This window comes from Rattus rattus, chromosome 6, assembly GCF_011064425.1.
Source record: "Rattus rattus isolate New Zealand chromosome 6, Rrattus_CSIRO_v1, whole genome shotgun sequence".
NCBI classification, from domain to species: domain Eukaryota; kingdom Metazoa; phylum Chordata; class Mammalia; order Rodentia; family Muridae; genus Rattus; species Rattus rattus.
Genome location: NC_046159.1, coordinates 109397833 through 109542011, shown reverse-complemented (window position 1 = coordinate 109542011; position 144179 = coordinate 109397833). Strand labels below are relative to the sequence as shown.

The window sequence follows — 144179 nt, the reverse complement described above, 5'->3', positions numbered from 1 at the left end:
TCTCCGAGAAGCCCAAACGCTAGTGATGCTTCTTGAAGCGACTGCTGGTCCACCTCAAAGACTGTGGATGTAATTGGACCTGCCCCCTACCGAGTTACATCCTGTTTTGTTTTTGAGATGGGATTTCACTATGTAGCCCTGACTGACCTGGACCTCTCTGCGTACCACGGCTTGAACTCACAGAGGTCTGCCTACTCCTGCTTCCCAAGTACACAAACGCAAACTCTGTACCACATAAAGCTTTACTGAGATACTACTCACCCGCCATAAAAACCACCAATTTAAGATGTACAGTTGTGGCTTTGAGTGTATTCACCAAGCTGTCCAGGGACTTCGGTTCCCTGTTTGTCACGTGGAGAAAATGGCATCCAACTGCATGTAATTGTTGTAAGAGAGAAACGAGATAATAATGTGCTTGGCACATTTCCCAGCGCACGGCAATCTCTCAATAAATTGCCACCGTTATTCCGATAATGAGATTGACGAGGATGGGAGATGGAGAGGAACGGTCAGATTGTCTTGTTTTCAGGGACACAGAGCGGGGCGCCTGCCTGGGACTCTGCTGCAAGATTTATGGAATTGGGGTGATCAGCTGCGTGCTTCTCCCACCACGGGCAAGCTCTGGTGCCCATCAGGTGTTACGGGCGGGAGCACAGGAAACCGACAGCTGCTCAACGGCCTTAGGACAGCCGGCCACATAGAAATGCTATTTCTTTTTTGTTTGTTTGTTTGGGGGTTTTATTTGTTTGTTTTTTATTGATTTTTTTAATTCACATTTTAAATGTTACAAATGCTATTTCTTACTGAAAATTAGTGGGAAGAGAAATTCAAGTCAGAAGCAAGATAAGTCACTTCTTTCACTGAAGTTTGATCAACTGCTCCCTGGCCTCAAAAGATTTACTCTCAAGATTTTAAAAACAAAAATAAGTAGTATTTGTTGTTCATGATTCCCAAAAGTAGTGAGTATTAAAACTTTATATATAAGAGAAAAACAAGGGTTTGGTTTTTTTGTTTTGGGTTTTTTTGTTTGTTTGTTTTTTGGGGGTTTTTTGTTTGTTTGATTTTTGGTTTGGTTTGGTTTTTGTTGTTGTTTTTTGTTGTTTTGAAACAGGGTTTCTCTGTGTAACCCTGGCTCTCCTAGAACTCAAAGATCTACCTGCTTCTACCTCCTGAGTCCTGGGATTAAAGGTGTGTGCTACCACTGCCCTGTTTAGATAGAAAAAAATTTTGAATGCTTTTTTTTTTTTTTTTTTTTTTTTTTTTGAGAAGGTCTCACTCTGGCTCTGGCTGGTCTAGAACTCTCTTTGTAGATAAAACTGGCCTCAAATTTACAGGGAGCTGTGTGCTGCATATTTCTCTCTCCCGAGTACTGGGATTAAAGGCTTGTGTTACCATGCCTGGCTAGGAATTTAAATGTTCTTTCCACAGATATCCTGACCGTCTGAGGGGATGGAGATGAGCTGACCATTCCACAGTATTTATGTCCACTGGACTAAGATCGTTCAGAATGACAAGATGGCTCCTCAGGTGGAAGCATTTGCTATGATAATCTGATACCAAATTCAATCCCCAGCACCCACAATGGAAGGAGAAAACTAACACCCAAAAGTTGTTCTCTGATATCCACACATGCACACAATGGAGAGCAAAGACAAGAGCCTGTGTATGCACACACTTACACACACATGCACACGTGCACACACGCATGTGCGCATATACACTTGTGTGCACACACACAAATAATAAGTAAACATTTTAAAATAGGGGCTGGAGAGATGGCCCAACAGTTATGAATATGCACTGTTCTTACAGGGGATTCAAGTCCAGTTCCAGCAGTCACACTGATGGCTCACAATCCTCTGTAACTCCAGCTTTCAGGGATCTGACACCCTCTTCTGGCCCCACAGGGACCTGGCCCCACAGGCGCCTGTGCTCATGTGCACAAACCCACGCATATACAAATAATTTAAAATGACAATGAAAAGAAAAGCCAGTGTGGTGGCCCACACCTCTAGTTCCGGCTCTTGCGAGGCTGATGCAGAGATCGCTCAGAGACTGCAGCCAGCTTGGTCTACCTACTGAGTTCCAGGCCGATCTGATGAAACCCTGTTTATAAATAAATAAATATGAAAGCCAGACAAACCCTTAAACGCTGCTGATGTGCATTCTGGTGACCCCGTCATTCAGGCAGACAGAGGGCAAAATCAGATTTTTGGCTTTTGTGTTTCTTCTTTGCTTTGTTTGTTGCTGTTGGTTTTGAGGCGGTGTTTCAGAGAGGCTAGGCGTCCAAATTGCTGTATAACCAAAGCTGACTGGAGCCTCCTGCGTCCCCTTCCAAGGTGCTTAGATTACAGCTGGACTGTGTCACCACACCCACCACTTAATATGATGCCGGGGATGTAGGACGGAGCCTCACGGCTGGTCCTCTGTTTTGTGTTGCAAGATAGGGTCTCACTATCACATCCAAGTTGACCTCAAACTCATGGGCTCAAACAGTCTTCCTACCTCAGCTTCAGGGCCTCCTGCCTTAGACTCCTCAAGGCCTAAGATTACAAACTTGCACTAACAGGCATGGTTTATATATATTTGAGACCTGTTTCAAAAAATATATATGTATATAAAATGTACTCACATATGTGTATAAACATATGTGTATGTCTGTATATATACATATATGTGTGTGCATCTATATATGTGTATATATTTTTAAATAGATACTTTTATTTATCTACTTGTTTATTTTGTGACACTTTGACTGGTCTGTAACTCACAGAGATCCACCTGTCTCTTTTCTTGTTGGCAATTGTCACGCCAGGTCTCTTGGAAATGGAGGAGCAAAGCGAGAAGTTACTTCATTTCCCAGTAAACAAGAAAGAAGGGGATTCTGGGGTTGACGTTTAGTAGCAGAGCATCCCAATGAGGAGGGCGGTGAGTGGCGGAAGACCACACAGAGAGGGAGCTGGCCTGGTGAGGAAGGCAACCCCATCACGGTTAGTAACAGGCACTGAGCAGCCAGTGGAATTCGGTGCCCTGTCTCTCTCTACACCTGCCTGTGTCTGGTTTGATCTCTCACTCCATCTTCCCTCTCCCTCTTTCTCCTTCTGCCCTGTATCAGGTACTTTGGTCATTGGGACAGAGTATTTAACATAAAAACTTGGAAGACTTTGTTTTGGTTCGTGGCCTCTGAGGGCTCAGTCCTTTATGGCCAGGAGGTGCAGCAGAGAACTGCTCATTGTGGAGGACCCAGAGGTAGAGGAAAGTCCTCTCTAGCTTTCTCCTTTTCTCTAGCCCAAGCACCCAGCTGATACCTAGCCCACATTCGGGTGGGTCACCCACCTTGATTAATCTCTGTGAACATCCTCAGGATTGTACCCCATAATCCACTGAAGTTGACAGTGAGGATGGACCATCACATTCCTGTGGTCTCTCCTGAAGTCACTATTTTATTTTATTTTATGTTGTTTTGAAACAGTTTTGCTATATAACCCTGGCTGGCCTGGAACTTCCTATATGGACCAGGATTCCTTGTGGGAATCCTTTTGTCTCTGCCTTCTCAATTCCGAAGTCACAGGTGTGCATCACGAGACCTGGCTCTTCTCCTTCTGGGTCACATTATTTTGTTTGTTTCCTCACATGTTGGAAAGCACAGAGAACGTGTCATTCTGTGTATAGTTTATTTTACTTTGCATGATATCCTCCATCTTCATTCACCTACTGAAAATAAAACCATTTCATCCTTCTTCGTGGCTGAGTAGTACTCCATTGTGATATTGTCTCAGGCAGCATTCTATAGATGTGAAGAGACACTCTGATCATGGCAACTGTTAAAGGAAAGTATTTAAATGGTGCTGGCCTACAGTTTCAAAGGCTTAGTCCATTATCATCATGGTGGGAAGGAAGCATGGCAGCATGCAAGCAGACATGGTGCTGAAAAAGTTCTACATCTGATTCCACAGGCTATAGGAAGAGAGAGACAGAGACAGAGAGATACACAGAGACAGAGACAGAAACAGGAAGGGAGGGTGAGCAGTCCTCTGAGCCTGGCTTGGGCTTCTGAAACTCCAAAGCCCACCCCCAGTGACACACTTCCTCCAACAAGGCCACACCTCCTCATCCTTCTCAAGTAGCACTGCTCTCTAATAACCAAACATATGCATCTACGAGAGCCATCCCCCTATTCAAACCACCACAGATATATAGTGTGTCTTCTTTACCATTCATCGGCTGGTGTAGACTGATTCCACGGCTTGTCTACTGTTTATAGTGCTGCGCCGAACAAACGTAAGTGGGCGGGCACTTTTGCATGCTCACCTCATTTCAAATAAATGCCCAAAGTGTTGCAGCAGGATCATGGGATAGATCTGTAGGTCGTTGTTGTGAGAAGAAGGCTTTCTCTTTCAAAGTTTTCGTGTCACTGTGTGGCTCTGTGTGACGAGCATGTCACATGCGTATGGGTACCTACAGAGGCCAAAAAGAGGACAGAAGGTTCCCTAGAGATAGAATTACAGGCAGTTAATGAGCTGCCCAGTATGGCTACAGGGAACTGAACTGAACTGGTCCACAGCAACAGTCCATGCTCTTAACTGCTGAGTCCTCTCTCTCTAGACCCTACTTGTAGCTTTTGAAAAGTCTCCACATTGTTTCCAACAGTAGCTGGATTAACTTGTGTTCCTGCCAACACTGTAAGAGGACTTCTCAGGTTGACACTTCATGCCCTTACTGAAGCTCTCTCTCTCTTTCCTCCCCTCTACAATTTCCAGTAGAGCTCAAGCTGTGACAACAGCTCTGGGTCAGAAGTCACCTTAGAGCCACCTTGTGCAGCTAGGAGTTTAGATAAGGCCCAAAAGCCAGAGGTAGAAACCTGCTACTGAGAACTAAATGGCCTTGAGGCGTGTGAGTGGGTCATAAAAGGCTGGGGACAAGTTGATCGGGAGGGAGACACCACCTGGCCTCTGTCTCCTTTCAGCAGGTGTGGCTTCAGGGAACCAATTCAGTACCTGTCAGCAGGTTCAGTTGTGGCCAGCAAAAGTACTGCTTCCAGCGATCAATCAATTCATTCTCTCTCTCCTCCCTCCCTCCTCCCTCCCCTCTCCCTCCCTCCTCCCTCCCTCCCCTCCCTCTCTCCTGCATTCCAGAACATAGAGACTAAAATGCTTAAAGGGGCACAGAGTATGGGGACAGCTGAAGAGGGACTAGAACCACAAACCTGAGGGGAAGAGAGCTTTGTCCTGGGTCTCTTAAACTTCATGTTTAGAGAGAACTTACACTCAGTTGCCTCTGATGATGCCCTGGCCTGGCTCACGCTGTTGTAGTCACGCTCTCACATCCGTGGACCTTAGAGTTGCTTTGCCTAGTGATGCCTTGTCACATGGACCCTCCAGTGGGGCCTTCCCAGGCAAACCTGGGCCTTCCCCGGCAAATCTGGCCCAGATAACTTGCAAACGAGCTGAACTGTTTGGGCAAGTTATTTAACTTCTATGTCTTTATTTCTCTTTATGTCAAATGAAAACAGTCCCCCTAAAGTGTTTTGGCATTTGCTATGTAGTAAGGTATAACTATAAAATATACCATATTAGGCTGGTATGGCTCAGCTGATTCAGTGCTCCCTTAACATGATTATGCCATGGGTTCGATACCCAGCACTTCATCAACTAGGTATAATAGCACATGCTTCTAACCCCAGTACTACAGATATAGAAGAAGAGAGGTCAGAAGTTCAAGGTCTGGGGCTACAAACTGCCTACCATTTAAGAGTGTGTACTTCTCATAAAACAAAATCAGAAACCATAATATATAAACAAAAGAAAAGGGGAAAACAAAACAAACAAACAAACAGAAAGTCAGACCAGGCAAAGCACTGTGAGCCAAAAAAAAAAAAAAAACAAAAACAAAACAAACCCAAAAAAAACAAAAACCTCCCAAACTATCAGTGAGGTCATTTTGTGTTGACATCTACTGCTGGGCGTGGGGCTTGCCCTTAACTTTGTATACCCAGTGATAGTCTGATGGAGAAAGCTGATTTTGCCTTTATGAGTGGTTATCAGATAGAGATAGCTTCTGGATTAGGGATGGGGACTGTGTCCTCTTCCTGTCCCAATGCTGGGACCCCATCTGGCTTAGTCCTATGCAGTGCTCTCCCAGGAAGTAAACACCTGTGCCAGGAAGCCCAAACCACCTAGAACTGCAGTTCCACGGGAGTTTAACTCTTTTCTGACCTCCAAGGGCAGCAGGCAAGAATGTAGAGACTAGACACACGACATAAAAACACCCATACACGTTATCTTAGGGTTTCCATTGCTGTGAAGAGAGCGTGACCAAGGCAGCATTTCATTGGGGCTGGCTTACAGGTACAGAGGTTCAGTCCATTATCATCATGGAAGCATGGCAGCATCTAGGCAGGCATGGTGCTGGTGAAGGAGCCAAGAATTCTACATCTGGATCCAACTGCAGCCAGGAGAGGACCGGCATCCTCAGGCAGTTCAGAGGAGCGTCTCAAAGCCCACTTGCACAGTGACACACTTCCTCCAACAAAGCCACACCTCCTAATAATGTCATTTCCCATGCGCCAAGCATATTCAAACCACCACATACATAAAGGAAAAAGAAAAAGAAAAAGATAGGATCTCACTATGGAACCCTAGCTAGCCTTGAACTCACTATGTAGACCAGACTGGTCTTGAACTCATAGAGATCCACCTGCATCTGCCTCCTGAGTGCTGGGATTAAAGGCATCACACGAACATAGTGAATACTCATAGTTATAGACTCACCATTCCTGATGGTGCCCACTAGTGTGCAACAGAATGAGAACAACAATGTTTAGTCCCTTGTAGTATAAGTTCAGACTCTCGCTCAGCTCTTACCATAGCTCCAGGCCGCCCCATCCGTGGCTGCTGCTTCTCCCTCAGTTGGCTCTGTGTAGAAACCTTGTCTTGAGAGGAGCTGCAAGCTTAAGAGACTTGATTCCTCAGAGGTCTGATTTCAAATGTCCAGTGTCCTCACTGGGAGGAAGGAATCTGCCACACTCAGGACTTTTTAGCCAACTCAGCCAGGAGGTGAAAACTGCATAGGGTCAGATTTCAAATGATCAGAGGGAAGTCATTCCTGTCATTTCCTGTGAGTCAGAATGTGCAAGGTCATCGGCTGGCTTTTGTTCGGTTTGTTTTCTGTTTTAATCTTGGTTTAATTAAAGCTGTAGGATCTATAATAAAATGAACACCAAAGTATCCTAAAAAGTTATGGCCAGTTGCTTTCTTCATCCTCTCCCCTCCCAACAGGTTCTTTTGTGATGACACAGGAAAGGCTGTCAATAAGCAGTGAGCACAAGCTTGATGCATGGATTTACTGTGTTTTAACCTTTCTTTGTTTGTTTATTGCTATGGATGAAAACCTGGATCCTCATGAGCTGGGCAAATCTCCTATCACTGAGATTCCCTCTGCCTTGGTTACTTTTTTGTTGCAGTGAATAGACATGACCAAGACAACTTAGAGGGAGATTTTATTAGGGCTTGCATTTCCAGAGGGTGAGTGAATTCTTGACCATCATTGGTAGGGAGCATGGCAGTCAGCAGGCAGGCAGAACACTGCAGCAGTAGCTGAGAGCTTACATCTGACCTACAAGGATGAGGCAGAGAGAGGATAAGTTCACTGTAAATGGTGTGAGCTTTGAAACCTCAAAGCCCACCCCCAGTGACAAGCCTCCTTCAACAAGGCCACACCTCCTAATCCTTCCCAAACAGTTCCACCAGCTGGGACCCAAGCATTCAAATGTATGAGCCAAGGAGGGCTGTTCTCATTAAGACCACCACACTCATGGGGTTGGGGATTTGGCTCAGTGGTAGAGCGCTTGCCTAGGAAGCGCAAGGCCCTGGGTTCAATCCCCAGCTCCGGAAAAAAAAGAACAAAAAAAAAGACCACCACACTCTCCTAGCACTCGTTCTTTAGTTTTATTGTTGACACAATTCCTTACCTGCCCAAGTTAACATTTATTTAGGTTTTCCATTTACTCTCATGCGCATCTATGCAGTACATCCCACAGCCTTACAATCTAATATTCTCACACAAGCGAATCAGAAAAGCTGCCATGTTTAGGGTTCCCCTCTGAGCGCAAAAGCAATAATGTTAAGGATAGCAATAAAGTGACTATCAGTTATGAGAGACAAGATCCCTGCAGATACAGCAGATACTCAAAATATTACGAACCATTTCATATTTACTTGTCTCACGATATAGATGAAATGGACAGTTTCTGAGAAGATAAAACTTAAGAGATGGAGAAATAGAAAGCCCATATAATCTATTAAAGAAATTGAAATCTTAGTCACAATTCTCTGCTTAAAGAAAATTTCCAGATTTAAAAAATAAATCCTGGGAGACTGGGGAGATGTATCAACCTGAAACCTGAGATCAAATCACAAAACCCACATAGCATGCATCCTAGTACCCCTGTGGCAAGATGGGGGACAGACATACGAGAGTCTCTTAGCTTGTGGGGCAACTAGCCTGGTGTGTACAACCAAACAACAAAGAGACTCCATGTAGGTATAAATTTTTGCAACCCACTTTTTTTTTTTTTTTTTGGAGCTGGGGACCCAACCCAGGGCCTTGCGCTTCCCTAGGCAAGCGCTCTACCACTGAGCTAAACCCCAACCGTAAACCCACTCTTAATAAGGGTTCAACCTCTCCTTAGCCCACCACCCAGCAGAGGTAGTGGAAGAGAAAAGTTATTAGGACGTGGGGGAAGGGGACTTGTTCAGAAATAGTTCAGAAGCTCAGGGGCAAGCTCAGTCGGCTTTCTCAGCAGCTCAGTCCTGTAGCAAACACCAAATACAGCTCAGCAGCTACAGACCAGTCCCTAGGCAGGCAGACACCAGGCAGCTGTAGTTCAATCCTGAAGGAACTGTAAGGCTAGCCAACCAGCCTGAGGAGAGACTGCAGACATGGTAAGCTGCTGCAGGAAACTCTTGAGCAGTTCTTGGGCGAGTGTCTCTATGGTGTAACCACTAGTAGAGCTCAACAACGCTATGTAAGGTGAACCAATACAGGTGTGTCTTCAGCAGAAGAATAGCGAGGCAGAGCAAACCAATGCTCAGTGCTCGTCTCCTACTATTTGTGGGGTCATATTTATACTCCTTCATTTCGGGTCCTTTCACATGTTTGCTATATCAAAACATACTCTGACCTGTGTCTCCTTCAGGAAAACATTCTTATGTGGTGTACATAAATACAGATAGGCATACACACACACACACTTAAAAATAAAATCTTTTTTTTTTTCGGAGCTGGGGACCGAACCCAGGGCCTTGTGCTTTCTAGGCAAGCGCTCTACCACTGAGCTAAATCCCCAACCCCTAAAATCATTTTTAATTAATGATAAATATTCCTAATTCTCATACACACAAAAATTTTGCTTGTGTTGTTTTTCAAGACAGAGTTCCTCTGTTGTCCTTGACAGAACTCACTCTGTACACCCGGCTGGCCTCGCTTGAATCCACAGTGATCCCCCTGCCTCTGCCTCCCAAGTGCTGGAACTAAAGGCGTGCACCGCTGTGCCTGGCAAGAGCTTTATTTTTACTTTATTATTTTTTCATGTGTCTGTTTCCCGTGTGTGTGTGTGTGTGTGTGTGTGTGTGTGTGTGTGTGTGTGTGTGTGTGTGAATGTTTGCTGTGGATGTGCTGGTGACCTCGGAAGCCAGAAGGTGTTGGAATCCTTTGGAGCTGGCATTAAGGGCAGTTTAGAGCCGCCAAATATAGGCGTTAGGAACTGACCTCAGTTCTCCACAAGAGTACCAAGTACTCTTAACTGCTGAACCATCTCTCCAGATCCTTTTATTTTTTATTTGTATGCCTGTCTGTCTATTTATCTGTATTTATGTGGACCACATACATATCTGCTACCCTCAGAGGCCAGTGGAGGGAGTCAGTTCCCCCTAGAACTAGAATTACAGATGGTAGTGAGCCACCATGTATGTGTTAGGAATTGAGGCTTTTTGGTGTGTGTGTGTGTGTGTGTGTGTGTGTGTGTGTGTGTGTGTGTTATTTTGTTTTGTTTTTTAAGACAGGGTGTCCCTACAAAGCTCTGGCTGTCCTAGAGCTTCTACATAGACCAGGCTGGCCTTGAACTCACAGAGATCTGAGTACTGGGTTTAAATCTGTGCATCACCACACCCAACCTCAACCCCAGATTTTTTATTATAGCAGGAACACTAACAGCTTGAACTGAGAGGCTGGGTTAACAGAAAGAAGCCTAATGGGCCCCCCAAATTTTACTGGCAAGAAACAGATGAAACTGCACTGTTGTAAATATCAGATGCACTGTTAGAAAGGGGAAAAAACTAAAACTAAAACCAGAGGATGCATGACTAAGAGCCCGAGGCCAGAAGGTGGGGCCTTGAGCCAGAGAGGAAGTATTCCAGTCTAGAAACACAGTTGTCTAAGCAGAGCTTCAAGCTGTGAGTGGAGTAGACGACTCCTTTCTTCTTGCTCCTCTAAGCCCCTCATCCCTTTCTCTGAAGATTTCCATAGCCCAGGCTGGCCTCCCACTCAGTATTTACTTGACTGACAATGACTTGGATCTTCTGATTCCTTTGCCTCCACCTCTGGAATGCCGGGATTTCAAGCATTACCACCATGCCTGCTTAATGTAGTTATAGGAAGAGGACAGGGCTGTGTGTTGGAGCCCGGGCTGACCTTGACCACAAAACAATCATTTTGTTTCAGTTTCCCAAGGGCTGAAATTACAGGCATGTGCCACTACACGTGGGTTATGACTGTATTTTTTTTTTTAATTTTTAAAAAAGATTTATTTGTTTTATATATAAGTACACTGTTGCTGTCTTCAGACACACCAGAAGAGGGCATCAGATCCCATTACAGATGATTGTGAACCACCAAGTGGTTGGTGGGATTTGAACTCAGGACCTCTGGAAGAGCAGCCAGTGCTCTTAACCGCTGAGTCATCTCTCCAGCCCATGACTGTATTTTTTAAAGTGAAAATTCAAGAACGTGGTGATGTCGCACCCCTGTATTCCCGTCACTTACGAGACAGAGGCCGAGGGCCACGTCAGCCTTACCTGATCCTGAGTTTATAGTCTAGAATACATGGGACTCTCTGTCAAGAAAGATACTAAAGATGGGATGTGGCGAGGAAAGGGAGAGACCAAGGTGAACAGAACTGTGCGGAATCTGGCCTTGGAGCCATCCGAGGAAAGTCCAGGGCTGGGAATGTCCAGTAGAACTGTCACTGCTCTGCCCCCGGTCCCCTTGATCCTCTGATGAAAACTGCATCCTATGTTTTGCTTGGTGAAAACAGATGTGAGTTGACATCAAGACCTGAGCAATTCTAAGACATCATGTCGTTGCCAATAGTGGTGTACACAGGGGGTTTATGTTGTTGGTCTGTTTTGGTTTTTGTGATTTTTTTTTTTTTGGTTTGGTTGGTTTGGCTTGGTTTCATGGGGGGGGTGTTGTTTGTTTTGTTTTGTTTTATTTTTTTTGCAGCTTTATCATCATCAGGGGTGGACTTCCTCTGGCAGTGGACTCAGTGGGTGATGGATGGAAAAGATGCTATCTAGCAGAATGAATGTCAGTGAAGGAGAACTGATTTCAGATCCAGGGTCGCATACTTGTGAACTTCACAGGCTGCTTTACTCTCTCACAGCAGAGGCCTTTGTGAACTGACAGGGCGTTCTCTGGTTACTGTGGAGCCTACACAAACAAGCTGTTGCCTCCTCCGGCTTTGTACATTTTCACGGTCTGTTGCTGAGCTGTGGTTTCCTCTGAAGTGAAACATTCCTTCCTGCAGTGGGGAGGAAGACAATTTATAAGACCCAGGAAGTAAACGCAATTTACAAGTCTTAGAAAGCTCCTGAAACATCCACCCCCAGCATACCCACCCACCCACAGTTGTACAAGCAGTAACAATTGCTGAGGAGAAGAGCCTACTGTGGAACTGCCTACAAGTTGTGAGTCATCATGGTGGTGTGGGGGGGATTTGGAGGTACAGCTGCCTTGGAGTCATCCATCCTGCTCTAAGTAAACTGCCATCCACACCACTGTGATTCCATAATCTCACTGCTTCACTCAGCCAGACTCTGGCAGAATCATTTCTTTGCTCTGTCCTTGGCGACCTATCTGGAACAAACAGACAATTGTTCTAGTCTCCCCAGAAAGTCGCATAACAGGTCTACAGTTTATCCTCAAAAGAACTTGGTAAGATTTAGTACCTTCCTTGTGGGACCTTTACTTTCTTGGGTATACTTGAATGATGATAGCTGTAGGTAAAAGCCAGAGTCTGAGCTGGGAGTTCTTTCACAGTAGCTAGGCTCACAGCAGGTGCCTACTGACTGGTTCCCAGATATCAATAACACGAAAACATGAGTCCAACTACCCCTCAATCTGCACAGGGGTCTTGTTCCAGGACCCTCATGAGCCCCAAACTCCACAAACGCTCTCAAATACCTTTTAGAAAATGCTTTGAATTAGGTATAAGACCTCCCATACCTTCCCATACACTTTGTTTTTTTTTTTTTTTTTTTTGGTTCTTTTTTTTTTTTTTTTTGGAGCTGGGGATCGAACCAGGGCCTTGCGCTCCTAGGCAGCGCTCTACCACTGAGCTAAATCCCAACCCCCTTCCCATACACTTTGAATCATCTCTAGATTACTGCGGTGGTTTGAATGAGATGTTCCTATAACCCCTTCATTGAGTACTTGGGTCCTGATTAAGTGACTGTTTGGGAAGGATTAGGGGGCGTGGCCTTGCTGGAGGAAGTTCGTCACCAGAGGTGGGCTCTAAGCCATCAAAGCCTCTGACTATTCCCACTTTGCTTTCTCTGCCTCCAGTTTGTGGCTTCAGGTGTGAACTCTCAGGTCTCAGCTCTCAGATCCGGTCACCATGGCTGCCCGCTTCCATGCTTCCCCACTGTGGTATTGATGGAGTCTCTTCTTTTTTTTTTTTTTTTTAAAGATTTATTTATTTATTGTATGTGAGTACACTGTAGCTGTCTTCAGACACACCAGAAGAGGGGCATCAGATCTCATTACAGATGGTTGTGAGCCACCATGTGGTTGCTGGGAATTGAACTCAGGACCTTAGGAAGAGCAGTCGGTGCTCTTAACCACTGAGCCATCTCTCCAGCCCCGAGTCTCTTCTTTTAAAAGGATCTATTAATTTTATTCTATGTTTTGCTTGCACGTATCATATGTAACTGTACCCTACGCATGCAATGTCTGAGGAGGCAAGAATAGGGCCTCAGATTACCTGAAACTGGAGTACAGAGGGTCAAGAGTCAACATGTAGTTGTTGGGAGCTAAATTCCGGTCCTCTGTGTGCTCTGAACTGAGCCATCTCTTTAGCTCTAGTGATGGGTTCTTGGCCCTCTGGAACCTTTCCTTCCTTCTGTAAGTTGCCTTGGTTATGATATTTTATTACAACAACAGAAAAGTTAACATGTACGAATAATTCTTTTTTTTTTTTTTTTTGGTTCTTTTTTTCGGAGCTGGGGACCGAACCCAGGGCCTTGCGCTTCCTAGGCAAGCGCTCTACCACTGAGCTAAATCCCCAACCCCACGAATAATTCTTAATACAGAACAAATGCTGTATAGAGTAGTTAGACTGTATATTTTGGACAATAATGAGCCAAAAAATAAGTAAGTTTAATACAGATGCAATTTTGTTTTTCGAGTATTTTGATCCACAGTTGATCAGATCAAAAGAGGAAGACGCCAGAGATGTAGAGGTGGATGGGAGTCCTTTCTGCTCTCTAGGAAAAGCCTGTGCATGCCGTCCATTGATGAAACTCATCTGTACAGTGAGTTCATTCATGAGGTGAGGGGAGGAAGGACTCTGGCCAGGATTTTTGGTTAGGCCCCAGCCTCGAAACTATAAAACTACTAGTTATGGGTGAGGTCTATCCTACCTGAACCAGGAGGCCGAGAACTGAGATCACTGTACCTTCCAAGGAAAGGAAAGGCTATGTGTCCCTTTATTCTTGTTTTGATTTGTGTTTTTGCTTGCTTTTTTGTTTGATTGAGTTTTGTTGTTGTTGGGTTTGGGGTTTGTTTTGTTTGTTTGTTTGTTTTTTTAAAGATTTATTCATTTATTATATATAAGTACACTGTAGCTATCTTCAGACACACCAGAAGAGGGCAGCAGATCTCTCTACAGATGGTTGTGAGCCACCATGTGGTTGCTGGGAATTGAACTCAGGACCTCTGGAAGAGCAGTCGGAGCTCTTAACCGCTGAGCCATCTCTCCAGCCCTTGTTTTTTGTTTTTTTGAGGCAAGGTTTCTCTGTGTAACAAACAGTCCTGGCTATCCTAGAACTAGCTCTGTAGACCAGGCTGGCCTTGAACTCACAGAGATACTGCCAGTGCTGGGATGAAAGTTTGCAACAACAGGCCCACCCTTGTTTGTCTTTTTATATACTTCCTGGGTACCCGTGGTCGTGCCACAGTGCTTGTGTAGAGAGTCAGAGGAAAGCCTGCAGGAATGCAGATCCCGTTCTTCTAGCTTGTGGGTTCTGAGGAACTTGTCCTCAGGCTTGGTGGCAAATGCCTTTACCTGCCGAGCCATCTCACAAGCCCTCTATGAGGTGTCGATGAAGCTATCATCAGAGAGAGACAGCTCGATGTTATATTCCTACAGACGAAGGCGCACAGCGCCAAGGGAGTAACCTTGCTCCACCCGGATCATTGAACAAAAATCAATCTGGTACCTAAAGGAGATCCAATCAGCAAAATCCTAATTAGTTGAAGCTCACCAACGCCATTTGTCAGTTTCTCCAGTGACAAAAAGAATCGTACGGAAATACAAGATGGAGGGAACTGTACATGAAAAGAGATGAGAGATCTGAAAGGAAGCCCAGCCCATCAAAATACACAGACCTAGCCTGCATCAGGGACTGATCAATGAGGAAAAAAGTAAATGATAATAAGGAGGAAACGGATGCTTGGTATTTGTTCTTTATTAAATGTATTTTATTTATGTGTGTCTTAGGGTTTTACTGCTGTGAACAGACACCGTGACCAAGGCAACTCTCATAAGGACAACATTTAATTGGGGCTGGCTTACAGGTTCAGAGGCTCAGTCCATGATCATCAAGGTGGGAGCATGGCAGAGTCCAGGCAGGCATGGTGCAAGAGGAGCTGAGAGCTCTACACCTTCATCTGAAGGCTGCTAGTGGAAGACTCATTTCCAGAGAGTTAGAATGAGCGAGGGACTTAAAGCCCACACCCACAGTGACACACCTACTCCAACAATGCCACACCTCCTAATAGTGCCACTCCCTGACCCAAACATTTAGCAAGCATCACAATGTGTATGAGTGTTTGGTATGCGTGTATATCTGTATACCAGGTATGTACCTGGTGCCTGGGGAGGCCAGAGAAGGGTGTCGGATCCCCTGGGACGGGAGTTACAGAAGTTGTTAAGCTGCCATGTGGGTGAACTGGGTCCTCTGGAAGAACGACCAGTGTTCTTAATCACTGAGCCATCTCAGCCCCTTGATATTTGTGTGTGAGGTGTATGAGGTGTGTGTGTGTCTGTGTGTGTGTGTGTGTGTGTGTGTGTGTGTGTGAGAGAGAGAGAGAGAGAGAGAGAGAGAGAGAGAGAGAGAGAGAGAGTCTGTCCTGTGGTCGGTGAACAGTTTATTGCAGGAGTTGGCTGTCTCTTTCCACAATGTGGATCCTGGGATTTGAACTTGAGTTGTCACCAGCCTTGGTGGCAAGTGCTTTTTATGCTCTGAGCCAGCTCACTGCCCCTTGAGGTTTGTTACTAAGAAACTTTGTGTTACTGTTGTTCTTTTATTTATACATTCATTCCATTTAACCTCCATTGCTTAGGGCAAGCCCCAAAGGTCACATTACCCCAGGAGTTCATCGTTTTGCCCTTCCTTCTCCTCTGGTTCTCTGCCCTGTCTGTGTGTGCTGATGTTGTGCCCTCCACAAGAATCCAATACGGCTCCGACGTGATAAACCCCACTAACTTCTCTTTTGTTTTGTCTGAGGTTTCTAGACAGGGTCCGGCTGTGTATTCTTGGTTGACATAGAGCTCTCTATGTAGACCAGGCTGCCTGTCTCTTCCTTCTGAGTGGAAATGGGACCTGGTAGAGCACGTCTTTAATCCCAGCACTTGGGAGGCAGGGTCAGGCAGATCTGTGAGTTCAAGGCCAGCCCGTCTATAGAGTGAGTTCCTCAGCAACCTCATTTTAATGAAAAGTCACAGGGTTTTTTTTTTTAATTTAATTTTATGTTATGGGTGTTTTCCCTGCCTATGTATATGTGTGTATGGTGCTGCTGGAGGCTAGAAAGTGCCAGATTCCCTAGAACTGGAGTTACAAATGATTACGAGTTCCCATGTGAGTGCCAGGAATCAAATGTGGGTCCTCTGGAATAGCAGCTAGTGTTCTCTTTTTTTTCTTTTTTCTTTTTTTCGGAGCTGGGGACCGAACCCAGGGCCTTGCGCTAGCAGCTAGTACTCTTTTTTTTTTTTTTTTTTTTTTTTTTTTTTTTTTTCGGGCTGGGGAATTAACCCAGGACCTTGGCGCCTTTCCTAGGCAAGCGCTCTACCACTGAGCCAAATCCCCTTCCCCTGCAGCTAGTATTCTTAACTATCTCTCCAGCCCTATTTTAATATATATTTATTTATTTGTTTGTTTATTTTTATTTGAGGCAGGGTCTTACTGTGTAGCCCTGACTAGACTGGAATGCACTATGTAGACCAGGCTGTCCTTGAAACTCATAGAGATCTGCCTGCCTCTGCCTCTCAAGTTTTCGGACCGAGGGTGTGTATAACCACATGTATTAGTCGGGCTCTCTAGTCACAGAACATGGACTGAATCCTCTCTAAATCTATATAAAGGAACCTATTGGAATGACTTACAGACCGCAGTCCAGCCAATCCAACAAAAGCCAGCTGTGAGTGTAAAGACCAAGAATCCCACAGTTGCTGAGTCCTACGGGGCTGGGTGTCTCAGCCGGTCTTCAGTATGTGCCGGATTCCCAAAGAAGAGGTCTCCAGTGCCAGTGAAGGAATGGATGTGCTAGCAAGGCGAGGGCAAGCAGACAAAGACCAAAGTGTCCTTCTTCCACGTCCTTACATGGCTTCCAGTGTCTTCCAGCCGCAAGACCTGGATTAAAGGTGTGTGTCTTCCCACTTCAAGATCCAGGTCAAAGGTCTTCTTCCCTCAAAGAGCTTGTCTAAAAGTGGATTCGCCCACTTCAGACCAAGCAGGAGATCTCTTACAGGTGTGCCCTCCATTTCTGGAGGGTCGTTCATTCCTGATGCAGTCAAGTTGACAACCAAGGCTAGCTGTCACTCTGCACCACACTTTTTTTTTTCAGAAATATTTATTCACATGTGTGTGTGTTCGTGTTTGAGTGTGTGTATGTGTACCCCATGTGTGTGTGCAGAAGTGTCAAAAGAGAACACACTGAAGTTCTGGGATCGAGGCAGCAGATGTGAGCTGCCATGTGGGTGCTGGGACCTGAATTCAGGTCCTGTGAAAAAGCAGTAAAACTCTTAACCACTGGGCCATCTCTTAAGCCACCTCTTCTGATTTCTTTAGGATGTGATGATACTGTGTAACGCATTTGTTTAATTTGGTTTTTTTTTTTTAAGAAACACAAACATTATTGGTTGTGATGTCTCAACTAGTATTCCCAGCACTCAGGAGACTGAGGCAGGAGAATGATATCTTTAAATCCAGGGTAGGCACATATCAGGAGCCCGTCTCAAAAAAAAAAATAAAATAAAAATTTTAAATTTGAGATTATTTATTTTAAAATTTTCCTCAGTATTAGGGATCAAACTCAGAGCCTCTTAAGCACTGGGCCAGCACTCCTCCCGTGAACGGCATCCTGGGCCTGTAAGGGTGAGCGTGAAGAAATGCTGTCATGTCAGATCTCCTTTGAGGAAATCCTAGGTACCGAAGATGCACTTGAAATAAGGTTGGTTGGGAACTGTGCTTGCTTGGTGAGGCAAGGGCTTGCTGTGTAGACCTGACTGGGCTGGTACTCACTACATAGGTTAAGTGGGCTCTGAATTTGTACCAGTCTCCTGCCTCAGTCTTCCAGGCAGTAAGACTACAAGCGAGTCAGTCACTGCAGCTTCCTTGCTTTTCCCTTCCCTCTCTTTTGTCACTGTTTTGGTTCTGGGATACAGGGTCTCATATGCCCAGGCTGGCCTCAGATTTGATATCAGAGGTTGGTAACAGAGGTTGTCCTTGAACTCATAAACCCAAAAGCTAAGCTTTTAGGGGGATACCACTATGCCCAGTTTTACTTTTTATCTTGACATGGGGTGTCACTAAATGCCCAGGCTGGCCTTGAACTCATTTATATAGTCCAGGCTGGACTTCAACTTTTTTTTAAGGTTTTTTTTTATTTATTTTTATGTGCATTGGTATGCTGCATGCATGTCTATGTGAGGGTGTGGGGTCCCCTGGAACTGGAGTTACAGTGTGAGCTGCCATGAGGATGCTGGGAATTGAACCAGGGTCCTCTGGAAGAGCAGCCAGTGCTCTTAATCACTGAGCCATCTTGTACTTCTAACCTTTCCTCAGCCTCTTGAGTAGCTGGAATTACTGGCCTAGGCCACAAGGCTTAGCCCAAGGAAAAACTTTTCTTGTGAGACAGGGTATCCCTATGTAGCCATGATTTACTTAGAACTCTCTGTATAAATTAAATTGGCCTTGAACTTACAGGGATAGTCCAGCCTTTGCCTCCCAGATTGCTAACATGTGCCTGGCTGCCAGGTATTTTGTTTGTTTGTTTGAGATGGTCTCTCTATGTAGCCCTGGCTGTCCTAGAATTCTCTATGTAGATCAGGCTATCCTTGAATTCACAGAGATCTGCCTGCTGCCGTTTACTCCCTGATGCTGGGATTAAAGTTGTATGCCCTTATGCCTGGCTTTTTTTTTTTTTTTAAAGAAGAGAGTGTTTAAAAAAAAATGAAGGAAATAATGATAATAATAACTTTTATCATTTATATCTATTTATAATTAATTATTCTAACCTTTTCTTTTCTCCTTTTGAAAGTTTGGGGTTTTTTGAGACAAGGTGAGACTGTGAGAACGGTCTGATCCTCCCCAGTGCTGGGATTACAGGCAGGGACTTTTATGCTAGGTTTGTGAAGTGCTGGGAATTGAACCCAGGTCCTCACACATGTTAAGCAAACACTCTGTCAAGGGGAGTCTCTATAACCCTGAAAGATGTTTAAGTAAGTTAAGATCTGAGAAGTCTAATGGCACATAAAGAGCCCAAGTCCAGGCACAGACCTCTGGGGTCCCTCGTCTTGTAAACAGTGTGCTGGTCCAGGTTGCCCACCCTGTAATCACAGCACTAGGGAGGCAGACACAGCAAGTCCAGGTGGCGAATGTCATTCTGAGCCACACAAGGAGTTTGATGCCATCCTGGTCTACATGAGACCCTGTGGCTGCTCTCCCCCCACTATCCCACAGGATGTTGGATGCAGTGGATATCTTTATGTTAAAAATATAGCCATTTGGGGCTGGAGAGATGGCTCAGTGGTTAAGAGCACTGACTGCTCTTCCAGAGGATCCGAGTTCAATTCCCAGCAACCACATGGTGCCTCTCAACCATCTGTAATGGGATCTGACACCCTCTTCTGGGTGTGTCTGAAGACAGCTACAGTGTAGTCATATACATAAACTAACTAAATAAATATTTTTTAAAAGACAGACAGACAGCTGGCCGTTTGGTCATTTCTTTAGACCATAGTGTAGACATAGTGTATGTGGAGATCTAAAAAGACTTACTGTCATCTTGAGGAAACGATATACGTCGACACGGTCATTCTGAATGGGCAGAGATCCCTTCAACAGGAAATGCATTGTGTCTGTGGGCATTGCTTTGCCCTGTGACCTCAGCTCTCTCCTAGGTCAAAGGAGGCCTGAGAAGTTTTAGTTTTTTCAGGGTTTTTTTGTTTGTTTTTTCTTATTCAATGATGGAAGAAGAGATGGCTCCCAAACTTCCTATGGGGCTTCAGCTGAAAAGGAAGATTTTTTAGTGTGGGCCATGATGTTGAGCTCCAGAACTACCACCACTACCACCATCTCCATTGCCATTGGGAATCACTCCCATCACCACTGCTGTCACCATCAAGGCCACTGTGAAACACTGTGGTCACCACCTCTACCACCATCACCACCAGGACTACCATTGACCCCTCCACCATCACCACCCTCACAACCATCATCAGCACCACCACCACTGCCACCACCACCACCGCCACCACCACCACCACATCACCACCACCACTGCCACCACCACCATCACCACCACCGCCACCATCACCACCACCACCACCACCACTGCCACCATCACTGCCCACCACCACCACTGCCACCACCACCACCATCACCACCACCACCACCATCACCACCACCACCACCATCACCACCACCACCACCATCACCACCACCGCCACCACCATCACCACCACCGCTACCACCGCCACCATCACTGCCATCACCACCGTCATTACCACCACCACTACCATTGCCACCTCCACCACATCAGCACCACCACCACCACCATCACCATCACCACCACCACCACCACCACCACCACCACCACCACCACCACCACCACCATCACCATCACCACCACCACCACTGCCATCACCACCACCATCACTGCCACCACCACCTTGACTGCTACCACAAAACTTATTGACAGCCTGAAAACTTGTTTGTTTTTGAGACAGTGTTTCACCCTTTAACCTAGGCTGGCTTCAGACTCCGTGTATTCTTCCCGCTCCTACGTGTTGGGGGTGCAGGATGAGCCACCATGCCTGACCAGGCAGTTTTGATTCATCATCTTCTTTGCTGAGATTAGGGATGGAACCCAGGGTCTCCATCTAGGTGTGCGTTCTTACCACTGAGGAACACCCGGCCTCTGTGCTTTATTACTAACACAAATAGACCCTAGATTCAGGAGTCCTTAGATGTTACCTCATCTCCTTTGGCTCCAGGATCCCATGATTCCTCACTTCGTCACCATAGCTCCTCCGCTTCTTTTGGCTGTGACAGTTTCTTAGATTGTGATTATCTTGACAGACTCGAGGGGTGCTGGTAAGACACTCTGCAGTTGTGATTTGTCTTGTGAGAAAGTCATGATTCGGCTGGAGCTCCAGCTCGTGAGAATTGTTTTATTTTATGTGCATGGGCGTTTGTCTGACTGGATGTCTGTCTCTACCACATGTGTGCCTAGTGCATGTGTGGGCCAGACGAAGCATCAGATCACCCGCAGTTGGAGTTATTAACAGTTATGGCCTGCCATGTGGGTGCTGGGAATTGAACCTGTAGTCTCTAAAAGAGCAGCCAGTGCTCTTAGCCAGTGAGCAGTCCCTCCAGCCCTGGTTTATGGGGTTTTAAAAGGAAGACTATTGAAGTTAAAATATCAATTATAGCTGGGCAGTGTGGTGGTGGTGGTGGTGGTGGCACATGCCTTTAATCCCAGCACTTGAGAGGCATAAGCAGGCAGATCTCCAAGTTCGAGGCCAGTGTGGTTTACAGAGTGAGTTCAGGACAGTTCAGGCTACACAGAGAATCCCTGTCTCGGAAGGGGGTGGGGGGAAGTCATATTATTTATATCATATAAAAATATAAATTCACGGTTGCCATAGACCTCAGTCTCATGGTTGGGGTACTCTGTAAATTTATTTTTCCTTTGAAGAATCTTTTTTTTTTCTTTTCTTTTTTTGTGGAGCTGGGGACCAAACCCAGGGCCTTGTGCTTGCTAGGTAAGCGCTCTACCACTGAGCTAAACCCCCAACCCCTCCTTTGAAGAATCTTTATCCCCATTATTTCAATCACACAATATAAGGAATATATTTTAGATAATAATCCAGTATAATATGACCTCATGTATTCAGCTACCCAAGTTGTTCCAGCTTTAACCATTGGGAGCTTTTCCATTTGGCTTTCACAGTCATTACGGTGGGTCATAAGCTTTATAAGAAGAGGAAATATGTGTCAGAGGAGGCAGTTCATATGGTAGAGTGCTTGTCTAGTATGCTTGAAGCCCTTAGTTGAGTCCCCAATACAGCATAAAACCACAGGTGTTGGGACAGGCCTGTAAGTCCAGCACTCAGGAGTGGAGTCAGGAGGTCAAAAGTTCAAGGTCATTCTCTGCTATCTGTCAAGCTGGAGGCCAGTGTGAGGATACATGAAAACTTATCTTTAAAAAAGAGGGCGTGGGGGAGTGTGGAAAGAGAGACAGAGAGAGATAGGGTATGCTCACACACACGGGAGGCCTCAGAGGAAACCAAGCCTGATACCACCTTGCTTTTGACTTCTGACCTCTAGAGTCTAGAGAAATAATTTTCCCTTGTGGGAACCACCCATGGGCCGTAGCACTAACCCTAGAGCCCTAATATGTGGTTTTTCACCACAACTTAAAGGAAGTTTTAGAAAAAGGATTTTTATTGGTGTGGGTGTGTGTGTGTGTTGGTGTGTGTGTGCACACTCGTGCATGCGTGTGTTTGATGGGGATGGTGTTCATATGCCGTGGCATGCATGTGGAGGTCAGAGTGCAACATTGGGTGTTCTGTTGTTTATTTTTCAAGACAGGGTCTCAGATGCAGCCTTGGCTGGTCTCGCCCTCACTATGTCGACTAGGCAGGGTTTGAACTTAGAGAGATCCACCTGCCTCTGCCTTCTGATGCTGGACTGACGTCAGCCTTGGGTCCACAGATTGACAAACACAAACGCTCCCAGGTTGACTGTTGAAAAACTACAGTCCCAGACAAGCAGAACCAGGCCCAGTGACACAGGCAAGGAATCCCACCTATTCAGAGACTGAGGCTGGGGTGAGGTGTGGGGGGAGAGGGTTTCAGAGTTGGAGGCCAGTCTAAACTAAAAAATGAGAGTAAAAGAAAAATTGTCGCATGCAGGTTGATCTCTTTGAATTTGAGCTTAGCCTGGTCTAAGTGATTTCTAGGATGGTCAGGACTAAGTGAGAGACCCTGTCTCGAAATAATAAAATAAAATAAAAATGAAAATAGAAATGACCACAAACAAACAAAGCCCATACGACTTCTGGCAGACTGAGGATGTAGCTTAAAGCTAGCATGAGATGAGGAGGCTGGCCACCCAGATGTTTGTGGGCTGCATAAAAAGTGGGTCCTAATGTAGATTGGGGTCCCCGCATGGGTGGCCCACCCTCTCACCATCTTGCTGCTTCCCATATTCAAAGCCTGCTCTAACCTCCGCTGTGGCTCCTGAGAAATCTGTGGACTACGGGCCGCCTCTCAACCAGGAAGTTAGAGGAGCTATCAACGCTTCCACACCCTCCTCCGCCCCTCCCCCCAGTTTCCTTTTCTCTCTCCAACCTTCCTCTTTCTACCGACTTTTCCAGAAGTCTACAGATTTAAATAGGCGTGTGGTCAACTGTGACCCACAAGCTTTCTCTGTCATAATTCCGTTAATTAATTTAACCCACCATTCCTGAAGGATCACCTATTGCCTTGACCCTCACGGCCTGGGTCCTAGAATTCCGGCTAGGAGAAGTGAGAGAGTGGAGGACAGACACACAGACATGTGTACAGTTCTGGAGCCCAGTGGTACAGCACCGGGGAAGGGACTGTAGTCCGTAGGAGGTCTCTGTAGGGATCAGTCTGCTGCTTTAAACATCCCGGAGAAGGAAGCTACAGTTGTTCTCTTCCGATACACCGAGGAACAGTTCAGAAACACACACTCTGACTCCCGAGGGAAGCTATGCTGCTCCTCTCGAGCCTGGCTTACGTGGGTGCCTGCTTGGACAGTTTCCCATAGGTCAGCTGGTCTTAGAGTCCCCATCAGGCTGTACCCATGTCATTCACTCAGAACTTCACCAGCTCAGGGCTTCCGCTGCTCCCTGCAGTCTACTGTAGCTGCCTCCTCTCTCATACACCATGAATTCTGACGTCTGTTTCTACCATTTCAGAAACAAGTCTGGCCTGGGGCTTTCACGAGTGTCTCTAAGTCCCACGCTGCATGCTGGCCTTCACCTGTAGGCTGCCGGCTGGCATCTCAGGCCCAGTCCAGTACAATGTTCTTTTTCTCAAAGAAACCTCTCTTCTTGGGTTCTTTATTTCTGCTGATAGCTTTTGTCACCCGCTGATGGCTTACTATCATCTTTGGGATTGGGTATTAGTTTTGTTTAGGTAACTTTCAGGAATTGTTTTCTGCTAGGTGATGTACCCAAATGCTTCAAGGGTCTAAATATTCAAATGATAAACTCTGAAAAGACCCTCTCCCACTAATGACCTCCAGATTCCAATTTTCCATCTTTTTTTTTCTTTTTTCTTCTTCTTTTTCTTTTTTTCGGAGCTGGGGACCGAACCCAGGGCCTTGCGCTTGTTAGGCAAGCGCTCTACCGCTGAGCTAAATCCCCAACCCCCCTAATTTTCCACCTTAACAGACCATATTGCCATCGCCCGTGTCCATGTCTTTAGGACATACAGTCATACATCTTTTAATGATGGACATGCTCTAAGGAAACCATCATTAGTTGGTTTCAGAGTTGTGATAGACATTTATAATGTGAATCACAATGTACAGTATTGTTTATAGGCTGTATAAACTTTTTAAAAAGTATGTATTTGTTTATTTATTAAAAGTAGCTGCCTTCGGACACCAGAAGAGGACATAGAATCCCATTACAGATAGTTGTGAGCCACCATGTGGTTGCCGGGACTTGAACTCAGGACCTCTGGAAAAGCAGTTAATGCTCTTAACCACTGAGCCAGCTCTCCAGCCACATCCTTAAACTCATAGATTCTCCTTCTAACACTTGAACCTGACTATTTATTTGGGAGCCAGTCTTCTGACAGTCCCAACTGGCCGTGAACTCAGTTGAGGATGACCTTGAGCTCTCGATCTCCCTGCCTCCATTTCTCAACCAATGTGATTACATTATTATTAGCATATCTCAGTTACACGTAAGAACTTGGGTTTGGTTTTTTTTTTTTTGTTTTTTGTTTTTTTGTTTTTGGTTTTTTTTTTTTTTTTTTTTTTTGAGACAGAGTCTTGCTAGGTAGCCCAGGTTGGCCTCAAAATTCCCATAATTTTCCACCCTGAGCAGGAATGCTTACAGTACAGGGTACACCTCCATACCCATAGACCATATGATCTTGTGAGACTACTAGTGTATATGTGTTTTTTTAACTGACTAGAACATTATCATGTATCCTGTACAGGTTCTGCAATTATGAGAATGTTTGTTAATTTACACATTATCCCTTCCCTTACAAAAATCAGCTGTACAAGCCTGGCAGTGCTGTGCACATCTTTAATCCCAGCACTCAGGACGCAGAGGTAAGCAGATCTCTGTAAATTCAAGGCCAGCCTGGTCTACAGAATGAGTTTCAGGACAGTCGGGGCTACACAGAGAAACCCTGTCTGGAAAAACCTCACAAACAAGCAAACAATCTGATGTACATGTGCTCACACATGGTCACACAGATCTGCTTCCGAGGCCCCGACCTCTGTTACAGTGACACTGTTCCAGCCTTTGCTGGCCTTACTGTCCTTAGTGCCTCACCTGGAGTATGGAGTCAACCGATTGAAGCAACTGAAACCCTGCAAGGCAAGTGCCTGCCCACCAGAAATTCTGTGCTCACAAAGAGCTTTTTCTAAAACAAAATCCTGTGTACCCCTTATATTTTTCATATAGGGGGGGGAGAGACTTTAACTGAATGCTTTCTCTTCCTTTGGTGTAGCTGTATAGTGCTTAACTATATTTCTGATTATTTTCTATGTCCTTGTCTCTCAATCAACTGCCAAATGATATCAACTATATACTGTTTTTCTAATGATGTTCATTAAGGTTGGTTCTGATAGCATCATTTCTAGCTTAATAATATCACTCCTGCCAAGCATAGTGGCGTGCACTTCTAATCCTAGCATCACAGCAGACAGAGGTGGGTGGATCTCTGTGCATTTGAGGCTAGCCTGGTCTACACAGTAAGTTTCAGGACAGCCAGAGCCATTTAGCAAGGCCCTGTCTCATAACCTCTGTTGCCAATCCAAATACTACTACTACTACTACTACTACTACTACTACTACTACTGTAATTGACACACACACACACACATATGTATATATATATGTATATATGTGTGTGTGTGTGTGTGTGTGTGTGTGTGTGTGTGTGTGTGTGTGTCTCAATTACAGGAGGCCTTAGGGAAAAGCTAGAGTATATAGGCCAGGGAAGACTGGGAGGGTCTGGGGGCTCATTTACATAGCCTTGGCTTTGGGAAAGTCCTCATTCCTGCTGGGTACAGACTTTCTGACCTTTATAGGTCACTCTTCACCTATGCACTGTGAAAGGAATTGTGTTGAGTTTGTTGCTGGGACCTCAGACGGAGGGGTAGACTGCGTTTACATCTTCTCCCCCCCTCCCCCTGGGAAGGGACTTAGCAGCACACCTGCATGCAGAAACTCTGTTCTCCCCTTTCTTCTTAGTCTTGATTTCTCCCTTCTGGCCTCAGATACTTATGTCACACTGGAGTCTCATGATCCTGGAGGATGATTGCCTGAGAGCTGGAACCTTCCAACTTTACACTGGGGCATACAGCATTGCCCCCAAGTCCTACTGTTCCTCCTCCCAGGCTCAGCTTGCTAACTTTCTTATGAAGCCCTCTCGGACCCCTACTGTGAGCAAAGCTAGATGACAGTGAGCCCAGGAAGCCACCCAATGTGCAAGACTGTGGAGACAGTACCCTCAGCTGTGGTCAGTGGTGACCCCCACATTCACAGCCCCCAAGAGCAGGTATCTCCTTCTGCTTGAGCCCTCTGGAATGGGGAGATGGTTCAGTGCTTAGGGGCACTTCCTGGTCTTCTACAGGACCCAAGTTTGGTCCCCAGCACCCATGGCAGGTGCGTCACAACCATATAGAACTCTAGCTACAAAGAGGATCTGACACCTCTAGACTTCGAAGGAAGTTGTACTCACACATAATTAAATAATACAAATAAATCTCTCAAATGATTCTGTGCTCTCCGTGTCTCTCTCTGGGTCTCTCAAGCCCTTGCCTTGCTTAGGCCTCCTCTAAACCCCAAGAGCGTGGCTGGCTCATCTTTAAAGTATCCTCTGTTCCTAGCTCAACCATGGCAACTGGAACACAAAGTAGGTCTGCTGCCCTCTGCTGTAAGCTCCTTTATGAGGGCACCACCCTGGGTTCTTGTGGGCTTCTCACCAGGTTCATCACCCAGCACATGTGAGCAATTGAAACCGCATTAGAAGCGCCTGCCCATTAGAAGTGCTTTCAGCAAAAAGGGGATTACTAGGGGCTACTCAGGAAGCTGCATTGCACACAATGTGTGTGTGTGTGTGTGTGTGTGTGTGTGTGTGTGAATGTGAGTGTGTGAGTGTGTGTGTGTGTGTGTGAGTGTGTGTGAGAGTGTGTGTGTAGTGTGTGTGAGTGTGTGTGAGTGTGTGTGTGTGTGTGTGTGTGAGTGTGTGTGTGTGTGTGTGTGTGTGAGTGTGTGTGTGTGAGTGTGTGGAGTGTGTGTGTGGTGTGGGGTGTGGGTGAGGTGTGTGTGGGAGTGTGTGTGTGTGTGTGGGTGTGTGGGTGGAGTGTGGGAGGGTTGGGTGCTGGGTGGTGGTGGTGCGTGTGTGGTGTGAGAGTGTGAAAGAAAGTGTGTGTGTGTGTGTTTTGTGGTGTGTGAGTGTGAATGTGGTGTGTGAGGTGTGAATGTGTGTGTGTGTGAATGTGGTGTGTGGTGTGTGTGTGTGAATGTGGTGAGTGTGTGTGTGAATGTGGTGTGTGTGTGCGTGAGTGGTGAGTGTGTGTGAGTTCCTATAGCTCAGGAGAACAGTCGGGGAGCCCTGGGGCTTGCTCACTTAGCCTTGCTCATCTGCATGACCAGTACTTGACAAGAAACCACGCGAGGAGGAAAGGTTGATTTTAGGTTGAGGGTGCAGTCCTTCTTGCCAGGCCTGTCACATCACATCCTCAGTCAGGAAACAGACAGCAAAGGGCTGGTGTTTGCCTTGTTTTCTCCTTTTTATTTGGTCCAGTACCTAGCCCATGGGTGGTGCTGTTAACATTCAGGCTGGGCCAGTCGTCCCCAGTAAACCTCTCTGGAGAGTCCCTCATGTCCAGAAAGATGTCTCCTGTGTGATTCTAAAGTGTATGGAATTGACAATGAAGCTTTACCAACACACTGGGAACCCTGTTTCCCTCTCCCTCGGGCTCCCTCTCTGTGCTTCTGCCTCACTCTTCAGACAACTGATAGACTTCCTGTTTCTCAATTATTTGGGTAGAAAATGGCCTCTGACTGCACCTCCCACGACATCTAAGATGTAACTCAGTACAGAAACAGAGAAAGGGAAGAAGGAAGGGAAGGAGGGATGAAGTGGGTAGGGGTTGGGGGAGGAGACGTGAGATTTTTCAATTGGTCCCCTTTGAGCCAGGAACCTATGAAGGGCTAGGACGATCCTGAGGACCTTGGTAGTGTTCATGGCCGCATCTCCACAGCTTCGTCAAGAAGGAGACTCAGCTCTCAGTTTCTAGTCTCTGTGTCTTAGCCAGATCTTCTAAATTCCTGGGACAGAAAACACACATTGACCCAGTTCTGGCCGGATGACCACCAGGAATGGGAGCCGAGGAGAGGGAGGCTTTATAACATCGGCAAGATTAGTATGGGCATTCTGTGATGAGGGACGTTTCCAGAGAGGGAACCTGAAGGTGAATGAATGAATGGAATGATGGGATGATCTCATTTTAAAGGGAGCACTCTTTCAGAACTATTAGCTAAGTATTAGGGAGCTAATACTGGAAAACACGCTCCACCACACTCAAAATAAAACCTGCTTCCAGGGGTTGGGGATTTAGCTCAGTGGTAGAGCGCTTGCCTAGGAAGCACAAGGCCCTGGGTTCGGTCCCCAGCTCCGGAAAAAAAAAAAAGGAAAAAAAAAACCCTGCTTCCAAAATGAAACTTCTCAGCCTCTCTCGAATTCTTCCGTCCAACCCTTTACCCCTGACTTCTGACAGCTTCTACTCAGCCAGTTACTCTTCTGTCTTTCCCAATTCTGTTCCGAGCTGCTGGCTGTGCCAGGGTAATCCTGAAGCAGCAGGCTTCCCGATTGCCGGCCACCATTCCATCTGCTGGAAACCAGACATCCTGTATCTAAGTTGACTTCCCTTTTGGCAAGGTCAGGACACTTTCAGTTCCATCCGGCCACCATTCTGCCCTGAAAACCTTGGGTCACCCTCTGTCACCCTTGTAGCCCTTCAGCTGTCTCCTCAGTCACCAAGCAGTATTGACTTTTCCCCCGCTTACATTGGTCCTTTCCTCTCCATTTCTGTTAGCTTGCTCCACCCTAATTCCCACCAGCGAGGAAACTTCAGAGCATCTCTCAGTGACTGATATGAAGACAGTACGGAAAAGATACGACTTGGGCACCTAGGAACGTGGGGGTCCTATGTTAACCAGCCATCTCTGCTCAATGAAGTCCCTGGAAACAATCTTACAACCAAAAATGGAACTTAGTGATTAGATATCTGTTCCCAAGCTATCATGTAGACTAGGCTAGACACTGGTCATCTCAGTCTATTTCCCCACCCATTAATGTCCAAATGTCTTTTTTTTTTTTTAAGATAATTTTTACTTTAACTTTTAAAAAAAATCTTACGTCCATTGGTGTTTTGCCTGCATGTATGTCTGTGTGAGGATGTCAGATACCCTGGAACTGGAGTTGCAGACAGTTGTGAGTTACCATGTGGGTGCTGGGAATTTGAACCTGGGTCCTCTGGAAGAGCAACCAGTGCTCTTAACCACTGAGTTTACTTCTTAGCAAGACAGAGTCACACCAAACTGGTTGGCGGGATTGCTATTTGTAGTCTCGGCCCAATGCTGGAGTTGCCCAAGCCCCTGTGTATAGCCCAAGGATTTGAAGGATTTGTCCTTCTTTTGTGTGTGTGTGTGTGTGTGTGTGTGTGTGTGTGTGTGTGTGTGTGTGTGTGTGTAATGATGCATGACATAGCTGAACTGCCTATTTGAATGCTAAAGACAGCTCTTGTCACCTCTCAATAATTTCCTGGCTTTTAATCTTCCAGGAAAATGGAATTTACTTCATAGTTTCTCAAGTTGAATGGAATTTTCTTCTGTTTTAGGGAGAGGTATAGGGGGTAAATTTGCTCCCAGTCTGCCTTTCCCTGGAGGGGAGAAAGAGATAGAGAGACAAGAGTCTCCTACAGATCTCAGTGCCTCAACTCACGTTTGGTCCCCCAGGGAAGCTGCACTGTTAATGTCTTAGCCCTTGCTCAACATCGTCAAAAAGCTATCTGTCACATTAAGTTAAACCTTGACGCTCAAAGAGGCCATTAGGATCATCTACCTTAAATAAAAATCATTGTGGCCATGCAAAGGTGTGCACAGCATGGCAGACACAAGGAGGTCAGAGGACAACTTTTGGGATTAGGGTCTCTGTGTCCATAGTGTGGTGCAGGTCTAGGGATTGAACTCAGGTTAATGTTTGCTTGATAGGCACTTTTGCCAGCAGAACATCCAGAGTCTTCCTCATCTACCTTTTTCCTTCCTGTCCTTGGAATGAGAAGACAAGAATAGAAAGAGAATGACAAACTTGGTCATCCAACGAGCTCAGTCACAGCTCATCAGGTGGGTAAGGTGTCTGGGTGAAGGTTCCCAGAATTTCATGATAACCTAACCAATAAACTCAGAAAGAAGTAGGCAAGAGGATCGAGGAGAACTGATGAGTAGAACAGAGCACTTCCGAGAACTTGTTGACATAAGATTTGCATACAAAGGACTTGGTGTGTTTGACCTTAGCAAAACAAAACAAAAAACAAAACAAGAGGCCATTAGGATCAACTACCTTAAATAAAAATCATTGTGGTCATGCAAACATTACATTGTGACTGCCTTGCAGTGCACAACATTTACAAACAAATAAAAACCCCTCTGACCAAGAGGCAGCCTTGACTTGCCAAGACAAGAGCCCCCATTCTCATGCAAAGATAAGCCAGTTTGTCTTGGGGGCAGTAATTTCAATTTGTTTGGGATGCTTAATGTCATCCCAAACATACTTAAGAAGGTACAGAACTAATATAAAGATGATGGAAAAGTCAAATCCATTTATAGCATTCATCCCAAGATATTAGCCCTGGTAATAAATATTCTGTGTAATTTAGTATTTTCTAATATTTGTAAAATTAGGACATTTGTAGTAGAAAATGTCAAGTTGCACAGAAGTTAATGCAGTCTGACACTCTCTTTTCTTTATGGAATGTTGGCTGGCCATGGCCCACTGAGTTTCTCTTGTGCTTTGTGAGTGGGTGTGGAGTGCCCTTAAAAAGCTCTGGTAGGGGGCTGGAGAGATGGCTCAGCAGTTAAAGAGCACTGACTGCTCTTCCAGAGGTCCTGAGTTCGATTCCCAGCAACCACATGGTGGCTCACAACCATCTGTAATGGAATCCGACGCCCCCTTCTGGTGTGTCTGAAGACAGCTACAGTGTACACATATACATAAAAAAAAAAAAAGCTCTGGTAGGGCCAGGATCAGGACTGGCTCTCTTGATCTGATTTGTGTGGAGTACATCCATATGTTTTGGTTTCTTCATCTGTCAAATGGGACCATAGTGGTCCTTACCTAACGGGCTCCAGTGGAGAATGAAAAGAGAGAGGGAGTGTGGGGGCTGGGGCGTTGCTCAGTTGTTTGTTTGCCTAGCATGTGTGAGGCCCTGGGTTCAATCCCCAGCACACATTAACTGAGCGTGGTGGCACAGGCCTGGTATCCCACCACTTGGGAGGCCAGGACGTAAGGCTTATGAGTAAGAAGGTCAACCTCAGGTACACAATGGAGGTTAGGTCGGGCTACTTGAGGCAGAGAAGGGAGATAATACAGCTGTAGCTAGTAAATCCCGTGTAATGAGGAAAGTTAAGGCACCCAGGCTTGGGGGATGAGGGATGAGAGCAATACTGAGACCAAAGAAGTAACAAGCTGTTCTGATGGAAAGTTCTAGCAGGTGAAAAATGTTCTGAGCGGGGGTGGGGGGTAAGTGTTCCTTGATATATATGACCCAACAACTTCCTAATTCTTCTGTAGCCTGAGAGAGACATGGCAGATGAGGTCAGAGATGGCATCGTGGGTGAGGTCATCAAAGTTCTCAAAGCCACCCTCAAGGATTTTAGATGTTAGACATCCCAAACAGGAACATAACATGATTTGCTAAAAAAAAAAAAAAAAAAAATCATTCAAGTTGAAGTGTGAAGAAGGGACTAGAGAGAGCAAGTCCAGTGGCTGGGAGGGTGGGAAGAGTCTAAGTGTAGCATCTCCCTAAGAAAGCAACCTGGGGGGTGGGGGATTTAGCTCAGGGGTAGAGCGCTTGCCTAGCAAGCGCAAGGCCCTGGGTTCAGTCCCCAGCTCCGAAAAAAAGAAAAAAGAAAAAGAAAAAAAAAATTAAAAAAAAAAAAAGAAAGCAACCTGGACCAGAGTAAGAAAGATGGGCAACGACGCTTTCATTGGATGGCCAGGCATAGGGTACACATCTTCTCTAATCTCAGAACTTGGAAGTCAAAGGCAGGATAAAAATCTCTGCGTTAGAGGCCAGTCTGGTCTCTATGGTGAGTTTCAGGCCATCTAGGCATCTAGGGTTGCATAGTTGAGAAAAAAACAAAACAAAACAAAACAACCGCAATCGTTGAGCATGTAAAACTGAGGCAAAGAGGAGAGAGCAGACATTCCTTCAGGGATGGGTGGTGTCAGTGACATCGGTTTAGAAAACATTAAGGGAAAAAGGCATCCAGTTAAGCTGGGCAGTGGTGCCCCTGGCCTTTAATTCTAGTACTTGGGAGGCAGAGGCAGATGATCTCTGGGTTCGAGGCCAGCTTGATCTACAGAGTGAGTTCCGGGACAGCCTCATCTAAACGGAGAAAACCCTGTGTGTGTGTGTGTGGGGGGGGTTATACATAAAACAAAACGCATACAATTAAAAATTGTTTATTTGCTAAGCTGTTTTCTGACACCATGTGGGGCATTTTAAAATTATCTAGTGTGCACTAAATCTCCAGGAAGTGTTAAAAATGCAGGTTCTCAGAGTAAGTTAACAACGTTAAGATTCTAGGTTTCAGTTGGAGCTGGCAATCAGCGGTTCTGATGGTCTTCCTGATGACATAACAAAAGCAACCTAAACTACCCCATGTCTCTAACCTCTTATTTTCTCACTGTCTACTCACTTATTAGGCATACAGCTAGGACACTCTATTGCTTCATGTACGCCCCAAGAAAGCAAGGGGAAGAACTTAATTTTTTATTAAACTTATTTTTTTATTTTTTGGTTTGCTAACAGGTGCACTTCGGAGCACCCACAACAGCATCCAGTATGGAAAAGGGCTCCTTAGAAATGTTGGTCTAACGAACAAGAGAATGAATTACCATATTGCTTTGTATAAAACTTTCCCGTTTAAAGATCTGGTTAGGGCTTTGAAATAGAGAAGCAAAACTCATTCCAGAGTGGGGTCGAGGTGACGACGCAAGCCGTGCCGAGGAAACTGCGGGAGAAGCCCTTTGGAGCGGAGGTCCCACTTCCCCGCGCTCGGCACCGAGCGGAGGGCCCCTTCGGACTAGCAACCATTTTGGGCGGCATGATCTACTTCGCCGCCGCGTCCTCAATTTGCTCATCCAGTTGCCCTCCTGGTTCCGGCCCCAGCCAGCGCTGCAGAGCGGCACCAGAGGCCGACGAAGCTGCCGGGGGCTGCGAGAGGGCTGCTGAAAGCCCCCTCCCTGGGGCCGCAGAGACGGCCGGCCTCGCCATCATGGCGGTCTCCGGGCGGGGAAGCTGAGCCGTGCGTCGCGTGCGTGCCTCCTCCTTCCCCTCCCCCTCCTCGGCGGCGGCGGCGGCGGCAGAGGCGGCAGCGCTCGCCATTGCCGCTGGTGGCAGGAGGCTGCGAGGAGCCGGCGCGGTCGCAGTCTCCACGGCGCAGGCCCACGGTAGCGCAGCCGCTCTGAGGTGAGTGCCCTACCGCGCAATCTCCAGCTATTTCAGCCCCGGCGCAGCCTGCAACACGCCGCCCGCCGCCGGCCGGCCGGCCGCCCTGCAGCCGGCACCCTGCCGCCCCCGGCTCGGGGCCTGGGGCCCCCGCCGGATTCTGGCCTGCCTGGGGCGGGGGGACCCGGGCCCGGCCCAGCCAAACTGCCACCTCGAGGATGCGCAGGCCGCACTAGGCCCCAGGCGTCCTGGCGGGCTCGGGAGGGAGGCGGCTGCCCTCCCAAGAGCCCCTGGGTTCCGGCCTCCCCTACCGCCTCGGGTTCTCCTGGCCGCGGCCTCCTCCGCGCCGTGGAACCCCGGGCCTGGCCTTCCCCACGGGCTCGGGAGCGGGCGGCCCGGGAGAGCGCGCCGGGCCCGGGAGCGGGAGGTGGGTGGGCTGCGCGGGACCGGAGCGGCGGCTCGGCGCTCGCCCCCTCGGCTCTTCCCGGCTCTGGCCCGCCGGTGGCGCGGCACGGCCGGGCGGGGCGCGGGAGTGGCTGTCTCTGGCGGGAGAGGAGGCTGGTGGTTCGGCCGGCGACCTCCGAAGCTTCCCTCCCGCCGGGGTGGCGTGGGATGGTTACCCAGGTGGACTGGGGGGCGCTGAATATGGCGCGCTGCCCACCCTCTTGCAAGTTGTGAGGAGGCGCCTAGGCGGCAGTTCGAGGAGGAGGGCGCAAAGTCCTTTTGTACGCAGAAATAAGGAGCGACATTGTGTTTTCCTCTACGGCGGAGATACCCACCGAGGGGCCTGGGTTCTGTCTCGGGACTGGCGTGGTGGTCCCCGGGGTACAGGAGGGGGAGGTGGCGCACCCTTCGGAAGGATCGGAGCCTTTGCCTGGGTTAAAACAGGGAGTCTGGGATGGTCTTGTGCTTGATTCTTTCCCATATCCTCAGGCTTTCGTGGATTCATGGGTTTGCCATTGCATGTTCTGTAGTGATGTCCACTGTTTCTCACCTGTTGTGTCGTTGCTGCTGGCCCCAAACTTTGTTTGGTGCATCTGACTGTCCACCAGAACTTGAAATTGTTAAGCATATTAATGTTGTTAGAGCTTCAAAGGATATCTGCTCTGACCAGTTGGAGGAGCTGTTAACAGGTCATCCCATCTTCCCAACCATTAAAATATCTTGTACTAATTGCTTATGTTAGAGTTGGTATCGGTTGGGCCGAATTCTTTAAGTAGGCAGAGCACAATTCACATTTTAGTCAGCGTTTAAACTCCATTTATTGGGAGAAAGTTGGTGGGAGTGAACCTGTCAGTTGGGACAGTGCTCTGAACGAGAATGGGTACAGCTTTTGTCCTTGGGGGAGTGGTCCTTTTCCCAGTCTTCATCAGATCCTCTTAAATGCTTTTTTCTTTAGTCTTGAACAGTAAGTTATTGGATTGTTCCTCACTCTGGGGAAAAGGGGGAGGAGAAACATTGGAGGAACTTTTTTTTTTTTTTTAACTATTATTCAGTTGTGTCCTGACTCCCTAACATTGTCTGAAAGTTTTTGACAAGTTACCCTATAAAGTAGTAAAAATAGGGTTAATTATGAGTACAAAAGTAAATGTATGATCATCACGTGTAATGTGATGTATGACTTAATTTGGGTGCAGACTTACTGCAGTTCATTGAGTGTAGATTTTTGGGAAGGTGTTACCCTTCCTCTTTATTTTTTGGTGCTTTGCTGGGGTCTAACCCAGAGCATTGGACATGCAGACTATTTGCTGCTGAAAATACATTGGCAGCCTTTTGTTGCTTGTTTGTCTGATAGGAGTTAGACTTTTGTTTTCAATTGGGGATCTAACCCACACCGAAATAAAACAATAGTCTTTTAGCCCACTTTATTTATTTAAAGTCTTGATTTCATTATACTCTCAAACTCAACAGAAGGGAAGATGACTTTTTGTCTACTAGTGGTTTATATTCTCATTTAACCAAAACCAGCCAACTCAAATTAGGTGTTTTCACAAAAATACTGGAATTATAGAAGGATTATAGAAGGGATTTCAGGTTTACCTCGACATTCATACATACTTAGTGGGACCTAAGGTTGTGGGCTTTCTGTTTTATTAAGGCATAATTACACACCCGTTGCTAATTTAGTTAGGGAGGTGAAGGCCAACCTAGAGTGATTAAAATTGTGAATTGTCTTTGCTGGAGTACTGTATTGTTAATCAGACCTGGCTTGTCTGTACAAAGCAGTTTATGGAAAACAACAAAAAAAGGGCATGTACTTTTTAAGGGAAAATTAAGATTCTTGTGGTTTAGAATTACAGTTTTATGTCTTTTTTTTTTTTTTTTTCTGAATACTATGCAACCGTCGTTGGCCTGAAACTTTCTGTGTAGATCAGGCTGGCCTCAAAGGATCTGCCCACCTCGGCCTCAAGAGTGCTGAGACTAAAGGTGTGTACCACCATGCCTGGCTGACATTTTTATACCTTTTTATTTGCAGTAAGAACATTGAGTAAATGTTGGAAAAACAGTGACAATGTACAATTATTCATGTTGGGTTCTGTTTCAGAACACAAAAATCAGCATAAAAAGGCCTGTTGGTTTATTTTCACTTAGGAGGAGGTGGGGGAGATTAGTGTCAGTCTTGAGAAGCGCACTCTCCAGGAAGTTCACCTGCCACCTTCTGTCGGGTTCTTAGACAAGCTCAGGGCTCCACACTGAAGCACACTTGCTCACCTACTCAAACCCAGACGTTGAGGGGGAAACTCTTGTGTGCTGTTGAGTTTCACAAATGACTGCTCTCTCTCTCTATTACCACTCCCCATCTCTCCAAAAATGACATCTTTTACTTTAGGTATTTGTAACCGATGATGCTCATTATATATACATTTACATGTCTGTATGTGTGCGTGTTTATACTTTGAAAGCTCAATCTCACACCAGCCTGTTGTCTTCTGAAAGGCATTTAAGGAGTTCTGTCACAATATTAGTTGTTTGTACTTTCATGGTTTTATTAGAACATGAGCCCAAGCTTATCACATACAGTCTTCTACCATCCCTTAGTAAAATAGCAGTTGAAGAGGCACGTGCTTATAAGTTTCTTTTAGAAACACATTGTTTGGGGCCTGGTGGTATGAGTGTGTGCTTAACTTGAGGAAGGCACTTGGTTCAATCTCTAGCAAAGAGGAGGAGGAAGAGGAAGAAATAATAGTAGAAGTAGGTTGTTTAGGAGTCTAGTGATTTTTCTGGTGTGTTATGTGTCATCATTTCTTTCTTATGAGTGTCTGGCCTGCATATATGTCTGCACTTCTTGCATGTTCAGTGCTGGTGGAAGCCAGAAGAGGGTATCACATCCTCTGGAGTTGGAGTTTTGATCATTGTAGTGTGTGGGGGCATGTGAATACTGAGAACCAGTTGGGTCTTCTGGAGTCCAACAGAAGGCATCATCCCCTGGAGCTGAAATTACAGGTGCTCCTGATCTACTCAAGAGGAGTAATGTGCTGGGAAGTGAGTTGTGGTTCTTTGGAAGAGCAGGCAGTGCTCTTAATGACTGAGCCATCTCTCTAGCCTGGTTTTGTTTTGATTTTTTTTTAAAGTGCATTGGTGTTTTGCCTGCATGTATGTCCTTGTGAGGGTGTCAGATTCCTGGTAGCAGGCAGTTGTGAGCTGTCCTGTGGGTGCTGGGATTTGAACCTGGGTCCTCTGGAAGAACAGTCAGTGTTCTTAACCACTAAGCCATCTCCAGCCCCTAAAATTATTCTGTTTTGATATATGAGTGTTATATGTACACCTAACCTTCCTGCATGCCAGGTTAGGGCATCAGGTTCCAGTATATATAGATGGTTGTGAGCCACCATGTGGTTGCTGGGAATTGAACTCAGGACCTCTGGAAGAGCAGACAGAGATTGTAACTGCTGAGCCATCTCTCTGGCCTTTCTTTTGATACTTTAAAAATTTGTGTATACCAGGTTGGCCTAGAACTTGTAGTTGAGGTTGACATTGAACTTCTAAATCTTCTGCTACCCCCTTCCAGATGCTGGGTTTAAAGGCACGTACCTTCTTGCATGGGTAAGCAAGCACTTTAAACAATTGAGCTACATCTTAGTTCTTTGTTAATACTTATTCATCATTATTCTAAGGTGAACAGGCTGGAAGAGAAACAGTAAAAATTGAAACAAACCAATTATAGCCATTTGCAGACCACAAACTATACTAAACTGTTGGAAACTTTGAATCTTGTAGCAATAAGAATGCTTTGAGGTTATTTAATGTCATATGGTGAAATTCACTGAGAAAGTGAATTTTCAACTCCACAAGAAAAGTAAATGGATCATGTGTATCTTGGATTATACCCTCCGCCCTATACAGTTCAGAATTAGGCTAATGTCTGTCTCCTCAGTGTACTTAGCAAAACTTCAGGGGCTTCATCATGTGACCTTTAGGCCTTAGCTGTCCTAATGTGTTCACACTTACAGACATTAAACCACTTTTGAACTGGAGAAAAACTAAATGTTTAACTTTTGGGAGATACTCAAACACATTAAAAAACAAACCAAGTTCCATGTGGTTTGCTTGCTGCATGCTATCTCTTAAGACAAGTCTGTATTGCACACTCCTCACGGTCCTAGATCACCCTGAGGGACGGGTCTCCTGACGCCTAGACACATAGTCTGTTGCCTGGTTCGGGGTGTTGGCGTAAGCCTTCACCTGCCACAAACATCACATAACCTTGGAGTTCCCAAGGCCAGAGCTAGTATTTGTAGGCATCTATATGCATGGTTACATTAATCCCTGAAGTTAGAGGAGCTATTCTTCGTGTGGGCCATCTGTTTGGGATCTCAGCTACCTGTGGAAATTGTATTGCTTAGTGTATAGGTAAAGTATATAGTTCAGGCTTGGGTCAACAAGATGGCTTAGCAGGTAAATATTTTTTTTTAAGTTAGTTGATGTCCTTTTTTCAGATGTGAAAAGTCTGGCTAATAATCTTAAGTAGATGTTGTCTTGACATCTTTTTAAGCAGTGCCTGTTGGATAAACTATACTGAACCTCTTCCAGCATGCCTTCGAAGAGTGAGCTTTGTATGCATCTGTGTTAAGACCATTTTTACAGGAGCCTACATTTTACTGTTGGCATTGTAAGCTTTTTAGAACTTAAGTGAGTGCTGCTGCTACTGCTCCTGAATGCTAATGTGGTTAGGCTGGCAGCTAACCTACGGAGAACAGAGGAAGTGAGGAAATGTCTCTGTGAAACATTGCTTAAAGCTATTTAAGCAGTAGACTAGAAATGAGGAGCAAGAAACACAGAACTGAATTCTTGTTTTATGTTTAAAGGTAGGTGAGGCCATATCCTCCATTGAGAATTTAAGCTTGTGGAGTGAGTGTGTCCCCACTTTAAGAGTTTTGCCGGGCTGGAGAGATGGCTCAGCAGTTAAGAGCACTGCCTGCTCTTCCAGAGGTCCTGAGTTCAATTCCTAGCAACCACATGGTGGCTCACAACCATCTGTAATGGGATCTGATGCCCTCTTCTGGTGTCTGAAGTCAGCGACTGTGTACTCCCATACATGGAATAAATAAATTAAAAAAGTTTTGCCATTGTCAGACATTAAAGACAATTTTCTAGGCCCATACAAGGTACAGAGTCACAAAACTTGGGCCTTATATTGGAGGGGAAAGAGCAGTTTGACTCTTGCATAACTTGTAGAAAATTAAAAAGGGTAAAGAAAATGATGTGGGAATAGGGAGGAATTAGTTTTGGGAGGGACCATGGCAAAGGGAAAACAAACTAGGGAGGATTATGTGTATTAAGAGTCTGAGAAGGACTGATAGGCAGGAGGGAGGCCAACAGTTGTGCACCTTGAGAAGTAGCAAGTTGATTTTACTTGAAGAGTGGAAGATGAAGTTTGCACTTGGAAATGTGTTTGGGGAAGTTTGGGAAGTTGGTAATTGGCACTCATAAGTGAAGCATAGGTCTTATTCTGTAGGACTCTGGGGGCTGAGGCATTCAAGAGATCTAGCTTTCTGTCTGTAACTTTGTACTGGTGGTGCTGAGTGTTGGTCAAGCACTGTACCACTCAGAAACATCCCTAGCACTCACTGGTTTCTAAAAGATTGACATACGAACATTGGATTAGAAATGTGAGAGGCTATTGGACTGTACTGTCAGAGGAGACAGATGCTGGGCATTATGTGATTTGTGTGACCATTGGCTATAATGCCCTTAAGGTAGAGAACAGCGTTGGAGAAAGAACCCAGATAGTTTGAGTTCTGTGGGAATTGATTGTAACTCAAGGAGATTTGGGAATGGAAGAGTTGATTTTCACTCATCAACGAATGTCATAGAGAATTGTGAGATGTACAATCAAGAGTGAAGAAAAAAATCTTTTTAAAAATATGTATGCGCATGTGTGAGTTTGTGTGCTCCACATCTACACGAATGCCCCCAGAGGCCAGAAGAGGTGTCATGAGCTTAGCCATGTGAAGTCCTACGGAGAGTACATTGGGATAAGAGCATGCATGATTTGGCATTTCAGAAGTAGAAAGTGGAGTTGGCAAGATGGTTCAGAAGTAAAGGCACTTATGTTCAAGCTGGCACCCTGAGTTCAAGTCCTAGGACCCACGTGGTGGAAGGATGGAGCTGATCCACCAGTTGTCCTCTGACCTATGTGCATGCACATTCATACATATCATGACACCTGCATACCCCTTACTCCACTCAATAAAGTAACAAAAATTGTAGGAGACAAAGTCTTCTATATGTATGTGTTATTTTGCCCTGGATCTCTTAAAGTGTGAATTCATCTTGAGCTTTGAAGACTTATGCTAAATTAAGTTTTAGTTCTGGAGTTTGGGGCTGTATTATAACTCTGACTCTTGAGTCTTGAAATTACAGACAAAATTGTATGTGCCTATGTGATATTTCTGGGGAAGGACCCAGTCGCACTTTCCAAGATTCTTTGGGACTCTTGGCCTCAAGAGGCAAGGGTCTTTTCAGTAATGTTACTGGTGAAATCCAATGGTGGCTGTGTTGGTTACTGGCTGAAATAAGTTCCAGAGAGGGATTTTGAGTGGGTGTCTTAACTGAGCTTTGCCGTGAGACCCCTCTTAGAGATGGAGGGGAACACTTAGTCGGGGGCGGAGGGAAAACTGGAACAGCTAGGCACAAACTGGCCAATTCGATCGGATTTTTATTCTTCAGGACTCAGACTAGTGTCAGACTGTTCGTGCACAATAGATACAGTAGGCTCTGGTAGCGTCAGGACTATTACTGTAAAGGAAAAATAGATTTTCAAAGAAAAATTGGCTCATAGACTGTGTTCAGAGAAAAAATGATTCGAAGTTATAAACTAGGCTGGAGAGCACACTGACTGCTCTTCCAGAGGTCCTGAGCGCAATTCCCAGCAACCACATGGTGACTCACAACCATCTGTAATGGGATCTGATGCCCTCTTCTGGTGTGTCTGAAGATAGCTATAGTGTACTTATATATAATAAAGAAATAAATCTTTGGGACTAAACCACTATCCAAAGACTACATGGACTGACCCATGGCTCCAACTGCATATGTAGCAGAGGATGGCGGTGTTGGGCAACAGTGGAAGGAGACGCCCTTGGTCCTGCCAAGGTTGGACCCCCAGTGCAGGGGAATGTGGGGGGGTAAAGGGGATGGATTGGGGGGGACACCCTTATGCGGGGGTGAGAGATAGGGGGCTTATGGACAGGAAACCGGGAAAGGGAGTAACATTTGAAATGTAAATAAAGAAATATATCCAATAAAAAAAACTTTTAAAAAATTAAAAATCACTTTCTTTTCATTTTATTTACTTTTTGTTTGTTTTTCAAGAGGGATTTCTCTGTGAACTTATGCATTCAAATATTTCTTAGAAAGAAACATTCCAAGCTTGTGTGTGGTGGCCTACTTTTAATCCCGGTACTGAAGAGGCAGAGGCAGGCGAATTTCTGTAGGTTCCTGGGGCCAGCACCTAGTGACCCCCAGGATATCTATCCAGGGCTACATAGAGAGGCCCTGTCTAAAAAAAAAAGTCATTTTGAAAAACAAAACAAAACCGCTTGCTTCCCAGAGTAGTTCATTCTGAAATTTTTTTAAAAAGATCTCTTTATTATATATAAGTACACTGTAGCAGTCTTCAGACACACCAGAAGAGGACATCAGATCTCATTACAGATGGTTGTGAGCCACCATCTGTGGTTGCTGGGATTTGAACTGGACCTCTGAAGGAGCAGTCAGTGCTCCTAACCACTGGGCCATCTCTCCAGCCCTCATTCTGAAATTTTAGATAACCGATCATTTTTAGTTTCTTACTCAAATCTTTGGCCTTTGAAATTAGATTAGGAGAAAGTTTTTAATCACTTTCTAGTTTCTGAGTGGTAATTCCTATAAATTCATTTTACTCATTCATTTCATTTTGTGGTGCTGGGAAGTTGAACCCAGAATATTGTCCTTGCTAGACAAGTCATCTACCAGTAACCCACACCCTTACCCTTAATCTTTACACTTCTGATTGCCATGTTTACAAATAATACCGGTTGGCATTGTTTATAGGCAGTCCTGCAGAAATGTTGGTAAATACAGCAATAATGGATAAGGAAATATTGGGTAGTCTTTAACAGATAAAGTTTATGGTATACAGCTTGTGATTAGTTTGTGTTAATTGCTTTTAGATTTCACACAATTATACTTACTCTGGGATGTTGTTGTATTGATTTAAATGCAAACAGTGCGTAGTATCTCATTAGAGTTGTTAGCACATTCAGCATGCAAACATCTCTGTGTTGTAAACCTTTAACATCTATTTTGCTGCCTATTATGGCTGCTGTACCATGTTGTAGAACATGAGAACTTAATCCTAATTGTATTTTTTTGTACCTATAAACCAACCTTTGTGTGTCCTTTTCGTCACTACTCTCCCTCCAGTAACCACTCTGCCTCCTGAATAGTAGTGGTGTCCTTCTGTGCCTGGCTTCCTTCCCTTGTTTTAACAGGTCATGCATTGCTGTGGACTGTTGTATACGCTAATCTACAACAAGGATCCAGATAGAAGGAACACATCTTGTCTGTTCTTTAGGTCTTGCTCCTTCTTCCTTCCCTCTCCTTCCCCTCTCCCTTTAGGTATGAAGTAAAAGGTTTAGTGATCAATTTTCCATATAAAAGAGCCTACATATCAAAGAATCAACCAGGGTTTGCTTAGGTGCACCACCTCTGAACACTGTCTTGGCTTACAGTGTGCTTTTGGTTCTAAATCTAAGAAATGATCTAATGTATTGCTAATTTTGTGACTGTTGAAGTTTTGCCTCTGATTTTTGGCTTTATAAATTTCTTCTAAATAAAAGTACTTCTGAAATGAATTCTGAGTCTGTTATATTAATAACTACTGAATGTAAAAGTACATACATTATATATTCATGATAGAAAAGAAAAACATAATCCTTGTCATGTGAAGAACATTTTAATGTATTTTAATTTCCTTAATTACATTTATTTGTGTGTGTTGTGGGGCTGGGATTTTGTCTGCCACATTGCATGTGTAGGGACAACAAGAAACATCTTTCCATCACATTTGCCAAGGGTCTAGCTCAAGACCTCAGACTTTGGTAATCAGATCTTTATAGTAATCTCACCAGCTCAATAGATTTGGCTTTAGGTCCTTTCCTAAGCATACGTACATTCACAGTTCACATCACACTGAATTTGATATCGACTAATTCAGTACATACAAACCCTAGACCATATTCCATGTATTTGATGTCACCAGTTTATTTCTTTGCTCTGATAATGCCCACCACCATCACTCTTGAACTCATCTGCCTCCTGAATGCCAGGATGAAAGGTGTCACTGTACCTGGTTTCCTAAAATATTTTTTTAAAGATTTATTCATTTATTATATATATAAGTACACTGTAGCTGTCTTCAGACACACCAGAAGAGGGCATCAGATCTCTTTACAGATGGTTGTGAGCCGCCATGTGGTTGCTGGGAATTGAACTCATGACCTCTGGAAGAGCAGTCGGGTGCTCTTAACCGCTGAGCCATCTCTCCAGCCCTCCTAAAATATTTTTAATGAGACAGTTCCAAGTACTTTAATAGAATAAAGCTTAAACATTTTCTCCTCAGATATGTATTCTATTCAGTGCTGTTTGTTTTTCCTAGTGGCTGAGGTAAGGGTGACTTGGAATAAGGGTGCAAGGTCTTCCTTGGGGAAGTCAGTGAAACAAAAGCAAACTCCTGCTAACCTCAGTTTCCCTTATATACTATCTTTTTTTTTTTTTTTTAAAGATTTATTTATTTATTATATGGTATGCTGTAGCTGTCTTCAGACACCAGAAGAGGGCATCAGACATCATCATAGATAGTTGTGAGCCACCATGTGGTTGCTGGGATTTTGAACTCAGGACCTCTGGAAGAGCAGTCAGTGCTCTTAGCCGCTGAGCCATCTCTCCAGCCCCTTATATACTATCTTATGCTGTCCACCTGGGCAAACTTCCCTAGCAAAGAGCCCGATTTCAGGGTGGTTTCTAACAGGAATAGTTGCATTTTGTTGTTTACTAGCCTTTTACCTTGAGATCTTTCAAGTTGTTACTCCCATTGAGTAAATTAAGTATTTGTAGCAGCAACTCTAACACAGTAGTGCTAAAGAGTCATCTTTCCCCTTCCAAAAAAGCATTATCTCTTTGGAGAGTTTAAATACTAAAGTACAAGACTATTTTGGCAAAAATCTATATAATTCATGTTCTCCCTCAATGAAATGTGTTCTATCTTTGGCTTTTAGATAAAGAGTGACTGGTCTCTCTCAGAGCCACCTTTCTTAAAGGTTTTATTTTATGTAGAGAATCCTCTTCAGTAATGTAACCTAACCTGTTTTAACCCTTGTAGTAGACTGGATTTTGTAGGACAAGGTCTAAGTAGTCCTGGCTGTTCTGGAACTCCCTCTGTAGGCTGGCCTTAAACTCACAGACATTCGCCTGCTTTGGTGTCTCAAGTGCTGGGTTAAAGGCATGTGCCACACCTGACTGGTTTCTTTCTTTATACAAAATATAAGCAAATTCTAGGTAAATAACTAGCTAGCTAATGTAATTAGTACCTAAAGTAATTTTTACCTATAGTCGCACCCCACTTACCTATCTGTTCATCCATCTACCCATCTACCCACTATTTTTCTTTCTTTATTCATTCATTGGCAGGGTCTCTTTCTGTAGTCCTGGTTGTCCCAGAACTCACTGTGTAGATCAGGCTGTTGCATCTTTTGAAGACAGGAACAAACTAATAAATGCATCCTTAATTTTGCTTTTAGAAATTTCCTGACTACACACCTAGATGATATGGGAGACTTTTATTATTCCTGTATTCCAAATCTGTTTATCATATTAATACACAAAATACCACACGCAGTTAAACAACAGACCAAAAAGAGGCTCAGTAAAAATACAGCCTAAAGGATTTTTTAAGTGTACTGTAAAGCACTTAACCATGAGTAGCATTTGTGAAACTGGAGACTAGTTGCTCTGGGTTAGTCATTAGTAATTTTGTGCCTTACTGGAGATCATTGAATAGGTTAAACTTTTTTTTTTTTTAAGATTTATTTATTTTATGTACAGCATTCTGCCTGCATTTGTGTCTGCAGGCCAGAAGAGGGCACCAGATCTCATTACAGATGGTTGTGAGCCACCATGTTGTTGCTGGGAATTGAACTCATGACCTCTGGAAGAGCAGTCAGTGCTCTTAACCACTGAGCCATCTCTCCAGCCCATCCATTTATTTATTTATTTGTTTGTTTGTTTGTTTGTTTGTTTTTTGTTTTGTAGACTTATTTATTTTATGTATGTGAGTACACTGTAGCTGTCCTCACACACCAGAAGAGGGCATCAGATCTCATTACAGATGGTTGTGAGCCACCATGTGGTTGCTGGGAATTGAACTCAGGACCTCTGGAAGAGCAGTCAGTGCTCTTAACCACTGAGCCATCTCTCCAGCCCATCCATTTATTTATTTATTTGTTTGTTTGTTTATTTATTTATTGTTTTGTAGACTTATTTATTTTATGTGTGTGAGTGCACTGTAGCTGTCCTCACACACCAGAAGAGGGCATCAGATCTCATTACAGATGGTTGTGAGCCACTATTTAGTTGCTGGGATTTGATCTCAGGATCTCTGGAAGAGCAGTCAGTGCTTTTAACCACTGGGCCATCTCTCTGGCCCCCATTCACCTATTTTCTAATTTTAGATATTTTAGAGCTTTATTTATTCTGTTTATAACACATATAAGCTGGATATGGTAGCACAACCTTGCCTTTGTATCCTGTGGCAGCTACGGTAGGAAGATTAGAAGTTCAAGGACAACCTGAGATGTATCATTTTGTTGTTACTAAATGCACAGGTTGGGAATCACTGGTAGCACGGGTTCATAGTAATGTTACCGGCATCTCCCTCTCCCTTTTTTTCCACTTGAAGGTCTGGGGACTGTTGTCTTAAAATGACAGAGCTGCCTTCTGGATCCTTGGTGAAGGACCTGCCAGAGGCAGTGAGGAGGCACCTCTTCAGAAAGCTGAGCATAATGGCTTATTTGCTTTTGGGGGGGGGGTAGTCATAAAGTTGATAAGCAGAAAATACAATATGGTTGTTTACTCAATTAGCAAATATCTTTTGGCATTAGGGTCACATATGATAAGCTTATTTATTATAAAACATAAAATATAAAGTTACATAAATGGACACAGTCAAGACTGAAAAGGGGTCGGGGACTTAGCTCAGGTAGGGCTCTTGCCTAGCAAGCACAGGACCCCAGGTTCGGCCCTCAGTTGTTGGGGGATGGGGAGATGGTACTGTTTGGGCAAAGCTCCTGGGGAATGATGGACTAGAGAGCTGAGGGCAGAACAGCAGTGGGAGATAAGGAAACATGGCTGCTACAGAATGAGGCTTTTCTTCTACACCTGGTTGGGGATATGACTAGGTCTGTGAAGCCAGAGAAGATGCAGAGCCGGACTTGCTGGACTTGTCAACACCAATTAAATTTCAGTAGGTCATTATGATGCGGATCTAGTCTTTTGCTAAAGGACCACAGGAAGTGACATGTGAATGTACTGTTTTTTTATTTTTCCTGATGAGTTAGGACATGCTGCTGCTCCTAGATTTCTAAACAACTCACCCCTCCCACTCTCCCTCCATATTTTCATTATTGTGGTTGGGGGGAATTGCTTTTAGGGAACATTGTTTTATATCTTTATATTTGGACTTTTAAGGCTGGTTCTTGAAAAAGAGGATAGGGCTGTAATTCAGTGATAAGAGTGCTTACCTTGGTATTGCAGGCCCTGGGTTCAGTCTTCACATTGAAAAAAGCTCTTGAAAGTGGGAGCTGGGGGAAGGGAATTAGAACAAAGTATAGTATGTGTGAAGATGCCTCTATGAAACCAACTCATTACTCTGTGTTAACCTACAAGATCAATTATAACAAAGAGTGATTACAGGGGGTAATTGTTATTTCATCCTCACAGAAATAAAGTAAAAATTGAGTAGAAGACCTTTCAAAACAGGAGTCTCCTAAATGCCAGGATTAAAATGCACACCACTACACTTGACCTAAATTTTATCTTTTGCCTTTAAACTAATTTTGCTAACATTGGTTTTGTTTTATTTATTTATTTATTTTTTTAAAGATTTATGTATTTATTCTAAATAAGTACACTGTAGCTATCTTTAGACACACCAGAAGAGAGCATCAGATCCCATTACAGATGGTTGTGAGCCACCATGTGGTTGCTGGGATTTGAACTCAGGCCCTCGGGAAGAGCGGTCAGTGCTCTTAACCACTGAGCCATCTCTCCAGCCCTTGTTTTATTTTTAATATTTATTTATTTTTACTTTATGTTTGTTGGTGATTTGCCTGCATGTATGGGTGATGATATCAGATCACCTGGAGAGTTACAGACAGTTCTGAGCTACCATGTGGGTGCTGGGAATTGAACCCAGATCGTCTAGAAGAATAGCCAGTGTTCCTAACTGCTGGGCCATCTCTCCAGGCCCTATCATTTTGTTTTGTTTGGTTTTCGTTTCTTGAGACAGTGTTTCTCTGTACCGGAACTTGCTCTGTAGGCCAGGCTGACCTTGAACTCAGAGATCTGCCTGCCACTGCCTCCCTTTGCTAGGATTAAAGGTGTGCAGCACCTCCACCCAGCTAGTTTTGCTGACTTTTTTTGTAGGGCTATTTAACCTTGTGTTTTGTCCTAAGTTGATTGTACATCATTGCCACATGTTGATCAGTAAGTTAAACCTTAACTTAAACCTTGACTTAAGTTAAAAATGAAAACTAAACCTTCCTGGTTTTTTTTTTTTTTTTTTTTTTTTTTCCCGGAGCTGGGGACCAAACCCAGGGCCTTGCGCTTGCTAGGCAAGCGCTTTACCACTGAGCTAAATCCCCAACCCCTAAACCTTCCTGTTTTATAATGAAAAGAATCCTATATTATAAAATAGTAGTTTTAGTAAGATGACCAGTGGGTGAAAGCACTTGCCGTGCAAGCCTGATAGTCTAAGCTGGGTTGTCCCTAGGTCCCCTCGTGAAAGGAGAGAGCCAATCCCTAATGTTATCCTATGACCTCCTCGCGGACACTGTGACACATGTCCAAACTTAGAACACATCAACACACATATACACGACGACACAAAATGAGAGAGAAAATGTTTGCGTGCGTGTTTGTGTGAGTGTGCAAGAAGTAGCTGGGCATGGCTATGTAATCTCAGCACTGGGAGGTGGAGGCAGGAGGAATTCAAGACCACCCTTGGCTTAAGGCTACATGAAGCCTTGTCTTTTTCCTTTCTTTTCCTTCCTACCTTCCCTCATCCCCTCATTTCCTGTCCTTCCATTTTCTTCCCCCACCCCTCCTTAAGTATGTAGCCCTGGCTAGCATGGAATTCACTATGTAGCCAACCTCAAACTCTTGGCGAGCCTCCTGCTTAAGCCTCAGGTGCAAAGACTACAGGCAGAAGCTGTGACGGCCAATTAAAACTCCTAAAGGAAAAGTGCTTTGACAGTACGGAGCAACATCCCCAGTCCACAAGATGATAAAGATTTGTAAATCTACCATCCTAAGGTAACTGTTTTATTTTCCTGTGCTTCCCTATTTCATTCCTGTGTGTGTGTGTGTGTGTGTGTGTGTTTTCATTTTGTACATTTTAATACAAAAGGCACCTGGTTTTATGGATTAGAAAGATTGGGAAATAGTCACATAAAGCTGTAATCTAGTTTTAGCTGAAAAGGTAAAGGAAAGGAGAATATCCCAAACAAGACATGACTAGTAAGTGTACAGATACTGGTAGGCAGAGTGTCATTATAGAGGCACCGTACGGCAGTGTCTAGGCACTTGGGTGATATTGCTTAGCTTCTTTTTAAAATTTGCGTTAGGGCTGGGAGTCAGCTCAGTGGGTAAAACCGTTTGCCACAATAGTCTGACCTGAGTTCAATCCCCAGAACCCACCTAAAAAGCCAGATGTGATGATATACATCTGTCATCCCAGCACTTTTATAGTGAGATGTAGGTAGAGATAAGAGAATCCCCTGGGGGCTGGAGAGATGGCTCAGTGGTTAAGAGCACTGACTGCTCTTCCAGAGGTCCTGAGTTCAATTCCCAGCAACCACATGGTGGCTCACAGCCATCTGTAATGGAATCCGATGCCCTCTTCTGGTGTGTCTGAAGACAGCGACAGTGTACTCATATATACATCAAATAAATAAATCTTTAAAGAGAGAGAGAGAGAGAGAGAGAGAGAGAGAGAGAGAGAGAGAGAGAGAGAGAATCCCCTGGAAGCTTGTGGTCGTCTAGCCTGGAGTATGCAGCAGCATGGCTGAGACAGTGAGACACCAGGCAGAAGGAGAGAACCAGCTCCTAAAAGTTTTCTGTGCTAGCGTGTGCGTAAGTAAGTGCCTGCACTTACTCACCATAATAGGTACACTAGCGATAAATGCAGCAGCTCGACATTTTTATACGGTCTTTCTAGCAGATTATTTGGACCCTTTCTTTAAATATACTAAGTTGTTTTTTTTTTTTTTTTTTTTCGGGGGTGGGGACCGAACCCAGGGCCTTGCCCTTCCTTGGAAAGCGCCCTTTCACGGGGCTAAACCCCCAACCCCTTGGTTTTCGTTTTCTTTTTTTTTTTTTCCTTTCGGAGCTGGGGACCGAACCCAGGGCCTTGTGGTTGCTAGGCAAGCGCTCTACCACTGAGCCAAATCCCCAACCCCGGTTTTATTTTTTAATAGACAGGCTCTTACTATGGAGTCTTGGCTGTCCTGGAGATCTGTCTCCTGAGTGCCAACATTAAGGGCATGACCCACGTGCCTATCTTTTTTTTTTTAAGATTTGTATTTATTTCATGTATGTGAGTACACTATAGCTGTCTTCAGACACACCAGAAGAGGGCACCAGATCTCATTATAGATGGCTGTGAGCTGCCATGTGGTTGCTGGGAGTTGAACTCAGGACCTCTGGAAGAACAGCCAGTGCTCTTAACCATTGAGCCATCTCTCCAGTCCCATGCCTGACTATCTTAAGGTGTTTATTTGTTTTTATGGGAAACCATTAAAATGAAGCAGTACAGATATTTCTGTGTTGTCAAACAGGTGTCCTATGTATTGCGCTATACTTTTATCTTGGCAATTTAAGGTCACTATGGAAAGCAAGTTACTGGCCTATATTGGGATCTCCTTCAGGGCAGTGCCTTTGTATTAATTCCTCTGGTGCACCTTTTGGTTAAAACTTTATCTGCTGTTGGGCGCCACTTGGAGGAGAGAGGAGGAGGCTCCTGGCGTGGGGTGGGATGGTTTCTCACTGATGGCTGTAGTGCCAAAGCTGCCGGTAGCCTGGCTCCTTAATGAGTAGACCAGTCTCCTGCCCTCACCTGTCAGTTCATGGGTACACATACATGCAGCACCAAAGAACTGTGGGTTGTGGAGCTGGAGAGATGGCTCAGCAGTTAAGAGCACTGAGTGCTCTTCCAAAGGTCCTTGAGTTTAACTCCCAGCAACCACATGGTGACTCACAGTCATCTGTAATGGGATCTGATGCCCTCGACTGGTGTGTCAAGGACAGTGCAGTCATATACATGCATACATACATACATACATACATACATCTATCTTTAAAAAAAGAATTGTGAATTGTGACTATGTTTACAGTTAGCGCTTTACAATTTCTAGTGTCATACTGTGGACTTTTTACTTATGAATAAAGCACTTTATCCTTCAGGACTTCTGTGGTGTTCCTCTGAGCTAACAGGGCCGCTATGCTGCTGTGCACAGCACATGGAAGCTGTTGTAGAGAGTGACAGAGGCGGTTTATACACCGCTGCTGTGCTCGCTGTCTGCAGTACTCCTCTCTTGCTCTGTACCTTCTTATGAGTGATGTCTTGGCAGAAGTGAACTTAACACATTAGTTCCCCGTATTTCTGCAGTGAGGGAGGGAGTTGACCAAATGAGCTAGGACAGTTGGGCAAGCAGCTATTGGTGGGTTGACAGCCAGCACAGATGCCCATTATGGCAAGGGCCCAGTGGGGTTCCTCTTTGATACACTTTCCCTCCTTTTGCAATTGTGTCAAAGATTGCATTGAGAAAATGTCAATGAGAAAAATATTTTATTCTTCTAGTTTTCATCTCCCCCTTGTTTAGGGTACTACCCTTTTAAAATACTTCATCTGAATGACTGCAGACTTTGACTTGTCACTAGGGAATTTGGGTATTTTTTTTTTTTAATTAATGCTGTGTAAACATTATGTAGGAAGTTCAGGTTTCTCTAAAACATTTTGGAAATTGGTACCCCTTTAGATTTTTGGGTCTGTTGCAGATAAAACCAGTTCTGCAAAAGAGTTGTTAATTTCAATTTTAGGTGGCCTTTTAGTTTTATAGTCAGTCACTTTCTAAACTTCATTGCCTACAACTCCTGTAGCCTGCCATTCTGTTTTCTTATCTAGAAATCAAACATGTTTTTCTTTAGACTGCTATGCTTTTTGCCTTGATTTTAATGTTATACTAAATTTATTTTTTAAGTAACTCAAGATAGTTTAGTTTAATGAATTACAAAGTCAATGTGGAAATTTTAACTTTTTTTTTCCCCTTGAGAAAGGCTCTTTTTGTGTAGCCTTGACTGGCCTGGAATTTGATATATAGACCTGCTGGCTCTTGAACTCCTAGAAATCTGCCTGTCTCTGATTCCTCAGTGCTGGGATTAAAGGAGTGGTCCACCTGCCGAAGGTTTAACTTTTGATCAACTAAGGAAAGTTCAAATTTACATTTCTGATAGTGTTTGGAATTTTTGGGTTTTTGTCATTTGGAAAGGTTTGTTAACAAAATAGGTGCTGTTTATCTGCCTAAGTGCATTTGATGTGTCTTCTTCTCCAGGTAGTTCAGGCGGTTCAGTTTCATATCCGTGTAACAAGTGAGTGTGAGGGGTTGAAAGGCTTTCTGCAACACATCGTTTTCTTTCGTACTTGTGCCAGTTTCACAGTTGTGCTAACTCAGTGTGGTTCTATTCATTTACATAAAGTATGCCTACCTTCCTTTGGATGGTGGCTCACATCTTCCAGCAATCACAGTGCAGAGACAGGAGGCTGGACACATGTTTGAGGTCAACCTGGTCTACACTGGCAAGTTCCAGACCAGTCCAGTGCTACACAATGAGACCCTGAATAGGAAAGAAAGCAAAGCAACAAAGAAGTGACACCGAATCATCATTCAGAGCAACACACTTTCATGATCCTTGGGTCCTTTTTTTCCTAGCGTGGCATAGCAGACAGCTGTGGTTACCGACCATTGCTGGCGTTTGGAACAGGTGTGCTGGAGTAGACCTGTGATACAGTCCCTGGAAGCTGGAAACAAGAGCTCAACCCATAGTACAAGCAAGAGTCCATCTTTAAAAAGCCAACAGGATAGCTTACAAAAGAGACTATTATTTTAGGCCTATAGAGGGCAATTTCACATTGTTTAGTGTAATAAACTATGAAATTGTCTTATAGACCTCAAACAATTATGCATATTGCCAAGATAGGGATATTTTTTTCTGACATTTCCTGTTTGCCCCATAGCAGGTAGTTCACCTCATTTGTCTGTGTAGTTTAGTTTAGTTTTGAAACTACCAGGCTACCAGGCTGGCCTTGTCTCCCTCTGATTGTCCTGCCCCCACCTCCTCAGCACTGGGATTAAAAGTGTGTGCAGCATGCCAGGTTTATGCAGTTTTAAAGAATGTTGAGCCCAGGGCTTTATGCATGCTAGGCAAGTACTACCAGCTGAGCCACGCCCCAGCCTGGATGTCCTAACATCCAGGAGGAAGAATGTTTGAGCCAGTTGAGGTATTAGACGTCTGGAGTTCCAGCATTCCAGAAGTAGAGGCCCGAGGGCACATAGCAAAGCCTTGTTTAAAAAAGAAAATTTGACAAAAGTCAAACAAATGCAATAGTTGATTATAAACTAATGTTGTGATACTGTTACTTTTGAAAAAAGTTAACAGTGGTCTTTCTGTAATTGATTTACCAAGAAAAATGGTCCTGGATCATAAATGTTAGCAACACTCTGAAAAATAGAAGTGTAGTTCTCTCTCACTCTTTTGTAATGCCTTAAGTTTTCTTAATTTTTTATGTGCAAAGACTATGATGTTGCCTTTGACTGGGTAGATGGTCTTAAATAGTTCATACAAGGAAGGTTGCTCAGTCCAGTGTAATGACACCCTGGCCTTCTGGTCCTTATGGCATATATATGTTCAACCTCTTTTCCACTTCCGTGTGGAGTGGAATTCCACCTGGTGATTCCAGAACAGCTGCTGGTGACCCTCTTCCTTCAGATGTCGGGTGAGGGAAATGGGCAACTCTTAATTACAGTCCTCAGAAACGGAACAGAAATAGTTTTCTTCTCAAAGCTGTTTACAATTGTCCTTCTGCTCAGTGTTTCCCTTCAGGAGTTAGAAGTTAGCGTCTTCACTCTTGTGACATTCATCCCCAGCCCAGCGCAAAAATGGCTGCTGTTGAGTTCTCAAAGCTGCCAAACACCTTAGGGAATCTGAACTACAGACATGCCTGGCTCAGTGGGAGGTCACTTAGCAAGTGCAGGGCTCCTGGTTCCAATCCCTATCAAGGAAAAGAAGCAAAGTCTTTCCAAATAGAAATAGCAAGGGGGAGAAAAACCCCAACAAAACCCACATTAACTGCTCTTTTACTGTCTTTCATCAAATTATCAAGAAATCTTGGCAGCTCTGCCATCAAAACATGAAAACCTGACAGTGTCGCACCAACTCTGCTGTAGCTCCCTGGTCCAAGGCTGTTCTTCTCTTAGTAGCCTTACAGTAATTCCACTCTCCACCCTCCTCAGTCTGCTCTTCTTACACATCCTCACAGTGACCATTAAAAACAGAAGACTAGGTTGTGCGGGATAGTCTTATGGCAACTTGACACAAATCAGTTACCTGAGAGGAAGGAACCTCAGTTAAGAATATGCCTCCATGGGCTGGAGAGATGGCTCAGCAGTTAAGAGCACTGACTGCTCTTCTGGAGGTCCTGAGTTCAATTCCCAGCAACCACATGGAGGCTCTCACAACCATCTGTAATAGAGATCTGATGCCCTCTTCTGATGTCTGAATACAGCTACAGTGTACTCATATACATAAATAAATAAATAAATCTTTAAAAAAATAATATGCTTCATAAGATTGGGCTATAAGCAAGCCTGTAGGGCATTTTCTTAATGATTTTGCCCAGTGTCTAAGACTCCCACTTTCTGAGCTGAACCCATGGGTGCCCACTCCAAAGGTGATGTTATTCCCTGCTCAGAATGTTACCCTCCTGGGCCCCCACTGTTCCCCTACAACATCTCTCACATATCCATTTCAGAGAGCTTCTCTGTCAGAGTGAAGTCCAAAGGCCTTTGCAAAGCCCATGATTCCATGCACGTTTCCACTAGTCTTTCCTCTCTCTCCCTGGCTTTTCACTGGTTTGCAATCACACAGACATCCCTTATATCCTGCTTATGTGTGAGAAGACAAGTTTTCAAGTGTTCAGTATACATATTGTAATTGGTGGCTTGTTCCTCTTTTTACATGTTAGTTTTTGTTTCCTTGTTCCTAGATTTATGAAAATAATATTCTGAAAGAGACATTAATACTTTTAGAATTCTAGGTAAAGTGATACACTCCTGTAATCCCATCCCACCACCCAAGAGACTGAGAAAGGGAAATTACTATTTTGGGAACAGCCTGGGCTACATAGTAACAAGACATGTCTCAAATAAATAAATTTATGTGGCTGGAGAGATGACTCAGTGGTAAAAAGTACTGACTGCTCTTCCAGAGTAACTGTTTGCTTTCCAGCACCCACATGTTAGCTCACAACTGAGAGATCTGATGCCCTCATCTGTCCTTCATAAAAATAAATCAGTTTAATTTTTTTTTTCTCTTTCTTTTCTTTTTCGGAGCTGGGGACCGAACCCAGGGCCTTGTGCATGCTAGGCAAGCGCTCTACCGCTGAGCTAAATCCCCAACCCCTAATTTTTTTGCATATTGGTATGATTACAAATAAAAATTGTGAGCCAAATTATCTATTAGAAAAAAATCAGGGGTCGGGGATTTGCTCAGTGGTAGAGCGCTGTTGCCTAGAAGCGCATAAAAAGAATCGATAAAAAAAAAAAAAAAAAAAAGAAAAAAATCAGCCTCGTGTCCTCTCCCCCCTTTTGTTTGTTTTTTGTTTTTTATATATTTGGTTGTGAGCCTAGCCTTTAACGGCTGAGCCATCTCTCCAGCCCTGTTTTTTGTTTTTTAAGATGGGGTTTCTTTGTGTAGCCCTGGCTGTCCTAGAACTAGCTCTGTATATCAGACATGGCTTCGAACACACAGAGATCCTCATGCCTGTGCCTCTCAAGTGCTGGGATAAAAGGTGTGCCACCGCCACCTGGCTCTTCATCCCTTTTTGAAAAAGTTGATTATTTTCATTTTATATGTATGTGTGTTTTGCCACCATGTGTTGCAGTACCCACTAAGGTCAGAAGAGGGCATTGGATTTGGATTAGAGTTGTGGATTCTGGGAATCAAACCTGTGTCCTCTACAAGAACAATGAGTGCTCTTAATGGATGCTTTTAATGAGCCATCTCCAGTTTGTTTCTTTGTTTTTGGAAACAGGCTCATTATGTAGTCTCAGCTAGTCTATAGCTAGCTAGAGTGATTCTCTTGCCTCTCCCTCCTAAACATTGGGTTCACAGGTATCTGTCAGTCATATTTGTTCGTTTAGATGCGAGGCCTCATTTTTAGGTACCCATCCCAAAGTAGTTGTCCTTGTGAGACAGTGTGGGTTGGGTGGGCTAAGTCTGGGACAGGACAGTCTAGAGCACCAAGAGAGATGGGCAACTACAGGAGCAGTTTGAACAGTCACTCCACTGTGTGTCATTTTTAATACAGATTTATTAAATTCTCAGTAAAAACCAAAACAGCTTTTGGCTTTAATATGTTTGGGGAGATGAGGTGCGTGGTTGCAGACGTCCCCATCAGTTTTTATCAGCCCGCTGTTTACTTTGATGTGTGAGAAAGCCGTGGGGAGTGCACTCTGAGTACATCAGGAGACTCCTTCTGCCTTTTATTCACAGTTCAGTTTACTGTGTTTACTTTTTAACATTTATTGATCTTGTGTGTGTATGTATGTGCCATGACATACATGTGGAGGGCAGAGGACACTTTTTTATGAGTAATTTTTCTGCTTTTACCATGTAGAATCCTTGAACTCGTGTTGTCAGGCTTGATGACAAGTTCCTTAATCCACAGAGCTATCTCACTGTCACTGTTTTGTTCATTTGCTCATGGAAATCAAACTCAGGGTCTTGCACAAGCTAGGGGGAGTACTCTACTTCTGAGCTGTATATCACCTCATCCTTTTTTGTTTGTTTTTGAGGTATGCTGTCACTGTGTAGCTCAGAGTGCCCTTAACTTACTGTGTTGCTAAGGCTGACCTGGAACTCAGTGATCCTCCTGCATCTGTGTGTTGATTATGTGTGCACCACTGAACTCAGCTAGCTTATGTTTATTATTCTTACTATTTCTGTGTAGTACTGGAGCTTCAGTTTAAGGCACCTTGCTTGCTAGACAAGCACTTTGCTACATGAAATATCCCCAGCCCACTTAGCTTGTTTTCAGCAATCAGATTTGGGCAGGGTATCTTAACTTGCATTTGGAAAGTGGAGTTATAAATGCCATTGTCCTTTCCTCTTTGAGGATAGTAGTATCCCCTCCTCTGAGACACAGCCATGCTATGCGGCCCAGGCTGCTCTTGGACCTAAGCAATCCTTTTGCTTTAGCCTCCTGTGTAGCTGTGAAAATGGGGACCTGACTATATTTATCAAAATGAATAGGTGATAATTAATTCTGTCCTCTGCCCACCATATGTGCTTGTGTTTATGTTGTATTCTGTTTTACTGTATGAACGTTCCATGCTTGTTTTAACTGCATGTTCAACACCCCATAACTGAATATGCAAAGTTGTAATGTCCTTCAAAAGGCAAGAAAATTATTGGGCATGTACTTAAAATCTTAGGTTAGTAAACCACTTTTTAAACTCGTTTATTCAAAAAAATACTGAGTTAAAGGAATGAATGTATATTCATGAATATATAACATATATGACAACATTTATATTTAAGCGGTAAAGTTGGAACTACCTGATTATCAGGAATAGGAGTGTATGTTGGCAAATTTTATGTCAGCTTGACTTAAACTGGAGTCATCTAAAAGAAGGAAACTGCTTCTGTAAGAGTCAGCTGTAGGGTATTTACTTAGAGATTGATGGGGGAGTCCAAGCTCATTGTGAGAGGTGCTATTCCTGGGCTGGTGGACTTCCCTTGATGATCCCTTCAGATACCTGGAAGTATGAGCTGAAATAAACCCTTTCTTCCCCATCTTGCTTTAGTCATGGATTTCATCACAGCAATAGCAACCCTAGCTAAGACGAGTTGATGCGAGGATTGTGTGGTACTGCTGTGACAGACCCGACATGTTCTGGAGAGGATTGGAGAAGGATTTGGGAAGTTTGTACAAGAAAAGCCATGGGGTGTTCAGTGCCTGGAGAGCTGTTCTGTAGGAGCTTGGAAGATGAAATATTGAGGGCAATGCATAAGATGGAGGCCCGGCTTGTGACATTTCAGAGAGAAGGTTAAAGACTATCGGAGCCACTTGCTAGTTTGAAATAAGAGTCTGTGGTTCCGGACATCCGGGGCCGAAGAATCAGCTGTGGTTAACAAGACACTGAACTAGTAAAGTAAGACTTTTGTGGGATAGTCATTGATGAGCTGGAGCTGGTAAATTAGCAGTGATGAAGAGGAGACCAGCCTCTGAGGTGAAGTGTTTTCCGAGAGTCAGTACACAGGCTGTGTTTCAGAGGAGGACTAGACTGTAATCGCTTCTTACTGGCAACTGCACTTGGTAGTGTAAGAGTCACTCAGGTGGTGACTCTTGAAGGCATGAAGGGGTCATGGAGAAAAGCTGAGGCTTGGCACTGGGAGAGGCCAGGAGAAGCCACTGGTGAAAGTGCAGCCCGGCTGCGGCAGAGGACCCCAGCATTTTGGAGATGCTGGTAGCATGGGACAACCACTAAGAACAGCAGCAGCCTTAGAGTAGCGTCTGCCAGAGCTTAGAAGACAAGCTGTGTGTGCTGAAGAGGACCGTGCTGGAAAAGTGACTCCCAGACACTGGCTGTCGAGTTATTTACACTTTGGGAGTTTTGCTATGCTTTGCTTTGCTTTGCTTTGCTTGTGACTGTGCCTTGGTTCTGTCCTCTTGAAGTAAGAAAGTATTTATTTTTGACCTTATTGGAGCTCACATTTTTGAGACTTTGAATTTTCAAAGCCATTGGATTTTAAAAGAGATTGGGTATTTTAAAAAGACTGAATGTAATTGAATTTGTAAAGGATTTTTAAAGTTATTTATATTTTTAATGTGAGACTTGGGGGATGGATGAGAAAGGAAAGGTTGTGACTTAACAGTTCTGTGTTTGTGTCAGTTGACAAAAGGTCAGTTGTACTGGAGAGTTTTATATCTGCTTGACACAAGCTAGAGTCATCTGAAAGGAGGGCCCTCAATTGAGAGAAAATACCTTCCTAAGACCTAGCCTCAGGGCACTTGTTAATTAGTGATTGATGGGGGTTTGGGGGCAGCCTGTTGTAGGTGGTGTCATCCCTGGGCTGGAGGTCCTTTGTTCTATAATAAAGCAGGCTGAGTAAGTGATAAGGAGCTAGCCGGTAAGTGGCACCCCTTCATGGCCTCTTGCCTCCGGGTTCCTGCCCTATTCCAGTTCCTCATCTGACTTCCCTCAGTGATATACTATTATTATCTGGAAGTGTAAGCTGAAATAACTCTTTCTTCCCCAAACAGTAAAAACCCTAACTATGAAAGTAACGTCTTGCCTTCTCTTTATGACTTTTAGAGACAGTTTCTCTGTGTAGCCCTGGATTTCCTGGAACTCGATCTGTGTAGACTAGGCTGGCCTCGGTCTCAAGAGATCTACTTGTCTCTGTCTCTCAAGTGCTGGGGAATAAAGGCATGTGTCACCACTGACCAATTTATACCTTTTGTAAAAATTATAAACTTATAATTTGTAAAAATTATAAAAATATTTTAAGTTTAGTTTTGGGGAGTTGTTTGTTTACTTTTATGTACATGGATGTTTTCTGAACGTCTGTGAGCTATGTATACCTGGTGCCCCAAAAGACCAGAAAACAGTGTCAGATCTCCTGGAACTGGTTTTATAGATGGTGGTGAGCTAGAAATTGAACTCAAGTTCGCTACAAGAACAGCAAGTGCTCTGAACTGCTGAGCCATCTTTCTGGCCCCTATTGTGCCTTCTCTGCAGTGGGTATACTGAGCTTCTTCCCTGTTTGCTTTTTTTTTTTTTTTTAAGATTTATTCATTTATTATATGAGTACACTGTCGCTGTCTTCAGATACACCAGAAGAGGGCATCAGATCTCTTTATAGATGGTTGTGAGCCACCATGTGGTTGCTGGGAATTGAACTCATGACCTCTGGAAGAGCAGTCGGGTGCTCTTAACCGCTGAGCCATCTCTCCAGCCCCCCTGTTTGCTTTTTGTTGAAGATGTTTTGTGCAGCTCAATCTGTCCTCAGGTTTTTTTTTTTTTGTGGTTTGTTTTGTTTTGTTTGTTTGTTTTTTGCTTCATAGCAACCGACCATCATGTCTCAAGTGCTGGGTACCAAGTTAGGCCTCGCTAAAAGTTTTAGAGTGATACAAAACTTGTTAGGAGTGTGAGGAATTTTCTTACTTTGTATCAAATGCAAGAAGTAGAAGATATCTACAAAGGACTGGAGGTTGGTTTCCACCTTAATAGCTCACAACCACCTGTAACTCTAGCTCCAGAGATCTGAGGGAACCAGGAACACATGTACACACAGGAATAGAAAGTAAGAAAAGTGTTTCTTTAAAAAAGGCAGTGTAGGCCAGCTTTAGCTCAAAACAGCACATTTGGAAATTAGGAAAGGCTGGAGAGATAGATGGCTCAGCAGTTAAGAGCACTGGCTGCTCCTCCAGAGAACCCAACTTCGTTTCCTAGCGCCCACATGGTGGCTCACAACCATTTGTAACTTCAGCTCCAGGGATCTGATGCCCTCCTCTGCCCTTTGCAGGTGCCAGGTACTCATGTGGTATATATACATAGATACAGGCCAAACCCATACACATAAAACCAGTAAGTATAAATATTAGAGAAGAGACAAGAAACTATGAGGCTACACAGCAGACCCAATAAAGGTGTTCTCAGTAGTGACTTAAGATGCTTTTAGCTTTTTGTTTTGTTTCCTCTTGGGATATGTGTAGATTTGGGCCCAGGACCTCATACTTTTTTGTTTTTCAATACTTATGTTTTCTCAGTTACCCCAAAGAACATTTTATTTCTATAAGACATTGTCTAAAATAAAGATAGAAAGTGAGAGTTGAGGGTCACAGTTTTTCTCAGAATATGCACTCTAAAATGATACTATAATGTCTGACAAGAATATTTGTTGAATGAATGAAGGAAGGGACTAAATTACAGATATCCTAGATGAATGACATTGGCATCTGTAATACTCTCGTGATATTTTATGTGGCTTATGTACTTGTTCATATATATTTACACATGCTTGTAGGTACACAAGCATTTGCATATGCACATGCACTTGAGTATGTGTGCACACATGACTTTGGGTGTGGACCCAAAGTTGACTCGTTGGGTGACTTCTTCCATTGCCCTCCCTTATTTTTTGTGATAGAGTCTCTTATTGAACCTGGATCTCATCCATCTGTGGAGGTTCAGTGGCCAGTGAATTTCAGGGTTTCCCAACCCCAGAGCCCCACTCCTCTAAGACCCTGTCTTCCTTGTCCCCAGGGCTGGGATCATAGTCACAGGTGCTGTCTGCCATGCCCAGCTTGTACGTTGATCCTGAGGTTCTGAGCTGTTTCAGTTCCTACAGCAAGCTCTATACTAATTGAGTCATCTCTCTCCTAATTTTATTCAGAAAAAAAAAAATCCTTGGCTCAGTCATCTCAAAATTTAAAGTCATGCCAGTGTCACTGGGCTATTCCTATAGTCCCAGCACAGGGATATGCTGAGTCAGGAAGGCCTGGCACTCAAGGCTACTGAGTTCAAGGGTAGCTTGTCTTATATAGAGACACTCTGCTTCCCCCCACCCCCACCCCACCCCCAAAGAGATTGGTGTGGTAGCTCACACCTTTAATCCCAGCCCTCAGGAGGCAGAGGCAGGTGGATTTCTGTGAGTTTGAGGCGGGCCTGGTCTACACAGTGAGTTCCAGGACAGCTAGAGCTACATAGTTAGACTCTGTCTCAAAAAAAAACAAAACAAAACAACAACAAAGAAGAGAGAGAGAGAGAGAGAGAGAGAGAGAGAGAGAGAAGCAAATTCATGCATTGAACTGTTTTTCAGAAATTAGGAAACAGCTTTCAGTGAGTGTTGATTGTGTGGTGACAGGTCCAGCAGATTGAGGCCTGCCACAGAAGCTTCCAGGCCACAATGCTATTTCAGTGTACAGAGTCTGAATAAAAGTGCCCTTTGTGCTGGTCTCCGACTGAGGGGCGGTGCTTGTGGCCATTTATGTTATTTCTCCTTAATGGAAATTGAGGCAGCCTTTAATCCTGCTATCACATGACAGCTACTTATTTGATTTTTGGTAATTTGGGAGCAGCTGCAGACAAACAATTATTCTACAAAAAGAGCCAAGCAGCTGTATTCAGACCCAGTCACCAAATGGTTGGTTAATCACACCAAACTTCCCTTCCACAGCCTTCCTAAAACAGGTATAGCTTTAGCAACTCACCTGCTTTTTAAGCATTTGTTTGTTTGAAAATGTATTTTCTTTTCCTTCTTTCCCCCCTCCCTCTTTCCCTCTCTCCCTTCCTCCCTCCCTCCTCTCTTTCCTACCCCTGTCTCTTTTGAGACAGTCTTACCATATATCCTTGACTAGCCGGAACTCACTGTGTTTGCCGACCAAGTCGGAAGAGCCCAAGTAGCTAGCTGTATTTAGACTCACTCACCAAGTGGTTGATCACACCAAACTTCCCTTCCACGGCCTTCTAAACAAGGTATAGATAGCTTTGGCAACTCTCTTTTCCTCTCTTACCTCTTTCTATCTTTCTTTTGAAACAGGGTCTTACTAGCTCTAGCTGGTTGGAACTACCTGCCTTTGCCTCCCAAGGGCTGTGATTAAAGGCCTGTGCTACCGTATTTGACAAGAATGCATTTTTCTAATTCTTTTTATCTATTTCATTGAAGGTTCTGTGCCAGACACTGGCTGTAAACTGTGCTGTAGTACTGAGAGTGGAAGATTGCTTTCCCCTCTGACAGGGCAAGCATTATTAGCTTTAGTTTTTGTGTAGTAAGTTGGTAAAGAATCTGGCGTGAAAGGCCTCAGAGGTCTGTGTTGCTTTGGTCACAGACTCCTCTCTGTCTGCCGTCTCTGTACCATGCCATGTGCTTCCTCAAGCTGTTGCCTCTGCCTGTAGCACTTTCCTTTCATTCTGGAGCTCAAAGACTCTTTCTCTTTCAAGATGTCCTGGCAACCTTGTCCTCACAGTGTTACTTTACTTAGCCCTTGACAATTCTTGCTAACATGGGATTGTTCCTTTTCTAAGAAATCGCAATGGCTGCTTTCTTACTGATTGAACCTTTTAGTGTATACTTTAATAAGCGTTGTTACTAAGGCCTAGAGAAATGGTTTAGCAGTTGGGGAGTTTCAGAGGACTTTGGTTCCCAGTACCCACAACAGACACCTCCCTGGGAACTGTAGTTTCAGGGTTTTTTGACACACCACCCCTGTGACCTCTGTGGGCACCAACACACACATGCATGTACATGTGTACAGACACACATGCACATAATTTAAAAACTATTATAAACTAAGGGTTTAAGCCTTTGTTTGGATAAAGTAGCTCAAAGAATTAAGTATGTAGGGTCTTCTACAGGAAATAAAAGCTTTTGATTTTGTTTCCTTGCCCCCTTCCCTGGGCATTGCACTTCCCTGGGGCATCGAGTCTCTACAGGATTAGGTCATCCTTTCTCAATGAGGCCAGACATATGTGCTGGGGGCCACAGACCAGCCCATGAAGCAATGATATATAGAGCCCTATAATTAGAAGCAAGTCCTTTCAAAATAAAAATAGAATGTAGACTGCCCTATTCATTATAGAGGCTAAAAACCGCATAAACATTAAAGTTAAATTGGCTTGAAATCTTTAATCCTCAAGTCACAATAGTCACATTTCAGTGTGGTCAGTGGCTTCAGGTATGTAGTTGCTGTTAACCATGACAGGTCAAAAATGTCACTGCTGAAAGTTCTGTTAGTTGGCAAAGTCTAGAGCCTACAGAAGAGTAGCATGTCTTTAAAGCATTTGGTGAAGTAGATTAGCCTAACCTGGTCTTTATTTAAAGATTTAAATTTGTTTATTTACTTTCTGTGTAGAAATTTTTTTGCCTGCACTTGTGAATGTGTGCTGTGTGTGTGCGTATCGGATCCTCTGAAAGTGGGGTGATTGATATTGTGAGCCACCACGAGCCTACTAGGAATCTAACCTGAGCTGCAAGGCACCAAGTGCTCTTAACCAGTGAACCACCTCTCCAGCCCTAACTTCTTTTCTGTGAAAGTGTGTTCCAGTTGAAATCCCCCTGGCCTTCTCCACATTTTTCCTTTCGTTGTGGCTCCATCTAGTGCTTCCACTTTGAAGCAATACAATCCTGGAGTGTTCTGATTTTCATTTGACTACAGTCAAAGAACCCTAAAACATTTCACAAATCTCTTTCCTTTCTCCCCACCATCTCCCCCTCTCTCTCCTCTCTTCTAACTCTTGTTCCCTTGGGAAGGTGTCTGTACATTTTACCCATTCTCCAAAGGGCCCAAGATTTAAAAACAATAAAAACAAGAACCCAAGACTTGATACAGGGCTTTGTGTGGTCAAAACTCTTAAAGTGACCTGTAAGCATTGTTTCGTCTTTAGAAGGAAGGAGGTGTAGTCTAACTTGAGGCAGCTTTATAACTGCTGTTGTTGTGGGCTTGTGAGTCATCACAGGCACATCCCACTGGTGAGCATTTACAAAGAGCAGCTCATCTGGGCCTCACGACGACTCCCTCTGTTCTCCACTTACATGTGATGAGACCAGAGCACAGACCCCAAGTGAAACCTGTGTAATGTCAGTAAGCACCAGAGTCACTACTGTGGCCTCAGAGTGTACTCATAGCCACTCTCTTGGAGCAGTGAGGCTCTGTGTTGACGTGGGTATGAGGTGAGTGGAGAGAAGGCTGTCCAGATCCTGCGGCCTGTGTATGAGGAGGAGGAGGAGGAGTAGTAGTAGACATAGTCATAATAGTCGTCGTTGTAGTAGTAACAGAGCACTAGGAACAATGGAACTGTAAGTGCTGACCTCCCAGGAAAGTGTGGTCACTTCCCACCCCTGATTTTCAGTAGATAGTATAGATAAGCATGGCAGCCCTCACCCCGTGGTTTTGTTTCTTTCTTTTCTTTTCTTTCTTTTTTCCGGAGCTGGGGACCGAACCCAGGGCCTTGCGCTTGCTAGGCAAGCCCTCTACCACTGAGCTAAATCCCCAACCCCATGGTTTTGTTTCTTATGGTTTCAGTAACCCCAGTCTAAACTACTGAAAGGAAAATTACAGGAGTAAGTGCTTCCCATGGAACTTGTAACTTGCATATTGGCCTGGCAGAGTGAGTACTGAATGCAGCATTCCTTTCCATCTCCCCGGATCTACTAGTCATCCTTTGGCCAGAGTGCCCTGCTGTACAGGCTGACTTCCGATTGGTCACTTGCTAACCTTAAATCCCACACCAGCTGTTGCAGCACCAGTGTGCTTGCCTTCAAGTAATTGTCACTTAGTAAAAGCCCAGAGTAAGACAGCAATAGAGCAGTAGCGAAAGAGTTAACAGTGCAGGTAGGACAAAGAAAAGCTTCAAGGACTTTCTGCATCTGGGAGGTAAAGTTTATCACAGGGATGTGTATGCGTGTGTGTGTGTGTGTGTGTGTGTGTGTGTGTGTGTGTGTGTGTGTGCAGATAGATACAGTTTGACAATATCCACAGTTTCAGGAATCTGCTAGGGTCTTGGAATGTTACATACACACACAGACATGCATGCACATACAGGTATGCAGGCTACTGTAGTGCACCAAGAACTACAGTCACAGATGGTTGTGAGCCAGTGTGTACATAAAGGAAATTGAACCTGCATCATTCATGGAGCCAGCACTCTGGCCCTATACCCCCTTTTGTTGATTTACCAAACTTGAGTATTATGGACTTCTTCTTCCTGTGAGGGTTACTTCCACTATTCCCTTCCTGTCTGCTCCTTTTCTGAGAATTATATTGTAACAGTAATCCGTCTTGTCTGCTGCTTTCTTCATCTTGAAAATCAGGCTGTAGTGCTCCTGTTTACTTTCCCACCTCTGCCCTCCTCATTGGCTGCTTTCTGTCAGCTCTGTCTTCACCCTTATGTTCTCTTTGGTAGCATTGGGTTTGGGGGCTATGGTGCTGATTGGTTTGGTTTGGCTTGGTTTGCTTTTTGTTGTTGTTGTTGTTGTTTTTGGTGTTTTGTTTTGTTTTGTTTTGTTTTTTGAGACAGAGTTTCTCTGTAGCCCTGACTATCCTGGAACCCACTCTGCTTCCTTTGCCTGCTAGTGCTGGAACTAGAGGCATGTGCCACCATCACCTGACTTCATTAGATTTTTCAATTATAAAAATTGTATTTATATTTTGTGGGGGCGAGGAGAGAAGATGCCATGATGCAAATATGGAGATCAGAGGACAACTCGCAGGAGTCTGTTCTCTCCTTCCACCTCGTGAATTCAGGTTGTCAGGCTTGGTGATAAGTACCTTTTATCCACTGAGCCGCCACCCCCCCCCCTTTTTTTGATTCTATAATTTAAGTCTGGAAGATTTCATTGACTTTTGAGCTTGATTTCTAACTTGGTGATGAATTTTAGGTTCCACATGTATCCAGGCCTGTAACTTGAGCCTCTTCTCCCTGTGGGCACTGGCTTGGACTGGTTTTTAGACCAGTCTTGCTGATTATTTTTTCTTTTGAAATGATAATGCTATTGATTAGACTAATGCTCCCTTTTATACTTTGTTATGCTTTGATTAGATTTTTTGCCCTGATCTTCTTTCTCCTTTGATTTTTAAATACTCTTCACTTAATCTCATCCATTATGTGTGGATTAGACTGAATTTAAGCCCCTTGATTGGCTCCTCCAAATTCCAGCAGCTCCCTGGGTACTGTATAGAGGTCATGTCAGCAGGGTGCTGGAAACTAAGACACTCCTGCTGTGTTCTCTGCCACTGTGCTCTGGTTCTGCCAGGGGAAAAGCAGAAACCCCGCAACCTCTTACAGTCTGGGTAATAGAGGGAGGGCTTCGTTTGTTTGTTCGTTCATTCAGTCGGTCAGTCATTCACTCATTCATATTTGTGAAGCAGTGTGTCATTTTATATAGACTAGTGATTCTCAACCTTCCTAATGCTGAAACCCTGAAACAGTTCCTGATGTTGTTACCCCAACCATAAAATTACTTTCGTTGCTACATCGTAACTGTAATTTTGCTATTGTTATGAATTGTAATGTAAATATCTTACATGCAGATGGTCTTAGGTGACCCCTGAGAAACAATCAAAGGGGTCACAACCTACAACTTAAGAACCTCTGCTACAGGGGTTGGGGATTTAGCTCAGTGGTAGAGCACTTGCCTAGCAAGTGCAAGGCCCTGGGTTCGGTCCCCAGCTCTGGGAGAAGAAAAAAAAAAAAACCCTCTGATATGGATGAAGATGGCCTATGCAGCCCTGGCTGGTCTGGGTCTTACGCCTTAGCCCGCCTGCCCATCGCAGAGGCCACAGTTATTGCTGCTGTGCCCCTTTTAAAACAGTTAGTGTCTGCGCATGAGCACGTGCATGTGAATGTATGTGGTGGGTGCCTGAAGATCCCCCTGGAGCTAAATTTACAGATGCTTGTGAGTACTGGGAACCAAACTCTGTCCTCTGGTGGAGCAGTACTCTTAACCATCAATCTGTTTATCTCTCCACTTCCCAGGAATAATGATTTTAAATCAAGTTTTGGGTAGTTTGCTGAACACCACCGCCTGTAGTGGGATAGATGCACCAATTTGCTTTTCTGGTTCAGAAGACTCAAGCTCCCAGCGCTCCTACTTTTCCTCTTCAACCCTCTCTCTCCCTCCCCTCTTCTCTATTTTGTACACTGTCACAAAGTTTTATTGTGTCAACGTTCTCACTTTATGTCTAAGACGTTGTTTCCTGCTCAGATTAATATACCAAGTGGAAGGGGTTGGGGATTTAGCTCAGTGGTAGAGCGCTTGCCTAGCAAGTGCAAGCCCCTGGGTTCGGTTCCCAGCTCCGAAAAAAAAGAAAAGAAAAAAATATGTGTGTGTGTGTGTGTGTGTGTGTGTGTGTGTGTGTGTGTGTGTGTGTGTATCTCAAGTGGTATCATAGCACAAAGTCCTCAGACACAGTCAGACGTCTCAAACAGGGGTCTAGATGTGAGGAAATGGAGGAGCGAACAGTGCGGGTGAGGCTAGGAGCTGAACTAGGAAGGGAGCCGCCAGCGCCAGCGCAGCGTGGGCTTGCATCTTAATTAACTTCAATCACACTTCTGTGCTGGCACTGGGTTCTAGACATTGTTGGTCATTTCACTTAATCCTCACATCGTCCTTTAGAGAATACATGCAGAAGTGTGGCTTAGTGGTCACTGAGTAGCTTGTTTAGGGGTTCTGGATATCTGGATAAGAGTCTGTGCTGTCTTTTAAAATGCACGTTATTTCATTACCCCGCCCCCATTAGCAAGTTCCATTACTTTTGCCAGCCGCAGAATCTGATTCTTTGAGAATAAAAGCTGAAGTGCTTTTTTTTTTTTTTTTTCTTTTTTTTTTTTTTTCTCTTTTTCTTTTTTCAAACCCAGGGCCTTGCGTTTGCTAGGCAAGCGCTCTACCACTGAGCTAAATCCCCAACCCTTGAAGTGCTTTTTCTAAAACTGACGTGGGGGAGAGGGGCTGGAGAGATGGCTCAGTGATTCAGAGCACTTGCTGAGGACATGGGTTCAGTTCCAGCACCCGTATGGTGGTCTGCCCATAATTCCATCTTCAGGGGCTTTCAACACCCTCGGCTGGCTTCCATGGGTACCAGGCAGACATGGGGTACACACATGCAAGCAAATACTTAGACATATGATATAAAATAAATGTTGTTTGTTTGCGACAGGGGCTCACTCTGTAGACCAGGCTGACCTCTCAGAGGTCATCTGCCTCTGTCTCCAAAGTGCTGAGATTAAGGATGTGTTCTGCCACATTTGGCCCAAAACAAATACATTTTAGATAAAATCGGCATAGGGAAGTGGTAGACTGTTTCCATCTTCATTTTCTTCTCTGTTAAATAAATAAGGAAGTGGAGGCCTGGTCCAGGGATGTGTATGCCATTCATAAGTGGCTCACATGCCTTACTTTAAGGTTTTAAGGGAGCACAGAGAGCGGTATGTATAAGTACTCTATTTTGGGTTCAGAGATCCCAGAAATGCCTCTGCCTCTGCTTTTTAGAGTGTCTAAGAGGCTAGAGAAGCTGACTGAGGAGGTGGGGGTGGGATGGAAAGAGAAGAGGCACCAGGCAGAAGGCACAAGCCTGCAAAGCAGACAGTCCTATTGATCCATGCTGCAAGCTACATTCTGGAGCAAAGAACTGAAATCCATTATGCCAAACACATAGAATTATGATCCCTTTGAAAAGCAGGTTAGATGCCATCTAATCCCAAATCATTTAAAAACAATTTTGAAGTACCCAGAATCCTAAAATGCAATTTGTTCAGACTAGCACAGTGAAATTAATGGAAAAATAACACTTTATTAGTACCTTCCTTTTATGTACTGTGTTTAATTGTATGACTCGGTGTATCAAATTGTACTTTAGGTAAGTACCAACACGGAGCTAGGATATATCCCTTATATATTTTTTAAAAACTCACACAAAGATAAGATAGAAAAGAAACCCTACAAGGCACTTCACCTTTTTTTCTTTAAAAATATATCATAAGAACAGTATAAAAGAAAAAATGTATATATAATCTAATTCTTTCTACATATAGGTATTGTAAAGGTCATATATCTGCATATGTATGGTTGCCATTTCTTTTTGTAAATTCTAGATATGCAGTGCTATATATTACTCCAACAATCAAATCTTATTTTGTATTAGTATTGTATTAATATTGTATGAGGAGAGGTGGTGTATCCTTCAACTATTAATCATAACTCCAAATACATGTCAGATGTCTCTACATTTTGTTAGTATGTTTGGACTAGCAACTTTCACAGTTTGTGAAGTTTGTACACACACTTCACAGTTTTGTTTTTTGTTTTTTGGTTTTTTTTGTCAATAATCTTTTTTCTTTTTAAAAAACTTCTAAGTTTTAAGAGTTGCATAGATCATAACCGGATGGATCATATGTGACTTAACACAGAGCCCAGGCACAACCCCAGAATGTGAGACACTATTCTTATATCTAGTTTCCACTGTGTAGTTCAAAGGCCAGGGAGCCAATTTGTAGTAGATCCAAGATGCTTTGCTTAATACCATTCTTGTTTCTTCAGAGGCAGCCATCTTCTCCCTACATTGCCACAGCCACCAGAAATGTCAAGAATTTATTTTTAATAGTTATCAAATAATATCCTGGTTTTTAAAAATAAAGATAAGGGTTTAGTTATATTTTGCTGTGAGATTACTTACTTACTTACTTACTTACTCTTTATGCAGAGGCAGTTACACTGGGGTGAGGGATGATTGCGTTTTAATTTTCACATCCGTAACAATAACTCTGAGTGCACAGTTCAGTAATAGTCTGAACTGTGGGTTCTGGGAATTGAACCCAGATCCTCTGGAAGAGCAGCCGTTGCTCTTAACCACTTAGCCATTTCTCTAGCTCTGGCAGCTTCTTTTCTATAGGCTATCCTAATTATTTCGTACAGATGGACTATACAGACTGGGGAGATGGCTCAGCCGGTGAGAGCATTTGCCATGTAATCCCCAGAACCCAGGCTGAGAGGAGAGACCTGACTTCTACAGGCAGGCTGCAGCATCCCCGGCCCATCATACACATAGAACAGCTTCAAGTGTACAGCAAAATTCAATAGATGGTACCAGGGTTTCCTAAGTGTCTCCTGCTCTTGATACACTGCTTACCCCTCTGTTAAATGTTTCAGTCCCTAAATAATACCTGTGTGAGGTAATGCATATTTAATTGGCTAGATTTTACCATTTCGTGATGTGTATATAATTTTCAAATATAGCATGCTGCATATGATAAATCCATAGAGTTTTATCTGTCTCTTTGAAATAAATTTTAAAAAGACTTTACAATGTCCCCTGTCTGTTACAGGGGATATGTTCGCTGTCCCTCAGCAGACACCTAAGACCCAGCCTAGACACTCACTGTGGCCATAACACTCTAGTTGCTCCCTCCGCCTTCATGTAGCTCCTGTACACATTTGATTTATACCTTGATATTTCACTTTTAGGAGGCATTGATAGAAGTAAAATTAAATTTAATTCCAAATTCTACCTGTTCATTGTTGAGATATAAGAAAGCATTTATTTATTTCTGTATCCACCCTGTATCTCACAACCTATTTGCTGTTCAACCCAGAAGTCTTCTGTTGATCATCTTATGTGTAGACAGTCATGCTATGCAGTACCGTTGTGTTTTCCTTCCCTGGGATCCCCTCTTGCTCTCTCTTCCTCTCTGCTCTCTCTTCCCCTCCCTTACCACTCTTGGCTCCTTTTCTTTCCTTTTCTGTGTTGTTTTACTATATAAGCTATGAGTTCCAACATAACGTTGAAAAGAGAAGACATCCTTTTCTTGCTCCTGATTTTAATGGGAAAGGTACTGCTTTTTCACCTTTAAGGATAATGGCTATGGGTATTTTTATAGATGTTCTTTAAGTTGCGGAAATCATCTTTATTCCTAATTTGCATTTTCTTTCCTGTTTAAGGTCGAATGATCTGTGGTTCATATAGACCACATTTTGTTTCCCACTCACCCATTGATGGACACTTGGGTAGCTCCCACCTCTGGGCTGTTGTGAATTAATGCTGCTATGAACATGGGTGTGCACATAGCTCTTTGAGACCCTGCTTTCAGTCCTTCTGGGTAAGTACCACAAGTTGAGCTGCCAGACCACACAGTGGTTCTATTTTAAAAATGTCAGGATGTCTACGTGTAACAGCCCTGGCTGGCCTCAAACTCACAGAGATCCACCTACCTCTGCCTCCCAAGTGCTGGGATTAAAGGGGTGCGTCACCGTGCCAGGCTGGTTTGTGTGTTTTAATATGTCTAAATGTCTAGATCTATATTTATATCACAATATCAAATGCTAATCCCTGGGCAATTTTAAATGTCTTTTATTGTTAGACACATTTTAAATGTCTTTTATTGCTATACACATATTAATGATATTTAATGTTTTTGACTTGATACATGTGTATGTTTCTATATATTTATGATAGTAAGTTTCTGTTAGTTATTTCACATAGAAAATATTCTGTTTTTATGTTGTTAAAATCAGAGCTTTGTCAGAGTTTCTCTGCTCTTAAAAAAAACTTAGTTTTACATTGTATACTGAATCTCCTCCCCACACCTTCCCTACCCTTCCTCCTCCATCTCCTTTTTTCTAGCAGTAGATCTTCATGGAGGAACACGGAGTGACCCAAACCGAACACATGGCTACCATAGAAGCCCATGCAGTGGCCCAGCAAGTTCAGCAGGTCCATGTAGCCACTTACACTGAGCACAGTATGCTAAGTGCTGATGAAGACTCCCCTTCCTCGCCTGAGGACACTTCTTACGATGACTCGGACATACTCAACTCCACGGCAGCTGATGAGGTAACTGCCCATCTGGCTGCTGCAGGTAATGTTTGCAATAGAAGCTTGCTTCTTTCCTTAACTTGTGGGTTCATGCCTGTCGAAGGAGCCTGGAATTCCAGCACTCTCTCATTTCTTTTCATCGTTTTTTGTTTTTGTTTTTTTCAGTGCTGGGGATCAAACCCAGGGCCTCGCATATACTAGGCAAGTACTGGACCACTGAGCAACATCCCGAGCCCTCACCACAGTTTTTAAGCCTGCATCTCCAACCTTAGCCTGTTGTATGAGAGTTGAGTTCTGGGGCCCCTTACTACTAGTGTTATGACGGTGGTTTTCTTCCATTCTGACAGTCTGGTCAACTAGAGTATGTATTATAGTCACATGAAATATAAAGACTGACATATTTAGATTTTAATATTTTTAAGGTAAATTTTTTTTCTAGTATTGGATTTTTATTCTCTTTGTGAACCCTAGAGTTACATGCTAGAGCAGAGTCCTACCCTGAGCAGTGTACATCAGCCCTAGGGTGTCTAAGAGAGTGGGCTTCTCCACCTGTCCAGGTTTGCGCTGTAAGTTTCAGTTTGTGTGGAAATTTTCTATGTAGATTTCCACAAATAGCAATAGTATTTTACAGCTCATTTGGTTCTTCTTTCCAGAGCCTGCGGCTCTGCCTGCTGTCTGTTGTCACTGACAGGTGTTTATGTTGACTACTTTCTTCATAGACTATTACATGTAAATGAACATTCTGTGATGTGTTTGGAAATTAATTTTAAAAATTATTTGGGTTCTAAGATATTATGCTGGACATGGTTTCTGTTTGCTTCTGCTGGGTAGTACCAAGTACACTAGTGATGTCTAATTTTATGGGTTTGAAGTTTTCCAGGATACTTAGAGACTTAAAGCTGGCTGTGTTTCATATTACTCTATGTAGAGTGTATATTGAGCATCATGGTGAGGACATACATGTAAAACCATGGCTGCGTGGGTTTAGTGTTCTATGTAGGGAAAGCTGGGGAGGAAAGCAGTGATCAGGAATGGCCAAAGTACGGGATTAGCAAAGTGTATGTGTTGTATTTAACTAAGCTGAAGAACAGTGTGATAATCTCATGCTGTCGCTCATCCGCTGTACTATTCTGGAACGGTGAACTCAAAAACTAAAGGAGGGGCTGAGGAGCTGGCTCACAGTAAAGCACTTGGGTTTAAGTGTTTGTAGCACATAATTTGTGAAGTTTTTGTACTTCCCAGAAGAGGGCATGCTAACATAACAAACCCAGTCAGCTCCTTTCTTAGGAAGGAAGATGCGTTGGAGACGTGGCTTTGCTTTGCTCCTGTACTGTGTCGTCATAGTGTGAGGAGACACAAGGATAGCTGAGACTGGGTTCAGAGGGTGAACATTTGTGAGGCCTGGGGTTCAGCTCCCAACACCACTAAACAAGGACTAGAGCTGGCTAGGTGTGGTGGCGTGAGCTGTAGTCCAACTACTCTGGGGTCGAGGAGGGGGAACAGAGAGAGCAACTTAGACAACACACTGAGGCCTTATCTCAAAAACAAACAACAAACAAAGGAACAGGAAAAGACAAAATCTTTCATTTGTCCAATGTAAAAACAGGCCCTTCAAGTCTCTGATAGGTTGCCACTAAGGGATTGTAATGAGATCTATACACTACAAGCTGTAGACTCTTGACTAAGATAGCCTACTTTGAAGGAGCTCTCAGGCCACTAGTTGCATGTTCTCAGCGCAGGCAAGTACTGAGGAGAGGGTCAGACTGAGGACATTTCACAGGTCAGGACTCTCAGATGAAAAGGGAAGGAGGCCATCGTGGCTGAGCTTTGTGAGGTAGAAGAGAAGACAGTACAGAGGGCTGGCATGGGTGTGACTGCATAGGGCCTAGGGCTCTGCAGGATGCTGGTTTGCAGAAGCTGCTGGGTGTGGAGGCACTCACTTACAGTTACAGTAAACAAAAGAGAATTTGCAGAAGTGGCAGAGGGACTTATTAAATGCTCAGTTATGATGGATCCTGACTTGTCACGTTTGTTGCTTGCTAGAGAATTTTTTTCTGAGACTGGTCTACACCATCGACATACCCAAAAGGCAACTCAGAAAAAGTCAATATCAGTTAATTCATACCAGGTTGCCTATCAGAAATGGTTCTAATTCTCTTCAGTTCAGACAGCTCTTGATCAGTGTTGATTCTCAAGGGAAAAAAATTAAGAAGGGCCTTGGAAGGGAGACGGCTCAGTCAGCAAAGTGCTTGCCATGCAAGCATGAGGACCTGAGTTTGATCTCCAGAACCCAGGTAAGAAGCTGGGCACGGTAGCAGGCACTTACAGTCCTAGCACTGGGGAGAGACAGACGCGTCCAGGACCTCCTGGCTAGCCAGCCTACACCAATGGCTGGATAGCACCTGAGTAACCTGTGTGTGCGTGTGCGTGTGCATGTGTGTGTGCACCACATGTGTGCCTGGTGCCCAGGGAAGTTAGAAGGCATTGGATTCCCTGGACCTGAACTTAGCGTAGGTGGTTGTGAGCTGCCCTGTGGGTGGATCCTCTGGAAGAGCAGCAAGTGCTCTAGCCCCCAGAGGACTTCATTTTAAACAAAATGGAATTATTTCCTCCAAGGCATTAGATAGAAGTAGAAAAAGATTACATGTTCTGTAGTCACACTTGCTACCCCGAGAATGAGGTTGAATTGTCTGACAAGTATAAAATCTTGAATCTTGGAGGAAACCTGATACTGGAATCAGAAGAAAAGGCAGGATGCCCATGGCAGGCACGGATGCGCTTGCTGTCCAGCCTTGCCAGGCATTGCTTCTGTTTATTCTGTATGTGGGTCCCAGAGATGGGATTCAGGTAGTTGAACTTGGAAGTAAACACCTTTGCCCACTGAGCCATCTTGCTGGGTCCCCAAATTGTTTGGGGGTGTTGTTGTTGTTGTTGTTGTTGTTGTTTGGTTTTGTTTTTTCCAGACAGAGTTTCTCTATGTAGTCCTATGTATTTTGGAACTCAGAATTCCTCGTCCTTCTGCCTTCCCCCAAGTGCTGGGATTAAAGGAGTGTAGGACCATGACTTGCTGATTTATTTCAATAGGAAATAAGCATTACAGATGCAGTTGAGATTTTTAGTGTTCTCCCAACAGCCCATACTCAGAGATCTGCCTCTGCCTCCCCCAAACGCTGGGATTAAAGATGTATACAGGCTTTGCCTGGCTAAATCATTCATTCATTCATTTGGAAATACACATTACAGGTGCAGTTGAAACCTGGGGTGTGTTCTCTTTACAAATTTGTTTGAGACAGTGTCTTGCTGGCTGTATAGTCCAGACTGGTCCTCTTGCCTCAGCTTCCTGAGTACGGCCTTAGAGGTGTGCGGAACCATGCCGGCTGGTGTGCCTCTCCTTATACTTGCTTCTGCTGAGGTCACCATATTCTGAATTCCTTTGTTCTCTTGATTTCTTTATGTTTTTGCTTTATGTGCAAATATCATTTAATAATAGCTAACACTGTCTTGCAGCTTTAAAGTTTATATTAATGATCCCACTCTGTCTAGCGTTTTGTGTGTTAAGCATTAATTTTCTATAAAAAGTTAAAAACCAAATTGTTTGAAGCTGGGCACAGTGGTGCACACCTTTTTTTTTTTTTTTTTCTTCTCGGAGCTGGGGACTGAACCCAGGGCCTTGCACTTGCTAAGCAAGCGCTCTACCACTGAGCCAAAACCCCAACCCCAGTGGTGCACACCTTTAGTCCCACCACTTGAGAGACATAGGCAGGAAGATCTTAGTGAATTTAAGGCCAGCTTGGTCCACACAGTAAATTCCAGGCCATGCAGGGGCTACATGGTGAGAGCCTTTCTCAAGACTGTAAATAAACAAATATTTATAGTCATGTATGTGCAATGACTTCTGAGTGGGCTCCAGGGATCTGAACCCAAGTTTTACTTACAGGGCAAGAGCCTTGACTTGCTAAGCCATGTCCCTGCCCTCTGAGAGAGAGAGAGAGAGAGAGAGAGAGAGAGAGAGAGAGAGAGAGAGAGAGAGAGAGAGAGAGTGCGTGCGTGCGTGCGTGCGTGCGTGCGTGCGTGTGTGTGTGTGTGTGTGTGTGACTGTCTGTCTTTCCTTACCTTTAAAAGGGGGTCTAGAGATAAACACCTTTACCTACTATCTTGTTGGCCTCTGGACTCTCTTTTTATTTTAATTATTAATGTATATTCATTGTATAATTGAGTTTCAAAATGGCATTTTCATTCAGTATTTTTCTGAGATTCAGTTGTGTTGATAATGTAGCTATTGCATTTTTTATCAGAACTGGGATATTTCACTATTTATAGATATGTCTTAGAGCTAGGATTACAGGTGTAAGCCACAATTTTCTGTTCCAAACTTCTGTAGTTTCTCATAACAATATATTTTATATTTTGCCTTCATATAAAATAAACATAACTGAAGTGTTTTTTTCATTCAGTAATATCTTCATTACAAGTGATATATTCTGATTTTTTCTTCTGATGTTCTAATCCACTCTGGCTTATTCTGTTTTATTAGAAAAATATTCTTCATGAACTACCAAAGGGTTACCATTTGCTTCATGGAAAAAAAGAAAATTTTGTGGAATTTCTTTGTGAAAGGATGTTCTTGAAATATTTTTATTTTCAATTATGTATATGGGGAGGGTGGGTACATGCAGAAGCCAGAAGAGGGAGGGCAGTGGATTCCTTGGAGTTGGAGTTACAGGCACTTGTGAGCACCCTGACGTGGGCTCTGGGACCATGAGTCCTCTGCAAGAGCAGTGTGTGCTCGTAACCACTGAGCCTCCTGTGTGGCGACTCAATGACAGGATCCTGCTGTGTAGCTCAAGCTGGCCTCTTAACTCTCAGTCCTCCTGCCCCAACCTCACTAGTGCTTAGGTTTTCACAAGTGGGCTTCGCAAACACGACTTGATGTATCCAGAAAGGTAGTTAAGGGACCAAAGATAGGCATATTTTCAGCTTATTGAAATTTGCTAAACCAGACACTAATCCAGCTTGTAGCTTCTCTTCTTGTGTCTAAGTGCAGTCTCACCTGTTCTTCCTCATTGGGTGGGTGTTTGCTAACCAGCATTGGTTCAGACAGCTGTCTGTCCATAGCCATGTGAACAGTAAGTGCCACACCTTTGATAGCCCACTCTTCTCACCCTTGTCTCTGACTCAGGATCGTTGCAGTTCAGTGACATGAGTTGTGTCTCAGGATCTAGTCCACAGTCTTAGTAACGTAAGCTTCAGGGTAGAGTGCGGCAAGATGAGGCCTCTGCTTAGCATCTTCTAAATTGTTTTGCCTCTCTTGGTCTTTGTATTTACATTTAAATAATAGGTTTAGTTTATCCAGTTCTATAAATATCTTTGGGATTTATATTAAATTCATAGACTTATCAGGTCAGGGTCCTACAAGCTTGCTGCAGGCAGCTTAGCCAGATCTGAGAACCCAAGTTCAGTGAAAAACGCTGTCAGAAAGTAAGGTGGGGTGCACACCCACATGCATGTGCTCACAGGCCTCAACAATAAGTAAAGTGTTAAATCTAGCTAACAGTAAGCCTGCTGAAGCACTTCAGGGTATTATATTGACATTTGCAGTTTACTTTGAAATTCAACAAAAAACATATGGCTTGACAAACAGAGAATAAGTATATGGTATATGGTTTGTGCATTTAAACTTTTTTATGATAAAAATCTTTGAATTCTGACAGTTCAATAGCAACAGAATAAGAAAATCAGCCTGATGTTTTAAAATGGTAAAAGGATTTAAAAAGACATCTCTCATAAAATGGTATTCGGTATCACCAAAAATGATACCACAGGCCTAAGAGGACAGCTGTTATCAAAGTTACAAAGATAACTAGTATCATAACTAGTGTCCGCAATACTGTGGAACAGCTAGGTCCTTTGTACACTACATGGCAATATAAAATAATGCTGCTACAAGAATGTGGAGTTCCCTCTAAGAAGTTAAAGACTTTATGGTCCGTAAGGCCTACTTCTAAGTAACCAAATGAGTTGAATCCCACAGAGACATTGACGTCTGTACACAGGAGCAACACACACACACACACACACACACACACACACACACACACACACACACACTCTCTCTCTCTCTCTCTCTCTCTCTCTCTCTCTCTCTCTCTCTCTCTCTCTCTCTCTCTCTCTCTCTCTCTCTCTCTCTCTCTCCCTCCCCCAACCTTAAAGAAATTATACTAACAGAAACAAGACAGACATAGAAGGACAGATAGAGTGTAATTGCACCTATGTGAGGAATTGAAGCGTCAATGAGATGGTTTCCAGGGCTGTGGAAGGAGGTGCAGGGAGTTGCTGTCAGCAGGTACTTGCAGGTAGAGTCATTAGTGCTAGAGCCAGAATTCTTAGCTTCAAAGCACCACAGCAGGAGGAGGAAAGAAAGGAGAAAGGAAATCTGAAGTCTGGAAGGAGGGAGAGAAGACAGGCCTGAAGGCAGACAAGCTGGGAATGATAGTATATACCTGTTAATCCCAGGAGGTCACTCAAGGATCAGGAGTTCAATGTCATCCTTGCTTCTAATGATTCTAAGGTCAGCCTGTCCAACATGAGATTCTGTCTCAAAAAACTGAAAGGGAAGATTTCAGTAATATAAGACAGATAAGTTATAGAAATCTATACATGGTGGGTATAGTTAGTAATAATTGTTTTGAGCACAAAATTTTATTCAAAGATGGATCTTATGTTAAAATATTACACAGTTTTATAGTAAAATGTTGGGAGCAATAATTTCAGGGCCTAAGGTTTATGTCTGAAAGCTGGCTGGGTACCAGGTACCTATAATCCCAGCACTTAGAGCAAGGTAGGAGGACCACTTTGATTTCCAGGCTGGTCTGGGTTATGTAGTGAGTCCTGGGAGAAGGAAAGTCTCTACCATGTCTTTACAAGAGAAAGCGAGCTAGCGTCTGGCTTCTGCTTGATCTGGTGCTCTTTGGAGGGTTTCTCCTCAGAAAGGCCATGATAGCACTGAGCAGCCTGCAGACAAAAGGGCTTGCTGCAGTTCACCTATTTAGAATATACACGTGAATATAATGTTAGCAGTTCAGTTTTTATCTAAGCCTCCATAAAAGGCCTTAGGCTGGCAGGAAAGGGTAAAGTAACATGCTCTCTTTGACGTTAACCTAGTGCTATCAAAGCTGCAGTAGTCATTATACTTACCCATTCCAACAACCCCAAGGCTTCTCTGCATTAGTCTCCGGACAGCTAGACCAGCTTTTATTAGCGTTGTCGTTGTTGTTGTTGTTGTTGTTGTTGTTGTTGTTGTTGTTGTTGTAGTAGTAGTAGTAGTAGTAGTAGTAGTAGTAGTAGTAGTAGTAGTAGTAGTAGTAGTAGTAAGGAAGTGTTCGTCTTCTATCATCTGAACCTTATGACTGCTGTCTTCATTCATTGGCACACGGTCTTGTTTAGTTCCTCTGCATGTCCCTTCACAGGCGGGAGCGAGCAGTCGCTGGGAGTCCTCCCAGTTCCTTCCTTAACTTGCTTGTCTTGAAGCAATGGAAGGACCACGGAGCTAGAAGTGCAGTGGGAAGCCCTGGGCTGGTTTCCTTGTGGCAGGCCTTTCTCTCAAGGCTGCAGTATTTCCTGGTCCCCTTGCAAACACTGTTCTAACAGCAAGGGCTTGCTGCTAAAACAGCAACAGCATTGTACAAAATTCAACATGGTATGTGGCAGGAAGGTAGAAACCTTTTGCTTCTTAAAAGACTGATTGTAAATGTATATGGTTCATGGGAAACAATAGTGAAGAACACTGATATTGTACACTTTCTGTTTTCACCGATAGTGTGTTTCTCTGTCTTGTACCCTTGCAGTCTCCTACCTAATCTTCACTACATGCTTATTATTTCAGGTCCTGTGGGAATGGCTGCTGCTGCTGCTGTGGCAACAGGGAAGAAACGGAAAAGGCCTCATGTGTTTGAGTCTAACCCATCTATCCGAAAGAGACAGCAGACACGGTTGCTTCGGTGAGGCCTGCCTTACCCCATCTTGCTGTTCTTCACATGCTTCTGTGTGGATGTCAGAGCTCAAACATTCTTTACTGGATTCCTCAAGACACTGGGGTATTTGATGACAGGTTTAGACTTGGAATCACTCCCATAAAATTAAATTGATGAAAATCTAGAAAATCTATAAAATACACGTATAACACTAGCCAGCTATGTGGTTCGCACCTTTGATCCTAGCATTTGGGAGGTAGAGGGAGCGGGATTTCTATGAGTTCAAGGCCAGTCTGGTTTACAGAGTGAATTCTAGGTTAGCCAAAGCTACATAGTGAGACGGTATCTTAAAATAAGGAAGGAAGGAAGATGTCTAATGGCCATTGGTTCATCCAAGAAACTTTCTGTACCTGCTGTCTTCAGGCAGTACTCTAGACATTGGGAGTGCATTACACTGAGCAACAAAGACCCTTAAAGAATTTATGTTCTAAAAGAGGGAGAAAGAAAACATACATTATACTTACTAAGTCTCAAACCCTGGGCAGTGGCTGAGGTGCCTATTTAACTTCTGAAAACAGGCCTGTCCTCCAGGTTCTCTCAGCATCCCTCAGTCCCTACCTGGTACACGGTATAGCTGGCATGCCCTGCGCCCTACCTAAACTTCTGCAGCCCAGGGACTGGGATGGCCTTCTCTATATGACCCAGCCATTTTAGCTATGCCACTCTTGGTCAGTCTCTTGGCCCAGGCTGCCCCCTTTATCAGCAGCTCCTGTCCCCTACCCATTTTCTCACACAGCTCAGGGTCATGAGCACTCTGGACTGTCCCAGAAATGTCTGCCTCTGGCTATGCTCTCCCTTTTATCTGATAAAGTTTCTTCTCCACCATACCTAGGAGCAGACACGTCCTTTCCTTTTATTTCTTTTCATTCAATATTAAGTGAGAGTAAGTGTTGTGTATAGAAAAGAAATTAGAAAAAAATATTTCTGAACACCAAAGAATGAAGTTATTTATCTATTCTCAGAATAGTCTGGTAATTCCTTCTAAAGAAGCAGCCTTTGCCCAGAACAGGGAGGAACTAAAAGGATAGCTGTATTTATATCTAGGGGAAAAGCACTTCAGGCAGAGGGAGTTAGCAACAGCAAAGGTAGTCATTTTGTTTGTTTGTTTGTTTGTTTGTTTACTTTTAATTTTATTTCTGAGACAGGGTCACTATGTTGCTCTGGCTATCCTAGAACTCTGTATGAACCAGGCTAGCCTAACTAAACTCACAGAGCTCTGCCAGCTGCCTCCTGAGTGCTGTGGTTAAATGTGTCCACACCACAGCCAGTCAAAGTAGTCATTTTTGAAAAAGCAGCCAGGAAGAGCATGAGAAGAATGATTAGAGGAGGAGAGAAAAACCCAGCACATCAGGAGGTCAGTGGGCTGGTATGTCGTTTTGTGATTGTGATCTCAGCTCTTGGGAGGCTGGGGTGGAGGACACATCTCTAATCTCAGTACTTGAGAGACTGAGGTAGGCAGTCATGGGTTTTGAGCTAGCCTGAGCTACATATGAAGATCCTGTCTTGAGAGTAGAGAGAAGATTGCAGGCAGTGAAAATCAACCATTCATTCAAGAAGTGCTGCAGATTTTCTATGGTACTGTGAAATATAGGATAGTCCCTATGACTCAGGGGAGGGGCAGTATTCTGTGTGTGTGTTGCTAATACCCTGGTGTCTCACTTTATTGGAGAGTTTGCTTTCTGAGGTTACAGTTGTTACCTCAGAAGGTCAACCATAGTCCAAAATTACTAAATGGCAGTTCTAAAACAGATAATGAGTTTAAATAATTTTTACTAGGTATATTGCTATAATTTGAATATTTTTATTTTAATTTTTTAAAAAAGATTTATTTATTCTATATAAGTACACTGTAGCTATCTTTAGACACACCAGAAGAGGGCATCAGATCCCATTACAGATGGTTGTGAGCCACCATGTGGTTGCTGGGAATTGAACTCAGGACCTTTGGAAGAGCAGTCAGTGCTCTTAACCACTGAGCCATCTCTCCAGCCCTTATTTTAAAATCTTAATTTAATTATTTTATGTATATGATTGTTTTGCCTGTGTAAGTGCCTGGTACCCATAGAGGTCAGAAGAGGCTTTTGTGTGCCTGCATGGGTTTATGTGCTATTGAAGAAACCAGAGGCATTGAACCTCTTGAAGCTGGAGTTGCAGACAGTTGTAGGCCACATAATGGTATAGTGTACTAGGAATCAAACCCATATCCTCTGAACAAGCAGTACTATTAACCAGTGAGCCATCTGTCTGGCTTCTGTTACAATTGTTCGTATGATTAGTTATCGTTCTTCTCTTACTATTCTTAGCTTATAAATTAAACTATCATTAGTATGTATGTATGTATGTATGTATAGGAAGAAAGCACAATATACAGAGGGTTGATTCTACCTCAGCTTACAGATATCCAGTGGGGGGATTAGTGCAGACCCCACCAGTAAGTGGGACTACTGCAGTAACTCATTTCATCCTCATTTGCAAAATACTGTGGATGTGTGTACTAGTTTCTTTTCTGTGATAAAATACTCTGACCAAAAGCAATTTGGGGGAAGAAAGGGTTTAAGTCATTACCCTTCAGGTCAAGGTTATCAGTGAGGGAAGTCAGAGCCAGAGCTTGGCAGAAACCATGGAGGAATGCTGCTTGCTTGCTTCCTTCTAGGCTTTATGAGTTTTGTTTTGTAATCTTAGTATTTGCACTTTTAATTTTTATTATTTTTTGCTATGTGGGAACTCACCACATAGCCCAAGTTGGCCTTGAATTTACAAAGATTGCCTGTGTCTGTTCCCCAAGTGCTGGAATTAAAGGTGTATACCGAAATCCCACTTGTCCAAAGAATAGCGCTGTCTACTATGGCATGAGTCCTCCTGTATCAATTAGCAGTCAAGACGTGCCCACAGGCCAGTCTAATCTAGCAGTTGCTCGTGATACTGCCTTCTCAGGTGACTTCAGGCTGTGTCAAGTTGACGGTTAAAGCTAAGTAGAACAGTGTGTATACATCACAATAAAATATAAAGCCGTAGCTAGGCATGGTGGCGTTCACCTGCAAACCTAGCACGTGGAGGATCGAGGCAGAGGACAGGAATTTATGGCCAGCCTGGGCTACGTGAGATCCTCCAAAAAAAATCTAACTAACTAAATCTGAAGCCACAGTACTTTCCCCTATGTGTTTGCTGTGTGAGCGGTGGGGTCTTGGGTACAAATGACATGGTACACGTCTGGGACCAGAGAGTGACTTCTGGTGGCTCTTACCTCTTATCTGGACTATACTTAGGTTCTCAGGCTTAGCAGTAAGCTCCTTTACCACCGAGCCATCATGCTGACCCACAGCATTCAAAAGCATTTGGCTAAAATATATTTATGTGAAATGAGTAAAGGGTCATGTCAGTAAAAGAGGTTAGTCACCTGGGCCACCTCTGTGAATTATAGAGACATAAACTAAGTCTGAAGTGACATCTGGGTGGTCATCCTTGATGTGGATAGAAATATTGGTGTTGAAACTTGGCTGAATGTGGGGTTCACCTTTGATCACAGAGTTTGGGAGACTGAGGTGGGTGGTTCTCTTACATGTTCAAGGCCTAACTGGTCTATATATTGAGTTCTAGGACAGCCACAGCTATATAGAGGACCTCACCTCTGGGGGAGAAAGTTGTAACTTAGTATATTAAAAGCCATTGTGCCTGCATCCTGAGGCATACCCAATACATGCATGTGGGATTAAGAGCATATGTACATGCTTTCCCTGACAGACTTCCGCACTTCTCTCTCCCTCCGTTCTCATATTTCGGAACACTTCTCATCACAGTTGTCTCCACTCGGTAAGCTTGCTCTGACTCTATCACGGTATTCTCTGACACCGTAACTTTGTTTTCATTCTGTTCAGGAAACTCAGAGCCACATTAGATGAATATACGACACGAGTGGGACAGCAAGCTATTGTTCTCTGCATCTCACCCTCCAAACCCAACCCTGTCTTTAAGGTGTTTGGCGCAGCACCTTTGGAGAATGTGGTAAGTCAGATCTGAGCTGCTCCCAGACGCCCTCTGCTTTGTGTAGACTTCGGCATTTCTTCTTCTTTCCAGGTCAGTGCTCAGGTATGGAAGGAGGCGCTTGGCTTATGCAGATTGAAACAGATAGGATCAGGATCAGCCCCATGCAGTGGTCAGAAAGACACCTTATTAGTGGTCTTCAGTCGAGAGCAGCAGATGGTAGGCCTTTGTTGAACCTAGCTTGATGCTTGACTTGGTGGCCAAAGCTGTTTCATGCTTTGGGTATATATAATGATAATTTTTTTTAAAGGATCATTACTGTTTCTACTTAAGCAATGTATTAATATTTTATTTAAGAAACCAGTGCAGGGCTGAGGATGTAGCCCAGTTGGTAGAGCCCTTGCCTAGTGGACATGAAGTTGGGTTCCATCCTAAGCCTCTTCCCAATTGTAGTACAAGCCTGTATCTCAGCAGTCAGGAGGCAGAGGCAGGAAGATCGGGTATTCAAGGTTGGCTGGCTACAGAGCGAGTTCAAGGTCATCCTGAGCTAAATAGATACCTTTAAAAAAAAGAACCAATGTGAAATTTTGCTTTATATCTGAAGCAAAACACTAGATGACTCCAGGATGTTAATTTATAAGGCAAATTGGAAGCATTTTATTAACCAAGTATTTGGATATTTAAAAATCTCTTTTGCCTTTTTGTTGAAGTTGGCTTAGCGGGCATGGTAACACATGTCTTTATTTCCAGCACTCAGCAGGAGAAGCAAGTGGGGTCAAGGCCAGCCCGGTCTACATAGTTTTATATTTGTTTGTATATGTATGTGTTTATGTCTTGTGAGTTTGTGCCTCATGTGTATGTGTGCTCCTAGAGACCAGAAAAGGGCATGAAGTCCCCTGCACCAGAGTTACAGTTGTAAGTTACCTTGTGGCTGGGTGCTGAGACTTGAACACAGATCATTTGGAAGAACAGCCATCGGTATTAACTGAGCCATCACTTCGTGTCCCTAATTTAAAAAAAAAAAAAAGAATCCACCAGTTTTTCCTCAGTGTCTTCTGTGTTGAATAAGGCCAGCAATACCTTCTGGGGACAGACAGACATTAAAGCTGACTGTCCCCCCATGACAACTGCTCAGGGAAGTGGTGTAAAGAGCATTGAGCTGGGGCAGAGTGGAGCTCAGTCACTGGCTGCTGTGCTCTTAGGGCAGCATGGGGCTCTGTGCAAACCATAGGCTTTCTGGAGCTTTATAGGAATAACCTGAAATATTTTCTTGATAACAAAGTGAAAACCTCCCAGAATTTTTTCCAGGGCTTCTGAAGGTAAAGCTCTTCAGTCAGAGCCAGAAATCTATAGCATTTGCTAGGGCCTAGTGAACACAGCCCTGGGGCAGAGGGGGCTCTGGGGTTAGCACCAGCTACCTGGAAGTCAGGGGCTACCTGTATTTCATTTCCTCTCCCCGATAGATCAGGCGACTATCCTTCATTTTTTATATGGGTTTTTAAAAATAGCTTCACTTATACAAAACGTTTAATCATAGTAACTGTGGGGCTGGAAGATTGCTCAGTGGGTAAAGCACTCACCATGCAAGCCTGAGGGCCTGAGTTTGAATCCCCAGCCCTCAGTTATATGCTCCAGGTGACACTCTTTAGTCTCCATGGAGTATGGGTAAGTTTTTAAAAAGATCTTTGATGGAAACTTTCAAAGACTCAAATTTAGAAAGCTTCAGAACTTCAGAAGAATCAGTATCTTGTCCAAGACCTTTATCTTTTTCTTTTCCTTCAACCTGACTAAAGGCCAATTTTAAAATTTTCAGTAGTGAATCTGTTTCTAGAATTCAAATGATTTCTGTAAATGTACTAAGCCTAACCGTCTATCCTTGATATTCATAAGAACATTTGGTAATGTACCTACCTCTCTGTGTCTGAACACATGAAATAGTTCATGATACATGTTAAAAAGAAAGGGTTTTTTAGAAGCAGAGCAGGCAGATCTCTGTGAGTTTGAGGCTATCCTGGTCTACAGTCAGAACTACACAAAGAAACCTTGTCTTGTAAAACTGAGAGAAAGGAAGGAAGGAAATGTTTATTTAGTCTCTGCTCACAGTTTCATGTATTGGTGTGCACACTGTATTCTGGGGATAGCAATTTAAGTGACATGATTATTTGACACTAAGAATTTAAAGCAGGAAGACAAGACTGGAACACTTGAGAAGGTTTTTCAGGGGTTGAGGATTTAGCTCAGTGGTAGAGCGCTTGCCTAGCAAGCGCAAGGCCCTGGGTTCGGTCCCCAGCTCCGAAAAAAAAAGAAGAAGCATATGTGGAAATTGAGTTGGACTTCGAAAAATAAACACTATTTGGGTAAGAAGCAGAAAAGAATTTGCTAGAAGCAAAAACCAGTGAGGAGGCTGGCCACCAGTTTTAGATGCACTATGATTTAGATTTGCGGGTGGGGTGTGGGGAGTGCAATGTGTGGGAATCGAGAGGCTAGCTAGCATTGAAACACCAGCTTGCTGATTCTGAGAGATCTGCGTTACTACGCAAGCTTAGATAGGGTTCTGTGTTTACCTGGAATTATTTTGTTGCAGATTGCTTTAAAACATAACTCTATCAGCATTCTTTTAATCAGTATTTTAAGGAATTTATAGCATTGTTAAATTTAGCAAAATACCAGAATATGACTTTTCCTGATCCATAAAAGTGACTTACTTGCTGCTGGCTAATATGATAGTAATAGCCCAGGGTTTTCCCGTCTCTCAATGCCAGTGTCATCTCATGATCAAAAGTGTTTTTATACCATTTTTATTTCTCCTGTAAGCCTACATGAGTTTAGCCTGATACAGTAATTTCAAAGAATCCAGATTTAGAAGAGTCGGGCTTTGTTCGATTCCCCCAATTTCTTTTGTGGATTAGAAGCATAAAAACCCAGAAAATAGAAGCCTGTACAATGCCTTAATAGTGCCAGATGCTTATGTCATAATATGCTGGCCATGATATTTGAAACTTTTTTGAATTAGTCGTTATATCGAATTTAGTGTTTGGACTATTTTTCTTTCTTCCCCTTGGTCCTCCTATCTGGAAGATTCTATGGCTTTGGAACTGGACTGGTTACTACTGTTGAGGTCAGTGAGGCACGATATATGTGATCTTTCTCTTTGGAGCCTCACAATGACAATGAGACCCCAGTAAGGCAGTAAGTTCACTGAGCAGAAAACATGGTTGGAACTTCTTGCCAAAATTTTGTGCCTCCTACCCCCAAGAGAATGCCTTAAAGCCTGAAAACAAGTTAATTTCCTATCCCATCTAGTTATATTTCCATAATTCCTAGCTTTATTGTCCCTAAAGATGTCCTCACCCCTCCTGCATTCTAGGTGAGTAGACCCATTTTGGTGGTGTCTCCTCTGCCCATAGTGGAAGAACGCACATGCACACCGTGCTGCGGCTCGGGAGGTTCTGCTGTCTAGGATGGGCTTCACCACAACGGTGAAGAATACAGTCCGATTCAGAACGGGACTGACACACTGAGGGGTACCATGGCTTTGAAGTTCACCACCCTCTCCAACCATTACCTGAAGGGAGGAGAGGGTAGCCAGTGCAGCGCCCTAGCCTCGGGCCTTGCTAGTAATGGTGCTTTTTGCATTCATTCATTCAGTCCACTTGAGCACTTGGATCTTCTGTACGGTCCCTGGCTTTCTCAAAATAATAATAGTGATAGACAGCAGTTTCAAGTACATTAGAGTTTAGAGGCAAGCCCTCAGCTCTGGAAATGACTTTAACTTAACTGTCAGTTAGATGTGACTGGGGACACAACTAGCCTGGGAAATGCAGAGTAATGAGTGCTATTTACATTATGTCTGGAGCAGGTGAAAGACGTCTGTGGCTTGAGAAAACATGGCTTTTACTGAGAAGCAGTGGACTTTCCCACTGGCTCCTTCCTACCCCTGTTGCCTAAAATTTCATCATCTTTTCATTTGATCCTGTTCAATGTGGTGTCTTTGGGGCCAACGGGTATTTTCACCTTCTACTTGGAGGAGTGTTTTCTCTTGGAGCTCTGCAGTGGTGAAGAGAGCAGCCCCACCCACTTTCCTGTTGCTTGGCACCGGCCCTCCCTGGCTGTTGAGCATCTTGTTTACTTCTGCCCTTAATTCCCTGCAGGTGCGCAAGTACAAGAGCATGATCCTGGAAGACCTGGAGTCTGCGCTGGCAGAGCACGCCCCTGCGCCACAGGAGGTTAACTCAGAACTACCCCCTCTCACCATCGACGGGATTCCAGTCTCTGTGGACAAGATGACCCAGGTACCAGGCAGGAGATGAGGAGGAGGTGCAAAGATATGAGATGCAGATGTGGGCGGGCCTCTCCTCTCCAGCTTTGTCTTTGGTGATGTGACCAGAGCTTGAGACACAGACTGAAGTGTGTGGCAGCCTTGGGTAAGACCAGGTCCCAGGAGGAGCACAAGCCCCCTCCTCTCTGCTGCCCATGTGCTTCTTTAACCCTGGCTTCTGTGCTAGTGAAGGAAACTTTCTGCCTGGGGTTAGTTTGACTGGACACTGTTGAGAGTTTGAGGACTCACAGTCAAGGGAGACAAGTTTAGCAGGCTAGGCGGCTCCTCTGTTCCTCCCCATTCCCACCCCCACCTCCACCCTCAAGGTTTTGAGTTTGGATTGCTCTATGTATCTTGGGTGGCCCAGAATTTGCTGTGTAGGCCAGGCTGGCCTCAAACTCAGAGCAGTTGAGGCTAAGGCAGGACTTAGCCTCCAAGTGCTAGGACTAAATAAAGCTGGCTTATTTACTAAGTTTTGGTTTGTTCTGTTTCTCTAGGTAGAATTTTAGAGCAATGACTTTATTTTTTATTGCTGCTCAATTGAGCTGTTCAACACCTAAAGTAGCGTGCCCTGTAAGCAACAGTGCCTGTTCAGTAAATAGTCTAAGAATATTGGAACAAAGCCAAATTCAATAGAGTAGGGGCCTTCAATGGGTCTGAACCAGAGACTGAAGAGAAACAGCTTTGCACTTTCTAAGTTTAAAGCCAGAGCTGAATTCGGTGTCACATGGGCTGTGATCCCAGCACCTGAGCATAGATGCAGGAGAAAGAGCTCAGGGCTAGCCTGGAATACATAGTGAGACCCTGCCTTTTAAAATGAAAAGCTCTAAACCTGAACTGTGATCTCTTGGATTTTGGAGCGTGGAGTGTTCTATGGACATGAAGAGTCGTCTCTCTCGGTCCTTGCTCAGAAGGAAAGGCACACCCTGTCTGTCCTCTCACAGTGGGTGTGGTGCTCTGTTGCTGCTGCCAGTTTGCGTGGCTAATTTTAAGATGTCCTCCACCTCATAGTTGTAAAGTGCATGAAGAGCTAGCTGAACCTCTGGTGTGGGATACTAGTGTGAACCCTCCTCTGTGATGGGTTTTCTCCCTCACTGCCATGTTTGCTGTGTTAGCTGAAACAGCCCAAGGTTTTGATGATGACAGGCATGCCTAAATGCTGGTTTTCATGAAGAGCAGCCACAGAAAACGGAGCGGTCACTGTGTGGAAAGCAGAGATGGGAACCTCGGTGTGCTCCATTCCATGCCGCATGCTTGGTAAACAGCACAGCACAGTGCAGATCCAAGGAAAGCTGACCCTCATCCCCAACTAGACAGCCTTCGTTGTAAGCCTGGGTGACTGCCATGCAATCCCTCCTTCCCTTCTCACTGCAGGGGAGGATGGAAAACAAAACAGAACAAATAGTTTTAAAGTGCTCTATGACATGGTTAAAGGCACTTGCCACCAAGCCTGACGACCTGAATCCAGTCTCCAGAGTTCACATGGTAGAAGGAGAGAACTGGCCCCCAAAAGTTGTCCTCTGACCTCCTTGTGTGCTCTGTGGTAATGCCCCCCATAATAAATAAACAGACATTTAAAAATTACAATGTGAAAAGGAGTGAGTAGGGCGCTAAAAGACCCGAGTGGACATTTCTAAGTGTTGAGACAATATTCAGATACTGGTATTTTCTTCCTCGGCCTCTTACTCTGCTTTCCTCAGACACTTTTATCTTAAGCTGAGCCAAATTCCTCTCTATGTTCAATTATCTTAAAGCTTTTCACTTTTAATAGTTGCAAAAAGAGTGTTTAATTTCACACTAAGCCTGGATAGACAAAAGGCATGGGAAAAAGCACTCCCCCCCACTGTCCATGAGAATATAAGCGGGCACACTTCCTAGGAGGCTGCTTGGGAGTACAGAGCGACGTGTAAAGTGTGCATGTCCAGTGTGGACAGATGGCTCAGAGTTTAGCCTGAATCTGCTTCTCAGCAACTATGTTTTCGGCAGCTTAGGACTACCTAGATCTCAGCTCCAGAACCTGACAGCCTCTGCGTACCGTCATGCGGATGTGTACACATAATGAAAAATAAGCGGTGTAAATAATCTTTAAAAGGTGTGTGGGTTGCTCTTTAGAGAAGCAGCGATAGTGTTTACTGTTGTGACAGCACTACTTACGACAGGAAAAGTTCGGGAATATAGAATTTAATAGTGGTTTAATTATAACAGGAATGCCAATTACTTACATGGGAGGAGGCATGCCATGGCTCAAAGATGACCGGGCTAATTACTATTCAGCAACCTATAAGATACTTAAAAGACTGTTCTCTATTACAGTAAAATACCTGGAAGACAGCAAACTGCTTATAATGCTGCATATCTTGTATACCTAATTTTAGGAGATTATTGCTTTACTATTTTCCATTTTTTTCAAAGGCTAGGTTTTTTTAATTCAGAGAACACAAAGTGCTGAATGATCTCATTTTCCAAAATGTATACACAAAACATGTCTAAGTATGTACATTAAAGTTTGTAAGAATGTACATCGAAATGTTAATTGATTAGTTATGCATGGTGATAGGGTGGTCTTCATTTTTTTGTAAAGAAGCATGGATTAATAATTTTGTGGGTTTTCTTTTTAATGGGTATTTTTATAATCAGAGAAATCAAAGAATTTTCAGTTTTTACATTTAACTTAAATTTTTAGAGTACAAGTTTGATAATGTTTCTGCTTTGACCAAATTTTATTTTTCTTTTTTATTTTGGGAAGAAAATGTTGTGAACTCTTTACCACTTTGGATCTCTATCAAGTGTTGGGAGGCACACTATTACATTCTTCACAGAGGTGCCCATTTGTCGTCTCACACACACACACACACACACACACACACACACACACACACACACGAGACAAAGAGAGACACAGAGAGAGACAGTAAGCACGGTTCAGATATGACTGAAGCCGTAAACAGCCAAGTGATCAAGTCCATGGACTATACTATAGATAATGCTCTGCTAACCAGACGTCTCTGTTAACTATCATAACCATACTTTATGAGTGGAGGGACTCATGTTTATATGGAGCTAACGTACAGGAGTCTGTGTACAGACCTGAAATATGTTCTGAATCATCCAAGGAGACTCATTTCATGCTGGCTTCATGTTATCTTTATTGACCCTCTGTAAATTAGATAGTTTACTTGTTTTTATAAGAATGCTGAAATCTAGTTTCTAGTCCAAGCACTACTGTATATCAACTTTAGGCCTCGCTTTTTTTCTTAAAGATTTGTTTGTTTGTTTTATGTATCTGAGCGTGCTACTGCTCACACACCAGAAGAGGGCATCAGATCCAATTACACAGTTGTGAGCCACCATGTGGTTGCTGGGAATTGAACTCAGGACCTCTGGAAGAGCAGCCAGTGCTCTTAACCACTAAGCCATCTCTCCAGCCCTCTAGGCCTCAGTTTTATGAGCCTTCCTGCCTCATAAAGTTGGAGGAAGTAAAAGTTAGGTATTGTGAAAGAAAGTGCTTTGAAAATAAACCATCTCGGGGCTGGGGATTTAGCTCAGTGGTAGAGCACTTGCCTAGCAAGCACAAGGCCCTGGGTTCGGTCCCCAGCTCCGAAAAAAAAAGAAAAAAAAGAAAAAAGAAAATAAACCATCTCACAATTTTATTATTACTGCTAGCATTTATTTCTTCTCAAAGACTTTGTTTTGAGAGAGGGTCTCCATGGCTTACCTGGAATTTGCTATGTATATCAGGCTGGCCTCAAACTGACAGAAATTCACCTTCTCTGTGCTGGAATTAAAGGCATGTTCCACCACACTCAGATGCAATTGACTTTATTTTTCTTTGTTGAGGGGCAGAGAGAAAGAGAATATGTGTGTGTGTGTATATATATATATATATATATATATATATATATATATATATATATATATATATATGTATGCAGATGCTTATAGAAACCAGAAAACACTTTTTACCCTGCAGTTCTCTGCAAGATAGTAAGTATTCTGAACTGCTAAGTCAAGCAGTTTCCCTTTCTTTTCCATTTAAACATTGAAAATTGGCTCATGCAAGTAGATGGGCGTCACAGAACTGAGCAGTTGAACGTCATCCAGAACTGACTGCCCTGGATTCAGGAAGCACAGCTGGGCCAGGACTTTGCTGTTGTTGTCCTTTGGGTTTTTCTCATCTTTTTTGCTTTATTTTGAAGGTATAGTTTTTGGCCAAGTGTGATGGTGAACATCTGTAACCTCGGGGCTTAGGAGGTGAAGGCAGGAGGACTAGAAGTTCAAGCTCAAGGCCAGCCTCAGCTGTAAAGCAAGTTTGAGGACAGCCTGGCAGTATGAGAGACCTTGTCATGAACACACACACACACACACACACACACACACACACACACACACACACACACACACACACACACACAGGAGAGGAGAAGGAAGAATCTCTTTTTAAAGAACTCTTTACATAAAAATTTGAGAAGGTTAAAATAAGGTTTAGCAGAGTGACCATTTTTCAGGGTGGATTGGGTTCAATGTAGCCAAAAGTAGACTTGAACTTTTTTCCCCCTTGAATCTGAGTTTCACTAAGTGACCAGGCTGGCCTTAAGCTCTCAAACCTGCTCTGCCTCCCAGGTGTTAGAATTAATACTCAGAAGGTCATGAACCTTTGAGCTCAAGCAATTCTCCTGCCTCAGCCTCCCAGGTAGTAGATAATGTAGGTGTGCGCCTCTGTACATGACGTATTTTTCAGAAAATAGGCAGGTCTTGTCAGCAAGGTGGTCTAGGTACAACAGATCAGGCTCTAGAGTGGCTTCGTCTGTGCCTCTCAGGTGCTCACTATGATCAGTAGATGTGGAGTTGGAGGGTGTCCAGCTCAGTGATGCCAGCCCCAGCTGCTAGTTCTCAGGGGCATCTGGAGCCAGAAATACATTGTTTCCTGAGGATTTTCTACAAACTGAAAAAGTCTTCTTGGAGGAGAAGCCTCACAGCCCTTAACCCAGCATTTGGGAGGGAGTGGGGCTGGTGGCTCTCTGAAATTGAGCACAGCCTGGTCTCCATAGTGACTTTCTAGCCAACTAAAGCTATTTGGTGGGTCAGGGAGAGGAATTAGCTCTCATTGTCACAGTTCTGTGGGGTAGAACTCCCATATTCTGGAGAAGTTATACATTTTGGGGAGAGCTGTATTTGAAAGGATATGGTACCCTTATTATGGAAGGCATTCCAGAATCATCCTGAAAGCCTGCCGGGATCGCTCTTTTTCCGTCTTCTCCCTGCCCCCTTGAACTTGTTGTCTCCTTTGTGCTTCATTGGGGTTAATCTTTTGTCCCTGGAGCAATGATGCAATGGGCAGCAATTGCAGGTTTCCTGAAGTTGTTTCACACAGCAGGCGCCCATCGGGAAGGGTTCATTCTATTCTCCTTAGAAACAGAGGGTTTGTCAAGGGTTTATTTTGTTTGATAAAATTGGGTGTGGTCATTTTTCTGTGCTAACTGTAGTACATTTGCCAAAGTGAAATAAAGGAAGCCAAGGTAGTCCTCTCTAATAGGGAAAGCCACATAGTGATAACAAGGAGAAAAAGGTTACCAGGGAGGGAGGTCCAAATGGGTGTTAAGATTTCACAGTTTTCTGTTTGGAATAATAAGATTCTGGAACTCGCAGGGATGTCAAACAACAAGTGAGTACAGTAAGTGTCCCCGAATTGTGTCTGTGTTAAGGTAATAGATTTTATGTTGTATATAAAGCAGTTTAAGGAGAGAAAGGAGGAGCTGGATTAAAATGTAAGTCTGGTGGTCTTCACTAATTCACCTGGGGAATTTAAAACCTAGGTATATGGGTCATACTTGAGGCCAGCTAAGTCTGAAATTTTGTGGCTGGAATAGACTCAAATAGCTGTAGTGTTAACCCCTCAGATTGTGTCTTACCCCCACTGTTTTTTGTTTTTTTAAGTCCCAAGCTATGCCTCCATGCAAAGCAGGCTTCCTTATTTATAGGTGGAATGTCTTGTAACTCAGGCAAGCTGGGATTGAACTCATGATCCTCCTGCCTCTGACTCCCAAGTGCTAGGATTTCAGATGTATGCTACCACACCCAGCAGGCTTTTCTTACTATCCAAAGTTATGAATGTATGCCCCACCATGCCCTGATTTACAAAATACCAGTTACAGGGGATGGGGATATAGCTCAGTGGTAGAGGGCTTGCCTAGCATGCACCAGACCCTAGGTTTAAGCTGAAGTACCACCAAAAGGGACAGACAGACATCTTCCTCTGTGCCCTCCACCTGGCTGGGGAGATGCTCTGGTGTGTAAAGAGCTTGTCACACAAGTATGAGAACCTATGTTCAAATAGCCAGAACCTGTGTGTGTGTGTGTGTGTGTGTGTGTGTGTGTGTGTGTGTGTGTGTGTGTGTGTGTGTGTGTGTGTGTGTGTGTTTCTGTGTGTGTGTGTGTGTCACATGACACACATCTTTGAAAAAAAAGGTAGATTAGGATTTAAAAAAAAAACCATATATGGTGTGGGGACTACAAGTCAGCTCAACAGGTGGGGACACTTGCCTGTGCCTCACACAGCTGAGGTCCAGTACCTCAGACCCATGCCATAGCACACACGGCAGACAGAAGATAAACCAATCATAATTTTTAAAATATGTGATAGAAGCTGGATGTGGTGCCACATGCCTTTAATCCTAGGAGGCAGGTGGATCTCTGAGTTTGAGACCATCCTGGTCTGCAGAGTAAGTTCCAGGACAGCACCCTCAATAAAACAATCCAAACCATGTGATATGTTCTTAAATAGGACAGACTATATTTTAAGCAGAGAAGTATAAAGTATATTCAAGAATGCTAAGGAAAGGAATGATGACCAAGGACATTATACATTTAGGACAAAATAAAACCAAGGAAATATTTGCAACTTATGTGATAAAGAATAAATATGCAGAACGAATTTATGCTTCTTTCAAATTAAGAAAAAAATAAAAAGTAGGCAAAGCATTATAAATAACTGACTGAAAGAATAACCAGCAAATATATATAAAAATCAACTCGCTAATAATAAAAATTAAACTAGGGAACTCTTTCCTCCATATCAGATAAACTCAAACCAGAAAGCTCAGTAATTGGTTATCAAGAAAGAAAGAAATGAAGAGCTTGTCGGAAGTTTGACTTTAAAGAGGGCTCAGCCATAAGAGCAGTTGGGCCTGTAGGGACCTGGGCTCAGTTCTTAACCCATGGCAATTTACAGTCTTCCGTAACTCCATTTCTAGGGAATCCAATTCCGCCTTCTGACCTCTGTGTACACTAGGCGTGCATGCATGTAGTACAGACGTGCTTACTGGAGAAACACCTATACACATAAGTCAAGTGTGTGAGTACTATCACCTGGAGTGGGAGAGGGAAAGGTAGTATCTGTCAGTGTTGAGTGTGAGTTCCTTTAACCAGTAGTTTCACTTTCCACAGTTTCTTCCTAAGGTGTGCACACTGTAGACACGTGCCTGCTTTTAGCCCGTTACTCAGGAGGCAGAGGCAAGCAGGCCTCTGAGTTTGAGGAGGAAAAGCAGTGGGGTCTAGGGGAGGCAGCATCAAACTCCCTAGAGAACTTAAATGCCTCTCAAGAAGAATGGTTCACAGGCTGGAGAGATGGCTCAGCGGTTAAGAGCACTGACTGCTCTCCCAGAGGTCCTGAGTTCAGTTCCCAGCAACCACATGGAGGCTCACAACCATCTGTAATGGGATCTGGTGCCCTCTTCTGGTGTGTCTGAAGACAGAGACAGTGTACTCACATACATGAAATAAATAAAATTTAGAAAAAAAAAAAAGAAGAAGAAGAAGAAGAATGGTTCACTACCTGAGGAACAGGTATTGGCAACTGCCAGAGAGTAAGACACCATGAGCACAGTCGTATGTTGGGAGGCAGATGTTGAGTTGGAAGAAGCACATCACACAGCACGCACCAACCTGTACTGTTGATTTCTTAGTAACAGCCCCGCCTTTCTAGTGTATGATAATGAAATGGGTAGAATTTGGCCTACAGGAGAAGGTGTTCATCACTCTAATCAGGACACTGAACTGGTAGGCAAGCTAGGCTGTTACTTTAGTGTGTGGTTCACCACAAGCCCACAGAGACTGACCCACCTGAGAGTAAGAAAAGCAGAGCGTGGCTTGTCTGAAGAAGTTGTGAATGGGTGAATCACCTGCCAGTCCTTGACCTCACTCATTCTGAAGTCACGGTTTCACACTGGCTCTTCCCGTGTTTTCTATGGCAGTGAGCTTTGAGTGGGGAGGGAATAAGATTGAGAAAAACCAGTGCTCAAGATAGGCTCATGTTTGTGTGGTAAATTGTAGGCAACTGAATTTCAACAAGGATTAGCTGTTTCCATCATCCTTGAACCAAAGGTAGTGCAAATATTCAGAGAATGAGTAAAGAAATCACACTGGCTCTAGTTCTCCGGTGCCCTTGGGGTACACACTTGGATATAACTGGTGTGTCAACCTGCAAGTTCCTCATGTGTCTCAGAGGGAGAAGGCTGTGTGGATCTGAATCCAAATCTATACTCTTTTACAGAGAGATTGGAGTCAGAGACAGGAGGCATGGATTATACACACAGACATAAAAATAATCTCCAGTTTACCTTCTCTGCCACATCATGACTTTCTTGTAGACTATAGAAATCTTAACCTTCCTGCACGGTTTAATATCTGCTCCTTTCTTTTTTTTTTTTTTTTTTTTTTGTTCTTTTTTTTGAGACTGGGGACCGAACCTAGCCTTTGCGTTTTAGGTAAAAGAAGCGCACTGAGCTAAATCCTCTCTAAACTCCTTTCTTTTCTTTTATAAAGACAGTTGTCCTCAATGTCCAGAGGACCCACCCGCAGATACCAAATCCACATGCCTCACATAGTGTCTAATGAGATCTACATCGAACTTCTCTATAGACTTAATCACCTCTGCATTACCCATTCACTGCAAATGTATATGATCCAGGGTGCAGGGAGTAATCATACAATATTAACGGGCTAAAGACTAAATGAAAAGACCAACACACATACTAGTCCAAGTAATGCTTTCTTTTTACCCTGAGTATTTGCTTCACAGTTAATTGAATCTGTAAATACCTAATTCACAGATGTGATTTGTATTGTCTGACCAGTAGAGGTGGAATTGTTAGACTCGGTAACTTGAAAATTCTTTTCTTACAATTGAGGCTCAAATATCCCTGAGAGACTGAGTGGCAAATGCTATTTTAGCATGATTAAGAATAATACATTTTGGGGGTTAGAGTTTAGCTCAGTGGTAGAGCATAAAGAATAACATACTAACTGAATAGCAGATAAAACTGAATTTACAAAAATGGCAGTTTTTTAGCCTAAGAGAATCATTGTTTTATTTATGGTTTAGCTTTTTGTTTTATAAACCAGATACTAATTGAAGCCCACATCTTAAATACTAATGAAATTCTCTCTTCCATTTATCAGCATGTCTCCAGTCCTTAAATTAGGCTATTTAGCATTTTAGAAAGTTTTTTATTTTAAAACCATCTGTAATGTGTGTGTGGCTTTTTGTGACTGGGTATCATGTAGTCCAGGCTGCCCTGGCTAAGGATAGCCTTGAACTGATCCCACACTCCATTCCTGAGGATTTGAGACATATGTCACCATGCCCACTTTGCTTTCCACCTCAATCTTTTTTTTGTATGTGGGTGTAAGTAATTCCCACATGTGAAATGCCTGTAGATACCAGAAGAGGCATATTGTCCCTAGGATGAGGTACTTACCAGACTTAAGAACCACTGTGGGGTTAATAGGAATCAGAATTTGGGTCCCCTGGAAGAGCAAACCAGTGTTCTTCACTGTGGGCTCTCCTAGCTCCTATAATCTTTAACATGAATTTGATAGCTTTTCTTTCTGGTTGTACCCTGGAAGGAGCAGTATTTTCTACTGTGCTTGGAATACGTTTACTGGGCAGCCTAGGGCCCTTTAGGCTCACAGAGAGACCTAAGTCAGGGTGAGAGCAGCCAAGCAAGCTTATTCTAGCCCAATTAAAGACAGCCTGAGAAGTAAGATCCTGTTGATTGTGTCCCTGTGGATTACACACAGACCTTCCTTAACAAGCATATCGAGAAGCTTTGCTTTCCCAAACTCTCCAGGACCACTAATTAACCCAACTGGCAGGGAAGACACAGAGTCAAATTCTGGAAAGGAATTACTTAACTCTTTCTATACTGGACAGCTGGTAACTGATCTTCCCCATATAATCATTCTCTTTCTGGTCAGGCATGATCATCTATACCTGTAGTCTTAGCACTGAGGAGGCTGAGGAAAGAAACTCAAAGTTCAAAGCCAGGCTGAGAGAGGGGGAGTAGGGGTGGAGAGGATAGATAGATAGATAGATAGATAGATAGATAGATAGATAGATAGATAGATAGATAGATAGATAGATAGATAGATAGGAATCTTCTACTCTATTCATTATTATTGGTATTTTTTAAGAGAAGTTCCCTCTAAGTCTTTTTTAAAGTCTCAACATTTATTTGGGACAGTTTAAAAAGTCTCTTTTTGCGGGTGGTTATTAATGGGAGTAAAAAGGGAACTTTTAAGTTTGTAGTATCAGTTTATTTCACTTGTGCATTTGAGACAGCTCTTTTTTTTATATATGAAGGAATATAAAATATATATGAGTCCTTTTCTGCTTGAGGCTAGAAAAGACAGTCAAAAAACTAGGATAAAGGAAAAAATGACTTTGAGATGTACTTTCTTAAAATAACTGGAGGAATAGCCTCCTGAGTCAGCTGATAGTGTGGCTCTGCAAATGGATACACTTCTCTTTGCCTGCCGTTTGATCCCTCAGAGCCAAGTGTACATGGAGGGTGTCAGCATAGCCTCTAGGCAGGAGATGTATGAGCAGGAAGCACTTGGGCAGAGATGAAGTGACATGGTCCACAAAGTAACCAGGCCTGCCTTTATATATAAGCATGGATGCTTTGCCTTCATGGTCCCCTACTGTATAACTATTTGTACTATCTACTGGTATAATGAGATTCCATATTTATAATAAAAAGAACTATAAGAAGGCCTAGTAGATACTATTACATACAGTATTGGCATACTCATTCTCTACAACTAATTCTTAAATCCCCCATCTACCCTTTTACTTTACTGTTTAGTTACTGCGGCTATAGCCAGGTTCTTGATTCTGACTCCTTGTTCAAAATGGTCCTCTCACTCTGGTTTTACAGTGCACAGGCAGCACAGATGTATTCTTGGTAAGGGCAGGATCTAAGGTTTTAACTTGATAAACTGCTTTTCTTGCCCCACATCATCAAAGCTGCTGAAAAATATTGGCAGCACAAACTTACTGTCTTCCATGTGTGTGCACTGGTTCCTGTTCCAGGATTCAGTGTGTCGGCTGACTATGGTTAAGCCTGGTTAATCTCAGTCAGCTTTCCAAAGTGAAGCCCATCATGTACTCCATGTAGACGTTGTTCCGTCTGCCTCCAAGCCTTGTGCACGCTGCTTCTAGGGAACTTGGTATAACTCTCGGGTTGTTTTAACTTTACAAACTGGAAAAGCAATTTCTTTTCACAGATCTTATAAGCATCTACCTCTTCATGAATCTAATACACTCTTTAGTGTTGTGGTTTCTTTCACTCGATTCTCTGGAGGTCCTACTCCAGAGTCATCTTGGCTACAGATAACAATGGATCAACCTGCTGCTCACTTCTAGTCTCCGTGTCTGCTTAACTACTACCTCCAAAATAGTGTTAGCAGCACCTGGACATGGACCGTTAACTCACGGAAGTTACAGGGAAGATCAGCCCTTAGTGTCTCCAGAGTCAGAAATCAAGTTTGGAGATAGATATTGCTGTCCTTTTAAGAATAAGTCTACAAATGTGGCTTTTAAGGACTTTATAATCAACACACATATCCTGCTTAGTCATCCATGGAGCAGAAGTAACTGTAGAAAGCAAGGAGCTCTGAGCAGTCCCATTTGCAATTTTCAGAATTTTCTGGAATTCTAGGAATGCTCTGTGTTTGGTGATCTGAGGGGATGTGGAATCCAGGTGCGTATCCCATGTGTTGGTCCTGAGGTCTCTGCGATGACCATGCTCTTGCCTTTCAGGCTCAGCTTCGGGCATTTATCCCAGAGATGCTCAAGTACTCCACAGGTCGGGGAAAACCAGGCTGGGGGAAAGAAAGCTGCAAGCCTATCTGGTGGCCAGAAGACATCCCATGGGCCAATGTCCGCAGTGACGTCCGCACAGAAGAGCAAAAGCAAAGGGTAAGTTCCTCAGGTAGCCCATTGTTTTGCAGTGCTGGATCCCCACCTCAGCTTCTGTTGCTACAGAGTCTCAGAACATTTTATAATAGTCAAACCTCTTCCTCCAAAGAACTTGAATGTTCTTCAATGTACAGCCCTTCCTGTTCATTACTCCCATCACTGTATACAGAAAAATCTGTTTCTTCATAGCTGTCTTTTATAAAAGCTTTAAACCAGAGAGACTTGGAAGTAAGAGTCATTTGGAAGCTTAGAAATAGCCTTGCTTCTGATTAGCAAGAACCACTGTTGAGCAGATTTGATGGCACAGATCTGTAACTCTAGGACTCCAGAGACCAGCGCATGAGAATCTCCAGTATAGTGAGTTCTAGACCAAACCTACCTGAAAACAGAAAAACAAACAAATCACTAGAGAGCTAGTTGAGTGGTTAAGAGTGCTTTCTGGGGCTGGAGAGATGGCTGAGAGCACTGACTATTCTTCCAGAGGTCCTGAGTTCAAATCCCAGCAACCACATGGTGGCTCACAACCATCTGTGATGAGATCCCATGCCCTCTTCTGGTGTGTCTGAAGACAGCTACATTGTCCTTATTTATAATAAATAAATCTTTTAAAAAAAAAAAAAAAAAAAAGAGTGCTTGCTGATCTTGCAGAAGACCTGAGTTGAGTTCAGTTCCCAGCACTCACAACCACATGTAGCTCTAGTTACAGAGATCCAACACTCTCTTGTGACTGCCATGGGAACCTTCACACATGTAGGATACACTTACACAGGCACACACAGATACATATACATACATACAAAGAGCCATAATAGATACTTCTTGATCAGTGAGTTACCTCTTATGAGAAATTGGAGAGTTTGGCCTCAGTTTGGAATAGGGCATAAAAGCGAAATCAGACCTTGGTTAGGAAGGAAGGACAGGAAGCCATCAATTGCTTTGCTCCAGAATAATTTTATGGGAAATCCTAAGAAATTAACTCTAATCAAGGTTTGGTAAATGCATGGCTGACTTGTCCATGGTGGCCTAAATACCCCATTTCTGTGGCTTATGCTTTCCTGGTCTTTTGATGACAGGTTTCATGGACCCAAGCATTACGGACCATAGTTAAAAATTGTTATAAGCAGCATGGGCGGGAGGACCTTCTGTATGCTTTCGAAGATCAGCAGACACAAACTCAGGCCACCACCACACACAGCATAGCCCATCTCGTACCATCACAGACAGTAGTACAGACCTTCAGCAACCCTGATGGCACCGTGTCGCTCATCCAGGTAAGCAAGCCTGATGGCTCCCCTCACACCAGAGAAGCTCGCCATGCGGATACTCCTCTCTGTGCATCGTAACAGTTACTCTAGCTCTTCTTGCCTAGAATTCACTTCTGATCAGGTTCATTTCTTTTTTCTTTTCTTTTCTTATGATTCTTGGAATGGGGCCAGGGTCCTCACCAACATTGGGAAAGCACTCTACCACATGGACACATCTAATCTCCAGCCTTTGAGCCTTATTTTACATTGCATGTGTTTTATTTAATTCAGAGCTATAAGTAGCCTCAGGGACATTTCCAAACAAAGCATCTGAAAATGGTTTCTTCGTTTAGAGTCCAATTAAGTAGTAGGATGCTCACCTAGCATGTAGAAGGCCATCACCTCAATCCCACCATCTGAGAGAGAAACAAAGGAGGATTTTGGGGCAAGGAGAGAGGGAATGAAGAAGAGAGAAAGAGGGGGCGGGAGGGGGTGTGCATGCCAGAGAAATACCTTTTCTGAGGTGGAATACTGTTTATTGACAGGTGGATCTGTTCAGGTCACGGTTAGAGTAGAGCGTTGGTCGACTGCAGCAAACTCGAGTGGAATGCAGTCACTCTTCTAATATGAGTCATGCTAGTCTCTGAGAGCTGATTTTAGCCATTCTCTTCATGTCAGAAGGCATATTATGCTAAATTCGGGGTTCAGTGAGTCTTATGTGTAAGGGACAGACAGAGGGCCTATCCACTGACACTTAACTTCCTGTGTCTTCTAGGTTGGTACTGGGGCAACAGTAGCCACATTGGCTGATGCTTCAGAACTGCCAACCACAGTCACTGTTGCCCAAGTGAATTATTCTGCTGTGGCTGATGGAGAGGTAAGAAAACGGTGTCTGTATCCCCTATTGAAATAGTGCATGAATACCTAGGGAGAAGTCAGGGCTGAGAAGGTGAAGGAGCAGCCTTGCAATATTTAAACCTTTTAATACTTATCAGACCATGACAATTTAGAGAAACATCTAATATTGTGTATGTTAATTGTAACAAATAAAATTCATGGATCACTATGACCAAAACTGACCTGTTAGAAGCTTAGAATTTCCCTTTTGTAATATAGTGTTTAATATAAAACACAATAAAAGGGATTTTCTCTTTAATACTTTTACAAGAAGGGCCATTTGTGGGCTCCCATGCTGAGGATAGGCAATCTGTGTAGTTGCAAAAATGTCATTTAGGGACTGTACAGATTACATGGACATTTAGAAGTCAACATTCAAGGGGTTGGGGATTTAGCTCAGCGCTGGGTTCGGTCCCCAGCTCCGAGAAAAAAGAAAAAAAAAAAAAGAAGTCAACATTCAAATTTAAAGTCAACTATGTATGTTGATTTTTTAAGTATATAATTTATTTATGATGCAGTTGGCTTAGGAACCCTTTCATTCCAGCACTCTAGAAGCAGAGGCAGACAGATCTCAGTGAGTTTAAGGCCAGCCTAGTCTAAACAAATATTGTCTCAAAAAAAATTGTTTTTAATTCTGTTGTACTTTGGACCATCAGTTGGTTTTGGTCATGTTGAATGCATTAGACATCAGAGATTTGAATATCTGATGATGATGATGATAACTCTGCTGGACAAAGGAAAACAAGCACCGAAGTACAAAGACATCAAAGATGTGAGCTTAGAGTGGGGCACCAGCACGTGTGATGGGTTTGAAATTATATGACACATTCTCCTAGGTTTTTAATGAATATCAATCCTGCTGAATATAGACAGGTTCAATAGCAAGTAGGAGAATACGGAGCACGTTCTCCATCCGCACATTCGGTGAACTCTCTGGACCCCTGTGCCAATCTCTGCTATCCATACTGAACAATAAACTATTCCTGTCCCTAAGGGACCACACAGGGAGGGTGGGAAACCCATGGCAACCATTCATTGAGCAGCAGCAGGAAGGGAAGAGGGGACCAGGGTGCAGTGCAAGGGATCTGCTTCTGAGTGTTTTCAGAGGAGTGTTTCTTTGTTTCTTTCCCCACCCCTTCCTCCATCCATCCTTCCCTGCCTCATTCCCTCCCTGTCTCTCTTGACACAGTCTGGCTCTGTAGGCCAGGCTGGCTTGGGATTGGGAGGGACCCCGAGGGCTGAGACAGGTATGTGTTGCCGTACTTGTCTCAAGAAAGTATTTTCAGTGATTTCTCTTATGTGCTTCCAGAGCTGCTTGACATAGACACACTCAAATTCAAATGGAAATTCAAATAGTCCCCCTTTTTGCACAGAGAATAGCATGCTGAAACTCTCCCTATACATTATAGGCCATGTTGTGTGCGTTCATTTGGCTAAGAACATAGTGATGTTATGTTTTGACTTTTGACTGTCCTTGTTCTTTCTGCCTCAGGTGGAACAAAATTGGGCCACATTACAGGGCGGTGAAATGACCATCCAGACGACGCAAGCATCAGAGGCCACCCAGGCAGTGGCATCACTGGCAGAGGCCGCAGTGGCCGCTTCTCAGGAGATGCAACAGGGAGCCACTGTCACCATGGCCCTTAACAGGTGGAGGCAGGGGTGGGGAAGAATGGGACTGCAGGACTGTCCTAAGAAAGCCACCGCATTCCTCCTCAGTCACAGCCGACAGGGATACAGCTCTGGCTCATAAGACACTGTAGGCTGGGTTGTTGTCTTCAGTCCTGGGACGGAGCTCCCTCGGGCTTCATCATGTCAGGCAGACATTCTAATACTGAGCTATGGTACTTTGATTTCTAGCCAGCCCCCACCAAGAAAAATTAAACCCTTTCTTTGGAAGAATATCTAGAAAGGGCACACTGCAGAAAGAGAGAGGCCTTTTCCAAAGCAGCATACATGTTCCTTTCTGGCCACTTGTTACTGGTTGTTGACAGGAAAGATCATCACCCTGTTGTTCTTAATTCTTGACACAACTTTATTTTCAGCAGACCCAGGAATTTTTTTTTTTTTCTTTTCTTTTTTTCGGAGCTGGGGACCGAACCCAAGGAATTTTTATTAATCATTAAGAACAGAGACCTTAAAGTCACTGTGCCCCTGCACTTGCTGGCTGGCTGACCTTGAGCAGTTTATTTAAACTCAGTGCCCAGGCTTTCTGTAGACCGACTGTAATGCCTCTCCCTGCCTTGAGGAGGTGTTGTAAGAACTGAAGACGTCACTGCGGGTGAGGCTCTGGATCAGTGCCTGGCTTGTGGTCAGGGCTGCTGCTGCTGACCACTGTGTGCATTCGGTCCTTAGGCTCGCATAGACCTTGACCTCTACGGCAGGCCAGCACTCTTCCTGTGAGAGCGGAGCAGGGCGGAGTGTTGCAGCACAGTCTCTGCTGTCAAACCCTCCTCGTACCTGGGGAGACTTAATTTCAGTGAACCACCTAACAGTTGTTAGCATGAACATTGTAGAAATCCAGAGAGAGGAATACAAAAGTCAGCTAAAGTGTAGATTGGAGGGAACTTTTTTGTTGTTAAACTGCTTTTTTAAAAGTTTAGATTGGTAGGGACAGGTAGCTGGAGAGCATAGATGCAGTGCGCTGTATGAGACTGTACAGTGTGTTGTTTGAGAAGGGGTTTCCAAGGTCACATGGATTTCTGGTTTGAATCCCAGCTAAACTCTTGGTTAGCCATTTGCCCCTAGTAAACTTAGCCCCTAGTCTGAGTTTCCTCTTTGTTACTGCAGGGAAATATTTATGAACAGACTCAAAAACCCAGTTATACAATGTGGATGACGTTCTTAGAGGCACCTGCTCATGTTAACACTCGGGGAATTAAGTCTGTCTTCCTCACTTCTTCTCTTCCTTCTACCCTTCCTTCATTTCTCCCTTTCCCTTCCTGCCTTCCTCCCTCCCTCTCTTAAGCCGCTTTCTTTCCAGGGAGTCTCACTCTATACCCTAGGTCGACATAGAACTCACTCTATATCCCACGCTTGCCTTGAACATGTGATGATCTTCTTGTCTTAAAGTCTCTTGAGTACTGGGAATGTAGGTGTGAGCCACCATGCTCATGGTATTTAAATTATACAGCAAAGGGCTAGGGACTAAGATCAATTGGGGAGGCTGACCTGTGTGAGGCCTCTATTAGAATTGATTATAGTGGGATATAACTATAAAACCAGATAGGACAAGGCAAACCCGAGCCCAGGTATGCTTAAAACCTTTGAAGCCATTGATTTTGAAGGAAGTTATGGCTACGACTGGTTGGCCAGACTCTAAGACGGAGACACAGGCATGCATTCACTCTAGTCCTCTCAGATTTACTGTGTCCTGGGGCCACTGATGTGTGCTTTTCAGAATCGTGGAAATTTAACTGCTCTTAACAGGTTAGCATTCTTCCACTCCTTCCTTAAGGTACTCAGATGAGTTTCCTAAAGGCTCAGAGGGAAAACCCCCTGCCTTCAGCCTGGTGTCCCCTTACTGTTTCTTTGGGTCTAAAGTAATAAGTAGTAAGCCGTCACTAAAGGACAACAAAACCAGAACTTAGAACCGACACCTTGATTCCCAGTGAAGTGTGGTATCCTGGGACCCCTGCACATAGTGGAAAATCTGAGGCATATTCTGGTTCCCTTTGCTGTGAGGATAGAGTTTATTTCTAAAGGCAGTGAGCATAATGGTATCCCCTGAGGGCTTGTTAACAAAACCGAGATGCAGCTGCAGTGTTTACTCCAGAAAGGAGAGTGTGGGTCACTGTGGCTTGAAGGAGGAGAAGAGAGATGTTGAAATCTGTTTGCAATCAGATAGTCCAATGCCCCAGTGAGTCCTAGGGTGATGTCTTGCCACTTCCGCCAGAAGCCAAGCCTGGGAGCAGAGCTAGCTGAAACCCACAGGTGAATTGAACACTTCATCAGGAGGGTTGGGTCTCAGACAACCCCGTACTGAGGAGTCAGTGTACATGCGATATGGGGACCCCTTTGTCCCATCAAAATTCATTGTTGGAAGTCCTGTTACTGAGAACACTGTTCCTGTGGTAACAAAATGATTTCATAATCTGCCCTAGTCTGTTTCACGTACAGATGGACCAAGCATGGTTCTCTAATAACCACCTGCCTCTACTGCACCATAACAGCAGATGTGAGTGCAGAGTGAGGAAGGAAAAGCACGCTGTGGGGAAAGGCAGGTGGGGCCTAAGGAGGCATAGGGTTCCTTCATCCACCGGAGGGGGAGGGGCAGCTGCAGGACAGACCTGCTTTTCAGCTATGCTGTATCAGGGCAGGATGCAGAGCTGCACAGCCGTAGCCCACCCTGGCTTCATAATGACCCAGAGGGGTATCATGCAAGAGTTAACAGCAATAGACACCAAAATGGGTATTCATTTTAGTGCATAAAATAAAGAATAAGCTGGCACTTTTAGAAAAGAGGCAGGAAGGGGAATCATGTGAACAAATAAGGAGGAGAACATCACACACAAAAACAAAACCCAAGCAAGCCAAGCAGCAGGGAGAGGAGGCAGTGCCAACACAGCCGATGAGTTTGACACTCGGCTTCATTGGCTGGGACCTTCTCTACTTACAGACCCTCCTGCGAAGATACGGCTCAAGTCCCCCGGGGCAGCCCTGCACAGAGCTGCATGGTAGAGGGCTGCACTGTCGTGCACTGGGCCTGTTTGCCGCAGGAGGACCCTGCTGCACATTGTTTTGTCAGTATAGCATTTGTGTCTGCTGACCACACTGCTTCCCTCAGCATTGAGGGAGTTAGAGGCGCCCTCTTTAACTGGACGCTGCTTTAAAAAGAAGCAAAATGGAGCCTCATGGTGGATCCCCTTACCACAGCACTTGGAGCTGGAGATTGGCTAGAAGTTCCGGATCAGCCAGGCTCAAACAAACTCAAGAAGACAGGGGGCAGGGGGAAGGAAGGAAAAGAAAATGAACCATGTTTTGAAATAAAGTTCTTTTTTTTATTGACTGATATACAGATATACATATTTAGAGAGTATTGTGACATTTTAAAATATTCTTGGGGTTGGGGATTTAGCTCAGTGATAGAGTGCTTGCCTAGCAAGCACACGGCCCTGGGTTCGGTCCCCAGCTCCAAAAAAAAAAGAAAAAAATATATACTCTTCAAGCTGAACATATTATTAGAACTCTTATTACATTATATATAATTACTATATGATATATAGTATATCACATATATAGATTAATATATTAGCCAGAGGTCTATCCCTTTTTATAAAGGCATTAATTTTATATTTATATTAATATAGTATATTGATACATATTATATATTTATTATATATAAAATATGTTTTAGTCTTATTGGACATTGGTTCAATAAGAGGGGGTGGATAGTGTAGATCAGAATGTCCTTACCTGTAGTACTAAAGACTGCATTCTTTCTTGTAGACTAAAATTAAACATATACTTAATCACAACACTAGAAGGCAGAGGCAGGTGGATCACTGAGTTTGGAGCCAGCCTGGTCTATAGAGTAAGTTCTAGGGTAGCCAGGGCTACACAGAAACTGTCTCAAAACAAACAAAGGTTGATGAGAGACTTGGAGGTACCTCAGTAAAGTGCTAGGGGGAAGGGGGTGGGCAATGCCATATTTGGTCCTTATCCCCAGCCACAGAGTATGGTGGTTTGCTTTTGTAACTCAGCAGTGCTAGGGAGGTAGGGACAGCAGATCCCTGGGACTCTGACCAGCCAGCATAGCCTCAGGGGTGAACCCCTGGCCTTTCAAAGCAGGGAGGAGTACGTGTATGCCTGGTTCCATTGGGAGTCAGAAGAGAGCTTCAGATTCCCCTGGAACTGGAATTACAGATTGTTGTGAGCCACTACACGGGTGTCGGGCTTAACCTTAGTCCTCTGCAAAAGCAACAAGTGCGCTTAACCACTGAGCCAGCTCTCCAGCCCCTAAATTAAAAGATTTCCCTTGGTATTGAGAGTTGAACCTAGGACCTCATACATGCTGGGTATATGCTCTCCCATGAGCTACATATTGTATATATTCTCACTATTTTAAGTTTTAATTCTGTCAGTGTCACAAGGTATCACAGTGGTGCCAGCGCTAGCCTTGAACTTCCTCTGTTACTTATGATTTGGCTATTCCTGCGTGGCTTGCCGATATGACTCTAACCACTCCAACTGTCCCAGAACAAGCTCTTGCTATAAACCCCAGTTAGCCTCAAACCTGTGGCACTCACTCCTTCTGCCTCAGCCTTCCAAATGATTCCAGTCAAAGGCAGGGTCCACGTGCAGCTCTGGGCTGTCTGGTATAGTGTTGTCACCAGTGCTTCAGTCTATCTGGAGAGGCCCAGCTTTTCTATATAAAGCACAGGCTTTATCAAAGGATTTCTTTTGTTTCAAGAGTAAACCTTTTTCTCTCATCGTTTAAGTGGCACCTGCTACAGCCATATTTCTGAGGAGTGTCCTAGTGTGTGCTGGCTTTGGTCTCCAGCTCTGCAAAAACAACAAACTTTCAGTATGGTTCTGCTTATTTATTTGATATGTGATAGGTAGTGTTTCTGATAATTACATTTTGCAAAATATATATATTTTTTTCATTTCACACGGGGGGGGGAGCTTAAAGGCAAGGCAGATTAGTTCTAGCTGGCTGGCTGGCCTGGGGCAGTACTGTACCCTTGCTTTATCTGCCGAGCTTCTTAGATGAAAGAACTGTATGTAAGAAGGTGTGCATTGCTGTGACCTGCTCAGTGACTTGTCTATACCAGCCAGTTCCCACTCCTTCACCAGTCTCCACCAGAGCCTGGGACGCAGGAGGCTAATGTTAATAGTGCACAGCCTAAATAGTCAATCCTGATACTCCCTCAGGAGCCCCAGATCATCAGCTGGTCTCCCCATCTCATAGAGGGGATTCTGAAAGTCCTCTGGGCCGCTTGTTTTGTTTTTAAAATCACTGAAATTTACATGACACATTTTAGTCTTAACTTTTTTAGGAATTTTCTTCCTTAAAATATAAAATAAAAATTAAATAATAGTATGTCTTAGTAAGTTGTTAAAATAAAAAGTAATCGTATGTCTTATACGCTATGACATTACAGAGTCAAGAAAACTGGATGTTTAGTAAACGCAGATAGCACGGAGAGGGAAAAACGATTCCTAAACTGGTAGAACCAGGTGCTCCCTTCCAGCCGGTGTCTCTGCTGTGTGCAATGTTGGCCTCGTAGGAAAGGGAGTTTATGGTTTCCTTGAACTTAAAAGGCAAGAAAGTAGGCCTTCCAGTAATGATTTGAAATGCTAAGACTCCATTTTGAGTGCTGTCTACATGTAAGTGAAGCAAACGGAGGAAGGAGCTGGATCTCTCAAGTTAGTAGCCAGCCATTGCTTCGTATTTAAAAAGCGTGGATTAAACCGTGTTGTTATTTAATATGAATCAGATAGGAAGTCTAGGCTGCTGACTGCTCAGATTATCATTCGTCTTTGGCATAAAAGGACAGCTTCTAACGGTCTGCCTTGCGTTATCCTAAGCAGAAAAGGAAACCTTGTGATTGACAGCCAGAATGGATCAGAGCTTCCCCTCTGGTTTGCACTTGTACCATTGGGATCAGTAAGGAAGGACTGGTGTGAGCATCGTCTGTCCTCAAGCACTCCGTACCATTACCTCAGCCTAAAGAAAGCTTCGCATTAGCTTTACACTGTGTACGACTTGAGAGTCTTCTAGCTGTTTATAATCACTGAAATTACTAGCACCCAGGGAGCCCAAAGAGCCTAGGAAAGGCGGTGTTGCGCCTTGACTCATCTTGCATATGCCCCTGTCCTGTCCCTGTACCCACAGTGAAGCTGCCGCCCATGCTGTCGCCACTCTGGCTGAAGCCACCTTACAAGGCGGGGGACAGATAGTCCTGTCTGGAGAAACCGCAGCAGCCGTTGGAGCACTTACTGGAGTCCAAGATGCTAATGGTAAGAGATCATGAATATTTTATTGAATGCATTCCCTGTTTCCACTTAAACCTTCCTGATAGAGCGGCAACAAGCCCGTGAGGAAGACATTGAGCTTGGTTTGAGTTTTTCCTCATAGGTAGACAATTAATGCCTAGGAGAAGCTAGGGCCTCCGATCCCTTTTACTAACAGGGTTCTTGAGGCTCCCTGAAGGACAATGCTACAATAATGGCTACTTTTGGAATATTTTTTTAATTAGCTGTTTTGCTAAGATCAGACTTGCTGAGACATACTTAAGAATTTGCTTTGGAGCATTTCCTTTCTTTCCTGTCCTATGGGGTAGGGTAGGGTAGGTTGTTGATCTTGACTGCAGTAGAGCCTCCCATGGGTGGGTGGAAAGGCACCCAACATGCCACCTGCCCCAGGATATACAACAGGCTATGATGAAGGCACTTCTCTGGTTGATCCTCTGTGCTCTGCTGCTTGTTATTTGTGACCTTACCAAGGACATCTGGTTTTTGCCAGTGACTTGGCTACTACCCTGCCCTTTCCAGCTCTTTGACTTCCTGGATATTGGTGACTAACTGGAATAAACAAAAGGGGTAAAGGTAATAGAAATTATGGCTCCAATCCCACTCTTTGGATCCACTTACGCAGACTCTGGGAGTCAGTGGGGAGGATCTGGGCTCCCCGGGAGTTCCTCAGAAGACTGGGTCAGAGGGGAGCAGTCCAATCCATGACACTGCCTGTGCCCATTTCCTAATCGAGCAGGACTGCTTATCTGTGGTATGGGAGAGATTGGTATTTAAAGTCCTGGCAAGAGGGTAAATAGATAACATCTTTTTTTTATTTAGGCAGACAGCTCCTTAGTAGCATTAAATGCCTTAAAGAGAAGTTTCAGCTGGGTGTAGTAGCACACGCCTTTAATCCCAGCCCTACAGAGGCAGAGGCAAAGCAGGCTGATCTATGAGTTCAAGGACAGCCAGAACTACTGCAGTAAGACTGTCTCAGAATAAAGAGAGCAAGGTGGAGGTGGAGGGAAGGAGCAGAAGTTTCTACCAGGTTTGTTTGATTTTATAGTCAGTCCATAAGAACTAAATACTCTGCAAGTCAGCAAAGTCTTTTTAGGGGAAGACAAAAAGATTCTTCTGTTCTAGGAGAGAGAAATGTAGACTAACTAGCTAATGTCATTTCTGAGAATTGTTTTTCCAAAAAAGAAAACAAATTACATACTACAACCACTGGCTGTTTTCTCTGGCACTAGGGGGGCTTTCATCCTTATACTAATCTGAACAGAGATAGTGTTGATTTTAGCCAGAATACTGCGGGATAAAGAACATCTTACAACCATGTGTTCAAGACACAGTGGGCCGTGGAGGGAATTAAGGAAAAGCTCCCTCTGTAGCTAGGACCCTGCCCTGTTCTTTACCTTTGCTCGTCCTCGTCTGCATTCTCATCTAATTACAGAGTGGGGGAGGCGCTCTGGCCACATGGCATTCTCCTGAACTACAGTTCTGTTACTCTCAATGGAACTGCTAAAATACTTACCATACAGGTTTCATGGGAGATCTTGTTACCCATTCAGATAGGCTTGATATATCTGAGAGAGGACTGGCTGCTTTAGGGTTTTAGCTCCTCTCTAGCCTCACCTTTTCAGAATGACAAATTTATACTGGAGTCTAAAATGCTCTGGGTATCCAGCCAAATAGACTTGATGGGTCATATAATGAAGTTGAATCCCATTTTCCTGTCCAGTGCTAGAAGTTGCCTCTTCTTTAGTAGTTCCCATGTTACTGGCTGTATCTTGGTAGGAGACCATTTTGATCTGTATCCTAAGAGCCCACAGTTTCAGCCAAGCCTATCAACACATGCCTGTAGTCCTGCTTCTTAGTTGGCTGAGAATGGAGGGTTACTCATGCTCATGAGTTAGAGACCTCCCTGGCCAATATGGGAAGAACTCAATCTCAAAAATAAAGTTTTTAAAAAGCTATTAGTCCCCCAAGCAAGCTAATATGTGCCAAATTCGGGATTTTTGACTTGGATTGTTCTTTTCTTACTGTAGGTTCTCTGTATCAACTAAATTAGTGCCTTGTAACACATCTCAGTGTTTCTAGACAAAGCTGCTCATTTTTAGACAAGTCTAGGATGGGAGCTAATCCAGATTGCTCTGACATTCCTTCTGTACTGACACATTCACCCAGAGTGCTATAGGGTGTACTGTGGCTTAGCTGGGTGTCCCCTTACCCAGCCTGACCAGCCAGGCTCTCTTCACTCGTCCAGAACTTGCCACTCTGTAATGATAAACTTCAAGCATTTGCCAGTAAACCAACAAGATCTCTTTTGTTTTTAAATCAAAAAGTTTCTTATCAGGAAGAATCTTCTGATGGCAGAAGAAAGTCCTACTTGTAAGAGTAGAACTAACTTGGAAATTGACACTTCTTGGGGGAAATGTGTCACAGACTCAGTCTGAAGAACAGTGCAAATGAAAGACCTTGGAGATATGCAGATATGGTTTCTGGCCTGAAGGGGAAGGAGTTAGTGGAACTGAATAGCAGGGACGGATTGGCCACAGAATTTGATGGAGTAAAGTAGCCACAGTGGTAGGTTGGGTATCCTGTAGACAGTGTTGAAGATCCTGACTGGGCTGACAGGGCAGTCCTCACAAGCCCTCCATCCCCGGAGACATCCCTGCTTTTCTGGGCACCACCTCCATCCTAACATGACAGGAAGGTGGAACCCTAGCATGGCTTGATTCGGTTTGTATTCTACAAGGCTACACACTTTAGACTGTTCATTTCCCTTTTATCTACCATCCTCTTCTCTGCTAGGCCCCGGATCCCCTGTGCTTCCAGGACTCATGGCCTCCAAGACCAGCGGATACAGGCACTCCTGTGGGGGAAGCCTTTATAGACCCTTTCTCCTCCTTCCTATTTTACAGCAAAAACAATAAAGGATCCGGTTGGCTCCTGCTACCTCAGGCAGCCCTGCTTTCATGTCAGAAACATTATCACAGATTCATTTGGGTCTCTTTTCTTCCTAAAAACAAGATGAGGCCAAGCAAAGCAGATGACTGGTGTTGCTAGGCACCCAGGCTTCTCCCTAGAGCCACTGACCCTCTTCCTAGATCTGGAAGGGAGGCAAATGGCAAAGAAGTGTTTGCCTCAACCTTTGGCTTTATTTTCTGTTTGTTTGCTTTTTTGTTTGTGTCTTTGTTTGTTTTGCATGAGGTGATATTTTTGGTTTTACCTTGATTATTAAAGAATAGAATGTTGGTGTTTGGAGGGGTTTTTTGTTGTTTAAATTTGGCCTTTCTGTTTGTCAAAAAAGAGTAATTTTCAAACTAAATAGGGTTGTATCATCAGTGTCACTTTGTAAATCATTTTGAAGTATCTTAACCATTTTATGTCATTAAATAACTTTTGAAAAGGCCATTTTTATAATGCTTGGTAATATTTCATTTTATTGTCCATAATTGAGAGAGTCTCCTGTTATTGGTAATTTAGCTTATTGATAGTTTTTTAACAATAAAATGGCACTGTTTATGTTTGTACAAGATTCTGCACAGCTTTATTTGTTATTCATTTATTTATTTGATGTCACATCCTGTGCTTGATTACTGTCCCACTGGGACAACCTGCTTCTTTACTTTACACTGAATATTAGCATGATTTTATTTCTTATCTGTTTTAGGACAGGTAATAAGTTCTGTCTTGATTTGCATTTGTATATTAGCAATACGTGTGTTCACCTTTTTCATTATTTTTGTTTTGCTTTTGAGATGGGCTCGTTTCGTAGTCTAGGCTTAGCTCAAACTCAGAGGCAGTCCTCCCATAGCACCCCTTAAATTGCTGGGTTACAGGCACGAGGAAGTCGCTCCTCCAGCTAAGGTTTTATATATCCACATTTGTGTGTTTGTGTGTTTTAACATGTGTGAATGTTCTGCCTGCACATTTGTCTGACCTAGTAATGTTCTTTGTCATGTGTGTATTGCCTTTACCTTTCTATTATTAATTTGTTTATTCGTTTTTGTGTTCATAGAATTTATGCTTTTGTTGTTATTTTTGTTTTGAAACAGTTTTGGTTTTCCAGCCTGGTGTCAAAATTATGATGCGCCTGTCTCAGTCTCCCAAGTGCTGACGTGGCTTGTGTGCCACTGTGGCTGGGTGCTTTATGCTCAGGGGGTCTTTTCTTTTTTTTTCTTTCTTTCTTTGTTTTTGTTTGTTTGTTTGTTTGGCTGATTTGGTTTTTTGTTTGTTTGTTTGGTTGGTTTGGTTTGTTTTGTTTTGTTTTCCAAGACAGGGTTTCTCTTTGTAGACCTTGATGTCTCAGAACTCAATGTATAGACTAAGCTGGCCTTGAACTCAAGAGATCTTCCTGCCTCTGCCTCCCAAATTCTGGGACTGAAGGTGTGGGCCACCGCTGGTAGCTTCAGTGTTCTTCTAAGAATCTGTGTGTTCCTCCAGTTCTAATATGGTCTTTAGAGGTTTTGTTTTCTAGGGGTTTTTGGTCTTGGTTTTTCAAGACAGGGTTTCTCTGTGTATCCCTGGCTGTCCTAGAAGTCACTCTGTAGACCAGGCTAGTCTAGAACTCAGAGAACCACCTACCTCTGCCAAGTGTTGAGATTAAAGGAATGTGCCACCACTGTCTGTCATTTTCTTTTTTTTTTTTTTTTTTTTTTCTTTTTTTTTTTTTTTTTTTTTTTTGGAGCTGGGGACTGAACAGGGCCTTGCGCTTGCTAAACCCAAGCGCTCTACCACTGAGCTAAATCCCCAACCCCTTTGTCACTTTCTAGTTGTTGTTTGTTTGTTTGTTTGTTTGTTTGTTTGTTTTAAGATAGGGTATCATATAGACCAGCCTAGACTAATATAGTCATGATTTTTTTTTAATTTTTGAATATTATAAAATATGTGAAATTTATTTTAGTGTACTGTATTAGGTAGAAATAAGTTGGTATTTTCCCTCCATTTATATTACAATATTTGGTATTAGTCAATTAAAAGACCCATTTTTTTTTTTTTTTTTCCTTTTTTGGTTCTTTTTTTTTTTTTTTTTTTTTCGGAGCTGGGGACCCAACTCAGGACTTTATGCGCTTCCTAGGCAAGCGCTCTACCACTGAGCTAAATCCCCAACCCTAAAAAGACCCATTTTTAAATTTGGAACTATTTTAACTATGGAAAAATAGTCAAAATTCTAAAGAGTGAGCTTTACAGTAGTTTTGAAGTTCACTTAAAGAAATGAACCTTTGTTTCTACTTGATTGTTGCAGACCTCTTCACACTACCTGTGTTGTCCTGGTGCTAAGAACTGAGGCCTCATTCTTCCCTCTGTCCTGAGGGAGTGGGGGAACCCGGCTGGAGGACACTAACCCTGGGCCACATGGGCACTGACAGCACCTCCTCCCTTTACCTTTGGGACACAGCCTGCCCTGCCTGACTGGCCCTGGCAGCTGTTTTCTGCCTCCTCAGTCCTGCCGTACTACAGACATGAGTCTGTTTACTGCCCGTCCTGCTGCCAACCCAAAGCAAGGCTTTCAAAACCTGCAGGAAACTACACTTCTGTCTTTTCCTCACTTGGCATGACCTCAAATTTTCTGACCCCTCCCCCCTTTATGTTTGTTTTTTCTCGTTGTTTTGAGATAGGGTTTTTCTACATAGCCTGGTTATTCTGGAGCTCACTGTGTAGATGAGGGTAACCTCGAACTCACAGAGATGAAGGCCTGTACCACCTGGTCCTTTTTTAAAAATCCTTACTTTCGAAATCCGCTGTTACCTTGATCTCACTGTATTAAAATACCTCTCAAGTTTGATCTATAAGGCTTGAGAATACGGCTCAGTGGTAGATTGTGTGGCATGTGCAGGACTTAGGACAGAAAGAAAAGGAAAACTGGTCATCGTATCATAGCAAGAAGGTTAGCAGAAGAGGTAAGTCAGAACAAGCGTGAGGTTCTGAGAAAGGAGCAGGGCTGTTGGATGACATCCTCACAGGAGACGGTGGAAAGTACAATTCAAGTTACTGACCAGGGTTCTAAGAAGTGAGTCTAGCTGGACTTGGAGCATTGTGTGTTTTAATTCCCTATTAAACCTCCTTCATGTGAATTATAAGAGCATTCGAATACCTTCAGTATGAGGTCTGTAAAATCTCTGTGTGTCTGTCTCTCCCTCCCCCCCCTCACTGTCTCTCGGGCCCAAGCACACACAGATTGAGACTAAGAGCCTCTGTTACAAAAGTTGGTACAGGGGCTAGGGATGCAGTTCAGTAGTAGAAGTGCGTGTGCATTGCATGGCCAAGCTGTGGTTGGTCCGTGAGGAAGAGGAGTGATAACAAGGCTCGGTTCACTCTGTATGTCGTGTGGTATTTAGAGTAGCGGGGTTGAGGAAGATGGGCAGATCTGTGAGCGAAGTGCTCTGACAACTGTTATCACTAACATCATGGGGGCAGGAGGTTACTCTCCCTAACCCTTAGCTGTACGGTTAGGATAATGGTTAGGCTTTGTTCATATGGTGGTAAACATGGAATAAAATGGTTGCTGTCCAGGGCTCAGCAGAGTCTGGGTACATAGATACATTGTAAGTGGGATGATGTCTCCACATTTACTCTGTAGGTCAAGAACAGAGCTCATAGTACTAGTATAGGCCACGTTTTTCATCTTTAGGACAGATCCAGAGGCGGGCACCATGCACATTGCTTGAAGCACCTCCTTTGGGTTCTGCACTGTCCCAATAGGGCTGCTGTTCTCCAGCATACAGTTCACAATAACTAGGGTGTCCTTTTCCTCTCTGGAAGTAGCCACAGTCGCCCACTATTACTGCTGTGGCCTTAAGCTCTTTAAGAAAGAAGGCATAGACAGACCCCATGCTCATAAACATGGCTGTACTATGGCATGTTTGCAAAAGAGCCAACAGAGGTGTACATTGATTTACTATATTAATTTAGGAAATGTGTCAGGAGGTTCCTATCCCTTTATGCACTAATTACTTTTTGACTTGGTGGTAACTGAGATTTAAATAAAGAAATTGAAATAGAATACATTTGGGGGCTGATGAGGTGACTCAGTGAGTAAAAGCCCTTCCTGTGCAGTCCTGATAACCTGTGTCCATCTCTTGATCCCCTCAGAGGAGATAATGGGCACCCTAAAGTTGTCTGGCCTCCGTGTGTGCACACACATGCAAACTGTAATAAATAAAAATTTAGACTTTAGCATGATGTGGTGACACGTGCCTTTAATCCCAGCACTCAGGAGCCAGAGGCAGATGATCCTTGAGTGGGAAGCCAGCTTGGTCTACAGATTGAATTCTAAAACAGTTAGGACTAAACAGAACAACCCTATCTCAAAGAAAAGAAGTGAAGTTACATTTTATACCATTTATACCATTTGACAAATGCTGTAACCAGCCTTGACGCAGCCCCTAGAGCAAGGATCTCTTGTGTGTGTCTTGAATCCCAGCATCTGCATGCTGCTGCCTTATCTTCAAGGCCCTGCAGGGTATCACTGTAGTTGCTGTGGGCTTCCTAGAAGGTAAATGGCCCTTTTCTCCACTGGCCGCATTGATGGTGTCTGGAGAATGAAGGCCCTAGGAAGTCAGTCGGACAAAGCTGGGCCACGGCCTGTTCTGTAAGAAAAAGCCAGTGCCGATCTATTCCTAATGCAGCCCCTTCCACTGCGGGATCACAGGGCGTCTGCACACACCGCCTAAGGTCTGTTTATGAGAGATGAGACAGGAGAAGAGATGCGGCACTGTGGCTCAGAGAGAAAATGGAGGTAGGCACGTGAACAGGGCCTCAGCTGGTTGCTGCTCTGGGTTACTCGCCAGTGTCCTGCCGCAGGAGAGCAGTGCTACTGTGGCCTCCACAGCTGGGCAAGAAGAGAGCTTTTTTTGCACACAGGTTTCCCCCACTTGAGTCAACTGAACAGAAGAGGAGATGTTCTGGTGAGCCTCATCAGAGAAGTAGCCATTGTTATTCTGCTTGATCTTTGCCTGCCAAATTACCCGGGAGCTGCATGGTGTTTTCCTTACTGTTACTGCCACTGCTGCACTCCCTTGTACAAGAGTCACAAGCGAACAACAGAAAACCTTAGAAGAGGCAGATAAGTCCATAACATCTAAAACTGCACAATTAAATTCAAATAAGAACATGACCTAGTGGCCACTAGAGTAGCCAGTAAATCTACAATAAAGATAGTCATGCATTACCATCACTGAAGAAGGCTTTTTGGGGAGCAATATCATGCCAGATATAACAAAAATACCATGGCTGCCTCCTAGCAGGGAAGGACAGATCTTAGGAGCTTCGTCTCTCTCTCTCTCTCTTTTTTTTTTTTTCTTTTTGTCGGAGCTGGGGACCGAACCCAGGGCCTTGCGTTTGCTAGGCAAGCGCTCTACCACTAAGCTAAATCCCCAACCCCAGGAGCTTCGTCTCTTGATCTTCTCAGCTCTTAGTCATCATGGCTTGTCTTTTCTTTTCCTTTCTTTTTAAGAAAAAGCCTCCCATGTGACTGCAGTAATCCACAGACTGTACACAGTGAGGCAGGAGGTTTTTCAAGAACCGCCCTGTTTATATGCTCAGCAGAGTCGTAAGTAGGAAACTCTGAGACAAGAGGCAGTGGTGACATCTAGACACACTTCCTGGTCTGTTTATTCATGACACAGGCCACTTGCATATTTGTGCTTAGATTTCTCACACAAGTGCAAGCTCTTCCTTGTAGGTATAGACCCTTGCAGCCAGCGGTACCCAGACACAGGTATGGAAGCCTGGAAGGTCAAGAGTCTGAACGTAGCCATTGCTACTGGGTGACTTCCAGATTGCAGCACAAACACAGATGCTGCTAAGAAACGGAACAGGAAGCTGTGCTGTGGACTCTGGTCTGTAGCACAAAAAAAGTCCTGCATCCTGCACCTCATGGGTACCTCTCTGCCTTTGACAGCCTGAGAGAAGAAAGGGACTGTAGTGTGAGTCTTCAATCCTGAAGCCTCTCCTTCCACTCTGAATGACTCTGCAGTCCAACGTGCCTTCCAGAATGGCCCTCTGTAGGAGGCAGCAGCTTTCCTGACTTGAGTCTCTCCCACCCAGGGGTATAAGAACGAGCTAATTGTGGGTGGGCGGCAGAAGCCGTTTTGCCTTGCTCTTTCAGTGTGTGGCTCACCCGACACACATAGCTGCCCACACTTACCATTGTGCCAATAACGACATTATCATTAGAAAAGCCTCACAGGAAATGGGAAGGGAAGCAGGAGTCTACTCAGGAAGTTCCTGTGCTCCAGAGGTCCCAGGTCTTGCTGTCACTCAGACACAGCCCCACAGCTGGTAGGTCTCTACAGCACCCTTCTCCAGTTGCCTACGCAGCCTCCTGCAAAGGTGTGCGTTTCATAATCTGCAGAAGCAGCAGTGCCTTTTGCAATGGCTCCTGGCCCTCCATGTGGGTGTGGCATGGCATGGTATCCTACTTGTAATCCCAGCACTGTGGAGGCTGAGGCAGAGGCTCACAAGTTTGAGGCCAGTGTAACCACATAGCAAACTTTGGACCTGCCTGGGATGCATAGCAAGACCCTGCAGGAAAGTGTTAGGACGTAGTGGGATGGGGAGAGAAGGAGCCTGAGAGAGAAACTGACTCTCATCTTTGTCTTAAAGATGAGAGACTACAAGTGGGCATTGAGGGCTTCGTAGACCATTGGGCATTTGTCTTCACTCTGTGGGCTCATCTGAGCTGTACTGTGGCCTTCAAATGCTTAGCTGTTACCTGCAAAAACCTTCCATTTGGTCCACAACACCACAAAAGGGATTTGCACGCATCAGCAAGGCAGCTTGACATGCCTTCGTCTGCTCTTTAGTTGGGTGGTCAGGTATTCTCCGTGGAGAGTCATTCCATGATCCAGGTCCATTCAAGCAGAGCTTCAAAATATTATTGCCCTCTTCGGTGGCTCCCAGCTCTCTCTGTGTAGGAAAGGCAGGCTACTGTTTCTCGTGATTCCAGCTACCTGTAACCAGATCAGGATTTTGGTGCCTATCATTAAACTCAACACTCTTGCAAAGATTTTTTTTTAAATACCAAATCTAGAGACAGTTGAACAAATTTAACTGGATTCATTACTATTTAATTTGTGGTTGGAAAAGAGCTGTTTGGTGTTTCCCACATTCTTCACCCAGGTTTAGTTAGGCAAGTTAAAGGCCTTTAACTTCTGTTCACACAGGGACCCACATTGTCATAACAGGGCAAGCTTTTAAAGAAGAAAGGTCTTGAGTAAAAGAGCACCTTCCTCGTTTAGTCTGTGCTTCTGTTAGGATTTTGAAGGAATGTCAGCATGCTGTTATTAACTCTAATAACGTGCACATCACAGCCTGGATGCTTTGGGGCCTTCTGACTCTCATATTACCTGTGTAAATACAGGATTCACTTCCCTGCATCCCGCTACGCCATTTGCTTAATAAAGAGCAAATGTGCAGAGCCCAGCAGCAGCAGCCTAGAAGTAACCTGAACAGGATAAACATGCTTCCTTTCTGTGCGATGCTCTCCCCATCTCCTGCCAGGAGTAGGGTATCAAATGAAGGGGAGGTTGTGGTTGGAGCGGGTAAAGTGAATGTCTAAGTGGCACCTGCTCCATTCAGTAGATCTGCTTTCCTGGGCCTCCCAGCACACATCTGCTCCTGACAAAGCTTCTTTTTTTCCTCCTGTTGGTCAGATTGAGAGCAAAGGCCCAGCAACGAGACGTGCTGGTTTTGCTTTGTCAGCACAATTGTCTGTGACATTATAATTATACCAAATCTGTATTATCAGAAGGGCCCTAATTTAGAGATTTTCGGAGCCTAAATGGAGTTTTCAAAGTGAAATAGATTTTAAAAAAATCTTTGCTGTTGTCAAGCCAGCAGTTGGATTTGAGAATCACGGAAGGGGTCTAAGTATGGGAACTGAGCCATGGGCTCTGAGCAGTGCAACAAAGGCTGTGCTATCAGATTGGCTCACCCGAGGGCCAGCGAGAGCTCCTGACTGCTGGTCAGTCCCAGCCTCGCCATGGTGCTCAGCACTGAGTGGAGGTACACCTTACACTGTGTGATGCTGGTGCAGCTTCTCTTCTAGAGGCCTAGAGAGTGTTAAAATAAGTTGGTAGAGTGGGATAGAAAAAGAAAGAATTGTGACATAGAATAAGGAAATGTCCAGGAAATATATTTCAGGCTAACACAAAGCGCTCGTTTTCAGATTGAGTTAAAAACAAAGATGACTTTTCTGGTGTCTGTATGTCTGTAACTGATGTACATCTGTGATGTGGGATTGGCACACTAGAAACTCTAGATTCTTTAAATTCCAGCAAATAGCTTACATGAAGTTAATTCAGATGAAATGAAATTCAAAGTGAGGCTTCTTAGTCACCCTCAATAGCCACTGGTTAGCCAGCACACAGACTGAACATGTCTTGTTATAGATATAACTTCCCAGAGGCATTAGCATGAACTTGAAATATCTTGGATGCTTTAGGGGTCCTTGAGTATCTAGTGCAGTCTTGATAGAAGGAGGAAAATGTCTGAATGTCTAGAATATGCTTCTAGCCACACTACCTAGACTACAGTCTCAAGGGGTTTTGTTTGTTTGTTTGTTTGTTTGTTTGATGTTTTAAGATAGGGTTTCTCTGTATAAGTCTGGATGTCCTAGAACTTGCTCTATAGACCAGACTGGGCTCGAACTCAGAGTTCACCTGCCTCTGCCTTCTGACTGCTGGGGTTAAAGGCCTGTGCCACCACTACCCAGCTTAGTTTTTTATTTGTTTGTTTGTTTTATTGTTGTTTTTTTTTTTTTTAATAATATTGCCTCCAAAGATTGCCCCACTCTCCTTATGGGATAATGAAAAAAATGCTGAAATATACTAAGTGGGGAAGAGATTTGATTTTAGAAATGCCTACTTTTTGATGTTTTGAGACAGGTCCTCACTCTGCAGTTCTGGCTGGCTTGAACTCACTGTGTAGACCAGGCTGTCCTCAGACTCATAGAGATCCCCTTGTCTCTGCTCCCCAAGCCCTGAGATGCAAGGTGTGCATCACCACACCCACTGGGATGAATGTCTGTCTGTCTGTCTGTTTTTCCTCAGTAGTCTCTAGCAAGAGGCCATATGAAACTCAGGGGCCAGACATAGGTGAATCATGCTCCTGGGAGTGAAAAAATAGGTTATGGCAGCTTCTGTCCGAGTGTAAGTGGCTTTAATCTTGCTTCCTCCCTCCCCCCCTCCCTCTGCTTCCAGTAGCTACTGCATGGTTACTTTGACACCTGGGAAAAGTGCATAGGAAATAAACTATACTAAATAAAAATGTACTGCTTTACATTAGACAGTGTCCCTTTTTTCCAACTTAACCAATAAATGTAATGTTATTTGAATGCAAATTGGCCCTCATAGTCAAAAGTGGCCTGTGGATTTTATAAGTATAATCAGTTCTTGGTTGTCACATACAGATTATCTCTCATGTAGATTACTTGTGACACATTTTAAATCCTTGGGCAGTTTCTCTAAGCAGGCCAGTGTAAGTCTAGACCATCCCCACCACTCCCCTTGCAGCTGCTGGGTACTTAGGAAATACAAATTAGTTATCATATTAGCTTAAGGAAGACATAATTAGGACGGTAGATCTGCTTGCTGCAAGATGACCACGTTGTAAATGCTGCTTTGGGACAGAGGTGAGCAGGAACAACTGACTCGCCCTTTGGCTCGACTGAGAGCCAACTGTAGATACACTTTTGTAAACACGCACAGCATTTATACTCAGTGAGCTGCTGTGCTCAGATGAGCTGAGTTTGCTAAAGAACACTGTACACCAGGGTGTATGGGAGGCTGCGAAGCTCCCGTCCTGCCCAGCGCCTTTAACAGTTGTGTGTTCTCGTCAGGCCTCTTTATGGCAGACTGTGGAGGTTGCAAGTGGATCCTGGCAAGAAAGCTACAGGTGGGTTCGTCTTTGGGGAGAGAAGGAAGCAGCTGAGGGCGCAGTACAGCAACGCTGCCATTCCAGGCTCCGCTGCTTCTGTGGATGGCCCTTGTAAAGGACTTGTCCATGCAGACAAGGTGACTATGCGAGTATAGTTCAGATGCGAGAGACAAAGAGACAGACAGAAAATGGCTGGTCACAATGGCTGGTCTTGGCAAATAAATGGACTCCAAGATGGTGCCGGTCCACCAGTGAAGAAGAAGAAGCCTTTAGATGTCAAAGTAGGGGAGCTGCTCTGCTGCAGTAGACACTGATGTGGGGTTTCACCTCAAAAGGCATCGTTGGAGCATTTCAAAGAGGTCACTACAATGCGTACTTCAATGAGAAGAAAGGAGTGTTCATTGCTGGGTTGGCTTGGGACTGGCAGCTTATATGCTCCTCAGCTCCTGCCTTTCTTACAAGAACTCTAACCTGAATGTAACCCATGTACCACTGAAGAGGGACAGTGCCAGGGTGCACTGTGGACATGATTGTCTCCCTGCCTCCTGTGTGGGCAACTTGGTCTTTGACTCCTTGCATACCCTGAGAATTAAAACCCAATAAAAAAGTGACTCATTAAAAAAAAAAAAAAGATTAGGCTTTACTGAGGTAGTTGTCTGTATGTGTAATTATGTCAACCTCTGGTAGTGTCTTCGCTCTGGGTAGCATCTGTGTGCGCCTACCACTCCTCATTCTGCATTAAAACTCAGCTTGGTCCTTGCACTCGGGAAGCAGAGACAGGTGAATCACTGAGTTGAGACCAGCCTGATCTACAAAATGAGTTCAGAGTATTCAGGGCTACACAGAGAAACCCTGTCTTGAAAAACAATACAAAACAAATATGCCCACAACTTGGTAACTTTCTTCTGAGGGTGGTATTCAAGCCGCTGGTGTGTGAGTTTGTGGACTGAACTTTCTTATTCCTCCTGTCTTCTCTGTACATTGGATCACATATCCTGAGCTGAGTACATGATGCTAATCGAAGGTTTGTTTATGATTAGATCAGCAAACCTAGAATTCAAGTCAGTGCGCATTGCGGGTTCAATTTCTAGGATGATAAACCATGGGGGTCTCATTTCATAGTGTTCCTGAGCATGTCCAGGTTCAAGAGGAGACCGTGAGTTCGTATTGCCAAGATATCTTGGAGATACATTTACTAAAAAGTAAAAATAAATTTAATTTTAACATTTGATTTGTGGGCAAAGGTGTAAGAGTTCTTTGAAATTTTAAAGACAAAGGACAGAGTGACAGTGGCCGGTGCTGCTTTAACCTTATTCCTAGAATCGTTTTTTTCCTGAGTGTATCTTGAGATTGTCTGGTCAGAAGAGGAAGCTCTTGAGTACTGAGAGGAACCCAACACTGAGGACCTCCGAGGCTGCTCCTAGTTTCATGACTGTCTAGCGCTTGCCATAAATTCCCCAAATGCTTCAGACTTAGCACACAAAGGGAAAGCTGAATAGGAATAGCCCTTACTCCCCTGTGTGCGAGTGTCAGGGCTACCTGCTCTTCTGTTTGGAGTTGGTGTTCTTTTCATGGCCTTCCTTCCTTGCTCGCTCTCTCTCCATCTTCCTTCCGTTTGGTCCTTGTGTAGACATCTGCCTCTTCTCCGGTCAGCATGCTGGACTCGCTTCCCCTGCTGACTTCCTCTGCTTCTCTGATAGATAACCAGACATGTTTCGATTCACATAACAGTGCTTTCCTTAGACAACGGCCACCCGTGTGTTCTTCCAAGTCTTCAAGTCAACCATCAGATTTCCATCCCCGTACAGCTTAGGACTTGACAAGTTTAATGACATGAGAGTGGTTGGTTTAACTCCTTCCTTTCCTTTTTCTTTCTCCTCCTTCCTCTTCCTCTTCTCAGACTTAATTTTGTATATGTAAGTGTTTTGCCTCCATCTGTGTGCATGGTGCCTGCAGAGGTCAGGAGCGGACATCATGTCCCCTGGAACTGGAGCTAAAGCCACCACGTGGTTGCTGAGAACCGAACCCTGGTCCTCCACAAGAGCAGCCATTGCTATTAACTCAGAGCGTTCTCACTGGTCTCTCTAGTCGTGGATTTACACCCCCACTTAGGCCAGTGGTATCCCGCTACACCCATTTCAGCAGTCATGTTTCTAAGCTACAGAAGACATTACAATATATTTCCTTTTAGTTTGAAGAGTCATTTCTCAGTCAGTTATGGTGTCTCATGCCTGTAATTGCTGCACTCAGGAGGCTGAGGCAGGAGGATTGCTAAGTGTAAGGCCAGCCTGTGCCATACAGTGAGTTCCAGCCAAGGCTACAATGTCTCAAAACAGCTACTGTGTTTATTTTGTTTAGCTATTTTTTTCCCTGTATTGTCCAACTAAACATATCTCCACAGCCAACTGCCAAGACCTTTGGACAGAAAGATTCAGTTACAGCAAACAACAATTCCCAAAGCTTTCCCAGCTTGGAAGGCAAATGAAAGACCATTCTTGCCAGAGTTGGCGATCCTGCCCTGTCTTGTCTTGAGGTGGGGAGGCACATTGTAGTGCTAGGTAACCGGCCAGTCCTGAAGCCCTGTCTTCTGTTCGGTCCATGTCTATCCTGTTCACTTCTGACAAGTTTTTGATAATATCATCATACTATAACTGATCACTCGTGTATATATGACATTTATTTCAGTGCTAGGAATTGAATTACCCCTAAGCTACATCGCTGGTCCTACACTGGCCCTGTTCTTAACTTCTTTGATTTGGGTTAGTGGTTTGCCCAGGATTGCATGCTCTCCTGTGTGCTCAGTTCATGGGCCTGTGTGCTCCATTAGCAGCTACTTCGTCTCCTCCTGTAGTTCCATCGCTGTGATGTGCATGGGAAGTTGCCTGCCAGTCCCCTTTACATGATTCAGGGCTTCTGTCTGAAGTCTGTATCTTTGGAGGCTTTCGGCAGACGATCTGCCCACCATAGGAGCAAATTTCTGTTGCAAGGAGTATGTGCCGTTTCCGCTAGTCTGCTGCTTCCCGGGAGTGTTAACCTACCTAACCTGCAGTCCAAACTATACTTCGCAGGCACCTTGAAAGGCAGCTGACGGGGTTGGGGATTTAGCTCAGTGGTAGAGCGCTTGCCTAGGAAGCGCAAGGCCCTGGGTTCGGTCCCCAGCTCCGGGGAAAAAAAAAAAAAAAAAAAAGAAAGGCAGCTGACGAGTACTGTAGACCTGTGTGCTAGACACTGTACCAGGGGTTTTCTCCGTCCACATACCTGGTTCAGGTCCCCTGTGAGATTACCAGTGAGCATTTTACATGTGAGGAAACTAAGGCCCACAGGTGTTCAATGACAGAATTCACACATTGTGGCTAAGAGTGCTTTAATGGAAGTAAGATAACCTATAGACTAAGATAACCCATGAGAAGACACGGAGCTCCACAAGGCATTTGATTACAGCCCCTTAAGAATGCTTGTGGAGAAAGCTGCTTTGCTCTAGACAAAGGAAAGGGCTTCAAGGCCCTTCAGAGTGCAGAGGGCAAGACTGGAAGGAATGTAGCCCAATTTCTAAAAAGTCATGAAGAACACCAGGTGTGTCATAATGTGTCCATTCGGTTACTGACACCTCCCGTGCCCAGACTGCTCAGTGTTCAGTGAGCCTTATCAACAGCTGAAGTATGCAGACTTAGGGAATCGTGGGAAATGCTTGGAAGTAGGGCAGGTCCATAATGAATGGCAGAGTCCATAACAATAGGCCAATAACACCCCTAGAAAGATGTGGGGACTGTCAGAAGAGCCCTGCTCAGGTCCAGGCAGGGAGATATGCTTTGGGGAGAGTTGAGGGACCATGGTGATAGAGGGATAATGTAGGGAACTTGTGGGAAAAGTTTGTGCATGCTTGCTCAAGATTCAGCTAATCTAGGCGTGACCAATCTCAGCTCTTGGGAAGCTGAGGCAGCAGGATTGAGAGTTCGAGACCATCCTGGGTTAAAGCGCTGAGGAGACGGATATGTCCTGGGACTGAGCAGGACAATGCTTTACCAAAGATCTCTAAGGCTGGGTTTGCAGCACTCCAACTAGAGTACTTTCTCACTGCAGGCCCAGATGGAGTTCATGCATGGACCATCAGCAAAGCCGTGACGGCTCCTCAGGCTGCAGGAAAAATTCATACAGATTTTGGAAAGGGATTCATTATGGCGGAAGTAATGAAAGACGAAGATCTTAAAGAGGAAAGTTCTGAGAACGCAGCTAAGGCTGCTGGGAAGTACAAACAACCAGGCAGAGCTTACGTTGTTGAAGACGGAGATATTATCTTCTTCAAATTTAACTCACCACAGCAACTGAAAAGGAAATAAAATTCAGTTTTTAACTTTAGCATATGTATGGTTTGGGGTGTTGGCTTTGTTTCGTTTGTGAACTGAAGATACAATGTTGGGATGGGACGCAGATAAATTATTACTGACGTTGAAGTAGTAGAAACCAGTCTGGTTTCCTTTTGAAAGAGTCTGAGGTAGGAGCAGTTAGGATTAGCAGTTAGGAATGCTCGCTGTCCTTTCAGAAACCCGTGTGAGGCGGTTCCAACTGCTCGGGAGTCCAGCTCCAAGGGATCTACACATATCTCCTTCCCTTACACACATATGAATAAAGTTAATAAAAATAATCCTTTGCAAGAAGGTAGGAAAGAGAGTTGACAAGATTTGACGACGTATTTATTCTTAGATGTAAAACCGGGATGCTGAGGGTGATTTCCAAGGCTTAACCCTGAGCATTGGAAGAATGTAATTGCCAGGTATGGAAGTAAGAGAAGACTGGGTGTGCGCTACCATTTACAGTCAGCAATGAGACCCAACAGACAGATTTTATTTTAACCAAGACAGAACAGGGTCAGGCCTCATTTAAGGGGAAACATGGTTGTAGGGCTGACAGTTCCTCTAGGGAGTTTGCAGATCCTAAAGATTTGAACTTTCTGAGTTCCCTTTCACCTTTCTTCTCCTATTGGCAATGATACACCGTGAAGCCTGGAGGGGCAGCAGTGAATTCTGAGGGGCCCATCCTCTACCTTCCTGGTCCCGCTGGTGTCAGGTATTCTGGTGCATGACAAGGCTCCCAGACCCAAATCCAAAGCCCAGACATCTAGCTTGGGGGAGGGGTGTGCAAAGGACACGACAGCCAATCCACTTATCTGTTTGTTTTGTGCTTTTGAAACAGTCTTACTATGTTGGCAAGGCTGGCTGGGAGGCTGTGCGATAGGACTGCAGTCACATCCTACCTTGCCTGGCTTTGAGCCTTGGGGGTGGTTTTGACTTTAAGACAGGGTCTCACTCACCATGAGACCATGCCTGTTCTGCTCCAAGTGTTCCTTTTCTAGGAATCCACCACCACATCCAGTAGCTGCTGGGTGTTGTCGTCGTTGTTGTCGTTGTTATTCCATTTGCCTGCGTGCCTGTGTGCGTGCGCGTGCGCATGCGCCAGGACACAGGTAGAGATCAGAGAACTGTGTATTGCAGTCAGTTCTCTCTATCCATCGTGTGGGGCCTGGGGCTTGAACTCGGGTTGATAGGTTTGGTGGTAAGCACCTTTACCTGCTGAACCATCTTGCCTGTCCTTGAATCTTGCTTTTGCTAAACTTTAGGGGGCGGGTCTCATTTTGTGACCCTGGCTGGCCTAGAACTGGCTCTGCTGGCCAGACTAGCTTCAAACACAGCAAAATTCACCTGTTTCTGTCTCCCAAGTGCTGGAACTGGATGAGCGTTTTGCAGCTGGGCATACTTGTAATCAGAACACCTGGAAGGCTGAGTAAGGCAGGAAGAGTACCGTGAGTTCGAGGCTAACCTGGGGTAGTAAACTTAATTTAAAGTGGTTTCAATTTGCTAAACTCCTAGCATTTGTGTGGTTTTGACTTTTTGGGATACTAGAGCCTTTAGAACATGGCGAGTCTGCCTCCCTGAGAAATCCTGGCTGCTGGAGGAGTGCTCATTTATGGAGACACTATCATGCTTCCCTCTCTAAGTCCTAGCTCCAGCAAGGGACATGGAGCCACACACATACCAAGGAGTCAGTTACTAAGACTGCACTGTGAACAGGAAAAGGAACTTCAGGCTCTTAAAGTAGAACATGAAGGGCTTCCTGTTGCTTAATCAATTGAAATGACCCAGAATACAAGCGTGGATTAGCATGTGCCTCTAGATTAGGGCTAATCAGGGGCAGGCTGAGCAGATGTAGGGGCAGTCCCAGCCTGATTACTGAGCCTCAGCGTTTAATCATCTCTCTCCAAGGGCAGCCGCCCGACTTAGTGCGTGCTGGGTTTCAAAGCCTGTGGTCCCTCCCCCGTGCCATGGACATGAAGGCTGCTAGGTCAGAGACACAGGAGATTTAATCTAATCCCATGTCAAAATGCCTGCGTGGGTGTTTGTGTGAGAGAGAGATCTTGAAATCCCCACATGAAGATGACGGTATGTTTATTTAAGGTGGATGTGGACTAACAGCGCTTGTAAGAGTGGAGCTGGGATTCCAAGGCATAGGAGGTTGTCAATGACACTGCACATGGAGTTTCTCTCTTTGAAAAGCTTTTAGGATGTGTAGTGATTGTCACAGTTAACTCACCCTGAGTCAGCTTTGTGTGGAAGTCATTTTGTAACTCAGTACAACTGAGGCCAAATTTGCGCCTTCCCTGAGTTAAATGAAATACACAAAATGCAGTCAGCCTGTACAAAATATTTTATTTGGATCGGTCTTGGGTGTTGTATTTTTACTTTGTTTTTATTTTAGGAGAAAATGTCTGCCTCAGGGTTAAGGCAGCCCTCCTGGCTGCTGAAGTTACAGATTTAACAGTGATTTGACATTTGAGTTTTCATTTGTGAGTGTGGGAAACGTGTTAAGCACCTGCTCACTGTTAGGGCTCAGTGATAGACTCGGTCCCTTCTTAAGGAATTTACAATGGAGGCAGAGATAGGACATGCAAACAGTGAGAGTGTGTAAGGACCGTTTCTCTGTAGAGGTCTGGGCAAAGCACCACCAGGCTACCAGGGAACAGGACCCAAACCATTGGAAGACAGAGACTTGGAGAACCAGAGAACAAGCCAAGGACAGTTGCTCAAAAGTCATGGCGCATACAAGCACGAAGGTGTGGAGAAGCTCAAGTATATCCCAGCTGTTGCAGACCCGAGCACTGTGGGTGCACGCCTGTCTTCCTAGCACTTGGCAGGAGGATCAGAATTCAAGGCCAGCCTGTGCTCCATGTTGAGACCCTGCCTCAAAAGGAGAAAATACACTAGGACAAACATGAGAGCCTTGAACACCATGCCCAAGCATCTCAACATTATTAATATGATGGTGTCATAGTATAAATAAAACTAATTTCTGTGGCAAGGAAGAGTGAACAGAAACAATTAATTCCACAAAAGACATTTGCAATGGTTTAGAAGAAACCAGACCACCTTCACCCTGAGGCCTCAACCCTTCCCAGTCCTCTGCCAGCTTCTCCCCATCACAAAGACAAGAATGCTCTCCTCAGCCCCAGCCTCTCAAGGAAGCTGTACTGACCCACCTGTGTTTTGTTAACATGCCCTTATAAGTGGGTTTCAAAATGACTGTCATCAAAACAAGCCTGTTTCATGTTGTACCATCAAATGCTTATCCCTAAATTGACAAAACTGACTCTTAGAAAATGCTCACACACAGTCAACACTGTGAAATCAGATTTTCTTTGGCATTAATTTCCTTTGGTTTGGTTTACACACACGCACACACTTGGGCAGGTGCATGCACATGCGTGTACATGCATATGACCAAGTGTGCATGATGGTCTGGAGGGAACTTTTGGGAGTCGCTGCTCTCCATCCACCATGTGGGTCCTGGGAATTGAACTCAGGTCCTCAGGATTGCTTAAAAGGCTCCCATCCACCAGGCCTTCTAGCTGGCCCGAACTTCTCTCTTTTTCTTTGCTTTTGGAGACAAGGTTTCACTATTTGTCCTGGCTAGCCTGGAACTCACTGTGTAGATCAGGTTTGCCTCCAACTCAAAGAGATCCTGCCTGCTTCTATTTCCGGATGCTGCCTGACTCATTTTAGGGAACTGGAGAGATGGCTCACAAGTGTCTGTGGCTCCAGTTCCAGGAGACCCAACACCCTCACACAGGTACACATTTAGGCAAAACACCAATATCCTTTTTTTTTTTTTTTTTTTTTATGTCATTTAAAACTCAGTTTTATTCTCAAGTAGGGACTCCCTGATGCCCCTCAAGCCTGGATTGCATCCTTTGGCAGCCTCAAAGAGCTTGATCAGTCCAGCAAAATGATGATATCACATGGAGTCATTCATACCTGGAGGGCGTGAGGGACAGCTCAAATCTGTGAGCACTGCTGTGGCAATCTTCAGGCTGAGCTGCTGTACAGAGGGCCAGTCTAGGTACTTGAATACAGGCTATCCACAGAAACAAAAATACTATGGTGCCCTAATGTTTCAGCTACTGTCTTTTTTTTTTTTTTTTTCCTCGAGCTGGGGACTGAACCCAGGGCCTTGTGCTTGCTAGGCAAGCGCTCTACCACTGAGCTAAATCCCCAACCCCTCAGCTACTGTCTTAAAACTGTACTTAAAAGTTAGAATTCCATCCCTCAAAAAAGAAGTAACTTTAAAAATGGAGTATCGCAATTTGTGGGTGATCTGGTATCTGTGTATTATATCCATATAAACAAATGTAAATGTTACTACATTTCATTTTTGTCCTTTTGTATAGCATTTTTTCCTCTTCTAGCTAATACTTGCCTGGTGTGGTAGAGAGGGTCATCTACTTTTTCTTCCAGGCATGATGGGGTCTTCCTGAGTAACTTAGGCTAAACTCTTAGCTTGTTCTGTAGTCCACTTGATGATCTTTGATCTGACAGGCCTAAGACTCCTCTAGACCTGCTAGCCTCAACATTCAACCACTTGTTCCCAGCTTTAATCCTTTTGATGGCTCCTGGTGCTCCCACCCAGCCCCATCCTTTGTCTTGCTCCTATTAGCTCTGTTTAAGGTCTCCAGAGCCTGTGCATTCTTCTGAGGTTCCTGTGCTATGATGGAGCACATTTTCTATGAGGCAGCTAAAATTTTGAGCCATATTGAAGTTGTGTCATGTATAATTCATATAGATCATCTTAGCTGGGTATAGAATTCTAGGCTGAAAGAGATTTGGGGATGCCTGAACCAGGATGCCTGAAAGCATGGCACCATCATTTTAGCTTCTAAGTTTGCCAAGACACCCAGTATTGTTCTCATGTCCAGTTTTTGTATATACTCCCTGACTCCTACTTCATTCTTCCTAGAATCTTTCGTGCTCTTCGCTGCCTTGTACTCTGAGATGTGTCTGGATCTCTTTTCCATTGTGCCTGGTGCATCAAGTGGCTTTTTCTATACCAAACTTGCTTCTTAGTAATAGAAGTTTGTTCGTGTTTGTTCTTTTTTTTTTTTTTTTTTTTTTTTTTTTTCGGAGCTGGGGCCCGAACCCAGGGCCTTTCGCTTCCTAGGCAACTGCTCTACCCCTGAGCTAAATCCCCAACCCCTTGTTCGTGTTTCTAATTTCCCCACTTCCTAATCTTTTTAGTCTCTGGAATTTTTCCTTCCTATATTACAACCTTTGCAATGTTTCATTTATTGTGCCTTTTATTTTTAGACTACTCTCGTATTTTTCTTTTCTAGTTGGTTGTAGGATTTCGGAGTTGCCCAGGGTGTTGTTGCTGCTGTTGTTTTTATGGGACAGGGTCTTACTCTGTGGTCTATGTTAGTTTCAAACTCACAGTTGTCGTGTCTTAGCCTCCTGGGTACTAGGACTAGGACATACTCTGTTGCAAGGTTGGGAGTTTGAGGTCTGATTGGGTCAGTGGGTGGGTGGTTTGGGGGCTCCTGTTATTTGTGGTGTTAGGAATCTAACTGTGCCCTGAGTCCCTGTGGGCAGGAGTTACCACTTCCACTTCACAGTCAGACTAGTTTGTTTTATGGCTCTCAAAGCACAGCCTTCCCTACCCGGGGTAATTCTCCATCCAACAAGAAGAGCGGGCCGATGCACACGATCATTTGGCCCAAGGGAACTGGGAATGGATCACTCTTCTCCAAGGTTTTCTGCCCTGAGAACTATATAGAGGTGTTGGGAGATAGTTGGGGTGTGTTTGTTTTGTTGTTGCTTTTAGCTGATTCTAAACTGGTTTTTAAATTATACCAGTCTCCTAAAATTAGGAGACAAATGAGCTAATTTGGTTTCTTTTTTATGTTTGACTCTGGAGGAAAAAACATAGATGGACCAGATAACAGGGCAGAAGACAGAAGTTTGGTTTTTGTTGTTTCTTTTCCAGCTTGGGCTTGGGCAGCTAGAGGGCTGAGAGAAGCCAGCAGCGAGCACAGCAGAGAGAGCACAGGAGCGGAGTAGGCCATCTGCTGCTAGCAGCAGGGCTGGCTGGCAGGGTGGGGAGACTCACACTTGATGGGCTGTGCTTCCTAAAGATGGAGGCCAGGAGGTCTCAGTGGAAGTTTCCACAGTGTTCCCACGCTCCTTTCCTGAGAGTCTGTCTAAGAATTAAAATGAAGTGAGACAAAGACTTACTGCCAGGCACAGGCACCAGACACAGGCACAAGGCACAAACCCAGCATCTGAGCACTGGGGAGGCTGAGGCAAAGGGAGCAAGAGCTCAAGGCCAACCTGAGCTACACAAGACCTTGTCGATAACAAAGAGAAAGGAAAAAAAAAAAAGATGTTGAGCCTTATCTGTGCCTGGGAAGCAGGTAAGTCGTTGACCTGGGGCTGGCAGGCAGTGATGCCCTGAAGGACCACAGCCAGTTGTCTGAGCCAGGGCCTGCGTCCTGAGCTTGGGCCCCACCAACGGTCTTGCTTTGTCTCTCCAGGCCTGGTCCAGATCCCTGTGAGCATGTACCAGACTGTGGTAACCAGCCTCGCCCAGGGCAACGGGCCAGTGCAGGTGGCCATGGCCCCAGTGACCACCAGGATATCGGACAGCGCAGTCACCATGGATGGCCAGGCTGTGGAGGTGGTGACGTTGGAACAGTAACACGGAGCTCTATCATGGCATCCTTTTCTAGTCTACTTCAGAATTTTTTACATGTTTGCAGAGGTGCAATCAAATGGAATTAAGTCTCTCGACTTGGAAAGAAAGTTTTGGTAACCTTTTTTTAAGAAGGAAGAAAGGCAGCAGATTTTGGAATCACATTTTTTTAAAGCACCACTTCTGGGATCTGGTGGAGTGAGAAACGACACTGATTTCTCTGTCCCAAAAAGCCAAATTGTGGCCAGACTTCTTTGTGCGGAAATGTGTGTATACTTAAGTGTGTGTACGTGTGAGTGTGAATATATGTATATGTGTACATATGGACATACACATTTACATATATGTATAAAGTATATATGTACATACATATATATGTATGAAACCCGCATGTATGAAATCAGGGTGAACTGTGGAAACATAACCCACCCAGTTTATTGGGTGGTAGGGTACATGACCAGACACAGTCACCTGGTTTTTGTTCATACCAGGGTCATGCATTGAGCTACTGACAGACTCAGGCAGAGGTGACCACGTCCTTCACCAAAGCTGCCTCCCAGTGGCCGCCTAGACCTCTGCTACGTTCACCGAGGGAAGGAAGATCCAGGACACAGTGTGGTCCAGAAAGTGCTCACGAAGTCCAGTGACCACGTGCTTTGCCAGCAGAGACACTCTTCCGGCTGGCCCAGGTGCTGACCTTGCCACAGGCAGTTAAATGCCCTGCAGACTCCTGGCAGGGGCAAGAAGTCTTTCCTCAGCCTCCGTCTTCTCCCTTCCCAGGAGTCCTCGGTCTCGGGACTGTTAAAGCATCGCTTTGGTTGTGAGGTCAGTCCTGTTACAGACTGAAGGTCACAGAAGCGTTAGGGTCTGGGGACTGTTTATGGAGCAGGCGGGTGTGAGTGCAAGGTGTGTGTGCGTGTGTGCCGGTTTGTGTGCGTACGTATGTGTGTATGTGCATATGTGTGTGCGTGCGTGTGTGCGGGTATGTGTGATAGAATGGGAAGAGTATAGGAGAGCAAAAAGGGAAGGAGGGAGAAAACTTCCTAAATCAGGGTGCGCCCGTGGGACCGGTGTTCTCCAGCTGTCTGCAGCTGTACCTCAGCAGAGGAGACTGCTGCGTGCGGGCTCTGCCCTAAGGCTGACGTCACAGATGTGTCAGAAGACTCCGTGGGGACATCCTGGGCACCGGCCCGGGACACTGTCCTGCTCAGGTGTGGATGGCACTGAGCGGTCGTTGTCACTGTGAGCTGCTGTGCTTTCCACACAAGCCCCGAGTCGCCCGTGGCTCACTCACCTGAAGTCTTGACTAGCCAAATCTCCGCCCCTTGCGTGCAGGGACTCCTCCTCCTCCTGCCGGCCCTCCCGTGCGTGACAGTGTATTTAATGTGGTGTTTTGGTTTTTTGTTTTTTAATGAGACATTAAAAGATTCTTCATGTCTTGCTCAGCCTTTGAGAAAAGTTTCCAATTCTTATATTTGCTTGTTTTATATAAAACTATACAATGTTCTTTGTATGTTCTTTTCTGTACGTAATAAGGGAGGAGTGGGGAATTTACATATAAACGTCCTGGTTCTACAATTTGTTACTTTTTTTTTTTTTTTACTGTGAAGCCGTCCAGGGGCTCTAAGGTCCTAACCTCCCAATAGTTTGAGAAATTGCCAAGAAGATAAAAGCAAGATCCCAGCAGCAGAGCATGGATTCTGTGTTGTTCTCCATTCTGTCTAAACTGCCTCATTCAATAAATAGTTTAATGTGGCAACAAAAGTGCCCCTCTCTCTAGCAGCCTTGGCCGCCTGGGCTACAGAACTCTTTCGGGTGTGGCTCATTGTCCTTTACCAAAGACGTGCACTCTGGGAGCTGCAGAGGGCCCAGGAGGAAGGAGACCTGCCCAGCCTCCAACGTGCTGGCCAAGTCTGTTTTCTATAGCATGGTTCTCTGAAACAGTCGCACTTCAGAAAGCCTCAAGGTAACCATGAAGGCTCTACTCCGGCCTTTGTTTAGGTGTTTATTTGACACCGTGTTAAAAGACTAGGCGCTGGTGTCCCTAGTGAGTGTGTTGTGTCAAACGTCTTCACAGCAAAAGTCCGAGTCCCAAGTCCCTTTCTGAGTCCTGTTTCTTGGTTTCTCACACACACCACACTCACTGTTTTAATGTGTGTCACAGCTGGACCCTGCCACACCCTAACTCGGGCCCTTCCCACACACTGCTTCACCTCACCTTTGAGAGCCTTTTTCTGCCATTTTTGTTGGTAGATGACTCAATGAGTCTCCAGCTGATAGGATTAGAGTAAGGGAATGAGGGCGTGGTTTCCTCTGGGACTTAACCTTGGCTCAGTCAAGTCAAGTGCTGGCTTCTGTCCCCGTTTACATGCCTGGTACACCATCCACGTTCGCCAGAGAGGATGGGCCGGAGGAAGGCGTGACTGCTGCTGCGCAGAGCACGGGTTCTCTGGAGACCCTCGTTAGCCTTCCAGGATGCTTGCCCTGTCTCCTGCTGTTTACAAGCCAGACTCAGACAGTGGCTTTCATGGAGCTTGTGACAGCTGTCTTCGAGGGGCTGAAGGCAGGCTTCTCGTTCTCTTCTCCCTAAGCCTCTGAGCAGGGGCCAGCTAAGTCCAGTGAGTAAGAGAAGCAGAGGGGTAGAGGTGGGCATGAGACAAAAGTGGCAAACAGCTGTCTGATGGGCACCTCTCCAAAGCCAGCAGAATTCCCCTCAGAGACAGGCGAGCCTTGCTACTTTCAAAATCCCCAGCAAATGGGAAAAGTCGGGTTTTTATATGAAATCTGACTTTATTCGCAACATAAGACATTCAGCATGTACCCTCAGGTGCACCACGCTATCTTGTCAGTTAGGTCTGACCTGAGGGTCTGTTAGGTCAGATTCCAGAATACTAGCATGCCCCAGATAAATGAAGTTTGCTGTGGTCCTGTGAGGTGGCTAGGCAGGTAGAAAGTCTGATAACCAGAGTTTAATTCCTGAAGCTCACACAGAAGGATGGAACTGATGCCCTGGGTTTGTCCTCTGACCTTGCTACAGATGCATTGTGGCACTTGTGAGTGTACACACGCAGATGTGCATACCAGCACAAACACAAATGAATAAATGTTTTTAAAAACAACTTGGGGGGTTGGGGATTTTGCTCAGCGGTAGAGCACTTGCCTATGCAGCGAAGGCCCTGGGTCGGGTCCCCAGCTCCAAAAAAAAAAAAAAAAAAAAAAAAAAAAAACAACTTGGCAGTTGTCTATGAGAGGGAAGAGAGGGAAGAGAGGGGCTGGGGCTGTAGCTCAGTGACAGAGTGCTCCCCTGGCTTGCACAAGTGAAAGATTAGATGGGCTGTGAGCAGGTTACTACAGCTCCGTGTAGAGAGGCCTGGTAGGATGCAGAACAGTATAAATGCTGGTGGACTCAAGGATCTGCCATTTGTCATCACTGCGCTGCTGACAGTAACTGGGCTCACAGAAGCCTATCTCTAGAATGGTTGGTGGTCTTGCAGCTCAAAGTATTCCCTGGTGGTGCTATGACTCCTACAGTCCTCTACGCTAAATGACCAAGTTAAGGAGAGCACAGCCGAGGGTAGGTGGGCACCAGATCCATCAAGAAGAAACCCAACTTGATTGAAGAGCAGGGTCCATCCCCACCCCGCCCTCACAATAGGAGGAACCGTATTAAAGGGTCGAAGCCTTGGGAGGGTTGAGAATCTCTGGGCTAGAGGCAGCAGGAGAAGGGGGTGTGGGTGGGATAGAGCAGGGCTGACTGCACTGAAGCAGAGCAGAGTGGATGCTTTCCACCCCCATTCTGAGGGCCCAGCTCCCTCACAGTAGCTCTCCCCTCCTGAAGGCTGTGCTAGCCTCCCCCCCCCCCCGCCAAGGGCCTGTAATAATAATTCTCCAGAAGGGGTATCATCTGCAGAGATAGGATGGGGGAAGGTCAGGCCTGGCCATGAAACCTGTCCATGGGCACGCCTAGCTCTTATAAACACTGGCTTTCCCACAGTTGGAGAATTTCTATAGCAATAATAGTAACCATTTCTTAACTGCCCACCAACTGACCTGTATGAAGGACCATCCTGAACAATGAACAACAAAGAAGCCAAGTTACCGAACCAAATTCCCCACCCCCACCCTGTCAGCCAATTCTCACCCCACCCCCACCCCATCAGCAAGAGACAGAACCAGGACGCAAACCTGTGCAGAAATACTACCTCATATGCTTGAGGTGAGGAAATGTGTCACGTGCAGAGCATTTGGTCTTATTTTTAAGTAGCTTAGTGGTTTGGGGGGAAGGGGATATAGAAGCTGTACCCAAGACTTAGTAATGCACTTGCAGATGAAATTGTCAGTGAATCTGAGGGTAGAAGTTGTTGTAGATTACCCACCTAGCATTTGCAAGGCTCCCAATTTCAATACCCAGCACAGCCTATGGAGGGAGGACTTAAATTAGCTATTGTCCAATCAGAGTAACCAGGTGTGATGGCCCACCAGCGCTTGGGAGGCTGACAGAGAACTGCTAGGAGTAGACAGTTTGGGATACACACTTCCAGGCTAGGCACCCCTGCAGAGTGAAAAGCCTTCTCAAATGTCATCAAGTAATCAATTTACTGGGTCTCAATTTTTTTTCTGAATTTATGTATACCTTTTAAGAAATGAATAGTGAGCTGGGCATGGCAGCACACGCCTTTGACCGCAGCATTCAGGGAGAAGAGGCAGGTGGGTCCTTTTGAGTTTAAGGCCAACTTGGTCTAGTTCCATGACAGCCAGGGCTATGTTGAGAGACCCTCCCTCAAAAAAACAAAAACAGACTAAGTACAGTCTGAGCTACACTGAGACCTTGTCCCAAAAACCAAAGATGCTAACAGTTAAAAGTTACTAAGTAATAGAGGTGGAGAGATGACTAAGCAGTTAAGAACACTGGCTGCCCTTCTAAAGGCCCAAGGGTTCAATTCCCAGCAGCCACATAGCGGCTTACAACTCTCTGTAATTCCAGTTCCAAGGAATCTTACATCTTCACATGGACTTAAAGCAGGCAAAATACCAATGCACATGAAATAAATGATTAAAAAACGATAACTAGGGTACTCCAGAGGGAAAATTGGGAAAGGAGACAACATTTGAAATGTAAGTAAAGAAACTATCCAATAAAAACAAAAGAAAAAAAAGATAACCAATTGAAATGTTTTTAAGGGGAGGGGGAGGGGCCTGGTCAGTGGTGGGGGCCGCCTTTCCCAGCACTCAGGAGGCAGAGGGATCTGAGTTCGAGGCCAGCCTGCTTTACAGAGCTAGTTCTGAAACAGCCAAGGCTACATAAAAAAACCCTGTTCCAAAGAAAAAAGTTACTAGAGATTAAAGGGCTCTCCACTGTGCTGTCAAAGGCCTTATACCCTGAGTCCTAACCTCTTCAGCCTGTAAGGAGCCCCAGCTTACAACTGTGGCACCTGGGGCTCAGCAACTTCCCCAAAGTAAGAGCGCTGCTCACAGACGGGGCTGGAGTTCACGTGTGTGTGACTGTCCCCGGCGGCCTTATGCTGCTGGCCCTCAGAGAGGTCACAAAACAAACTACATCAGGTTTCTGTATAACATATGCTCGTTTGCCCTTTAACTTTGAGGCATGGTCTCACTACATGTAGCCTTGGCTGGCCTAGAACTTGCTCTGTAGACCTTGAGCTCAGCCTCTCCCATTGATGGTCAGCTAGTTCTGAGGCAGGCCTGTGACTGCACCAAGGTGCTTACCTCAGCTGCAGCCATTCATCATGAGCTCTGGCACACACATGCCCAGACTCACACATCCGCAGGAATGGGAGGCTGCACACATGGTTTCTTAATCACAAAATACAGGAAGCCCCAAACACCCATTTTTCTTCAACATTTTCCCACAAAACAAACAAAAACAAAAAAACAAACAAAAAAAAGCACTGTTAAGTAATTTCATGTCTAAAACGTTGATTTACTTCATAATCCTGCAATGCCTAAAAGGCCTTGTTGCACCCAGTAGATGCGCCAAAACCCACTTAAGCAACAAACTCAAGAGGCATCAAACAAGGAGGCCAAGCTGAATCTGGATTGGATTGTGAGGTCAGCTGGGTCTGTGACCTGGGTGGAAAGCAGCGTTTAGCTTTGAGGACAGCCTTAGCTTATCTGTAAAAGCCTAGCAGGAGTGGCTAGAGAGATGGCTCAGCAGTTAGAAGTGCTTACTGCTCTTGCAGAGAGGTTCATTTACAGTATACAATTGCCTGCAACTCCAGCTCCAGGCACGCGCACGCGCATGCGCGCACACACACATACATACATACACACACACACTCACATATAAATACAAATACATTGAATTTTTTTAATTAATTTATTTATTTTATATGAACACACTGTCACTGTCCTCAGACACACCAGAAGAGGGTATCAGATCTCATTACAGATGGTTGTGAGCCACCATGCGGTTGCTGGGAATTGAACTCAGGACCTCTGGAAGAGCAGTCAGTGCTCTTAGCCGCTGAGCCATCTCTCCAGCTCCCAAATACATTGAATTTTGTTGTTTTTGAAATGCCTATCCAGGGGCAGGGAAAAGCCCAGGGCCACATGGTGGCACCCAACCGGAGTCACTCCAAATGCTCTTCCTCAACTGCTACTGAGCCAGCTCCTGTCCTGGCATTACAGCGCATGCCCACAGTCTGCAGTGGGCTAGGGTAGTTCCTCTGCTGAACGCCCCTGCCAGGCTCCAGTCTCCCCTTGTCTGATTGGTCTCAGGGCCTGCACAGGTGGCCCTGCCATCCAGCTAAGACCGAAGGAAAGGGCTTCAGGACTGTCTCATGTGTGAAGGGTGGAACCCCGCAGGTGGCCAGGCCTCCTCATTCCTCTCATCTGCTACAATTGGAGGCCTCAGGTGATCTTGGCAGCCAACTGGGAGCCTGCCTCCGTGCTACAGTCTGCTGAGAGCCATCCTCTATTTGCCCACTGTGACCTGATCTGTGGTGACCTGGAGTTCACACCCAGTCCAACCCCAGGAGCAGACATCAAGGCTGGGGTCCGACAGCACCAGGGAGCACAGAGCCTGCTAACCCAACTAGAGCCTGGGTAACGTAGGGTGGTTCCTGCTGACAGTGTGCCACTTAACCCCCAAGCCTGCCATCCCTACAACCTTCTACAGTTTACTGACAGGAAGGCTCGCCTCATTGTGTACTGTTCCATGCAGTGCTCCTGGGTGCTTTGTAACCACCACACCGTCACAACACAATTTTACAACATTTTTATTTTTCCAGCAAGAGGCCACTTTTACTTTTTTCAAAAAAAAAAGAAGAAGAAGAAAGATGACAGGCTCCATAAAAGATGGATACAATGAGTTTAAAGAGGGTAATGTATGAGTGTGAAGCCCAAGACCATAGGAGCCACTGTTTGCCACACATTTGCCAGCTTGGGTCAACCTTGGTGGAATAATGGCTCCATGAACTCTGGCCAAACGGTGTCACTGTTTCAAACAAGACAGGAAACATTTGGGGTTGGGGATTTAGCTCAGTGGTAGAGCGCTTGCCTAGAAAGTGCAAGGCCCTGGGTTCGGTCCTCAGCTCCGGAAAAAAAAGAAAGAATAAAAAAGACAGGAAACATTTTAACAAAAAAAAAACGAACAAAAACTCCCTTGCAAAGATACTCAGAGAAAGGCTGAACTCCCAAGATATCTAAAAGTGCCTGTTCTGGGGTTTTAACTGCAGGGAGGGAAGGCTGAAGGGAACGAAGACAGTGAGAAGGCAGCTGGTCCTTCTGAAACGATGCAGGCTTCCTTTGCTGGGAGATACAGTGAGGCCACAGAGTTCTTCCTGCATCAGAACCCAGATTCTCGAGAGACAACAACCTAGAAGCAGGAACTGCAAAACGAGCACCAGGGAGCCTTGGAGACATCCAAGGCTCAAGAAAGGCAGTGAGCGCTGTTGCGTACTTCGGTCTTAGTGAAGTGCTCAGATCTCTCCCTCCCTTGCCAATCCCGGAGGTTCTGGACCAGGAAGAGACTTGTGCATGAGGTAGACACTGCTTGCACCCAACACTTCAGGACCTGCCTTCCTCTGAGGACACTCAGTGTGACCGCACGCTAGTTTGAGCTCTCAGGTGGACAGCCTAGATGGTGGGACACGTTTACAGTTGTGGAATTCACGCCACACCTCCTTCAGGAGTCAACAGAGTCAATCAAGTGTAGCAAAGCAGTTTCTGCAAGAAAAAAAAACATGCCCAATTCAAATTCAGATCAAGATGCCTTTTTAGTCCAGAAACGGAAGGTACCTCAGGGTAACAAAAGTCTCCTTTCTTCCACATAGTTGAGACACCGGTCTGCTCTCAAGGACCAGCCCCACCCCACCCCATGCTGTGAATGCAGGGAGACCTGCAGCCCCCTTCCCCACCCACTGACAGCTGGCCTTCCTCTCCTGATCCTGGTCCTCTGCTCTCCCACCCCTGCACTGCCCACCAGGACAGGATGTCATTGGAGCTGAGGAGAGTTCCAGAAGCATCTGTTGATAGAGATAGTCATGAGCTCCGACTGGGAAGAGGGAGCCTTAATGGCTGCCTCCACCACCCAAGGGTCTGCTACCCGATTTCTATTTCAGGAGACTCTGGCAGAACCACTGCATACAGATGCCTTCATTCTGGAAAGATTCGGATCATACCAATACCTTTAATAGAGCTTCCATATCCAGGACAAACCCTCTTTCAAATAGAGGATCAGCTCACAGCATCTGCAGCGTGAGAGAAGACACATCCATTTTGAAAGCACAGCGTTTTATGCGAGCATGTCTCCTCCCCATAGCACTTGTACACATTTAGGGGACAAGCTGGCTGCATGATGCCTGGGCTGCGGCTATGGAGCCTGGGAGCCGAGACCCCACTGGATTAAAAGTGACCTCGACACAGTTCTGATGTCAACAAGTCTTAGCTCCCACCAGCAGTTTTGCAACACCGTAGGCCTCTGCAAGGCTGGGAGGAGATCAATTGTCCTCCTAAAGCCAGGGCCCCAGCCCCCAGTAAGGATGTCCTGTGGCACAGAGGGGACCTGTAGTAGCCTCCCTTGTCTTGAGGCGATTATATAAGATTCCCATCTTTTCTAGGTAAGCTTTTCCTGAAGATGGCCAACTTGTCTTTAAAGACAGAATACATTTACTTTTCCAGAACAGCTCAGCTCGCCTCACAAAATTCAAAAGCTGAGAGGTTTGTTTTGTTTTCTCATGCTGGGGTTTGAACCCATGACCCCATCCAAC

At 44.4% G+C, this 144179-nt stretch overlaps 1 protein-coding gene across 5 annotated transcripts; it reads left to right on the top strand.

Annotated features, from left to right (window-relative positions):
• Nucleotides 1–33877: 33877 nt before the first annotated feature.
• On the top strand, nucleotides 33878–136527 carry Nrf1 (nuclear respiratory factor 1). Of its 5 annotated transcripts, none has more exons than XM_032906819.1 (13): nucleotides 33878–33980; nucleotides 71493–71650; nucleotides 72175–72409; nucleotides 72532–72567; nucleotides 80249–80363; nucleotides 84272–84398; nucleotides 88529–88669; nucleotides 100796–100954; nucleotides 102028–102225; nucleotides 102974–103075; nucleotides 104588–104745; nucleotides 110936–111060; nucleotides 134792–136527. In XM_032906819.1, exons 3-13 carry the CDS (start codon nucleotides 72187–72189, stop codon nucleotides 134953–134955), a joined length of 1548 nt encoding a protein of 515 aa, XP_032762710.1. In that variant the 5' UTR covers nucleotides 33878–33980; nucleotides 71493–71650; nucleotides 72175–72186; the 3' UTR covers nucleotides 134956–136527. The 5 variants fall into 5 exon arrangements, with proteins under 5 accessions (XP_032762710.1, XP_032762708.1, XP_032762707.1 ...); XM_032906817.1 differs by lacking the exon at nucleotides 134792–136527 and adding an exon at nucleotides 128020–128300 and having other exon boundaries at nucleotides 72178–72409; XM_032906816.1 differs by lacking the exon at nucleotides 134792–136527 and adding an exon at nucleotides 128020–128300.
• The last annotated feature ends 7652 nt before the right edge of the window (nucleotides 136528–144179 follow it).

Bases quoted from the DNA above. Each gene is read 5' to 3' on its own strand.
- Nrf1 (XM_032906817.1), top strand. From the start codon at position 72,187: ATGGAGGAACACGGAGTGACCCAAACCGAACACATGGCTACCATAGAA. The intron at 72,410-72,531 runs GTAATGTTTGCA...TGTTTTTTTCAG, and splicing joins TGCCCATCTGGCTGCTGCAG to TGCTGGGGATCAAACCCAGG. The intron at 100,955-102,027 runs GTAAGTTCCTCA...TTTTGATGACAG, and splicing joins CAGAAGAGCAAAAGCAAAGG to GTTTCATGGACCCAAGCATT.